Consider the following 133734-nt stretch of genomic DNA (forward strand, 5'->3'; position numbering starts at 1 on the left):
CGTTTTATTATGGAAGGAAAAATCAAATGCGCATGCGTAAAGCATTAATTAAAAAAATGTTTGTGCCTTTGAGGTCCGGATTTTAGATCATTCCGGATAATGGACGTTCGGATTTCGGACTTTGTACTGTATATATAAATGAAATGGTAAAACTATTATTCTATAAAGATCAATTAACCGTATTTATCAATTAGTATCAATTGTATTTAACACAATTAGAGAAACCTAAGTTATTCTCAATCGTATGAAATAAAAGTAGCAATTGGATAAAAACAAAATGGACACATATGGAATCAACTATTGTTAATAAATAATTAAAAATAGTTTTCAAAATTTAATTCTAAACGACCTGCTTTTACATATTGTAATTTTACTTAATGGAATTACAGTAATACTAAATACTAATACACTAATAACTAATGAATAATAAGTCAAATTGTCTAAATCAAATGATTTAACAAAAGGGTACAACATTTTGCTATTGTTCATTAGTCACTTCTAATGGATATAAAGCTTGAATGGATTTTCTATACAGCCCCTTTGTACATTTTGACAACACATGTATGTCTACCCTTCCAGGTAACAGTTCTTGAATGATTCCTAAATTCCCTAGAAATTTGGTCTTGTATTTCTTCTATCTTTATATCTTTGGAAGCCATAGGAGTCTTAAAATGAGGCATGATGATGCAGCCTTAAAATGATATCCAGCAAATGCTGTTCTTTGCATTTCTTCCAAAGTTGTTTAAGTGGTTCATTCTGGTACATTTATCTCCATGTCAATGATTGTTTAGAAACTTTTTTTTATCTATTTTGACGAAATTTAAGGGATATTAAGTTCTTTTTCTCAAAATTAAGAAAGTGGAATGGAGTAAGTGGTTTAGGTTCATATATTGTGATTGTTTACAGACGTCAAAAATCTCGCTGTTTAAAACCATTTCTGTTTCTGCCAAACCTATTATTATTTCTTCAAACGCGAGAAGCGCTCATCCAAGTATTTACAAATTTTATGAGATGCTCATAACCCATGGAGCTTGTTCAACCATGAAATTTCCAAGTTATACCTAGAGTGACAGTGAAATTTAGAATCTTTTAAATTTTCTTAAAAATGTTGCATCTTTAAATTGGCTTTCTTAAACGCCTTTCTAAATAAATTACAGAGCAATTTCCTCTTTTGGCAACAATTCTTCCAAAAGCCAATAAAAACATTTTGCCGAGAGTTTTATCACCAGATCTAAGCGAATTGTCCTTATTATTTACATGCGAACAACACCCAGTGTACGATTTTTCAGTTTCTATGCCACCCTTTACCTAAATAGGGCCCGCAAAATCAAATCCACTGATGTCAAATGGAGGCATATCTGAAATTCGATCTTTGGGTAGTGGAGCTGTTATTTCATCTGTGGATTTCACAGCATATTTTTTACATATCGAACATTTTTCAATGACTCTCTTTATCAGTTGTCGACCTTTAGGAATCCAGTATTTTGTTCTTGCTTTTACTGAAGTCGTGGCAATGCAATCATGGATTACTCTCTCATGTTCTCGCTTTACTAGTTTTAAAGCTCTGTGAATTTTGAGCTCTTGTGAAGTAGGATAGGATGTTTTTCACTAAAGGAGAGTTAAGATTTGTCGAATCTTCCTTTGACACAAAGAATTTTTTTTTTACAATCTAAAAAGGATGCTAAAGTATACATACTGGAAACAGCTTTAATTTCAAGATTATCAAATTCAATAATTTTGAACTTTTAAAATTGTGCTTGTACATCCCGAATCAAATACCCATATGCCGTTTGAATCTCTTTGGAATTAAGTGCTTCCTTTCACATAACAGAATTTCTAGCATTGAATACATATCTCAAAATGAAAGAAGTGAGTCTCAATGATTTAGTTAAATGATTAAATTTAGTTAAATGATTTAGTTCAATGATTAAACTACTAAATCAAGTTACGTCCAATAACATCTGTTTGGACTCTAGGGAGCAAACATTCTGCCTGGTGCATTTACTTCTCAGTTCTAAACCTTGGTCACTCAGACGGAATCTGTCAACTTGAAGCCAGTAATGCATAGTTTGTCATAGCCAAACTAAACCTTGCCACCAAACTTCCTGTTTGAATTTTTCAACTGATGCTCCTTGTGAGAGAATGTCAGCTGAGTTTTCTTTCCCTAGGCAATGAGCCCAGTTAGAAGGTTTGCTAAATTTATAAATCTCTTCGATTCGGTTGCTAACAAATGGTTTGAATTTCAATGGGTCATTCCTACATTCCTAATCCATTGATAAAATATTGACGAATTGGTCCAAAAGTCAGAAGTTAAAAAATATTTCAAAGTTTATATATGTTTCTCATAAAGTTATATGAGAACTTTGAAATACATACTTATTTATTATAAGTATATATTTCAAAGTTCTCATATAACTTTATGAGACAATCTCGCTGACAACAACACTCCCATCTGTTCTAATCTAGGCAAAGAGTTTTCAGGGGAGCAACCCTGCTTTTTAAAATAGCAAAACTAGTATGGATACCATCATCCTTAACAACTCTCAAATAAATAACAGTTCCATAAGCTTTTGGGCAAGCATTTGAAAACAGTGGATATCAATTCGATAATTATCTTTAATAACACTTCCTGTAATGAAGTGCTGAGATAGTAAAATCTTATCTAGTTCATTAAGCTCATCACACCACTTTTACTCCAAACTGATTTTGAAATCAGAGGGAAATTCTTCATCCCACGATATACCTAACTGCCAAACATGTTGAATCAAACGCTTAATTTGAATTACAAATGGAGCAATAAATTCTAAAAGATCAAATATATGGTTAGCATGCTGGAGCAGAAACTCTCTAGAATTTGTCTCTTTCAAAAGAAAATATTGAATATAACGAACGAACAAAAATGACAAATATAATGAAATAACGAACGCATTAATAATGAATAACAAAATAAAAACAGTCTCTTTCAGTGTCCAAGTGACACCCAACACGTTCGAAGAAAAAGTAGATTACCTGAGGAGTTCCCCGGATATTTCTGTTGACATATCATTTTCCTGCCTGTACTTCCTCTGGTTTTCAGAGTTAGTTTGCCATTTGTCCAAACGCATCCAGCTTCTTCAAAAGTTTCGTTAAATTCTTTATTCATTAGATGTATCTGGTTAGTATATGGAGGGTGACGCAAATGATCGACATCAAATAGTTTATAATAGAAAATGTTACATAACATTTAATTTGCATAACATTTAAAATTTACATAACATTTGCATTCATATACATTGGTGGTTCAGGTTGAATTTAATCAAACAGAATCAAATATGATGGTAATCAAAGAGTCAAATCATGCAAGAGCAACTTGATTCTTCCTTTCCAACTCACGGTGTCTCGAATCCAAGGAAAAAAAATGGGGAGGTGCGGTAGGAAGTCTGTGAGAAGCAAAAACGGCATTTAATGTTTACGCAGGATGCTAGTGCCATCTGTAGGTAATCAAATAATTTCCACAGGTGGTTCAGAGCAGAAGTGAATCAAGTGTAATTTTCACTTTGTGTGGGCTTTCATGATAAACATTCATAAGAGGTATCTTTCAGTGCTACAGTGAATTGTGTCTTTAGCTGATTTTAATTGTGCAAGATAGCAGCATGTATCAAGTCTTTGAACTGTGTTTTTAATTCATTTTGGAGTACAAGTGAACCATCTCCTTGACAATAATTGATGTAATACAAAGTAAGATGTAATCTAGATACTCCTAGATGTAATACAAGTGCTCTACAACTGGATTGTCTGCCACAAATTCCGATTGTTATTTCATGATTTTGTTACTGAATAAAATAATCATTATCACCTTCATTTCATTTTATTTCTTTGTTTTTGTAAACCTGTTGTGAGCAATTTCATGACCAAAGACAGTCGCATTTGTATTTTTTACTGAACGCAAGGCCAATCGCAACCTCCCTCAACTTATTCTTTGTGTGACGTAAAGGCACAAGTGAGAGCTACCTGACCCAGGTATAAGAGGGAAGATTTTTTGCCATACTAAGTGATGTTGTCAGGCAGTGGATTCAGTGATTTGATTCGGCAAACAACAAATGCGAAGATTGATCTATTAACTGTGGTAGCAGTTTAGGTTAGAAGTTTCTTTACATGCATTTGCACACAGCGAATGTCATTTAGCTGTTACACAATAATGTTTCAATAATAATGATTCAATAATAATTTATATTTACTTTAAAGAAGAATCTTCAAATAAACACTACAACAGGTGAAGTGCACACTTCTTACCCAAGGCAAGAAGCAGCTGATGAAGTTAACTAAGATTACTCTGACTCGGGTATGTTTCCTTGTTTCTTGGATAGATTCACCAGTTATATGTAAGTGGACACATTCTGCTTACACATCCCAATAAACATTTTCCTTATCAAAATGATGAATTAAGTAACTATTTATCTAATGTTTTGGATTCTTAATCTGTTTAAATATTATAGAAGTGACATATCTTATGATCAAAGGACATGCACAGACCTCTCCTGGCACAATTACCTCACATGATAGCCCTCAACGAGGAAGAAAAAGAAATTTAGCCTTCTCAGTGGAAAAGAAATGTTAGGAGAAACAAAGGACTGGAGTAGAAAATCTGGCAAGGCAAAATGGTTCCTTCCAAATACTTTTCTCCAGGTATTTTTTTTTGTAATTGTAGACTTTGCTGCAACTCTAAAATATGTGGTGGCGACTGCCAAATAATTTTGAGTTGGTCTGAAAATTAGGGGATTTTTCACATCAAAATGCATTTTGAGGTCTTGAACAAGTATATCCAGTTGCAAGGGTTTGCCGTAGAGATAAATTAAGCATCATGATAGATCAGTTAAGCAGCCCTTGTACAAGTACTTTATACATTCTGATAATCAATCTATCCAAGTTTGCAAGACATTCTTCTTGCAAACATAAAAAAAAGTTGGGGTAAATTGTACAGATGCTTGTTGAAAGAAGTATTTGCTTTTACTGACAGTCAAGGATAAACAGGTTCCTTATAATAAAATCAATGATCAAGAAAATGTCTCAGATCATATTAAGTCCTTCCGTGTTATTCAAAATCATTATACCTGGAAAGATTATCCCAACTAAAAATATTTACATCCTCACTTGTCAATTCACAAAACGTACAAAACATGTGTAGAGAAATTCAAGGCTTGAGAGCAAAATCCGTATCAAAGAAAAGTTTTAATTTAATGCGTTCAATTCAATTTGAATTTTAAACCAAAAGTTAAAGATACCTGTCGAATTTGCGATGAACTTGAAATGGAAATTAACTGCGAACAAAATGAAAATATTAAAAAGATTTTGTATACTCGAAAAGACATTCATCTGGAAAAAGCAGAACCAAGCTAGGGCATCCCTTAAATAAGATCAGTTGCTCGCCTTTACCAACATTTACATTGAAATTTTGACTTACAAAAGGCATTGCCATTTCCAAAATTGACCACTTCAACTGCATACTACAAGAGTGATTTGTATGTATACAATTTCGGGGCATTCAATTTGATTAGCTCGTTTATGTTTATGTGAGCTGAAACTTAGGGAGGCAGTGGCTCTCAAGATTTAGTGTCATGCTTGGTGAAACACTTTCAAGCAGCAACACATGAACACTTTGTTTTGTATTCTGATTAATGTACTGGTCAGATTCCCAGTATCAGAATGGCAATGATTTTTATAAAACTAGTGCACAATAATGGCATGGCTGCGAAGCGAAAACCATTAACCACAAATTTTTAGCATCAGGTTGCTTTTACCTGCCGAGCAATGGAACAATTGAAAATGCAGCCAAGAAAAACAGTTTATATACTTGTCTGAAGACTGGATCAAAATAGTGAAAGAATCAAAATGTAAGTCCTTAGCATCTGAAGTTATGGTCATGAAAAGCAAAGAATTTTTTGGTTTTAAATCTCTAAAAAACTGTATATCCAATTGAGGAAAGAATTGTATCTTGAAAAAAGGATGTTAGCTGGTTGAATTTTCAGTGAATGAGAGGTGAGAGAGGGTTGCCACTCTGTTTGAAGTTCAAAATTCTTTGGACGATTTGATTCCCTTTGAAACCGTTTCATTGGAGAAAAAATCACTAGGAAGATGCGAGACCTGTAATCAATTTAAATAATATTGTGCAAAAACCTCTCTATCTTAATCGAAGAGTTGTTAGAGTGAGTAAAAAAATAAGATTTGATTGACTTGTCTTCTTTTATTCCGGCCATCTGTGACATTTACCTGTGCAGTCACGTACTAGGTCGTCTGTAAGATCAAGTTGTGCAGCTGATATGTTGACGAATGAAGGTATTGCAAGTTTTCTTCAAAGTTTTATACAATATTTTTTAATCATTACTTCAAATTCCATTACTTTATTTTTCAAAAATGATATTTTATGTAAAAATTTAAAATTTTCATTGTTTTCCCAAATAGAAATTTTCAGTTTCCATGTTTGTTCAATAAATGAAAGTAATTGTTTTCTTGCCTTGTTCCTATGCATTTGCTACTTGGTAATCAGAAAATAAATGCACTCTGTAGTTTTCAGTGCTACAATATGAAGCGAAATGTTCTACACAGGGAATAATTTTTGGTTTTTGAGATACAGCACCGTAATAAAGACGCAGATGATTCACTAATACATTTCTATGTTTGGGGTTAAAATTTTATTACACATTTCTCATGAAATTCCTTCAAATTTCCCGTGTTCACTCAGTTGCGTTGTAGAGACATTAGGTAATTTGGAAGCAGGAAAGATGAAAAATTGCAACGCCCTCGCCGGGAATCGAACCGCGGACCTCTGGAATACGCGCCCAGCGTGCCGACCACCACACCACGAACGCATGCCAAAATGGTGGGAGAAGTACCTTATATACCTTATATTGCCCCTTTTAAATGGCGACTGGGGTTTTTAGGGAACCCAATCGCCAAATCCTGGGTGAGGAGAAGCATCATCAAACACCCTTTTAGTTCGGGCGCCACTGTAGAGAAATTAGGTAATTTTTGGAAAAGAAGAAAAGATGAAAAATATACAACGTCTTCGCCGGGAATCGAACCACGGGTCTCTCAACTACGCGCTGAGCGTAATCATCTAGTTATAATAGAGGTTCGAATCCCGTAAATGGGCTGGCTGCATGGGCGTTTTCGTGGTTTTCTCCATGTGTAACGTGTATACGACCCAGTTTCCCTTAGAAAGTTCTCCACGAAGGCATCCCTCCCTTTAGGCAGAGAGCCCTCATGTGCTTTGCCATAATTGAATAATCCCTAATCCTTCTATATATTTGCCTCTCCTCTACACCTAAACTTGATTTTGCGCCTTAGAGGTTAAAAGATTTAGCAAGTGCAAAACAGGACATCTATCTGATACATGTCTGTTTTGTCTGTCATTTCAGGTATTGAAGGTGTGCGATGATGATGTCTGAAAATTGTATGTTGTAGGACAGCTGGAATTTGATTTGTATACAGCTGCGATAGAGTATTTGGCACCGCATCAGTATAGGCAGTGATTGATTGAAATATGGCGTTATTGTGTTGTACAAAATCCTGTGTGAAGAATCTGAAGAAATTATCTTATAATTTCAACTTGACGCTACGTTCTAGCAAGAAAAATTACTCAAATTTAGTAGCATGTCGATGCTTAACATCTAATTTATTTTCAGATGTTTATAGAGCGAATTACATAGATTTTAGGTCTCTGTTCTTGTCTTGCCCTCTGATGAAAAAAGCTCGGTTGGTTAAAGTTTATTTCATTACATTTCGAAAACATTTTCTTTGCATAAACGACTATACTAGTTGTATACTTTTTTGTTTTGTTTTGCTATGTATTTGCTTCTTTTATAAATTTTAAATTAGTTTGTACCTGAAACTTAAATCAATTTGTATTTATAATTTTTCTGAAGTAAATTATTTGTATGGTGATTATTTTACTTCGTTATAACTCCAGAATAAATTATCATTATTTTAAAATGCTTATTAGGGAATAGAATTCTTCTGAATTGTATTTAGAACGATATAAATTTGATTATGTCTTTTCATTATATTTTCAGCGTGTCTATAACATTTATGAAAGATGGTAAAAAATATACTGGAATAGGTAAAGAAGGAGAATCCCTTCTAGATGTTGTTGTCAATAATGATCTTGATATTGAGGGATATGGTATGATGCATTCACAATAATTTATTGTTATTTGGATACTTAATGTTATTGTGAGTTTAAACATAAAATTAAAATTCTGTTCATGTCTCTTTAAATTAATTTTTGTTTTAATCTGAAATGCAAAATGTTTGGAATCATGTTTTAATCTCCTATTGTATTTTGGTAAAAGTTTATGATTGGGTGCCTCCTTGTTTCTTGGCGATTCTTTTTTGATGGCAAAATTTCAAGTAAGGCACAATTTCAAGATGGCAGCTAAACAAAACCAAATTAAAAAGTCAAAGAAGTGCACAAACTCTTCTGTCCATGTACACATTGATCTGTTTTCACTTAATAAAACATCCTAGAATTGTACAAAGTAGGCATTACACACTGCCTTAAATTTGTCCGTGTACACATCAATCTATTTTCATTCAAATAAAATCAGAAAGCTAAAACTATCATGGTAATCAGAAGTGAAATTTCATCGCCAAAATTTTTTAAAAAATTTTCGCTAATCGAAGGAGCACCCAATTTTACACAAGAGTCGTATTTTTTTTTAAGTGAAACTTCGGCTGTGATTTTATTTACTGTTCATAATTAGAATGTGGTGTTGTGTATTTAATGGGTTAAATTAATTATTTTATATGATACTTTGAAGTTAGGTTCAGTATTCTATCATATGCAGTTTTTGTAAAAATATTATTCTTGCTATGAGCTTTTTCTCTTAAATGTTTTACATCACTAAATGTTTCTGTATATTGAAAGTGGTAAATGTAATATAATCAGATTCGGTAAAAGTTTACAATTGGGTGCCCCATGTATTTTGGCAATTCTTTTTTTATGCTAAGATCAGCACCAAGAAGGCACAAACACCCTTTTAGTTCGGGCACCACTGTAGAGAAATTAGGTAATTTTTGGAAAAGCAGAAAAGATGAAAAATATACAATGCCTTCACCGGGAATTGAACCACGGGTCTCTCAACTATGCGCTGAGCGTAATCATCTCCTTATAATAGAGGTTCGAATCCCGTGATGGCCACTACACAAAACCCAAATAAAAAGTCAAAGAATCGCACAAACTCTGTGTCCATGTACACATCAATCTGTTTTTACTTAAAAAGCATCCTAGAATTGCACAAATTAGGCATTGCGAACTGCCTTAAATTTGTATATGTACACATCAATCTATTTTCATTTAAATAAAATCGGAAAGCTAAGGCAAAGTTAAAACTATCATGGTAACCAGAAGGAAGGCTTCATCGCCAAAATAAAAAAAAAAAAAAAAAAAAAAAATCTTGCTAATCGAAGGGGCGTTTCTCCCTTCGATTTTCTCCGTTTAAATTTTTTTTATTTTTCAGGGGCATGTGAAGGCACTCTTTCATGTTCAACATGCCATGTTATTTTTAAGCCAGAAGATTTTGCCCAAATCCCAGATAAAGCTACTGATGAAGAATTGGATATGCTAGATTTAGCACCAGATTATTGTGAGACGTAAGCATTTTTTCCTACTGATTATTTTCAATAGGAAATTAAATTTTTTTTTTTTTTATATCTTCCTTTTTTTTTTTTTTTTTTTTTTTTTTTTTTAAATTTGAATGTATTTAGTGTAGGTCTTATGATTTGCATTTTGAGATTACAAATGAACTGTGTTGATTTAATAAAGAAGATTTTCAGTATTATTAATAAGCCATTATGATTGAAATTAAATTATTTACTTTCTGTATGGTATATGTGTTTAGAAAAAAAGGGGGAACTTTAATGTAATACTTAGTTTTTTAACTAAATGCAGTTTTCATGTTCGCTCATAAAATCTTCTTATAGCAACTACTTGGAACTTATCATTTCTAGTTTAAAGATAGTGGTTTTATGTTATTCGTTGTTACCATTTGATATTTGTATACATAGGTAGATAATAGCAAAAAATTTTTGGATTGTTTCCTTCAATATAATGAAATGTTGGGTGTTTTTGCTTTGTAGTTAATTCAAATCAGAGTTTCTGTGTTTTGTTTTTATGTGAGGCAGTTTATTTTCTTTTAGTTTTGTAATGGATCGAGACAAAATGTAGTACGATTAACCACTTTTGAACTTATTCAGATTTTTCATAGCTGAATAATGCATTTTTGACATGTACGAGTATTTGGCATGTATAAGTAAATATCCATCAAGCAGTTTTTTATTTAATTTTTTTTTCATTCCACACACAGTTAGTGGTCATATTATAGTTCTGAAAATAGTGCAGTATAGTTTGAATAGCTTTACATTTTGATTTTATTGAGTTTGGTGGAAAATTTGCATTACTTGAACAGTAAATTATGATTTTAAGGTTTGAAATTAATTTTTTAAACGATGTATTATATTACATAAATACTAAATGAAAATAATTTTGTGCCAAGTATTGAATTCCGCTATTGATCAGAAGAAAACCATTGCTCTGTTTTTGTGGTTTGTTAGTGATTTTGTATATTATGCAGCAAATTAATAATAAGCTCATGTGTCCATTTATGGTAATAAAATTTAATGAATTTAAGTGTACCGTTTACAGCATTCACTGCCATGTTATATTTTTATATTCTTATTTTATACTGTAAAGGCTATTAATGTATAAAATGCGATGGGAAAATGTTGGAATGCTCTAAATTTTTGCTTTTTATATGTGATAGTAACACAGTTATATAAATTATAATCATAAAACAAATTATTGAGAAAGGAAAGAAAAAGTAATAATTTTTTTTCCATTTGTTTTCATGCTTGTTTAATTCATTAGCAAAGTCTGATCAAAATTCATGTTATGTTAAATTGTTGCTAATTATATTTGGAACTTTTGACCACATATTAACAACTTAACTGCCGCGGGCGTATATATACGTTTTGCTCAGCTGATGCATTAACTGCCACGGACATATATATATATATATATATATATGCTCTTCCAAACTACTAGCATTTGCTTTGCGCTGCTACCCATAAAATTATTCGCAAAGCTTTGGAATGCAACACCGCAATGACCTTGACAAAGTATGTGAAGGAGGATACTATTTCAGAGAAGTGTGGAGAGAAATTGGAGAGAGGGGTGTGTCTAAAGCGATGAAAGTAATGACTGCGCGGTATTGGCTGGTGGTGTTTACATATATTTTTTTTTATTCTGTGTCCTCTGTTTTTATTTACATTTTGTAGTAGGTTCCAGGAATAAAGAAAGAAATGTTTCAAACCCATTTATCTTTTTTGATGAACTGCTTGTGCTTCATATTGTTACTGAAACTAACCGTTTTGTAGATGAGTATATGAACCAACACCTTGCAAACGAAAAATCAAGAACAAAATCATGGCATTCAACCAGTTCAGAAGAAATATATGTTTTTTTAGGCATAGTGGTTTCACAAGGTATAACACTGAAACCTGATATTAAACTTTACTGGTCTAAAAATGAATTGATTGAAACTCCATTTTAGGGATCTTTTTTATTATAAAAACATAATTTTTATTACATCTTTTTATTATACTTTTACTCAACACATTAAATTTTGTGCATTCATTTTTTTCTTTTATTCTTTAGTTTGTGAAAGTAAACAGTTTTTAGAAAGTAAAACTTGCACTTATTTTCCCCTTAATACATCGCATAACTACGTATGCCTGTGTGAAAAACTATGGGAAATGAATCTTGTACATTTTCCGTGGCATTTAAGGGGTTAATTGATCTAGTGATTATTCATTGAATTCAGCAAATTGATGGAAGAATTATAGAATAATTGTTGTACTCATATGAATGATATTATAGAGTTTTCATGTTATTAATAAATTTTATTCAGTAAAAGAAAGAGAAAAATAATGGAAATTTCATAGGAAAAAGTAAGAAATAATGCTTAAACTTTGCATGTTTTAGATTTAAAAATTGTTAAATAAAGAGACATATAACATTCTTCTAAATAATTTATTAAAGCTTATCATCTTATTTAAAAATGTAATATGCAAAGTCATTTGTGTATAGTTCTATAAATAATTAATAATTTTATTTATATAGCCATGGAATTGAAATATATGAAAAAGTATATGAGATATGGCTGTGTTGCAATATTATATTTTTGCACAAAATAATTTTCTATTCATGACCTTTGGATTGTAACAGCTAAAAGTTACTCTAAAAATTATTTTCACAAGACTTTGTTTTTCATGTTTTAATAATAGAAAAGGGATGTAAAATCAAATTTAGTTTAAATGGATTATTTGACAACTATATTTCAGTTCTCTAGATTATAAGTTGCCATTTTTTTTTCCTTGCCATGATTCAAATTGGAATCATGCCCAGTTTCTACCCTTTGAAAAATCCAGTTCTGCTTTCTTGTAGGATTAAAAACATTTTTTTTTGCAGTAGCTTGATATTGATCCTAAGAAAGTTTTGGGTATGCTATAAGTAAGTATTATTACAAATACTTTAATATGCTTAGGAAGAAATATTGTGTTGTCTCTTTAAACTGAGTAATGAAGATTAAAAGAATGTAATTTAATGTGTGTTGGTGTATAAAGTTATTGGATCTTTCTTGGATTGGCTGATTTTTCATGAGCTGGAATTTATTGCCCTTAGAGAGTTCTTTATAGGTACTCAGAATTTGAAACATCAGTGCATTAAATGTCATTGAGCACAAAGCTTTACTATCATATTGTTACGAAATGTCAAAGCGTGGTAAGATGGCTTCCCCGCAAAGCAGTTTTAGGGTTGCCATAAAATGGCAAGGGAAGTCAACGTTGTCACATTTGGCGAGAAATCACCCTTTTGGCAACATAATTGGCGATATGCCATGGACGGATGGAACGAATTCTAACTGGTTTAGCCCAGAATGTGCTCGAACACAACCTGAAAGCTATATAAACCCTGCTGGTCCGCAGTCAGTGTGTGTGCCTCATTGAGAGGGTGAGTGAGAGTGCGAGATAGTCGGTATCGAGTTGGTGTCTCGTCTAGCGAGTCAATCCCTGCAGAGTTGATCGAGTTGACAGCTGGGCAACGAGTGCCGAGTGGGTCATCAAGTTCACCGAAAGAGTCTCGTAGTGTATCAAGGTTAGTGCATCGTCGAGAGAGCATATTGAGCTCCGGGAACGACTGAACCAAAGAGTCAGGAGCTGTGCTCTGTGTGTCATCGAGTGCATCGCGAGTTATAGCGTGGAGAGTCTCGAGAGTTCATGGAGTTCTGAGAACAACCAAGCAGAGTCGGGAACTTTACTTTAGTGCTTTGCCGTGAAGCTGTCTTGTACGTGATAGCCTGATAACCTGGAGGCTGTGTCGCTGACCGTGCCAGCGTGTTTATAGTAGTTCATCGATAACTGTAAAGTGTTTTGGAGCTGTCCTGATAAATATTGTTAAATAAAGTGTGTTTTGATACTTCATCAAGTCTCGTCATTATTCACTCCAAATCCACACGAACCCCGTACATAGGAACGTGAAGGGAGAAAAAAACGCAACAACTGGTGTCAGAAGAAGAAAACATAACAATATTATATATTTGGAAAATTAAGATGGTTTGCTTAGTTTCTTTTTTCTTCATTCTTATCTTTTAGAAATTTTCATTTCTTTTCTTCACATAAAGATTAAAGTGAGAAGTTAAATAGTGTACAAGAAATTTTAAAAGTTGTTAAGCTCTTAATTTTTTTAATGAAATGAAATAAATTAAAACATCTTTGAAATTGCTGTAATGTTTTAGTATAACCAAAATGCACAAGTATTTTCATTTATCTAATTAGATTTGTATAAGAATATTAGATCATAAGTTCCTATCTAAAAATTTTAATTTCTGAACAAATATTGCATTTAAAAGTTATACCGAATTGATTAGTACAGTCAAAAGTCTTTAATCCGGACTCGTCGGGACTTCAAAAATTCCGGATTATCCATTTTTACGGATTATAGATCGGGAGTTTAAATCTGGTAAGATGCATGCAGAACTTATAAAATTAAAAATATGAAACTGTAATTTATGAAATTAAGAGTAATTATGATCTAAACGGTATCAAAATTTACAAAAAAAAAAAAAAAAAGAAAGCTTAATATTTATTTGTTTACTTTATTAAACATTTCTTTCAACGTACGCATGCGTAAAGCATACATTGCACATAGTCGAAATTAGAAAATTGCAACCAGAAAACTATTTGATGTGTATTTGTAATATTTATAATGACAAGGAAATTGATTTAAATTATGTCGGAGTACATCGAGATGAAACACTACATTTAGTGAGGAATTATAAGCCGAATAAAATAAAAACATCTGCCCTGAAGATGAGGATAGTGCTGACAGATCAATTTCCAGTTAATTGCGCGCCGCGACGTCACCCTCCCCAGATACTTTGGCAACTCCAGAATTGGAAACTCTTTTTGACATAATTGAAAGCTCAAGCTTACTTTTTATAAAATTGCTCTAACAGTCTGCAAAAAATAATAAGCCAGATCCAATTTGAAGATTAAGGAACAATGCAATCTGCAACATTACCTGAGATAGATAATTCGGTAATTTTAGCTTAGCTTATACCGTCCGTTATATATTAAACACGCATGCGTAAATGTATTATGCGCATGCGTAAACACATTATGCGTTTACGTATGCGCAGAAAGTTTATAGCTTTGAGGTCCAGATTATAGATCATTCCGGATTAAAGACTTTACACTGTATTGTAATGTAGTCTAAGTCTATTGTAAATGCTTGACCAGTTATTTTCCATTTTTTTAATATCTCTTGATTTTGTATATAAGCTACTTCTAGAAGATGTAAATAAATATTCTTATCAAGTTGATTGCTTGAATTACAGCTTTGTGTTCAGTCATGTTGGTATGCAAATAGTGATGAACTGTCACCAATAGCGCGATAAACATTATGAACTGGAAACCTTGCAAAAGAGTTAACAGTGTAACTCGCTTAATAATTACTCTTACTTTTCTCACTCCTTCAGGAAAGGGCAGTGATATGACACTCTCTATTATATAACTCCCTTTTTCAATATGCATTTGGAATACTAACAAATTTTAATTTATTTTCATGTATTAATAAAAATGTGTTTCACTTACAATTTCCATCTATAATCTTTTTTGGATTACAAGTTAATTAGCTATCATCTCGCTTGAAACTACACGTGATACAAGGTAAGAAAAATATTTTGCTCTCTACTTTTATTAATTTGTTGTGAAATTTCGAGGCTATAAAAATGTTTGGATACAAGGTAAGAGAAATAATTTGCTCTCTACTTTTATTAATTTGTTGTGAAATTTCGAGGCTATAAAAATGTTTTAAAACAAAAGATTATGAGACTGAAAGGAAAGATCATAGCTAATTAAATGATAAAGGAAAAAAAGAACTGTAAAAGCTAAACTGTAGTTTTATATTAAAACCGAAAATAAATTTTTTGACGCTACAAAAATGTTGCATTCAAATCAAATGCAAAACTGAATTCCAGCAATTACTCAACATGGAAATTCAAAATGCAAATGCTACTAATAAAGGAGGATCTTTACGATGTAATCGAAGATGTTCCTCCAAGCCCTATTACAGAACAATGGAGTAAATGGGATCGGCAATATCGCGCATTGATAAATTTGTTAATCGAAGACAGCCAAATAATTCACATTAAACTACTGCTAAAGCCACTTAAGAAAAACTTGGGCAGGTACATGAAAGGTCTAATCTTTCAAGTAAACTATTTCTCTTGCAAAAGTTTTGCAATCTGAACCTTGAGGAAGATGGAAATATGCAAACATATATAAATACGTTACTGGAGTTAGTCAATAAACTCAAATCAATAGGTGAGAACATAAAAGACGAACACGTTTTGGCACTTTTGCTTTGTTCAATGTCTAGTTCTTATGATACACTCATTACGACTATTCTAGCCAGAGCAGAATTGGAATTGAATCCAGAATTCTTAAAAGGGAAATTAATTGACAAATTTAACAAGAGAGTTGAAAATAATTCATCAGATTTAAGGCATTTAAAGTCTCATTTCAAAACAAAACAAAGAGAGAAAAGTTTTGCTCATACTGTTACAAAAATAACCATTAAGATCAGAGTGTTATCATATAAAATCGAAACACAAAAATGAACCGCACCAAAACTCAAAGAAAACATATGCGGATTCTAAAACACACCAAGCAAAGAATGCGTGTAACCTGCGATGAATCAACAAGAAATAAAAATTAAAACACAGGAAATCGAATTCAGATGGAATGCAGTCGCTCTGTCTGCTGACAAAACCCTACGCCAATCATCAGAGTTTTATTTTCGACAGCGGAGCAAGTAATCACCTGGTAAATAATAAGAAATATTTCACAGAATATAAACCCATAAATCTGTCAGATATTATAACTACGAATGGGCAATGCATTAAATCAATGGGGATAGGAACTCTCCGTTTTAAAACATTAAATGCTAAACAAAAAATAACTGAAGTTCTCTTATTGGAAGTTTTATACGCTCCTGAATTAGAAGCCAATTTAATCTCAATTAAGAAAATAATGGAAAGGGGACTTTCAGTTCTGTTCGAAGGAAATAAATGTATGATCACGAAGGGAGATCAGATTATTCTAGAATGTCGTGGAATTAACAATCTTTACCAAATTAAACCAATCGATAGGAATAATGAACCATCAGCTCATGTAGCATTTCAGTGTAAAGATGAGAACTGTGTTCAATATTGGCATGGATGTCTTGGTCACAGAAATGATGAGGCAATCAAACAACTTTTAAACAAAGATTTCGCTGAAGGAATTAAACTAGATAATTGTAAACATGATACCAAATGCATGCAGTGCATAAAATATAAACTAACTGATTCCTGTGTCCCAAAGAATCGAAATTCAAAGCATCTGAACCGCTAGAACTCATTTACGTTGATGTTTTAGGACCAGTACAAACACCATCTGTCAGTGTATACCTGTACTTCATAACTTTTATTGATGATTACAGCAGGTTCACAATGATTTACCTAATGAAAAAGAAAAATGAAGTAATTTCTAAACAAACAATTTTTTGCTCTTACAAGCAATAAATTCGGAAGAAAAGTAAAAATGCTAAGAAGTGATAATAGCGGTGAGTATACAAGTAAGGAACTTGAAGAATGTCTTATAAAACAAGGTATAAATCACCAGCTTACTGTACCATATTGTCCAGCACAAAATGGAGTCAGTAAACGCAATAATAAGTCTTTGATGGAGATGACAAGATGTCTTTTAGTTGAATCAGGTCAACCTCACAGATACTGGGCAGAAGCAGTGCTGACTGCAAATTATTTACAGAATTGTATGCCTACAAAATCAAATGCAAAAACGCCATACAAATTATGGAATAACAAGAAACCCAACCTCTCTCATCTGAGGACTTTCGGTGCGAGGTTTTTGCTTACACCCATAAATCTAAAAGGGATAAACTCGCTGATACTGCTATAGAAGGAATACTCATTGGCTATGACAGCAGAAGTAAAGACTACAGAATTTTAGTCCCTGGAGACAAAATCATAATAAGTCTATCTGTACGATTTATTGAAGACACTGGAACTGATGAACCTGTAAGCATCTCTTTAAACCAGGATGAAGAAAATCTTAAGGCAGAAAGCTCAGAACAGGAAGAAATAAAAATAGAACACAAAGAGGAAGAAATACCAGAACATGAAGAAGAACCTTTGGAAGTCGGAAGATAGAACAGGGTCACAAAAGTAAACCTCCTGATTGCTATGGATTCCATGCAAAATATCCAATCTCTTCCAAACCCAAAACCTGGAAGGAAATTCAAACTTTAGAAGAAAATGAAAAGAGAAAATGGCTAACTGCTGTTCGAGAAGAAATTAATTCACTAGAAGAAAACAACACTTGGGAATTAGTTGATTTACCAAAAGGAAGAAAACTAATAGGATGTAAATGGTCTTTCAAAACCAAGCTCAATGCAGAAGGAAAAATTTAAAGATCCAAAGCCAGATTAGTTGCAAAAGGATTTAGCCAGAAGTTTGGACCTGACTATGATGAAACCTTTACTCCTGTAGTAAAATACAACTCTACGAGCTTTCCTATGTGCAGCTTCATATAAAAACATGTCTGTCAGACATATCGATGCCAAAACAGCTTTTCTTCATGGAGAACTTGAAGAAGAAATTTACATGACTCAACCCGAAGTATACTTAAAAGCTGGAAATGGAAATAAAGTTTGCAAGCTGAAGAAATCTATATATGGTTTAAAACAAGCCGCTAGATCTTGGAATCTAAAAATTGGAAAAATACTTCTAAACATGTCATTTAAACAAAGTAAAGCAGACCCATGCTTGTTTTTCAAAACCATCAATGGAAAATTGATGTATATAATATTATATGTAGATGATATGCTTATAGGAAGTGAAAGAGAAGATGTAATGGAAACAATCCAAGAACTAAATGCTAAATTGGAAATAAAAAATGTAGGAGAAGTCACCTACTACCTCGGCATAAACATCGAAAGAACTAAAGATGTAACCTTTGCCATAAACCAAAAGAATAAAATCGAAGAAATAGTTAAAAAATTTGGACTTCAAAACGAAAAACCAACATATACACCAATGGAAACAAACTACTGCTATCTAGAAATTGAAGATGATCTTCTAGAAGATAATACAGAATATAGACAAGCAGTAGAGCAATATTATATATTGCAACAATCAGCAGACCAGATATAGCATGTGCTGTCAATCTACTGACTAGAAGAAATGAAAAACCTAGGAACATAGATTGGAATGCTGTTAACGACTTGCGCTAAAAAGACGTGCCACGCACATCGAGATGCTTTTTGTCTCAAACCGCACGCAAAAATGAAAATAATTGGGTGAACACGTCGCCTAACAACGAGATTGTTTATTTCTCGAGTTACAGCTCTGGATTGCAGACGCGGAGCAGTGTAAATGAGACGCTTTACCGCTTGTTATATTGTAGCGCACAGCACCACAACCGTGAAGTTTGGTCGTAGTGCAAGTGGTTAAGAAAGTCATTCGATATTTAAATACAACTAAAGACTTTAAGTTGGTCTTTAACAAAATCCAAGAACCTATACTAACTGCATATTCAGATGCAGATTGGGCAAATGACAGAACAACAAGAAAATCAGTCAGCAGATGTATATTCAAACTAAGAAATAACTGCATTTCATGGAGCAAGCAAATAGCAAAACTGCATTGCACTATCTTCAAATGAAGCAGAAGCAGCTAATACAGCACAAGAAGCACAGTGGCTGATAAATTTGCTTAAAGATCTAGGACTAAAACAAAATCTGCCTATTACTCTTTATAAAGATAACAAGTCATACATCAAACTATCACAAATAGAGAAAAATAGCTCCAGAACAAAACATGTAGACGTCAAATACTACTACTTGCGTGAACTTCAACAAAACGGGATCATGAGCCTAGACTACTGCAAAAGCTTCGACATGATTGTGGATCTGTTCACCAAACCACTAGGCAAGCTTGTGTTTGAGAAAATTCGAGAATCGCTGCAAATGGCGATGCTGCCCATCAAGTATCACAATTGTGATGGACTGTCGCCAATAGAGCGTTAAACATTATGAACTAGAAACCCTGCAAAATAGTTAACTGTGTAACTCGCTTAATCTTTACTCTCACTTTTCTCATTCCTTCAGGAAAGGACAGTAATATGACACTCTCTATTATATAACTCCCTTTTTCAATATGTGTTTGGAATACTAACGAATTTTAATCTATTTTCATGTATTAATAAAGAATGTGTTTCACTTACAATTTCCGTCTATAACCTTTCTTGGATTACAAGTTAATTAGCTATCATTTCACTTGAAACTGCACTGGATCCAAGGTAAGAGAAATCATTTTGTTCTCTACTTTTATTAATTTGTTGTGAAATTTTGAGGCTATAAAAATGTTTTACAACAAGTTGAATGTTTGGTATTCATGTGCCATCTGCCAAATTCATGTCAAGTTCTTTTAAATTTTTGCAGCCTATAAGATGGGTTTTAAAGATTTAATTGATTATTAATTATGTCGCGTTTTGCATGTTATACTAGGTGATACCATGCTGACTTCACATGTAGCCTGAAATAACAAGCCATTAGATAAAATTACTAATTAAAGTATTTAAACTAGATGGTTATAATATTTCTCACAATATTGTGAGTTGGCATTTTATTGACTATTCAAATATTTATTGATTTTTCAGTTTTTGACCAATGAAAAAAATTATTTTGAACACTAGTGTAATATCTGCATTAAAAGCAAACTTTTTTTTTATATTAATTTGATAGTTCTGTATTAAATAAGCTGATTTGTTTTAACAAATTCTAGGTCAAATAAAATTTGTCTTCATTTATGTTTAAATGTTTCAGGTCACGTTTGGGATGTCAGATATCAATCACAAAAGATATGGAAGGATTAACTGTTACAGTTCCTGCAGCTGTAAGGGATTTAAGAGAATTTCCACCAGGAACTGACGCCAGCAAAGCTTAACTATTTTTTAAATTATCAAAGATCTGCCTTTTTTGGCCAATTTTCACATCTGGCCACTTTATGAACATAACAAAAATTTTCAGTAATACATGAAACTGGAAGTATAAGTTTTATAAACAGTATTGCTTATAATTTTACTTTTTTCTTTTTAAATATTGCAACATATGTTGTTTATTAACGTTCGTAAATAAAAGTTTAGTTCTGTCACAGAAAATATGAAGCTAGAATTAATTAAATTTATTCATATGTTTGTCAAATGGGTGGAAAGTAGTGAATACTCTTGCTGAGAAACAAAATTGATTATCTTCAGCTATTTTCTTCTTCCCCCTCCAGATTGTTTTATTAAATTATTATTGTTTTACTTTTCAATATGATTAGCAATATCTGCACATTTGTTAGGTTAACTAGGTTAATTTTAGTAGGTGTTTTTAATAGTCATTTGTATTTTTAAGTATTTCCTGCTGCAGTTATATTAATCTGTTTCATAAATAGCCTATTAAAATATTTTTATTCAGGTATAAATGTAAAAACAGTAATTAAAATATAATAATGTAAATATATGACTTAATTATGTATTTTATGGCTCAAAATTATAAACTAGTTATTAACTTTTATCAAAATATTTGCCAATTTACATATAGTATAACTATTGTGTATATATTGAATAATTATAATATAACTATGATTATTCATTTGAGCCAATCTTATACTATCAAAACTGTTTTTATTGTGACATAAAAATTATGCTGTTATTTTATACCCTTAATTTGATTACTTTCCTTAAACATAATCAGTTTCTTAAGTTAAACTGGAGATAAATGTACCGCTTTGATTAAAAGGCAGTTATAAATTAGACATCACTTTAATATAGCATTATCATGTTATGAGTTGTTATTTACTTTGTATCTTAGTTCATCTCAAAGAAGGTCTAACTGTTGGACACAGTCTTGAACATAAAAGCATTAAAATAATATATTAGTAAGCTTATATGCTGAAGGGCATAGTACATGTTCTTTTTTCCTAAGATAACATAGAAAGGAAGATATAATTTTTTAATATTTAACATCACATATTTTCATTTCTTGTAAATTAGATTAAATATATTACTTCAAATCCTATATAAATAACCATTTCATTAACTTGAAAATCATTAATGTAGAGACAAATCTTCTAAAACCTTCTTTTTATGATGCCAATAAAAATTTTTAATTAACAATTAAAAAGTAATCATGAAGACATGTATAGGCTAGTGACAAAGATTATTTATTTATGATGCTCTAAATTTTATTTGACTACATGTTTCCTTGTCTACTTGCCTAAAATAGTGATGACAAATAAGAAAAATGATGTAATGATTTTTAATAAACCTCACTTTGTGTTACGAAGAACACAGAAAATATATAAATCAAATATATTTAAAACAGTTCGTTCAGTTGCGGGCCTGCCTCTACCCGAGGCTGGGTGCATTATGAATAAAGACAAAAAAATTCTTAATAAATCATTCTTTATTTCCATCAAAACAGTATCACTCTTCCGAGCTCAGCTTTCGTTCGTCCACACGTAAAACATTCGAAAAAACTCAGCACGCAGGCTGACGTCACAAGCAGCAGCGCCTCGCGCCGGTTATTACTTCAGTTCATTTCACAACATCCTCCCCCCCCCCTTGAGACTCAGGTTGAGTCTCAAACTCATAACAAACATTATTTAAAAGATCAAGTCTTTTTGGAACTTTTACAAGTCGTCCAGAGGAGGAATATTGTTGCATCACCATTTTATCAGGTGCAATACTCTTTTTTAACGTACACCCAGCACTAGAATTAGATTCCTCTGCACCCAGTTTCTTATCAGGAATTATGTTTCTATCATTGGACTGTATCTCCAGAGGAAAGATGCGTTGTATTGGTCGTATAACTATTCCATGCCGGGTCTTAAGTTTAACCGTACGAATCTTTCCATCACGTCCAGGGATCAATTCTGTAATTCGGGCTAAAGGCCAAAATAAACGTTTTCTGTTATCATCCCCCATCAGTACTATTTCTCCTACAACAGGTTCCCGAGATCGCTTTTCATTATGCTTTTGAACCAGTTGACTAAGGTATTCTTTTCTAAATCGTTGTCTCAGATCATTTAACAATTTAGTTCTATACTTTAATCTCTTATTAAGACTTGACGAATTTAATTCATCAAGATCTTCAACATTGGAATTTCTGTTCTCGATAAGAAACATGGCGGGTGTCAGAGGTACTAATTCTTGCGGATCTTCAGAAACATAAGTTAAGGGTCTAGAATTAATTATAGTTTCACAATCACAAATAATAGTACAAAGTTCTTCAGATGATAACACTGTTTTACCTAAAGTACGTTTTAACAATTCTTTTACTGTACGAACCAACCTCTCCCACCAGCCACCCCACCAAGCTGCAGTAGGTGGAATAAATTTCCAGATTATACTTTCAGTTCCCGTTTCCTTTACTACTTTAGTCCAATTTAGTTTTGATAAATCATTAGACGCACCCCGAAAATTTGTCCCGTTATCACTATAGATTATTCTAGGGCGTCCGCGCCTAGCAACAAATCGTCGAAGCGCCAGGAGAAACGCATCAGTAGAAAGAGAATTTACGAGTTCAAGGTGAATGGCACGGTACACAGCGCAGGTGAACAGCGCGATCCACACCTTTCCTCCATTTTTTAAAAACAGCGGTCCGGCCAAATCAATCCCTATGATTTCAAATGGCGCACAATCCGTAACTCGGTCTGGCGGCAGAGGTGTCGGTTCGCTTGACATGGCCTTAGTTTTAAATCTTTTACAAACGATACAGTTAAAGAGGACATTTTTAATGGCCTTTCTAGCTCTGACTATCCAAAATCTTTCTCGTAATATGCATTGCATCATCTGAAGACCAGCATGACAGTTCTTATTATGCACATTTCTGATTAATAACTTAGTAAAATCACATTTTTCTGGTAACAGTATTGGATACAGAAAAGATTCATAGTCATCTCTATTTAGTATTCTCGTTTTAACTCTTAGAATACCATCATCATCAATGAGCGTTTCAATAAAATTATAAGATTTCTTATCAGTCAGATAATAATTTTGAACCAAACGAATTAAATTTTTCTCAGAATTTTCAATTTCATACTGTGAAAGTTCAATCTTTCCATTCTTTTCAGAACCACCTTTACAATTATTTACAAATCTAAATATCCATGCAAATACTCTAATCATTTTATCATAATTGGATACACTGATTCGATGCCAAGGGGGTGCGTCTTTTGATAGATCAATATTCACTCTTTTTATCTTTTTCCTCTCCAATTCTACTTCTTCATGCAAATAAATAATCTCACCAGTGGGCCAGTTTTCAGGGCTTTCTCGTAACCACAAGGGGCCTTCCCACCATCTAGACCGAAGCATTTGCTTCGCAAAACATCCGCGCGACAACAAGTCGGCAATATTTAGTTTCCCTGGGATATGTCTCCATGAATGACCTCGCGTCAACTCTCGAATCTCTTTAACCCTATTTTCGACGAAAACGGACCAATTTCCTTGCTCTGTTATCCACCAAAGGGCAGTGGTTGAATCAGACTAGAAGGTAACTTTTAAATCGGGCAAACTGAGAGCTTTGATAATAGAATTTGCAAGTCTAGAACCTATACAACAGGCCATTAATTCTAAGCGAGGAATGCTTAAAGATTTCAAAGGCGATACTCTAGACTTCGCCCGTACGAGATTTATTTTTACTTCAGAATTAAATATTGATCGAACAAAGACGCACGCTGCATACGCCCCCTTGCAAGCATCCACAAATACATGTAGTTCAGACGTGTCATTGATAAACAAGTATCGAGGCAAAGTAACATCTTTCAAAACATTAAGTTCTTTAAACCAGTTCAAAAATATATTTACATCATTCGGAGACAATTCATCATCCCATGCAATTTTCACTTTCCACAATTTTTGCAACAACAGTTTTGGAAGCAATGTAGTTGGCGTTATTAAACCAATAGGATCAAAAATTGTCTGCACAATTGCCAAAATTGTCCTCTTTGTGATTTTTGTATCACAGGTCAATGTATCTGTGTCTGTGCAGCACCTCAGCGTATCATTATCCAAATTCCAAATTACCCCCAAAACGGAAGTATCCCCTGAATGTTTGTCAACATTTGTACCAGCCACATTGCTTTCAAAACCGCGCAAGTTAAAACATCCATTTGACATGATTAATTTGGAATGTTCAATAAACATAAACTGTTCATCAATACTAAAAACACTAGATAAACAATTATCCACATAAAATGACGATTTCAATTTTTGAGCAACTTCACTATATTGACGTGGACAGTTTTCTAATAGATGCATTATAGATGCGTTCAACAAGTAGGGGCTCGAAGAAACTCCAAACACAACTCTGCAATGCCTATAAATTAATTTCTCTTCATTGCATGGGAAAAAAAATCTGAGAAAATCTCTATCTTTAGATGCGACGGATAACATTAAAAAAGCCTTTTCAATATCGGCACTAATACCAATCGGATACATTCTAAAACGATCTATAATATCAGGTATTAATTCAATAAGATTTATTCCTTTACACAAACATTCGTTCAAAGAGAGTCTCCCTTTCTCAGATGCAGAAGCGTCAAAAACAGGACGAATTTTCGTGGTTTCACTTCCTAATTTGATTACAGGCCTATGCGGCAAATAATGACATTCATTATTCAATTCGTTTTCTGGTACGCGTTCAATAATATTCAACCTTTCCCATTCTTTGAACACATTTTGATAATCATCGAAAAATTTACTACATCTGAGTTTATAGATCATCTTTTGATACCTTTTCCAGGATAATTCTTTATTATCGGTTAAATGTGTCGTATCACATTTCCACGGAAGTTCTACTTCATATCTTCCATTTGGAAGAATTTTCATTTTGTTCTCAAATTCAGATAAATTAAAACTTTCATTCATTTTAACAGTTTCGTTTGGAGCGCATATTCCTATTTTTTCAAGTTCCCATAACTCATTCAGAGGAATTCTCCTGACATGCATTGAAAATGTTTTCAAAATATTATCCTTTTCACCCGAATTTCGTTTGCCAAATACCGTCCACCCAAGTTTCGTTTCGACAGCCGTTACCCCGGACTGTAATTCAATAGAATTTCCCGTCAATAACTTTCCTATAACATCTGCTCCGATTAAAAGGTTAATTTCAATTTCCTTTCGCAATGGATCCGAAAATTCGATTTCTTTTTCTTTTAATTCATTCAAAATCTCTTTATCCTTAACCTTAGGAATAAAACCGCAAATCTTTTTTTCCGATAATGCCTCAAAACTACATGCGAATGTTCCTTTTAAATTGCTGACCTCGACCGAAAACACTTCATGCTGTTTAGGTTTCGTTTCGTCCCCCCCAAACAGTGCATGTATAACTGTCTCCTCCCGAAGTGGAGATGCTTTAAGCTGACTCATCATATTTTCACTAACGTAGCTACTTTGGCTTCCGCTATCAATTATGCAGCGAATAATTTTCTCGCGACCTTGACACTGAATTCGAAGGCAAAGCGTTTGCAAAAATACAGTTTCGCTTCTGCTACAGTTAGAAAGAGAACTCTCTTTTGAAATATTTATCTGATCATTATTTTTTAGCTTTTGATTACACATTACATCAAAATGATTACAACTTTTGCAAATAGAACAACTTAACTTACCTTTGAAAGGACAAAATTTACTAATATGACTCGCTCTTTTCAGACAAGAAAAACAAGCACCTTTTTTCAACAACAATTGTTGTTTTTCAGCTAAAGTCATTTTTTTTGCAGAGTAACATTTTTCACTAAAATGTTTCTTTTCACAAAAATTACAGTTCGGAACACTCTTACCTGAATTCTCAAGACTTACTAGAGCTGATGCTGTTACGGGATCATTTTGCTTTACCTGTTCGTGGTTATAATCTTTCTTTCGATGGTTCTGTTGGGAAGCGAAACCAGTTCTTGCGAGGAGAACCATCTCTTCCCCCTTAACTTCCTGTTTTAAGAAATTCATTAAATATTTCAAAGATCGATTCCCTTTAGTTTCAATGGAGTCGTGATTTCTGCTTCTTTCCCATGCCATCAGTACTTCTTCTGGTAAGCAACTTTCCACTAAGGGGGTCAAAAAATCCCCATATTTTTCTTGGGTTCTTCCCAAACTTTCCAACGCTCGCAATTTTCCTTCTAGTTCATCATACAGGGAGGGTAGATCCGTTTTTGCTCTTCCGGTTACAGCGTTCTTCATCACTAGGCTTAACAAGTCTCTCACATAGATTTCCACAAGTAAATCTTCGCGTCCAAAGCGCTCTTTTAGTTGTTCGATGGCTTTAGGATAATTAGCTGCCGTTGCCGGGAAGCTAAGGACTAGGCGTTCTGCTTTCGATTTGGGTTCCATGGCCTGCAATAGATACTGCATTTTATCTTCATCGGCGATACTTTTGTCATCGTGGATTTTCTGGAACTGGCTCCAAAAAGTCAGGTAATCTTTAGCTTCACCACTGAATTTTTTAAGCTCAATTTTAGGCAATTTAAATTTCCTAGATTCGGAATTATTTGAAGGAGAAGAGGCTTGTATTTCCGCATCTATTTGAGCACACTGTTCTAGAAACTTATCTCGATAATTCTCCGCTTCTTGAAAATCATCACTAAATAATTTTTCTCCATCTTCAGTCAGTAGAATTTGCTGCGATAAAGCACTCTGGCATACGTCAAGTCTCTGGAATTTATCACAAAGTTGACACTTCAAAATCGAAAGTATTTTTAAATCTCTTACTTCTTTAGTTAATTCACTTTCGGTTTTTCTTGAGGTTTGCGTAAACGCAATTCTAAGTCCTTTTCTTTGGGCCTTTAAAGCGATCAAATCCATCTTCAAAGTATATTCAAAATCGAAATTCAATATCAAAAGTTCAATCGGAAAATTCTAATTCAAAGCACCCGGTCCCACCGAGGGTACCACTATGTTACGAAGAACACAGAAAATATATAAATCAAATATATTTAAAACAGTTCGTTCAGTTGCGGGCCTGCCTCTACCCGAGGCTGGGTGCATTATGAATAAAGACAAAAAAATTCTTAATAAATCATTCTTTATTTCCATCAAAACAGTATCACTCTTCCGAGCTCAGCTTTCGTTCGTCCACACGTAAAACATTCGAAAACACTCAGCACGCAGGCTGACGTCACAAGCAGCAGCGCCTCGCGCCGGTTATTACTTCAGTTCATTTCACAACACTTTGTGTAATTTCAATTGTCCAGCTACTTTTAATAATGGAGACTAAGAACTGCACATTCATTCCTTTTAAATCACTCAGTTTGTTACTCAGTAACAGCTAGATTAAATTTGAAAGAAAAATTAAGTATCTTATGCTTTTCCAAATGGCAGCACACTGACATGTAAAAGATAAAAACATTTTATTTCTATCAGTGGCAACACATTTCTTTTAAATAATTGAGTTTATTGATTAAATTTGAAAAATAATCTCTTATGCTTTGCCAAGTGGCAACAGGTTATTTTAAAACTGCTCAATTTTTGATCAAAAATTCATAAAATTCGTGCAAAATATGAAACAAAAAGCACAAAATTTGGTCTTAGATACGCATGTACAAGTCAAGATCTATGCATGTTCAAAATTTGTTGGTTCTAGGTACAGCTACCTTTCTTCAATGCAAGGAACATAAATACAAACACATTTATTTAATAAAAGAGATGTCAGCAAAATTTTTTCTGACACTGTTTTAAATAAGATTTCCAAATGTTATATTTGTTTCTGTATGGCAATTCTACACTACCTGAATTAATTGCTACATATTTTGCACATAATGCACCCAACTATGTAAAAATTCATATGATAGGAAGTTTTAATCCTCTGAGCTTAAGGACCTACTGCAATATGGCAACTAGAATGGCTCACTATTTAACTGTTATATCATATCTCTGTTTATTTAATAAGATATATGTTAAGTTTTATATGTATTTTGTGACTATTATAATTGTTTTTTGGCAAATCAAATGCTGTGCAATTGAAAACAATTTAGAAATGGGAAAAGTTACTATATTTGTTAAGAGGGCAAATTTCCAGTAACTATATTATGTGTGTATTTATAAAGCATTGAGCATTTCATAAAAAATGTAGGAATTTCTGCAAAAAATGTACTGTATATTCTGTTGAATGGGTGAGAGAAGATGCAAGGATGCAGTGGTGGTAAAATGATCTCTCCTTTTTATTTTCTAGAATCTTTATTTGAAATTGCTGTGCTGCAACTGATTTTATTCATTTACTGGCTTTTATTCTTTATATTTCTGTTCTTTGTTAATAATTAATGTAGAATATGCATATTTGTTTTATTTCTTCAAAATTTTTTATTTCTCAGTGGGCTAGATTTTGGTAGTTTTCCTAAATTTCTGTATTTTTTTCTTTCTCAAATTGCTATCAAGGATAGAAAATCCTAAATTATTGTTGCAAGTCTTTTACATGAAGAGCTTATTTTATATGTGCCTGTATTATCTATTTTTATTCTACAAGTAGTTACCATATCAAAGGCATTTTGTTTCTTCTAGTTTGAAGAATAAATTTCATATTCTTATGTAATTTAAATATTTATGCAAGATAAAGAATGTGATACATTTGATGCATTGTTTGTAATTAATTTTAACTTGTGAATTTTATACACAAATTGATGAAGTATTACTATTAAATTTGTTCAAGGGGAGATAAACCATGCAAAAGATTTTAATTATTTGTGAGTAATTCTCTTTAATTTACTTGTGTCAGTTTTAAATGAATGAAACTGATTCAAATAAAATCATATTTTCTCCCCTCATTATATAGTTTTCACAAAAAAATCAAACTGAAATGTGTAATATTTTGTAATAATAAAATATTTTAATATCTACCAGATAAGACTAAACATTTTTGTACATGTAGAATTTTAAACGAGGCATGCGATTTGACTATATTATTATTAAATAGTGTTTATCTGTTTTCTCTTTTTTCAGTAATGTTTGTCTGTTTAACAGAATGATTTTTATTACTTTATTCTGTATTTTGATTAATTATGGGTGTATGGCACAATAAGGAGATTAAAATTGAAATTTTTAGGAAAATAAATATATAAGGGTTATATATTACTCATGAAGACGCAATTCTCTTTTTTTTTTTAATGCAGAGAATGATTATGGATAAAATATTTAATATATTACTAGTTATGCTTAAAATTTAAAAGCAATTTAAAGTTATGTAAAAATTTGATATTCGTAGTGAAAATAATTGAAAAATAATGCATTACATAACTAAATCATCTGAAAAAGAACTGATATAGTTCTATAAAATTGATATTCTTTAGATTGAAATCAGAAATGTTGATAGATAAGTGTTGAATTCATTCATATATGATGCTTATAAGAATATGTGTCTGTGCATGGATTTTTGATTTAGTTTATTTCAAAGGAAACAAGTAATGTTCATAGATTAGATAATTTTATTATCAGGTCGATAGATTTGCATAAACTGCTCTAATTCATAAATTATATAATTTGCTAGCACATTCTATATATTTAGCTACTAATTGTTGCAGATATCCCTATTTAAGTTAAATATAAAATGAAATCTGCTACTTTTTCTTCAGTTCACTCATAGTTAAGTTACACATAGATGTTTCCTATTTATTGTTGAAATGGGCTATTGTATAAAATATGGTAAGACATGAATCATCTTCAAATTTTTGCAGATGAAACAGTGATAAAATTTAGAATATTGAAAAGTAAATCTATATATTATTGAAATATATTGATAAATCTTAATATAAGAATATTGAAAATGAATAACAGTTAAACATAGAATTGATTTCAAAAATAATTCTGTAATACAGATTTTTCTTAAACAATTGATTCTTCTTTTGCATAAGAATATATAGGTTATTTTATTGTTCATACTTTTGTTGCCTGCATATGTGAATGTACTCAGGTCCCATGATAAGTTAATAAAATTTATTTTTGATGAAGAGAAATGCTCAAAGTTCTGGAATTTTCCACAGAAATCTTCATAAAGGTGTTCACACTTTATCATGGAGTATAATCAGTATTTACACTTTAAACTAAGAACATTAAACACAATGCAATGCAAAGCATATCTAAAAGAGAGAAAGCTAATCCGTAAATATCTCCCATCTCACCTTGAACTAACATGCTGAACCTAGCGCTAGTGCGCTTGTTCATTTTCCATTTGTTTTACCCTAAAAAAGGAGACTATAAATAAGGTGGAATTTAGTTTAACTTATTTATAAATGCAGATATTAGAATACAAATCATTGTAATATTTATATAATTAAAATTAATTTAATTTCAGGTAGTTACTATGGAATATGTTTTACTTAACTGCAAGTCTCCACAGTTAATTATACATTTCTTTAATTTTTGCTTCTTGCACTTGATAAAATAATCTAAGTGCAACATTTTCATTTTAGAAGTAAATAACTTGATTTAAAGAAATGGGGAGGGAAAGAAAAAATGTATGCTAGCTCAAGACTTAATTTCAATAATGTTTGCATCTGCATGCAATAAAATTTATTTTGAAAAATGTTTTTCTCCATTTTCATCAAAAGAGCTCAGTTTTCAGATTATACTTTATAAAAGAAATTAAAAATCTTTGATTTGATAATACTTCATTAAAGATGCATAGTTCAAATAAATATTGTTACGAATTTGGTATTTAAAAAGCTAATGTTAGTTCAATTACAAATTAAATGATTTTATTTCTCGCGCAGTGCAGCGCGTGACGAATATTAAAAGAAAGCTAAGCCGTAAAATTGAAATTACAAGAGCGCGTGCATTAAATAAATAAATATCTCTTTTTGATTTCGAGAAAGTACTGGAAAATTCTAGCGCGTGATTTTAAAATCTTATAAAAGGAGGAAAACATCTCAGTTTGTAGTAGTTGCTTAGTTTGTTGTTGTTTAGAAAACTGCTCTTGTTGATTGTAGCGAATTCGCGGATTAGCGTTCTTTAGCTGTTTTTAATTGCGTTCTATTGGACATTTGAGTAGTTAAAAGATAACTACTGTGAGATATTGTAATACTGCATGATAATTTGAGAAAATTTAAGCATTTTTGTTGTGATAATAATAAACTTTTTTTTTGTTCATTTTTCATCGGACTTGTGCATTCATTTCATAACGAACCCGTACGCACGCAACAATTTTTGGTGTCAGGAGTGGGGTTTGAATGCCAATAACAAGAGCGATGGAAGAGCAATTAAGGCAGTTAATATCAGCCTTTGCCTCATTTAAAGAAGAAATTAAAGAGGAAATGAAATTGGGGCAGGAATCCGTTAAGGAAGAAATGAAATTGGGCCAGGAATCCGTTAAGGACGAAATGAAAGCCGTTCAAGCTGGTCAAGAAGAAATGAAAAGAGAAATTACTTGCATAATAGAAAATAAATTTGAAGCTATGGAAGGCAGAATTGAAGCAGTTGAAAATAAAGTTGGACATATTGAAGAAAAGGTTTCTTCCGTAAAAGATCATATTGAAGAAAGAGTTTCTTCGGTGAAAGAAGAAATAGAAGAAAAAGTTTCTTCTGTAAAAGAACATATAGAAGGGAGAGTTTCTGCTGTGGAGGAACGAATTGAAGGAAGAGTTTGTGCCGTCCAACACCAAATCGAACAACAAATTGATGAGAGAGTTTCTGCAGTTGCCAAAGAAATGGATACTTTAAAGAAATTCGTAGCGTCGGCAGGGAGCAGGAGTGATGATTTTAAATTCTTACCAATGCCTGCTCGTCCACCTCTGAAGCTATCCACATATGATGGGAAGACCTCCTGGCAGGTGTATAAGACACAATTTTCTATCGTGGCGGATGCGAATGGATGGGATTCCCAAGCTAAGGCCTGTCATCTCGCCGCTTCTCTAAGAGCCGACGCAGCGGATATCCTTCAGACTCTTCCCGAAAACAAAAGGTTAGATTTCGAAGCTCTGTCCGGCGCCTTGGAGTTGCGCTTTGGGGAGAAGTGTTTAAAAGACTACAGCAGGCTCCAATTAAAATCTCGTCAACAGAAGCCTACCGAAACACTTCAGGAGCTCGCCGCGGATGTTGAAAGGCTGTCCCATCTCGCCTTTTCGGAATGCCCGACAGAAACAAGGGAAATCCTGTCCTTGCAATACTTTATCGACGGCATCTGAGATACTGAAATACAGAAAGCTCTACGAATGGCGGATGTAAAAGATTTAAAAAGTGCTCTAGTGTACGCCATGAAATTTGAGGCAGCCCAGCAAGCCACTCGTCGAGACCGCCACCCAGTCAGAGCTGCTCAAGTCCAGGAGCCAGGGGATCAAGTCACCGCTCGACTTGACGATTTAACTAGACAACTGAACGCCTTGAGACGGAATATTGGTGAGAAGAAACCGACCGTTAAGTGCTGGAACTGCGGTGCTGAAGGACACATACGACGAAACTGCAAAACACCCCAGGGTACTGATGTTAAGACCGCTTCTAACAAGCAGCAGGGAAACTAATTAGTGGCCATCTCGCGGGGCGGAGGTTGCCAGATAATGAAAAGCCCCCGTTTAAAGCGCTTCAGATTTCTGCAGTGAGAGGCGGCAGTAATGGACTTTTCATAATAGGACATATTAATGGAGTTCCGTGCAATATGACTATAGATACAGGAGCCAACGTCACCATCATCCGAAAAGATTTGGCTCAACAACTAGGAAACAAACTTATCTGGACGCCGCCCTGCGTTACCCTCCAGACTGTGTCCGGTGAGAAGATCGACATCGACGGAAAAGTAAATGTTAACATCACGTTTGGAAGTGCCGCTTACCATCACACGGCATATGTAGCAGAGATCACTGATTCTTGCATACTCGGATTGGACTTTCTAAGGAAATACAATTTTTACTTGGATTTTAAAAATAACGAATTGCATTCTACATCTGAGGACATAGCGTTATTTCTCGTTAATGATGAAGAAGTTAAATCTGTCCATAAAATCATAGCACAAGACTATATCACAATACCGGCAAGAACAGAAATTTTACTTCCTGGATCCATAGCCGAAAATAGAAATTTCCGCTACGGCATCATAGAATATCCCAATAACTGTAATATCCCAAAAGGAGTACTAGTAGCCTGAACACTCGTCGACCTATCCAGAACGGTTATCCCGGTGAGAGTCGCCAATGTAACTGAAAAGTCGAGAGTTATTATGAAAGGTGAAGTGGTTGCAACATGTACTCCAGTAACCAGCGTTGAAAGAAAGAGTAACATCCCAGAATCCGTGTCCTCAGAGAGCATTACATCGGAGTTATTGCAGAATGCACAATTAAACGATAAAGAGAAAAATGCTGCCGATCGCGTCATTAAAGATCTTCAAGTTGTTTTCTCCCGCTCGTCTTCTGACGTGGGTCGAACTAGTTTGACACAACATAGAATAGATACTGGCTTATCGCAGTGCTGTCTACGAGACTACCGGCTATTCTCCATCACAGACGCTCTTCGGTCGTGACCTTCGTCTGCCTTGTGATCTATTGTTTGGCCGCCCTCCGGATGCTCCTTCATCGTCTGAGGAATATATTCAAGATCTCCAGGCCCGGTTTGAAGTGATGCACAATTTTGCACGAGAGCGAGTCAACTTGGCGACGGAGAAGATGAAGACCCGATACGACACAAGAGCTACTGAACATCAATTCCACGAAGGAGACAAGGTGTGGTTGTGGAATCCGACTCGACGGAAAGGACTTTGTCCGAAATTACAGTCACCTTGGGATGGGCCGTACACAGTCCTAAACAGGCTGAATGACGTCGTGGTTCGGATTCGTAAGTCTTCGAACTCTAAACCTAAAGTCGTTCATTACGACAGGTTAGCTCATTACTATGGCCATAGTACATAATGTAAATAATTGTAAATAGTATAAGACCATGGTCCATTTTGTTTTTAAATGTGTATTTGATTTGTTTTATGTATTGCATTTATTGTTCATGTTGTTTATTATTGTAATGTAATGCTTATTAATGCATTTATGCCACAGTTGTAAGTTTAGCTTCCTGTCCAGGGATTGTACTGCCCGGGACGTGCAGTCCTTGGGAAGGGGGCAGTGTTACGAATTTGGTATTTAAAAAGCTAATGTTAGTTCAATTACAAATTAAATGATTTTATTTCTCGCGCAGTGCAGCGCGTGACGAATATTAAAAGAAAGCTAAGCCGTAAAATTGAAATTACAAGAGCGCGTGCATTAAATAAATAAATATCTCTTTTTGATTTCGAGAAAGTAGTGGAAAATTCTAGCGCGTGATTTTAAAATCTTATAAAAGGAGGAAAACATCTCAGTTTGTAGTAGTTGCTTAGTTTGTTGTTGTTTAGAAAACTGCTCTTGTTGATTGTAGCGAATTCGCGGATTAGCGTTCTTTAGCTGTTTTGAATTACGTTCTATTGGACATTTGAGTAGTTAAAAGATAACTACTGTGAGATATTGTAATACTGCATGATAATTTGAGAAAATTTAAGCATTTTTGTTGTGATAATAATAAATTTTTTTTTTGTTCATTTTTCATCGGACTTGTGCATTCATTTCATAACGAACCCGTACGCACGCAACAATATTAAATGCATATTTCTGCAAAAAAATTACAATAAATATTAATTGAATATTTATTATAAATTAGCTATGTTTAATGAATGGTCATTTAAAAATAAAGTCAGTTCTACTTAATTTTCAAACAAGAGCAAAATGTTAGACGGGGTGGATCTGAGAAAGTGGGGAAAACTTTACGGCGTGATTAAATGCAGCTATACACGCAATATTCGTCATAGAAAGTTTGGGAGAAACGCAAACGGCGAGCCTCTGGCTAGCAAATGGTATAAAAAGGATTGGTCCTTGCACCCAACGGCATTTTCTAATTTGGATTACTGAGAGAATAGCTGGTTATAGGACTCACGAAATTCCAGGGCGATGGATTGGTCGAGGTGGTCCCATAGCTTGGACACCAAGATCACCGGATCTCTCGTATTTGGACTTTTTTCTGTGGAGCCATATAAAAAGCCTAATCTAAAACCAATATGGATCTATTCGCCAGAATCGCCGTTGTTGCCGGAGATATTCAGGAAATGTGTGGTGTCTTCAGTCAGTTCCTATCCTGCAGGTGTGAAGCCTGCATTACAGCTGGCGGAAGGTCTTTTGAGCAATTTCTTTGAGCATGTATACCTATTACATTCCTGTTAATAAAATGTTTTCTGAAGTATCTGCTCTTATTCTTGTTTTAATTCTGTAAATGTGACATTGAAAAACTACCTTTTAACTAATAATTAAGACACAATAACACGCCGAATAAATACTAATTCAGAAGTCAAACAACAAAAATCAGCGTTATATTTACAAAATTTTGGCTGCAAAACCGCAAATGAAAAAAATGCATTTTTTTCATTTGCGGTTTTGCAGCTGAAGATGGTGGTTCGGTAAAACCATCGAAACTAGTCCTGTGAAAATTTTGTAAATATAACGCTGATTTTTGTTGTTTGACTTCTGAATTAGTACCTTTTAACTTCTCACCACTTGCGTTCCGACCATACATTTTATGACGAATATTGCTCGTATAGCTGCGTTCTATCACACTGTTAAGTTTTGCCCACTTTTTCAGATTCACCTAGTATATGTACAAATCATTTCGAGTGTACGCAGTGGCGTAGCTAGGGTGGGGCAAGGGGGGACATCTGTCCCTAGGCGCAGCATCGAGAGGGCGCCGAATTGTAATTAAGAAATTTTAGAATGAAATGTTTTCTATTCGTGGTACACACAAGGGGCTGCAAAAGCTTCTGTTGTCCCTGGGCCCTGAAAATCTCTACGCCTCTGATTTGAATTAGTAAACATACCGACATTGTTAAATTGTCACTCTAAGAAGCAATATTTTAATTATATTAATAATTTTCCATGTGTCGTTAGTTTTATGATATGCAAACAAGGGTTAAAATAAATACATAAAAATAATAAAGGGGATCGAAGATGGGGCCTTCTATGCGCCCATCAAACATATCTTTCCAAGTGAGAAATCCACCATCTCCAAACCAGTGTCCGATGATGATATGAGAGTGCTGATTGCATTATCCCCACCAGATATTTAGATAATCCAGAATCTCTAATGAGATTAAATCGGCTGTCATCTGTAAAAAGCACTCGTGCCCCATAGCTGACCTTTCCTGTTTCTGTTGTGTTCCTAGTTATTAGACAGATTGCTTGAGAGTTTTCATTTTTCAGTATGTGTAACATAAAAGCGTAACAGTTTTTCCTTAGGTAATTCTCCAAGAAATCATTGCTTTCTCTAGCTCATCGCTCTAGACAGCTCTATTTTGTTATATACTTACAGAAAGGGATGCCTCTATGCCGAATTTTCTAATGGAAACTGGCGTGCATTTTACCTTATAGGTCTATTAGAATCTTCTACAGGGTTTAGAAACTCTGAATCAACCTCAGCTTTTCATAGCAATAAGTTTAAGTCCTATATGCAACGCTTACTTTGAAGATCCCAAATGTTGCTTTTGGTTTTATGTTGCGTTTAATCCAACCATTCAGAAGGAAGGGGGGAAGAGGATCGAAATCGTCCTTCAAAGATGTGAGAGGTAGCATTCCTGTTTGGCCTCTGAGAAGCACATTGAAGGCAGTAACATAGTAGTTACCCACGCAAAATTCCCAGAAAAATTATGGCTCATTATGAGATGTCAAATAATTTTTGAGGTCGTCATGCCAGATCAGGTTGAGTTGAGAGCCACATCCAGGTGATACTTTTTCTATGAGGTGAGGAACGGTGTCCAAATTAATGGAATGCGATAATTCGTATAAATAGGAAAAACTTTATGCATCAGTCAATCTGCTCAATCGCCGAGAATAAATTCGAAAGAAGCACCACTGTGTCATGGCTTTAGCCATTGGTCGTTTGAATGACTGAATTCTAGGGATATTTCGCATGTGTGAATATAAACAACTTTCAGGATACTTTTGATGACTGTAATTAGAATTAGTTTTACATGGAAAGAAATTTTGTATAAATTTCTAGATCTGCCCTGGATTCTAGTATAGAACTTAAATTAGTCCTATAATGATCCCGGAAAGCAGAAAAGCAACTAATCGTAAAATTCTTTGAAGGTATGAGTAGTGATAATTGCTCAAACTGGAAAAAGTTGCTGCGAATTGACCAAACATATTTGAGAACAGTTTTTGGTTATCCGACCACCTCCTTACTTTCCTTAGCGTCATCTGTTGTAGAGCCAGGGAACTCAAGCATGCTGTTAGAGCATTCTATGTTTCAACTAAGATTTTGAATCGTTGCTTTAAATAATTCAATTTGAACTAATTTCAGGAATTTTGTTAATGTTTGGGAGTAATGTCAGAGGTATGCTTACGAGTACAGAAGAGTCTATGCAAATTAAAGATTTTAATCTCGGAGATGTCGAGTGAATGATCCCACTCCTTTCTTACTTATTTCACCTTTGAAAAGTTATTTTGGCCAGGATGTTTCTTCTTCCATATAGAGGATTATTTTCATGCATATTTCAGCATTGCTTCTTTTACGGAAAGTTTATTCAGTATGAAACAAAAAATCAGAATCGTGCGATATTTGGTAAAGCTTCAGGTACATGAATCCCAGACCGACAGAATACAACATAAAACGTTTATTTATAAGCACCAGACCGGCACTGCTAGCTAAATGTAAGTTACAGCACGACCACTTTACTTCCCTGGCGTTCCTTTTTTACATTTGTTTCCTGCATTTGCTGAACATGTTCAATTGTTCGAAGTTGCCAGTATCATTTGAAAAGGTTTCAGACTTCAGAAGGCTGGGGCTTCTCAAGATAAAATTCAGACAAAGTTACAAAAATAATGTGAGACTAGGCTTCCTTAACCGATACGTGTTTACAAAGTTTACTTACGTGTTTTATAAAGTTTTATTTAATCATGACAAAGCATGCGAGAGCTATTTGTCCAAGAGGAGGAATGCCTTAGTACAGGACTTTCTGAGGAGAACTGTTTGTATCTACATTACACATTGGGGGGGGGGACCACCACAAAAATTGTCATGCAGCCAGCCATTTCTCCTGGAATCGAACCCAGGCCAAACTACTTTACCGTTCGGTCGCTCGTAAGCTTGTTTTAGAAGTTCTGTGTATTGTGTTGACTCTGCTGTAGGAGCATGCATGGTAGTTCCACATGTTCAACCCTTGTAAAGGAATATGAAGTGGGTGTCTCTGATATGTGCTAATTATTTTAATTTCTACTGACAAACAAGTATCGTTCTTTAAAAAACTTAAGGCAAAGCTATGCTGGTTGAGTGTGTTAAAATGCGATGAGTGTCGATAGGGATAATTGTAACCGGAAAAAAAAAAAAAAAAAAAAAAAAATTAAATTTTAAATGTTGCGCTTTGCGATTTATTTAAAACGATGAATGAATAATTTAACAGTTTATGTGCTGTATTTCGGTATAGTTTAACTAAAGGGATTTATAATAAAGACCACTTTGGAATATAAAATTCAGCTGCTTAAATGAACACAAATTTTTGTTGTTGTCAGAAAAGGTTTCATTATACTATTCTTGTTTAGAGCAGTTTTTAGCTTATAGTCATCGCATCTCTTAAACTGATTTATTAAACCTTTATGTAGACGAGTTAAGTAGCATTTTAGAAAGCCCATAAAATGATGACTGGCACAAAATATAGAAATGCGTTATGTTTTAGTACTTTGTGTTATTCAGTGATCTTTCCTTTGATCAGCTGACAGGGACACACGGTCCAAAGTAAAGTCCGCTAGATCTCGAAGCATGGACGAAATGTTTTGTTATCACTAATTTTTCTAAAGCCGAGTGACCGTCGGCATCTAAATTTCAAGAGCAACAGACGGTGTTATTGTACGTGAAATATTCATTCAAAACAAAACCGTGACTTAGTGATACTTTATGCCATCATTATGTGTACCGCCAAACGCCAGTGTTAGACGCACACACACACAAAAAATGCAGGTTCGCTTGTCTACGAAAAATATTTTCAAAATACTTACCCTTCTTTTATCTTCGTACTATGCCATGTGGTTTTTAATTTAGTAACCTTTAATGACATAAGTTGGTAAATAATTAAATGAAATAAATAAGCACGAAGTATTAAATGAAATAAGAAGGCTGGTTTGGTTTATTTGATTACGTCAAAAGACGTTGCCTAAAGGGAGGGATGCCTTCGTGAAGGATTTTCGGAGGGAAACTGGCTGGTATCCACGTTACACGTGGGGAAAGCCACAAAAATGTATTTCCGATTCTAGGTGAACGAGCGTTTTCCCGGTTTTCTCCATGCGTAATGCGGATTTGAGCCAGTTTTTCTTAGAAAGTGCTCCGCAAAGGTATTTCTATCCTTAAGACTGATAGCCCTCGCATGCTTTATCATAAATCAAACTTTATAAAACACGTAAGTAAATTTCATAAACACATGTCAGTTAAAGAAGCTTAGTTCCGGCTTCGGTTGTATCTTTACTCGAATATTATAAATAAAGATACATTTTTTAGTTCTCCTCATTAATGCATTTCTGTATCGTTTCAAATGTGGCAAATTTGCACATACTCATACAAAGTGCTCCAAAATTGGTCTAAAGGCTTACTGATAATTTTCTTTTTAGCTAGTTATTTATTAAGTGTTTAAAATTTAGCCCCTCCCACACACAACAACAAACAAAAAAGAGGCACGTAAATTTAAAATTCTATTTCATGAATCTCCATTTGCTTTTGGTGATCAAAGATTTAATTTTTTTCAAACATTAAAATTTGTATTATTTTGAAATCTTACATACTTTTATTAATTGTACAATTAAATTTTTTTTTGTAATATGTCCTTTACAATGACTTTGCAGAAAGTGCAAATATTGTGCATTAGTGAAAGCTGTTGGAATATTTCTGAGAGGAAACATTTAATAATTAAAAGTTATTACAAAAGTCTAAGAGATGTGTAAATTTGTACATTATAGAAGTTCGTACTGTGGATAACGTTCCGTATTGCCCTCTTTATTCCATTTTGGAAGATTTCTTGATACATTTGAAGTCGGGAGGTACCTCACATCTGCATTCAATCTGTTTAAATAAATCTTCAGTTAGGTATGCTGTAGATCCACGCTTGTAGTATCTTCCTCGATAACGGCAAAGATCATCTGTGGAGGGGAAAAAATGCAAATGCAAGTATCTATGATTACATTAAAATTTACATTTAAAATAATTAGCTTAAACTTTAAGAGAAGGCACTTCTGCTAGAATAGGGAAGAGAACTAAATAATCCTTAAATTTAGAAAATTTCACTAATGAGTTAGAATTGCCTTATATTTAATTCGTAGGTAAGACGAGATACAAAAGAGGCTATAATAGAATTTTCGATACACAGTCTCGCGCGCTGGTTATAAAATGTGTGTGTTTTTCTTTCTTTTTTTTCCAGTATAGTGTTGCCATTGCTCGCTTTGAAATCGTTGAGTCTCTTAATCAAAAACTCACAAATGCTTTACAAAATATGAAATAGATAAAACAAATTCCGAATTCTAAATTTGGGCTTCGAGATGCCCATATTCGGGTAGAGACGTACGTTATTCAAAATTTGATGGCTCTGGGTACAATTGTTTTATCGCAATGCGAGAAACATACATACATTTATGCAGATTCTTAATTATTTAATTTCCTTAAATATAATATAGGGCTCTAATATTTGGTAGCAACAATTTAAAAGGTGATTCGCCTTTTATAGTGAATCAACGCAAAATGCCAAAACGAAGTAATAGCCCTTCTGGGCAAATTGCCCTTTTGGACTAATGAAAATATTGCTCTGTTTACCTAATAAAATACGTTAATTTGCGTAATCGGCTTCAGTGTAGCGATCACGAGTATAGAAGGAAAGGCCTGGGGGAGAATTCTCATTATTCTGAGGGCAGCAGCCTTTCGATGACTCTTACACCTCGCGGGAAATTGCCTTGTTAGTCAAACTGTATTATCAGCGGAACGAGAATGCCAATCTAACTTCCTGAATTTAGGTGCTTAAAGAAGTTGCGAAAAGGACTGATGAGCATAACTTACGAAACATGATTCAGCGATTTGAAATCAAAGACATGTCTTCGATATCGCAAATTTGAAAGATCGAATAACGTTACAAGTGACATAAATTAATCCTGATATGCTGCGAGCCACCATGGAAAATGTGGTGCAATGTATCAGTTCTTGGAACATCACAATGGTGGTCATATTGAGCCTCAGTACTAAGTAACAATATTTTTTTGTTAATGAAATTCATACGTGTTGGGTAGTTTGACATTTAAACATTCATTATAGACACAAATCAGCTTTTGCAGCGCCAACATTTTCCCAGGCGGCGACTTAGTTACTAATTGTTTTTTAAGAAATCGAAATACCATGGTCCGCTATGTATACGCCCTCCAAATTCGATAAATTGTACTAAATTCTGACTTTATTGGAAAACATTCCTAAATTCAGAATTATTCAATTCATTTTAGATATTTTACTGATCCGAAGTTTCAAATTAAATTTAAGTTGAAATTTAATTTAACAGAACCAAAGGTGTGCGATGTAGCAGTGGGTGGTTGTCTAACAGCGAACGTTTGGCTTATGCAGCTTGTGACCATAAAGCCATCGGATAAACATTCCCTATTGGATTTCCGACGGCTGTCGTCACGAAACTTTCGGGGCTGATCATATGTAAACAGAACAACGGATAAAAAATGAGACATTCCATAAACTGTTGCAACTCCGAGAACAGGACGCACAAAGTGGAGCGGACCTCAACATTTGTTCCTCTACATTTCCTTGTGTTCTTTTCTTCGCGATGTTTTCGGCCGTAACCTGGCAGATAGCTTTCTTGCGCTTTGCTGTAATCTGAATAACAATCAAGCAATAGCCATTGCCCTACCACATGCATGTCATCTTCAAATAATGTGCTTTATTACAGAACGACCTCGTTACTCAGATACATTATTGTCCGTGGCTGCAAATGTTGAGGCCCGCGGTTACAGCCGAAAACATCGCGGAGAAAACAACGCAAGGCTAAAACGTCGTGCTACAAAACATCGCAAAAAGAAAACGTCCTGCTACAAAACATCGTCGTCGAAAATAAATCGGTTAATAAAATTCACAGTTTAAAAACATCGTCGTCGAAAATATCGTAGTAAAAAATAGAGTATCTACAAATCATCGTATGACGATAACATCGCAGACATGCTGTTTTCAGGCTTTTATAACTGTAAATGGATATTCCCATAATGATTTGTGAGCGCAAGATGGAAAGAGGGATAATTTTTACGTTCATATTTTTTATTATCTAATAAATTTTTGCTGAGAAAATAAGGAATTTTAAGCATAGAAAATCAGAGCAACTTATAGCACTTAATAGAATTTTAAACCGACATAGTTAACTAACAAAAGGCATTAATAAATCATTTTTATAAAGTTTTTACTGGTAATTTTTCATGAAAAGTATAATCTATAAGTCGCATTTAATTTTCTATGCTTAAGTTTCCTTCTTACTTTTTTAGCAAAAATTTATTAGTTAATAAAAAATGTGAAAGTAAAAATTATCCTTCTTTACGTCTTGTGCTCACAAATCATTAAGAAAATATCCATTTACAATTATTAAAACGTGAAAAAAGCATGTCTGCAATGTTATCGTCATGCGTTGATTTGTAGATAATTTGTTTTTTAGCAAGATATATTCGACGACGGTGTTTTTAAACTGCGACGTTTTTGAACCGCTTTATTTTCGACGACGATGTTTTAGAACTGCGATAATTTCGCCGGGATGTTATCGGCGGACACCATCTGCCAAATGGAAGACAGGTCTTTGTGTAGGATTAATGGAAACTGGCTCCTGTTTATGTTACAGATGAGAGAAACTATGAAAGCTCCCATTCAACCAGCCCTTTTTCTTTGGGATTTGAACCTTTAGTCAAATTATTCATGTTCAGTGATTTTAACCTTAAGGCTTGATGGCTTCTCGCCGCTGGTAGGAAGATGATTCGAAGCACGAGTATGTTTGACAGCTAACAAGTAGCTTTGGAGAGTAATAGGCAAGATGAACAATTAGCAAAATGGCTTGTAATCCCCGTGTTGTGATACAGATATTAATAATGGATGTGAGGCAGAAGTATCCAATAGACGTTACGATTCCTATATGGATACACTGACTAGATTCCTATATGGATACACTAACTAGTACTTTATACAGAAGTTGTTTACGTGCAAGAGCAACATAAATCCTCAGCAATAATTCCCGAAAATATATGATGATGCTGAGCAAAGTACGGCAAATTATAACGGCTCGAGACAATGCAACACAAAGTATCGTGAATTTTCCAGCGATATTTACATCAAATTCAAAACGGTATTTAGCATGTAATTCGCAGTTAACTAGTGGCATTTAAAGTGAGCCAAAGACGCAGATATTCCTATTTTAAATTCAGAACATATATCCTTCGCACCTCAAACGCCTCTAAGTTGCGGACATAAATTTAACATTGTGTGTGTGTGTGATGTAACTTACGTCTACTATTACGTTAACTCTACGATAACTAGCTGTGAGAAGTGCCGTTATTTCCTACTGTTGATGCAGGCCATGACCATGCCGTACAGTGACGCATATATGTGACATGTTTAATTTTATGATTGGGATCTGCGATATCTGTTGACGATAGAATATTCCAAACCTCATAAATAGATTACGTTTGCATCTATTGTATAAACCCACTTTATATGCCCTGCTGGAGGTTACGAAATGGTTTGGTAAACGTCACACGTCTGGTTTTTGTTCACATGATTGTGTGTACTTGAAAGTTTTGTAGCGACTTATTTTTAAGACCAATAGCTTTCCTTATCAGTAATCTGCCAGAACTGAAGAAATTAAACAACGAAATTTTGCATTAAAATGAATTATCTAGAATAATTGCAGCAATTTCATCTTCGTTTGCTAGTAAATGAAAGAATGCAGAATAAAATCGAATAAAAAATTTTGAAAAAATTTCACCTCAACGGCGCCCTCTGTAACGAAAAGAAACGAAGCACGGAATGTCGTCAATAGATGAAAAGTGTGATAGGCAAGAAAAACTGAATTAATTCGTAGATATTAGGAATTACGATTTAGAAGTTAAAACACTGATTTAAGATTTTCATACATAAGTAAAGCCTTAAAAGAAATGAATGGTTTGCCAACAGTCAAATTAAGACTATGCAGCTGAAATTTTTGAAAACGCTACTGCTTGTTCTAAATCTAAAGATTTTCCTTTGTTTTATTTTTTTCAATTCTATTTAATTTGGCTTATCTTTCTGAGCGATTTTATACACGGCGTTTGAAAAAGATTACACTTTTTTTCTGTTTAACCCAATACATGTTGTGTTTAACACAATTTGAAAACGTACAATTGCTTCTTAAAATTTGGTTGAAAAATCTTGAACTGGGTCGTTTAAAAGTTAAAATAAATTCGTTCTGTATTATCTTCTCGAGTTTCAAGCGTACAGGATGCTTCAGTCATGGTGTGCAATTTTGGTTTACTCATTAAATCATTATGAAATATTTCATCAGTTAGCGTTGAGAAGAATATAAAAAATCTATATTTGTTTAGCAGAATACTTTCACGTATGGGGATTTTGCTTAAAAAACTCTGTTATATTCATTACAGTTTAACTGAATACAGCATAGCACATAAGGGCTATATGCCTGTTACGAAGGATATATTTGTGGAGAACTTTTCAGGAGCAATACCTCGTATTTACGTTACACTTGGGAAGACCACGAAAACATCCAACAGACAGTCTTTTCATTGGAACTGGATCCGTATAGGATTACCAGTGTTCATTAGGTTTTTCATTTCGTTACTGGTAGACATTCATTTAAGAATAAAATTTCAAATTTTCAGCATTGTTAATAATAAAAGGTTTCTAGGTGTGTAGAAGGGCCTAAAATTATACTATTAGAATTATTTGTACTTGATTCATTTAGCATGTGCTCTCAAACTTATTTCTATTCTTTATAATGTACTCTTAAAGAAAAAAATAAATAAATACCTGTGTTTGACTTTGGAAAGACAACAGTGTCTGCACCGTAGATGCCGTTAGTTAAAGCAAATGTACAAATTTATTCTTGATTTATTTAGCATGTGCTGTCAAATTTACTTCTGTTCTTTATAAAGTAGTGGAAAAAGTAGACTAAATAAAATACCTGTGTTTGACTTTGGGAAGGCAACAGGTTCTGCACCGTGGATACCATCTGTAAAAGCAAATATATATAAACACGAGTGTTTAGCAATGATATTTCTTAACTGGTTGATTTAAGTCAAGCAATGAGTAAATTTAGAATTAAAATTACAAATTCAAAGAATTTTCACTCAAAAAAAGTTCTGTTCATTAGTCTGCTATGAAAACTTAAAATTTTCACTGAATGTCGTATTTGAAGTGCAATAAATTCGACAGCTTTACTTGGCGTTCTACAAATGGACTCGTAGGTTACTATGCTACGGAATACCATATACGGAAAAGCACACGAGAGCTATATGCCTAAGGCAAAAGAAGCCTTCATGAAGCTATGTTTAAGGGAAACTGGCTTGCTTTCACGTTATGCTGAGGAAAAACCTCGAAAATTCCCATGCAACCAACCCGTTCGTCAAGATTTGAACCCGGGTCCTTCTACTAGTGTGTAGCGATTTTACCGCTCGGCCACTGCTGTGCCACGTAAGTAAAGGAAGTTACATTGAAACTTGTTTATTTTATGTATTATTTGTCACTAACTTTTTAAATTACGATTGCGATTTGAGGAATCATGTTAATTATTTTGAATAACATTGTAATTTCATTTCTAATTACAGACATATTTCTGAAGGAAATGACGTTTCTTTTAATTGCAAATCAAAACTTTCAATACGGATTTATACTTTAATAGATTTGTTTACTTAATTAATAGAGAAATATTTGATACAAGTATCTCAGGTAATGTGATATTTTGTAGTCTGCTGTCGTTTTTAATGAATTTCTTTTATTTGAGAGATTTAACTGCGCTTCACTTCTTTCACAAGTGCAGAAATTTTAATAAGAAGTTTTATGAACCGTTACATAAGTGCTTTGTCAATAGCTTATGGAAGAGGAAATCATTGCAAATAATGGATCTTCAGTTTTGTATTAGTGTACCATTAAAACATTGTAATCTTAAAGTGAAGGGTTTATTCACTGAACCTAGAAGGAAAAGAAATGGACGAATTTTTCACATCTCAAATCACCACCGTAAACTATAATTGAGAAAACCTTATTTATTTTGATATGTCACTGGTTTGCTTTTGCTTTTCATAGAGGTAGTCCTCATATTTAATCAAAATTCAGCAATAAACTTCATAATTTTGCAGAAATAAATCCAAGATTGTACTTTCACACCAATGTATTAAAAAATATTTGTATTGGAATGCATGAGATTTCTGTGCTGCTGAGGTCATTTAAAATTATTTGTCACTGTTGTCTGAATCATGTCAAAGATTACAAGGAAGACCTCTGTGAGAGTATTAAATAACATTTTTGTGAAGATATGAAAGTGAACCTAAATATAGAATAGCATTGTATCCACAATTTTTATATTTACTTTTTTGATTATTCGTTTGTTTTATTTTTAAGATGTTGAAATTATGATAATTCAGTCTCTGCATATTATATCTAATGTATCTTCCATTCTTTCCATATGTAAATGTTTGCTGTGGTACAGTATTTAGTATTTGATAGGGCCGTAGCTTTTTCATTATAGGCCTGTAGAGTCATTAGGTTTTTTTTTTTTTTCTCCTTTCTTTTTTGAAGCAGGAGGCATGGAAAATGTGCAATGCCCTCGCCGGAACTCGAACCCCAAATCTCTATAAAACGCTTCGAGTTTACTTCCACTTACACTACGAAAGCATACGGAAGGGAGTGAAAGAAAATACGACTCTACAACATGCTTGCATTACAAGAGTTTTGGATTTCTGCAAATGAAACGCTGTTATAAAAAAATTTCTTCTACGACTTGATACAAATAAATATCATGCCTAGAAATAATGGAAATAGCATTATTTAGATTAAACTCGTATTATAATGACTGTATATTTTCCCACGAAACTCTGTTAAGAGTTCCAAGTAAAGTACCACTTCTAGTTTACCTTATAAAGTCAAAATCTAATATGTTGTTTTCAATCACGATTATATATGCATCGTATATGATGCACATACAAGTTTAAAGAAGTTTCAGATTATATCATAACATAGTTTTTTACGGAAATCTGTTTAGAGCGCCAAGTAAAGTATAGTTTTCGGTTTATCAGTTTTACCCAAAATCTCATATGCTGTTTCTATTGATATAAAAGTCTTTAATAGTAAAATTGAAAAGTTTTGGATTATATTTTAATTTTTATTTGGATTATAATTTAATTAGGTTTTCATTAAAAACCGATATGGGCTTCAAGTAAGCTACTACTTCCGTTTGTCCAATTTTTCCTAATATCTATTCAACTCATTATATGAATGTAGAAAGCTTAAATATGGAAAACTGAAAATTTGATGGAAGAGTTACTGCGAACGAGAGAATTGTCATACACATACACAGGATGCCTGTCTACAGACAGACAGAAATTATAAAAATATTCTGTGGGAACCTTAATTTGTACTTATTTAAATCAAATTTTTGGGCCAAAAACATTAGTTATGTGTATAGGTCGTTGAGAGATAAAAAGTAAATCATAAAGGGTGGCGTTCTGTGAATTAATGAAGTTCAGATTTGTTTTGGAAATCAATCGAGCACTTTTGTTAATGAATTCCTCCATATTTGACACTCTAATCTGAGGATTAAATATCTGAATCTTCAAGGAGAACACTTTTCCATCAATTTCTACAACATTTTTAAAGACTTTTTTTATGTCGCCTTTAAGAGATTATTGGATTTCTTTGCAGTCGAAGGTTACCGATACAACTTATATCTTTTTTGAGGTCTTTATGTAGTACACAAAAACGAGAGACAGAGAGAGCAAACGATGTAAGGTAGAAAAAGAACAAACGAAAAAGATATGGGGAGAAGAAAATAAACAAAAACTAGGGGATTTTAAGGGAGAAAATCGAGAAAGAAGAAAGATACGATAGATAGAATAAAAAAGAAATGGGGAAAAAAAAAGTTTTAAAGAAAGTGTAGAGAGGGCAACAGATTTTTATGTGCACTTGTCATTGTCTTAAAAGTTGCGATTCATCATCTGTTTCGGGTAAAGTGAAAGACTTAAAGTGTGCCTGACTGCTTAGATTAGTGCCTGGCTGCTTAGATGTGTACAATTTTCTTGTCATAGAATTCTTCGTAAGTAATCAGCTTTCGAAAAAGACTTAAACCCGAGTACTGTTTCACAAAATTTTACTTTTTTGAAATGATTGCATTAAGGTTTACTTTTTTTTTCTCTTAAAACGAAAATTCCTTCCGGATTCTGGTTCTGTAACCGTATAAGGAAAATAACGTTAAAATTGACTTTCTAAAAGCGAATTTTCACAGCTTAACCTTTCTATATTTCATTTGTTAAAACTAAAGCATTGTTATGGGAGCACAAAAAGGAACTCATACTATAGACAAATTTATATAAACGACTGATGAGTTTAAGCGAGAATAAAGCAGATGGAAACCTCTCCTTTAAGTCTTGCTGTGTGTAATTAGGAGCAATTCCTAACACTTATTTTAAAGTAAATGTTTAAATAATCTTACCGCAATGCATATCGATCATACAACATACATCTTCTTCATAGATAGGCAAACATCCTTTTCTTATTTTATAAGCATTTATGCCATTTAGGCATTTGGTCTTTTCACATCCGTATCCATATTCTCCTTCCCATTTGATTGTGCAGATGCAGCGTTGACAAGGATCTTTAGTTTTAATGATTTCTCCAAGCTCGTACGTAATTCCATTGTGCTCGCAAGTTTTATCTGAAACGAAGCAAGTAATTATTCGAATTTGAAACGACTAGAAATATAGTGATACAGTTTTTTTTATTAATTTATTTTGCTATTTTTAATAGAAGAATTATTAAATTGTTTCCCTTCCCCGCGTAGTTTTTTGGATTCAGATTCGTATAAAGTGTCGAGATTCTCTTGAAATGGATGAAGACAGAAAACTTCATTGCTTACATTTTTTTAAATTGATAAGAAAAGTATAATAAATGAGAAAAGGTAAGGTAAAATAAGAAAAATTTAAAGGATAGTTCTAAGAGTTTCCGAGTTTGAAAAATATTTATACAACACAAATTTAAGATATTTTCACTTAAGTGTCAAAGCTGAATAAAGTAAAAAAGATAAACTTTCTACCGGAATGAAATCAAAGTATATACTTAGTAAATTTACAACATATTTTAATTCTAAATATTTATGAAATTACGAATTAGGTTTACTGGAAAATTTTGATCACAAGCCCTATACGTACTGTCAAACATAGTTTGCACAATAACGGGTTTCTTTGCACTGTTCTTAAGTTCAAGTTTTACACCATCTAAAAGACTTTCTGATTAAGTAAAATTAATGAAGGGGCTAAAACACAACATAAATTTTAAAGACCAAAATATTATTTTGGTGCAGTAGGTGCGTAGCTACAGGGCCAGATTACCAATTAGGCACAGTAGGCACGTGCCTAGGGCCTACGAAGGCCAAAGGTCTTAGGGCTTTGAAAAAAAATATATTGAAATAAAAATACCCCAAAAACTTATAAACATTTTTATATTATTATATAGTGAAGGTCAAAATAATATATGTAAATACAAATACACAAAAAATACGAATACAAAACGTTTGGTTTACTAAGTAGATCCTAAAATAACTCCTTTTTTCGGGATTTTGACACAGCGAATTCGTGTATTATATCTTCAAAATTAATGCCGCGAGCGACATCACTTTCAATACACAGAAGGCCCAGTGACGAAGTTCTCTCTTGACCCATAGTTGAACGCATAAAATTTTTTATAAGCTTCAACTTGGAGAATGATCTTTCTCCTTCTGCATTCGAACCCAATATCGAAAGGTATATGCGCAATGCAATATTAACATTTGGGAAACTTGACACAAGTTTATCCTTTATTTGTAATTTGATGAGATCCGTTATAGAGGTGGTTTTGGGGTACAAATTTGAAAAAATCAAATACTCATCAACAAAGTTTTCTTCTAAGTCAGACGGATACATTTTTACCAGAGCTTGAGCCTTAACCTTGATAATGTCCTCGGTCAGTGTATTATCCGTAAGAAAACTAAATGTGTCATAAAGGCTGGTATACGCAGTGCGTCTCTTTGTCATTTCAGCGCAAAGCACATCCAGAACAATAAAAAAAAACATTAATCTTAAAGGAATCTTTGGCACTGCGAGAGGGAGTCTCATCTGGCCCTTCATCGAACTGTCGTTTTCTCTTACGAACTCTAGTTTCGGATTCTTTAAATTCTGAATCTGGTGCAAGGGCTTTTGCCTTAAGATAATAGCTATTATACATGTCCTCAGTTCTGCAGTGAGATAAATATTGAATTAAACTGTCGTAAAGTCGCACCATCGTGTTAAACTTGATGCCAGGTTCTTGAAGAGATTTATTTACAATATCGACGTGTTTTAGTAGATCTTCCCAAATAACTGTGAGTAATACCATCTCCAAAGTATTCATTTGATGGATTAAGGTTTGTGCCTCAATCACTGTTGTAGGTTTCATACCTTCACTAGTTGAAATATTTGTAAGAATACCACGTATATCATCATAATGGGCACATAATGTTTTTACAGCCTCATAACGTGCTGACCATCTGGTCTCTGAAAGTCTTTTTACAGAAATTTTACTTCCCAAAGACCTTAGTTTAGACCATCTTTGAGGGGACGCTGCAAAGAAATTGTAGAGCGATTGCAAAATTTCAAAAAATTTTACAGCTTCTAAGCAGCTTTCTGCCGCCGCTGTGCCAACTAGATTAAGACTATGAGCTCCACATGGTACCCAAGTGGCTGCGCTGTTGATTTCCCTAAATCTAGTTTGTACTCCCGAATACACTCCGCTCATATTAGCCGCATTGTCATAAGACTGACATCTGCAAAATTTTGGGTCTATTCCCTGATTTTCTAAAACTGAAATTAGAGTGTCAAAAAGATACTTGGCATGTTTTTCTATTTTAACAAACATCAAAAATCTTTCATATATATCTCCAGTTTTTGAGACATATCTAATAACTATGGAGAGTTGATCCGTATGGCTAACGTCAGGTGTAGAATCCACAGTGATTCCATAATACTTGGCTTCTTTGATTTCTGTAACTATTTTTTCCAATACTTTTGACCCCAGTAAAATTATTAGTTCTTCATACGTTGTGGAGGATAAATATGATACTTTTCCGCGGCCTAGATTACCGTATCTTCTTACATGTTCTTCTAGAAACGGATCAAATTTGGCTAAGAGATCGATACACCCAAGAAAATTGCCATTACTAGGATCACCATGTATTTCATTATCGCCTCTAAACGCTAGTCCCCTTTCGGCCAAAAACTTAATTACTTCCACTACTCTTCTTAAAACCGTTGTCCAATATGTGCTTTCTTTTTCCTTGACAATATCAAACGTCTCATCAATTTTTCTAGTTTGTTGGTAGTTCACTAAAGCAGAAATAGATGCAAAATGTTCTTTTGACACTTCATGACTTGAAATTCTCGAATGTGCGTTTTTCCAGTCATTAAAGCCTGTAAGGAATTGGTTACACAGGTTTGGATTTCAGGTAGGTCCGATTTGAACAAAATACATTTATAACAAAAAAACTTGCCAGTAGATTCGGAAAATATCAACCAGTCCCTTTTTATAATATCATTGTTGTTCAGTTTTCTGAAAAAATAATCTTGTGATGGACATCTCATTATTTCGCCAAATTTAGTGGCGTATAACTTAAAATTTATATCCAATTTCTGCACAGGGTGATTACGAGAGAAGTAATCGATAAGATCTGCGCTTATGGTTGTCCACCGTGCTGGATCAGAACTGAAAATACTTGAGGCTGATGTTGTTGGTAGTGATTCAGGCACCACCTGCTTGGAAGCATCGTTAAAATTTCGTAAACCCCCGTCAGCCTCGTCTTCTGTGACATTCTCAGTTTTATTGATTGAACATTCTTGCGAGTCCCAACAAGCCTCAGCTTCTTTAGGTCTAACCTCGATCGAGGAAATATCTACCGCATCTGCATTATCTTCTGTCTCCTTAGAAATGTTAACATATTTCAATAAAGAACCTTTAATTTTACTAAGCGACTCACTCACTTTCTCTTTCTTTTTGCGTTTTTCATGTCCACTTTGGTGTTTTCTTTTATATCCATCAGACATTTTTCGCTAAAAAAAAAATATTTAAAAAAAGCTTTTATAAATTGCGCTTAAAAGTTTAAAATAATTTTTTAACTTTCTGATATACCATAATAAAAGCGATGGGCACGCACAAACTAAAATTTAAACTTGTTTTCTCCTTCTTCTCGTCACCTTTAAATATACATTTTAGTTTGCGCCCGTCGCTTTTATTATGCTATCAGAAAGCTAAAAAGTTATTTTAAATTTGTTAAGTAATGCATTTTAAACTTGTAAAAACGAAACCCGGATTTACGAGTATGGATTAAAATTAAGCTATTCCATAGGTGATTTGGACTGTACTATTTCTACGACTACTACTGGAGATTTTTTACAATAGTATGGCCAAACCACCCCATAGTAGGCCTACTCAAAGTTCCTTGCATTGTGCTGCATTCTACGGCGGACTATTATACTAATAAGAAGTGATAAAATGAAAATTCTATTATTTATAATGGAATGAAGCAATATTCCAGAATCAAAAACTAGGTTGAAATAAGTAGAGTATAAAAACAACTTTCCTTTACTTACCTTACTTATAATAAATTTAACTTCCAGTTTTTAAACTAAAGATTGACTTGGGGTTGAGCGTGATTAAATACAAGCACAGGCATACACGCTCTATCGTAGTGTTTACATATTAACTTATTACACAACTGAGCTACTAAAACAAAAGACCTTAGCAGCAGGGAAAACCTCTCGATCGCGCGCAAGCGTTTGGTAGTGGGCATGGAAACGTGGCCAACTGTGTCAAACGCATGTGCCCGTCCGAGAGGTTTTCCCGGCGGCTAATGTCTTGTCATGTTCATGTACTAAAACCCTGGAATTCTGCATGGAATTTAGTAGATATAAAAGTTGCATTGTTGCAGATAAACTCAATTCTGGAATTATGGCTATTGAAAATGGCTCTATGAAAAATAAAAACATTAAAATCCCAAAATAAAATAATGTTATTTTACCGCATCATCACATTTTCGGATTTATATCTACAACAAAATTATTACTTAATATTAGCGGTCAATTTCAGTTAAAAAATGTTTATTATTTCGGGGCCTACGCTGCTGGAGTGCCTAGGGCCTACGACACCCTTAATCCAGCCCTGCGTAGCTAATATAGGTTATTCAATATGAGAGCGCTGTGACTCTGTCCCAGGAAAAAAAAAAAAAAAAACCTCAAGTGCTCAAAACCATGTTAACTTGATCCTTGCGTCGAATCTTTTATAAAAACGTTGTCAGCGCTGCGAAGAACACGCGGCTTTGATTTATTATATTTTTTTCTGCCCGTTCATGTTAATAAATTTGTTATTTTATGAATACCTCAATTTTAATAACGGAAGACAATATTTTTTAAGCCCTATTTTTTTAGCCATTTGCTGCATATTACACTGAACAGTCAGGATCACCAATAAGAAGGCAGACTTCCCTAGTGGTTTTACTCTTCACTTTGATATTCAGTACTGATTCAGTTTCAGTTCATCTTTGCAAATGTGTGAATTCGGAGAGGCTACCAGCACTGACACCGACCAGTCTGCAGACCTACCCGGTCTTCAATTTTGGAAACAAAGTGTTTCAATCTGTTCTCTCTTCGTCAGGTCTCTTTTGGAGTTCTTTGTGGTTGCATTACAAGTCAGGCCTTAATAAGACACTTTCAATAACTGGCAAGAGTAGGGAACACTATCACCTGTTGCAGGTCAGTATAGCTGACCAGGTACCAAGTATCATATGCTGAAAACTGCTAAGGGAGGGAATATGCTAGCAATTAAGGTAGTTATATAAAAAAATAACGTGTTGGATCAACTCTTAAGATTAAAGCGTTATTAATAAGAATATAGAGAATGTTAGAAAAAGTATCAAAGCATGAAAGAAAATTTCAGCGGAAAGGGTAGCTTCAAAAAGAAAGAAGAAAAAGTCCATCATTTGCTAACCGCGATGCCTAGTCAATATAGTTCTAGCTGCCAAGTAGCCGGGAAAAAGTTGTCCCGTATCCGATACAATGATAGAAGGACAAACGTAAGGCTGGGCAAAAGTGATAATTTTCTTCTCCAGTTCTTGATTGCATTGTTCAAAAAGTCTGCTGAAGCTCTGCACTAGTGGATCACTAGAGCTTTGGATGAGCATAACTTGTAATACTTGGGCAAAAAATATCAGCTTTCATTTCTAGAGAGTACCTTTGATATGTTTTTGGCTCCTCTGCTTTGACGTCTTGGACAAAACAACTACAACCTTTGGTATGTGAGTGGGGACTTTCTTTCCTTAAAAGCTTGAAACTCTGTCAAAGTGTTTGTTTCTCATCGAAAGACAGGCATGAATTTAGAAGCTAAAATCGATTTCTAAGACATATTTATTATTAAAATAAAAAGTCTCCCGAAATTGTACCCCACTTACCTAAAAAAAGCGCTAGAGGCCCTTTATATATGGCTCTGGTGTGCTCCGGCTAGAATTACAATTTATCTCAAAAAATGAGAGCAGGAGACGGGCTCCGGTCAGCGCCAGTGCAATTTAAGTTCTGGTTCCAGCTGATTTTGACCATTTGTGGTTGTCTTATTAAAATGATGCTCAATGTTTATGTTCTCACAAATAACCATTAGAGGCAAGCTCGCCATAAAAGGGATCACTGCGTTTGACTTGAGAATTTAACCTCGGAAAGCTTTTACAGTACACCCCGGCTGTTTCAGAAACTGGAACTGAAATTCTGGTAAAGTATATGAGAGCTACTAATTCAGAAGTCAAACAACAAAAATCAGCGTTATACCTACAAAATTTTCACAGGACTAGTTTCGATGGTTTTACCGAACCATCATCTTCAGCTGCAAAACCGCAAATGAACAAGATAGGAAATATTGATTAGATAAGATAAGAAAGCCTGGACAAGAATAAGCAAGTGGCGCCATCTGTTGGCGAAACCAGAACTAAAACATAATTTCTCTAAAAGCCGAAGGCAAATTTGGATTGGAATTAGGATCGTTAACTAGAACAGAAAGATTTTTATGAATGTGAAATGCCTCTAGAAAATCCAGTTCTCCAATGGAAGATGTTTTTTGAATAATTTTGGCAGCAGAAAAATTGAAAGTGTGATTTTCGGACCAACAATGTTGAGCAACAGAAGACTTATGTGTTTCCTTTTTTCTAACATATGCCTCATGTTCTCTGACGCGAAATTTTAAGGCTCTCCTAGTTTGGCCAATGTAAATTAAACCACACTGGCAAGGAATCCTATAAATACCCCAGGAATTCATATCCGGAATGGGGTCCTTGAGTATAGAAGTTGGAATTTTATTGATGGGAGAATAAACAACCCGAAAGTTAAACTTCTGCAAAGTATGTGCAACTTTGTAGCTAATTGATGGAAAGAAGGGAATGACAACAGAATTTTTATAATCTCCTAAAATAAGAGTGTGGCTTTTAGTGTGTTGAGATGAGAATTTTTTAACTGCTTGATTAATAATGTTGGGTGAAAAGCCCCTGTCAATAGCTATTGCTTTTAAATAATTTAGTTCTTCATCAAGGGCTAGTTTGGAGGAGCAAACTTGAAGAGCACGGAAAACATAGGAATAAAATGAAGCTAACTTTTGTTTAGTCGGATGACATGATTTAAAGTGTGGTGGAAGGCAAACCGATGAAGGTTTACGGTAAACTGTAGTACTGAAGTTGAATGTGTTACGTGTGACCAGAATGTCGAGAAACGGAAGAGAATTGCAAGTCTCAAGTTCAAAAGTGAACTGAATAGTAGGATCAATAGAATTCATTGTTGAAAGAACTTTATTTAAATCATCTTTATTACCTTCAAACAGGGTAAAAGTATCGTCTACGTAGCGGAACCATGCCGGGAAGTTTAAAGTTTCAAACAATTTTGATTCATAATAATGCATGTAGATATCAGCCAGGATGGGACTGAGGGGGCTTCCCATGGCTAATCCCTCAGTTTGCTTGTAATATTTATTTTGGAAAACAAAATGTGTTTGTTTCAAACAGAGTTGAGTGAGAGAAATTAGCTCATCAATTTCGATGCAAGAGAAATGAAATTCGCGAAGTCTGGTTTCTAGACATCTTAATGCACCCTCCACTGGGACATTGGCGAAGAATGATTTTACATCAAAAGAAACCATGAGTAAATTACTAGGAGAAATGTTTTTAACCTTTTTTACAAACTCTATTGAATTTTTTATGGTGTAAATGTTATTGTCTAAGACAGTGGAAAATCTAGAAACTAAATATTTAGCTAAAGGATACGAGGCAGTACCTAAATTTGATACAATAGGGCGGAAAGGAATACCACTTTTATGAATTTTGGGAAGAGCCCAAAATTCATAAAAGTGTAAAAGTTCATTGTAAAAAGTTCATTCAGTGTAAAAGTTCATTCATAAAAGTTCACTGTAAAAAAGGTTAAAAACATTTCTCCTAGTAATTTACTCATGGTTTCTTTTGATGTAAAATCATTATTCACCAATATCCCAGTGGAGGGTGCATTAAGATGTCTAGAAACCAGACTTCGCGAATTTCATTTCTCTTGCATCGAAATTGATGAGCTAATTTCTCTCACTCAACTCTGTTTGAAACAAACACATTTTGTTTTCCAAAATAAATATTACAAGCAAACTGAGGGATTAGCCATGGGAAGCCCCCTCAGTCCCATCCTGGCTGATATCTACATGCATTATTATGAATCAAAATTGTTTGAAACTTTAAACTTCCCGGCATGGTTCCGCTACGTAGACGATACTTTTACCCTGTTTGAAGGTAATAAAGATGATTTAAATAAAGTTCTTTCAACAATGAATTCTATTGATCCTGCTATTCAGTTCACTTTTGAACTTGAGACTTGCAATTCTCTTCCGTTTCTCGACATTCTGGTCACACGTAACACATCCAACTTCAGTGCTACAGTTTACCGTAAACCTTCATCGGTTTGCCTTCCACCACACTTTAAATCATGTCATCCGACTAAACAAAAGTTAGCTTCATTTTATTCCTATGTTTTCCGTGCTCTTCAAGTTTGCTCCTCCAAACTAGCCCTTGATGAAGAACTAAATTATTTAAAAGCAATAGCTATTGACAGGGGCTTTTCACCCAACATTATTAATCAAGCAGTTAAAAAATTCTCATCTCAACACACTAAAAGCCACACTCTTATTTTAGGAGATTATAAAAATTCTGTTGTCATTCCCTTCTTTCCATCAATTAGCTATAAAGTTGCACATATTTTGCAGAAATTTAACTTTCGGGTTGTTTACTCTCCCATCAATAAAATTCCAACTTCTATACTCAAGGACCCCATTCCGGATATGAATTCCTGGGGTATTTATAGGATTCCTTGCCAGTGCGGTTTAATTTACATTGGCCAAACTAAGAGAGCCTTAAAATTTCGCGTCAAAGAACATGAGGCATATGTTAGAAAAAGGAAACACAGAAGTCTTCTGTTGCTCAACATTGTTGGTCCGAAAATCACACTTTCAATTTTTCTGCTGCCAAAATTATTCAAAAAACATCTTCCATTGGAGAACTGGATTTTCTAGAGGCATTTCACATTCATAAAAATCTTTCTGTTCTAGTTAACGATCCTAATTCCAATCCAAATTTGCCTTCGGCTTTTAGAGAAATTATGTTTTAGTTCTGGTTTCGCCAACAGATGGCGCCACTTGCTTATTCTTGTCCAGGCTTTCTTATCTTATCTAATCATTATTTCCTATCTTGTTCATTTGCGGTTTTGCAGCTGAAGATGATGGTTCGGTAAAACCATCGAAACTAGTCCTGTGAAAATTTTGTAGGTATAACGCTGATTTTTGTTGTTTGACTTCTGAATTAGTATTTATTCGGCGTGTTATTGTGTCTTAATATGAGAGCTAGCTTAATTAAGCGAAGAAAGGAAGAGGAACAGGAGGAGACTTATTCATACATTTTTTAGAAAGCCTAAATCCAAACGGGACCTTTCAGCCATGCTCTATGTTTCCGGCCAATATAAATGAGAAATAGAGGCCATAGAGTGAAATTGTAGAGCTTTAAACAAAGCCTTTATGCAAAGACTTTATTATGCTTAAAGTGCATTATAAGCTTACTTAAGAGTATGGGATATATCTCATTTATTATCGCTTTTGAAACCGGTATAATCGCTTCGAATTAAGTATGTTAAAACTTATTGTAGAAGATTATAAGTTTCAAGATTAAGAGAGGCTTTCATGTTGAACAGTAAAAAGTAACTTCTTAATTTAACTTGGAAATGTGTTAATACTTACGACATATTTCTTCAGGACAGCAACTTCCAGGTTTATAACCCATATAGCAATGTTTTTTGCGAGTTTCCAACATCGGACAGTCCACCGGCCAGCAAGCTATATAACCACCATTGACGCTATCTACTACACATGAACAGCTAGCACAGGGCCCGGCATCTTTGATGACTTCCTCGTCGTTGTAGCTTTTGCCGTTGTGAAAACACGCTAAACAAATAAGAATAAATTAATGAGCTCTGAAATGTTTAAGAGCACAACAAATCTGCAAGTGCTGATGTGTTAGGTCTTAAAAGATTGCACTCGCGAAAGCCGTTCTAAAAATTGTACTGTTTGCAAGTGTAGAATAGTAATTGCATCCTTTCAGTAATAATTCCTAATTTAACACGCTCCAAGTTTGGTAATTAAACAGATTGCAAAATGTTCAAAATTCAACAGGTTCTATCGAGTTCAAAATTCAACAGGACAGATCGAGATATTTTAAAAGTATCTTCAAATCGTTAATAACTTTAATAACAATAAAGATGGCAGTAAGCGTACTCGTAGGATGATAGATTCTTTGTCGATTATCTATTGGTTTTCTCTGAATATGAATCCAAAAGTATTTTGGTTTGGTTATTTGAACATGGCAAAGCACACGAGGTCTACTCGCCTAGAAGTTGGGTTGCCTTCGTTGTTGGTTAACTTTTAATGGCATAAAACCGTAAAGGTTATTATGCGCCAGACGAATGGTGAATAAAATCCAAAATGCACAAACATACTATCAGATGAATTATTGAAATAAACCTGTAATGCTGATGAAGGCATTGAGAAATGCTCTAGCAACAGGTAGAGCAGGATAAAATGTGGTTCAAATCATATGGTAAAAAAAGATGTCTTTTAAAAATCTTATGGGGTTGATGTGAGGGTTTCTTCCAATGAGATCTGTTAACATTCATAGAATTAAAATTCACGTTTCTGACTAAAAGCAGGACAGCAGGTTAGAATACGATTGACTGAAACGGGAACGTTGCAAGTGCCACAGATAGGCTCATTATCTCTTTTCAAGAGATATTGATGTGTCAGTCTGCAATGACCAATTCGTAGGCGAGACAGTAGTACATCCTCCTTTCGATTCCCTCTCGACTCCCAATACTCCAAATTGGATTTTATCTGCATTAATTTGTTTAGAGTTTGGCATTCCCAGAGTTCTTGCTACCTGGACAAGATCTTTGTTCTGATGTAATTTCGTAAAAGGGACATAATTTTCAGAGGTAATATCAGCAGATTTTGCTACGATATTGGCGAGTTCATTGCTTTTGATGCCAGCATGTTAAGGCACCCAGCAGTACGCAATATAATAACCTGCGTTTCTCAAACGAAGGTGTGCTTTTAAAATTTCTAAGACCAAAGGGTGGCTGGTATTTATATTTATTGATTCAAGAGCACTCAGAGAGTAGATGATGAACTTTCTGCTGTTCTACCTAGATTTGTGTGTATTTAATTATGGCAAAGCACACGAGGGCTATCTGCCTAAGGGGAGGGATGCCTTCGTGGAGCACGTTCTAAGGGGAACTGGCTCGTATACACGTTACACATGTTTGAAAACTACGAAAACACCCATGCAGCCAGCCCGTTCGCGAGATTCGAACCTCGGACCGAACTACCAGTGTTCACAGCGACTTACCGCTCGGCCGCTGGTAAGCCGTTCTACCTAGAGATAAAGATTAAGGAATTCAAAATGGCAGAAGTTTCCGCAGTAAAGACAGATGCAGCCTTATGAAGTTTACTACTCCGTATTTCTTTATCACAAACAAAAGCTGCCCCAACATAATCATGACTCTTTGAGCCATCAGTAAAAATTGCTTTGTATTTAGAACGACTGCTTCTATGCTCTAGGAAAATTTGCTGATATTCGTCATAATTGGTACTGCTTTTCTTTAGTTTTCCAAAAATGTTAAGCAGGTGAATATTCATTTCTTGCATGGGAGCAATACCGAAAAGGTCAAAGCTTTTGGGATGCAGATCATTTAGGTTGAATTCTTCAATGAGTGAGTGAATGCGAAGATCAAAAGGTGAGATACATGAAGGATGTGCTTGGTAAAGACGCCAGTACTAATCAGATGTCATGAGTCAGACAGGATGTTCCAGCTCTAACATTACTTTATAATGAAGATCAGTGGACGTTGCCTTCGTGGAGAACACTTCAAAGTAAACTGCATCGTATTCGCGTTACACACGGGGAAAACTAGGCAAAATAACGCTACAACCATCCCTTTTGCCTGAAATGGGTACCATATCGAACTTCCAGCATTCAGCTGTCTTTACAATTTGGCCACTGGTGGAGCCCCAAAAATGTGTTCTTGATGAAAATAATTTTGGCTGAAAAATGAACAATCAGTTGTCGATGCTTTTAAACTGTTCTTTCAATTTATAAGTAAATTTTACTCTTCAAGAAGTAAATACCGTAAACTTCTGATATCTAAATAGCAGAAAATCTCGACATTCAATTCATGGCATTGCACTGACAGGAAATTTGTTATTTCTTAGAATTACATTATGATTACTGTGGGTTACCTAATATAGTGTCCTAAAACACATTTTGGAAACATTGTCAATTTTTATTGCTTTACTTTATATTTGTATGTATTTGGCACACATGAAAAGCTCGCGCGTTTGTATGCTTATTGATTTGATGAAGTTAAGCGACATCAAATGAATATCTTGCCGTATACAGCGGCTAGTAATTGTAACCCACAATCAAATGCGTGAAAAATAATTGTATGCAACATGTTAGTCACATACACACTGTGTCCGCAAAATTCCTTACTTAGCCTTTATTTTCGCAACTTTTGGTTGTAGACATATACTTGCAGTCACAAAAACGTTTTAAATGAGACAAATATTCATGTATTGACATTTTTTAAATTAAAAAATGTTTTATAAAATACAAGAGATCTGACGTCTTACACTTTCTTCCGTTATCTGTAGTACTATAGAAAATTTATATTTATTCTAAAAACCTCGAAAAGTATTTAACTTTCGTACGATAAAAATTGGCGAAGATATTTAACTCCGTCAGCTTTTAAAGTTTGCAGTGTTTATGGCTATTAAGTTCTAGAAAATCGAATTTATTACCCTCTTTGCAGCGTAAGCTAAAACATTAATTAGGATGAATCGAGACTGTTTTTATTTCCATCAATAAATTCCTTTGTGATTTGCTAATGTATAATGTTCTTTAATTTATAAAGACGTTACACATTTGGTGTGCAAAAATCGTTTTCACATGAGTAATTTTAATCGGATATTAAAAATACGTTAATGATATTCATGCTAAGTTTTATTACATTAAGAACAGAATTTAATGGTCATACAAAAGTGTATTGGAGAAATAGTTTTCAGTTTTAACTGATGCAAATAATATTCAGTTTTCTGTGTGCCAATACTGAGACCTACTGCTGTTTCCTATGTCGCGAATTATTCTCCGAGGACTTTTTTTGCCCTCAAAAGAAATAAAATGAATAGTTATTGAAACGTGCATTCAGTGTTTCTAAGCGGCTGTATACTATTACAGTTCCTGTTATAATGTAAAATATGTAGAAATAGTCAATATTGAGAAATGATTGTTTTTTACTGTCAATATAATCGAAATGTAAACACGAGAAGATGCGAGACAGTACTTAATGGTCAATCAATAATTAATGCAAAGAGTTCGTGATTCGGGTACGGATTTTCGGTACTAATCTATTCGATTTCAGCTAGACAGCTGACCGAGTCGGTGATACTTACTACTTAGTATTGAGGTTTTCGTTCTTCGTTCGACTTGGTATTTGTGTAATGTCTTGTGTTTTTATTCGTCTGCTTATGCCAATGTCAATTGATTTAGTTAAATTGTCAGGTCTACAAATAATTGTCAAAAATTTTTTTCCTCTTCCGACATATTAGATTCTGGCTTTCATTCAGCAGATGCTGACTGAACAATCGATAATTCATGAAATTTCCATGTTGAAGATACTGCGAAAAACGGCGCTCTTCATGGCAGAGAATAACCCGAAATAAGACCACGAAGCCAGGCAACTCATGAATATTTGAGTCATTTAAAATATTGATACTTATGAATTATTCCGTCGACAGTGAAACTATTGCCAAGCAGCGCAATTTAGCACCAGTTTGGATGAGCATGATATAACAATACACTTAGAGTATCTGCAGTTTCGTTAGGTGTAAACCCAATTGATTTCCGACAAGCCACATATTGTTTTTAATAACAAGGATATAAGTTCACTTTTATTACTGCATCTTTTCCTGTACTTTAAAAAAAATATTAAGATTTGGAACCTGCCTTCTACAGTTACCGACCACCGTTACCACCGATGAGGGAACAGACAGTTTACATCCACGCCTAACTCCGGGATTCGATCCCAAACCCTTCGGTATTGCTGTTGGCTTCCCTAACCACTGTACCGTCTGTGTTGCCTAAAAGAAACTCTCACTCCAGTGATTCGTTCGATTGCGTGAAATGGGAGCAGAGTTATGAAATTTTTGTTCATAAATAAGCATAATACACGAGATATAAACTTTATACAATTTTCGGAATGCTTTCTACATATGGCATGCCGAATAATAGTTTTACTCCGTAAAATAGTTTGGGATTCTGACTCACTCGCAATAAACACATACACTGACTCACTAATGTAAGCCAGTTGACACTGCGAATTTAAAGCTATGGTTTGCGCCAAATTTTGTTCACACATTTTTAAAGTTCAGTTAGTAATAAAATACGTGGAACATATTTGCAATGGCGATTAAAAAAATGTTCATTGGCGATTTATATTGCATCGGTTAAAATTCTTCAAAAAATTTATGCTTAAAACTTTAATACTGAGCTGTTAACATAGAAGTAATTTACATACTTTTGTTAGTTTCGTCAGACAAAGGTGGGCATTCGAACCTTATAGGACATCCTTGTTCTCCAAGTATAGGTTCGCAACGTTTTTGTTTGTAGTGCTCATAGTAACGCCATTCGCAGCTTCCTGCAAATACACCTATAAAAAGAAAAAAAGTTTGTATTTCTTTATGTGAAATACCTTTTGATATGAAATTAATGTTTTTGAAATCTCATTATAAATGGTTTTGAACTCACTTGTACGATAAAATACAGGAGTCTCCATTTAAAGCGATCCATTAATCCACCAATTAATGCGCGCAAAGTGAAATCGCGTTAAGCTAATACATTAAATCCTAAGAATATTTATGAATCAACTATAAGTGCAAATATGAGAAAATTGTTTGCTATAACAGAGGAGAAAATTAAATTTAAAATTAAATCCTTAAACTTCTATTTAATGTTTGAATAAGTTTTGTGAATTTTAATCTATTGTTTGAGAAATATATTTTTATACCAAAATATAAACTAATATAAATAAAGGTACTGACATGATGTTTGTAAAGTAAAAATATTGATGTTTTCAGTATAATTCAACTGCTCTTATCCTGTTTATACAATCTACGATAACTGGTGGTTGTTTTATCAAGGTTTTGGCGGACTTCGGAATTTCGTTTAATATTACGTTTAATGTTGTAGGATTTTATGTTTAAAAGGTTATCTTATTTCCTGGCTGTTGTCAACCAGCTTTCTCTATTTCTCGGGATTAAATCGGGAATGACTTTAAGCAAGAGATGAAGGATTTACTTTTCCGACATAAGGCCAATTTTATGCTATACATCTCCGGAATTTCAGTTTCAATTGCGGCCTTTCACAAACTTCAGGAAGACTAGAAAATAGAAGAACTAAATGCTCGTTAACTGATCAGAAACAAACTGATCCATGATAACTTGGAAATTGACTTTAAACTGTATCAAATTTTTAAACTTAATGAGTATTTTTTCAGCACTGGACTGATGCTGCAAATGTTTTAGAATTTTTAATTACTAAATCATTCCATAAGATAATTTGGTTAGGCTTTTGCTACCGATATGTTTGAAAGCCATAATTTCGAAATCCTAGCTTGGACTGCCGACTTTTACTGTATTTAGTACTTTCTTAGTATTTCTTGCATGTAGCATTAGCTTGTACATTTCATTTATTGTTGGTTTTCCGAATTCAAAACTGCAAATAACTGAATAGCTTACTTACTTTGCTTGGATTAATTGTATAGTTTATTATCATATTGCATCTTTAATTTTTTATTTTAGTTCAGGCGTGGGGTGACTTGTCTTTCCATCTGATTGGCATTCTTGCAGAACAAGAGACAATAGTTTCTTCTCCCTTAACCTGCTTTCCTGGTTCGTTCTCGAAAATTCCACCTTCTAGTTTGTCAAAATCATGGCTTTCAGAGGTTTAATTTTCTAATTTAGCTTATTAAAGCCCCTTCTTGATCCCTACAAGTAACTAACATACGAACATTTTCTTCAACACATAAAACGTATTGAAGAACATGTTTGTGGCAGCTGTCGCCGATCATCTCGCTATTATTTCGCACAGCACCCAAATTACTTGAATTAGCGCTCAGCCTTGCTAGCCGTAATTGCTTGTGTAAGTTGAGGAGTCAAAATTGGTAGGCATGCTTTGTCTTGTGAATCTTTTAACATGTTAAATTTTACGTTAAGCTCCGTTTTGACTTTCCGCAAGCTGCATAAGTTTAATTCCTCTTATTTAATTGTTACTGTTTTTACTTTTTAGGTGAAGATGTTGCGATAAGTCACATTGTCTTCACGAAGTCAGACTTTAAAAGTGTAGTCAGTTCCGCTCAAAGTGAGATAGGGACTGAAGCGGAAAAATTAAAATCTACTATTAATTTATCTGAAGTCAAACAAAATGTAATCTTTTATTTATCTTAACACGGACCTCATTTTTTTAGAACAGTTATTACAAAAAAATTTTTGAACTGTTTATTCGGGTTCCAAGCTAGCAAGATGATTGTATGGGATCTTCGTTAAGTTTTCTTACTTTCGAGGAGAATATAGAAGCCTATTTCTCTGATCTTTCGTGAAATTATCCCTGCTCAGGCAAATAGTCTGAACTTGTTTTATCATAATCTAAATATTACTAAAATAACTACAAATAAAGTAATGAAATAAATTGAACCATGATTTAAAATAACTATTGATATTTTAACAATTTATTAAAAAATAGCATATCATGAATTTTGGCGCCTATAGCTTTTTTACAAAGAAATAGTTATATTTTTAACGTTAGGAATATATTTAGTGAAACCGTTAGAAAATTTTTAGACCGTTGTATTCTGCTACTAATGGACATTTATTCTCATTGGTAAACGCTAACACGTGAAAAGCGAGATATTTGACTTCCATGTGCCTCGCGCGTAGTCAGTTCTCGGAGTTTCTAATTTTTAAAGAATAGTTGGTCTGTTAATATTTAGAATTTAATCAGTTTGTGATTATTTAACAAACTCAAATGATTTAAAAACAATAAACGCGTTTCTTAACAGTGTCAATCCATTTTGTTGTTTAGCAATAAATCTGATGTGAATTAAACTATGTCAAAGTACTGTATTGTAATTAATAAAGATGTTTATCACTCCATATATTATGTACTTAGTACCGAATCTGGTACTTACGTACTTTTCTGTCGACCATGAAATTATGGCCAAGCAGTGCGAATTATAGATAAGCGTGACACAACAACACATTCATTGCATCTGCGTTTCTGTTTCGTGTAACGCCGATTGTTCTCGATAAATCAGGTTTTCGTTTTTGTGCGCAAGGATATAAATGAAAACTACCCGCTCTAAAACTGTACTCATAGTGTTCTAAAGAGAATTTCGGATAAAATCGGAGAGCCTAACAAAATAGTTGAAATCGATGAAAGCTTTTTTCAGAACTGAAAAAAAGCGAATGGAATACTGGTTATTAATTATGTGGAGGCATCAGTTTGTTTAGAATTTTTCAGAGCAATTGGCTCTACTTTAGCGGGATCTCCGCCATTTTTCATGGTTCGCTGGTAGCCATTTTTCATGGTCAGCGGGATAATACTCACGGGAAGTACTCAGAATCCTTTGGGTTTTGTAGAAAGAAAATGCGTAGCTAATTATTTTTTATTTATATTTTAGCAATTGTGCTGGATTTGAAAAAATTTTTAATTATTATTATATTAAATTAAATATTACTAAATATATAATATATAATTAAATATATATTATTTATATATTAAATAAAGACTGGCAGTATAATATCTTACTTATTATAAAAATTATGTTAAGGGATGAATTACGCGCTTGAAGTGAAAACAGTAATTCAGCCAGGATCTCATTAGCTAATTATTGGGCATATCGAATTAGCGTTAAGTTACATTTCCTGTACTTTGACAAACAGAAGCCTTTTATTTCAGGCTATGCCTAAATTAAGCCTAGAATATTCCCATAATTTACATACTAAAATAAGCAACATAATGTCTTCTTTAAAGTGAGGTAAATGCAGGCGCTACTTTTCTGACTTTAGAAGAGTGTAATATTTCGATTTGTTTTATATCGAATTACTTTTCCAAGACGTTAGGTCCTAGCGGCATGGCAATCTGTCAGCTCTCGGAGGCTGTGCTGTTTTGTACAGCGTAACATTTATCATTACAATTAAACTGTGCATCGAGTAATTAACTGAAGATTTAAAAGTGATGCAGAGTTTCTTAATTTACACATCTACTTATTTTTGTTTTCTGCTCATCTGGAAAAGAGCAGAACTAGAAATGCATAAAAGTAAAAAACCACTTGCGAATAGTCGGGACAATAATCACATGTCGATGTGCATCTTATAAAATACATACTGACTGGAAAGGTTTTTCATTTTTTGCTTGTTGAAAATCTTTATTGGTTATTATAACATCACATCACACATACTCGTTCTTAAGATTAGAAGTAAAAAACAACAATAAGAGGCCATAATGTAAAGTAAGAATGCTCTTGATGAAGTCGTCAAAGCCATTAACTTCATAAAATCTCCGCTACTAAATAATCGCTTGTTCTCCAAGCCAGGAGAAATGGGAAGTGCATATATACGTCTTCTTTATTCTGAAATCGGATGGTTATCTCCAGGAAAGATACTAAGCCCGTATTTTTGAACTGAGGGACGAAGTGCGCGATTTTTTTTAGAACATTATTTTGAATTGAGAGGTTGATTACTTGATAGAAATTGGCTACTAAAATACTTGTAAAGCCTATTTAAGCTGTACTTTTACAAATAAACATCTCATGAAAATTTAAAGAGTTAAGTTCAGGGCAAACATGTACATGTGGTTACTGCTCACGAAAAAGTCTTGCTTTAAAAAGAAAATGAATTTTGGACACTTAAGTACGCACTCCAACGACTCCGATTGCTTTTCAATAATAAAAGGCTTTTAAAAAGAGGAAGAAATTGAAAAAAGGGAGACTTTTATTGATTATTTATTTAATTTATTTATCAGTATTTTCCAAATGAACAGCAAATTAAATATCAAAATGAATTATGAATTTGAAACCCATTTATTGTCAATGCACGACATTCAACCATATCAGCTGAAGAATACGAAACGTATTTAAATGTCGTCTGATTCATTGTTACAAGAAAAATTTAAATTAATGCTGGTAGAGAAATTCTAGTGCAGTTTAAAAGATTAACATCTTAATTTGTCAAAAAGGTCTTTTACCACTTTGTTGGAAGTTTTGCTCTTTGCAGCTACAAAATGTGGTTCTCAGTGTCGCCAAAAAATAAATACTGTAATAGACTTGATGCTGAACATGTCATGGTAATTCAACATTCATTAAGCCTAATGTATTAAGTATAACTGCTATAATAAACGTAATACCACTTATCTCATAAATTTAAATTTAAAAGTCGTGTTTGAATACGATATTTTAAAAACATTTTGGTTAATTCTTGAAACTATTTTTTGAAGCAAACAAGTTTCACTTGAAATAATTGTCGTTTTTGTTGCAAATAATCCGTTTACAGAATATTACATTAAAACCGTACTAATGAAGCAAATCAAGGGTTCCGCGATAAAAGTGGACCTTTGAAAGGATTCCACTTATCAAAAGGATCAAGAAATTCTCACAGAGAATTTGGGGAGGGGGAACGAAAGACAAGATGTTAAAAATCGAGTTTTTGATCGCCAATGGCTATTCTTTTACGAATTTGATTGTCAATGGTAAATTTTCTGATAAAATTTTTAAATTTCGTGAAATCTCTAAAACAAGGCTGTTCTTACCAAATATAGAAGATTTCTTTTATATTTCAAATTTCCTATTCATATTGATTCAGGAATTAATTTTCTTATAACATTATGGACTTCTAAATGAGCAAAAGTATTTTCAGTTTTTTGTTTATAGCTGTATTTCCAATCTGCTGTGTTATTACTTGGTAGATCCACCAGCGGCTTAGCGGCAAAGTCATTGAACACTGGCAATTCGACCCGAGTTTGATTTCAGGTGAATGCAATGGCTGTATGGGCATGTATACATGTTTTTTCTGAAGTGTGAACTGAACACGAGGCAGTTTTTCTTAGAAGCCCTCTAAGAAAGTCTGCCTTCCTTTGAACAGATAGTTTCCGCCTGCTTTGTCCTAAACGAACTAAATCAAACCATTATTTGGTGGCATTATTGTATATAATGGGGTACGGATATTGTTTCAAGATTATATACAATAGACATTTGACGTTAACAGAAGGTAGATCCAAGAAGGTATTAAACTTAAAACTCCGATTTGAGACTTTGAAAAACTAAGAAATTTCAAGGGAAATTATGATTGACCAAATAAAAAAAAATAAATAAATAAACAAAATCTGAAATGTTTCAGATTTTAAATTACGTCCAAAGGGGCGTTTTTTAACATTTTGTGTGTTACCTTTCTTTATTAAATATCATGTTCCTCGCACTTAAACCATAAGATCCAGTGCAACAGCAATATCGCAAAATAGTTTTAAAACGAGCATATCTTTAGAATTTCCGATACAGAGACTCACGCGCTGGAGATAAAAATGTTTTTTCTGCACAACGTTGCCATTGCTCGCTTTGAAATCCTTGAGTTTGTTAATCAAAAATTCGTCAAAGTTTTAAAAAATAGGAAATCGATCATAAAACAAATTTCAAATTTCAAATTTGGTCTTCCACATGCTCATATTCGTTGGAGGATTACGTTATTCAAAATTCGATGACTCTATGTACCGTTATTTTATGACAATGTGAGAAATATACATACATTTACGCAGATTTTCATTATTTAATTTCTTTAAATATAATGCAGGACTCTAACATTTTATGGCAACAGTTTGAAAAGTGAACCGACATTTATCCGTCCGACGCAAAATGCCAAAACGAAAGTAATAGTCCTTCGGGACTCAAGTCCCTTTGGACTAATAAAACTCTTCAGCTGTTGAGGCAAGGATTTCATTTATTGAGATTATGGGGAAGCACACTAGGGCTATGTGCCTAAGGGGAGGTATGCCTTCGTGAAGGGCTTTTTAAGAGAACCTTGCCCTTATAACGTTACACACATGGAAAACCACGAAAGCCCGTTTGCGAGTTCGCACCTTGGACAGCACGACTAATATTCAGCAACATTACCGCTCGGGGGCCCTCAGAAGGGGCTGGCTTTGAAAATAAATCAGGTGACACATTGGAAAGTAAATTCACAGTTGTTCAATAATGAATCCAAGGGATGGGAGACGAAGCTTCAATCATATTACGGGATTATAAGAAATGATTAAAATTAAGCAGATGGGAGGGAAAAAAACACGGGAGGAAAAAAAAACACAACATTTTTATTTTACAAGACTCCGTTGCCAGTCCGTTTACCGTGATTTGAACCTACGTCAAACTGCGTCCGTTTACCGTGATTTGAAACTACATCAAACTACGTTCTGCGGTTTTACTTCTCGGCCGCCGGAGGCACTGCAGTTTACAAACTTTTACAATTCAATTCAATTCGCCAATTTCAGCTAGTGTCAAACAGATTATTATTTGGATAATTACTTCTTCTGATTCAAGTTACAACCAGCTTATTTATAATAATCCAAAGCGAATTGTATCTTGCTAAATTATTAAAATAGTAGACACCATTCTACAGTGAAAATATTTTGAAAGTTTCTTGTATTCTAAACTAGTTTTTCAAGGATTTAATTTCATTCAATTCTAGTTAACTTTTCATTTTAAGTTACCATATATTGACAACCAAAATAATATTTCTTTGGATTTTTATGTCTCCGTTTATTAGTTTACGTTTTCGTTGCTTGGCAAATCTTCTGAATTTTCAAACATGAATTTTAAAAATTTGGAACACGACTGTATTGCCGAATTTCGTTATCTTCTATTAACTACATATCTATAGACTGTTACCTAATTTTTTACTATTAAGTGTTTTTACAAGAGTAGATTCATATACAATTGTTTCCGAAAGAACTGAGAATTTAGGGTTGCAAGACCTTTTTCGCAAGCTGTATTTTACAATACTTTTGATATAGTAATTTGCGTAAATAAACTTAATATGAAATAATTTACATAAACTTTTAAATAACATAACTTGTTACAACTTATAACGGATAACTGTTAATTTATAAAAATATCTTTACCATTAATATTAATAAAAGAAGTTTCAAAGCATAATACATCTCAACTACATACTCATTTTTACCCCGCAAAACGAAGAGTTTGCTATAATATTATATATTTTGCTGTACTTTGAATATCTGTTGCTATTTTGACTAAGCGTTTAGTTAATTTTTTTAAACTGTGAATAAGAATTAAAATTTAATGCGCTTTTTGTACATGCAAAAATTTTCAAACATTTTTAAAAAGTATTTACGTGCATATTTTAAGTATCCAGAAAACGTTTGGTTGAAACCCATATTAAGTCTTAAGATTACCGCAAAAGCTTGAAATGTTGCAAGTAAATGTTTCTGAAAATGAACTTTATCTCCGCTTATTGTTACTCATGCAACTCATTGCTATCTATCTACAGCTGTGAATTTCAGCTTCAGATGCTGTTGACTTTTTTTTAGCAATTGTTGTTTACAACAGTTGAAAGTGAAGATTTCATTTTGAAATTGTAACTGCAAGAATTATTTCTTATTTGTTATTTTATGTTTAATATGTAACGGAAAAATTTCATGGCGTATTTAAAATCATCACAATCTGAGAAATATTCTTTAAAATTATAAAGAATGCTTACATGAAATCCGGAGAAAAGCGAATATCCAAATGCAGGAGTGTCTGTCCATAGCTGTGACAAGAAGAGCGCTTCGTTGCAATGCCTTCTTAGTATTTAGTTTATGGTATGCCGTCACGGAGTACAACTTTCTACCTGGAACGCATAGTATACAATAGCATTTTAGATTTATGAAAGTGCGTAAATTCGCAGTAATATGAAAACAAATGTTTCTAAGTTTAAATAAAGTGAATGAGTGACGTCACAATTTGAGACTTTTTTTTATTTTTGCTTTAAATAACAATTAATTATGTATGCAGACAGATACACCAGGAAACGGCTTCTTGCTACAAGTGAACCTGAATCATAATTTTCAAGAAGTTTTTATCGCTTTCCGCTGTTATCTTTTCCACTTCCGAAACAGGAATAGGTGCAGAGTTTTGCCAGTAAAAAATTAACTTACATATGTAAAAATGTAATTGTTTTTTTATGATACAAAGGAAAGAACCAATTTCTAGAGAAAGATCAAGATTAGAGCTAAGCGGAAAACTATAATCTCACTTTTTGATAGCCAGAATTAAATTTTGACTTTTGAAACAAATTTTAGAGACTGGCTTAAAATGTAAAACAGTTGGAGGGGGCTTAAGTAAGAGCACTTGGAAGCTAATATAAAAACGTACATAAAAGGCATATTTGATTAAATCAAAGTAATAAATAACAATGTACAGTTATAAATCAGGTGCTATGGAAATAAGTGAAAGAATACTTAAATAAAGTTGAATTATGCATGCAAATAAACTAACAAAAATCGCATTGAGAGCATTATAATATAAAGGAGACGGGAAATTAACAGCATAGTACACTCAGTTATAAAAAATATATCTAGTGAAATTTCCGAAAGAATGCGCAAAAATACACTCCACACTGAAGGACACTTACCTTCGGGTGATGAACACCTACCTCAAGGTCAACTTGCTATTTATGACGTTGGAACATGGGAACCAACAGCTTATAATGGACTCTCATTGTAAAAAAGCACTATTAACTCCCAAAATAAGTTCTTTGGTGGGGGAAACAACGAAAGAACTCCCTACGGCAACAGTTGTTTAATGGCGGCTGTAACCAGTGCGCCCGGAAAACAAATAAATAAAATAAGGACTTACAGTTTAATAAAACGAGAATAATATTCCTACCTCAGACTTGAAGATATCAAACTTGGAAACCGACTTTATCCACAGAAATCGATTTTTCCAGATTTGGGACTCAGAAACATCAAAATATCAACACACAGCATTCCACGACCTGGTACCACCACAATAATTCGAGAAGTTGTTAAATCCTCAAAGAAATGTTTTATATCGGCATGTTAAGCAGACTTGAGCGCACAAAATAGATATAATTTAAACAAAGAATCACAAATTTATATTAAAATACGTGCTTTGGAAGTGGAGGTCTATGAGACACCCTGCAAGTAGCACGACGGCTTCCGGTTTTGGCTGCGGGTCAAAATCTACCAAAATTTCTGTATTAGCAAGATGTTTCGGATCAGTGTTATCTTCATTTTAAAACAGTTTTTTCTAATAAGATAAATTTTACTGAGAAAATAATCACAATGCGCTTCAAAGTTTAAAAATTGAAATTATAATTTTAATTATTCTAAAAACAAAATGAACTTTAAATTTTCTCTTCGATATCAATGGCTGCTCTGATGCTAAGCTTGTGACGTCAGTTTAGTACGCGGCCTATAGTTAGTTGTCTTCAGACGAAAACAAGTACTTGAATTTCCGGTAGTTAAGCTGCTTCTATTCTTACTAAAAATAAATTTCGTGTGTGAAAACATTTACTCGCATTTATAAGTTGAACCGAATGTGTAAAAAATGGTTATGCAATTTTTTTCAGAGATGAAAACTTCTTAGGAAGTAGTGCCCAACACGCTGATATCACGAAAAGAGTATAATCTTCTGATTTTTCTAAATCTTTCCCGAATGTCTTGAATTTATCTGTGAATAGCGCTGAAATTTTAAAATCAATTATTTCTAAATTAACACTTTTTATGTCAATTTTAAGGCATTGAAGATGCTGCAGATCTGAAGCATTTTCTTCTATTTCGTTGGGATTTATTAAAGTAAACACTTCGCAGTTCTTAAAAATTTGAAATTGACTTTCAAATATACTTTTAATTCACAAAATCCAACTTTCGAGCAAATTAAGATTACTCTCATCGATATTTTCTTTTTCACGTTGCCCTTTTAAGCAGAGAAATAAACGAAATTCTTTCTTTTTTATATCTGTTTCAAATAACGAAGAAAAACTCTTCGTACATTTTAAAAATTGTGTTATTTCTTTGGAGTCGTAGGTGTTAGAATCATTATAATGGTTCATTATGTCCGTTAAGAACAAAAATTATTCTTTATCATTGAGTCCGAGATTATATTCACAGATTTTGTAAAGAAATACATGTATCTAATTAAAACACTTTATAAATTTAGTAGGAACTTTACCTCAACTTAACCACCGTATTTCCAAATCGAACAACAAATTTCGGTTAGAGTAGATTGAAGGGTGCCCCTTGTATTATAGCGAAGTTGTTGTTTCATTTATCGCCAAGCTGTCGTTTCATTTATGGTAACCTGAGTAGTTAATTGTTATGGAAACCCTATTATGACATAATTTTTTTGGTTGGCTGCTCCTTTGACTTTTTAAGTGATCGATGTGTACATGGACAAAGTCAAAGGAGTGCGCAATGAAGTTTGACTTTGAAAAGTCAATGAAGTATGACTTTTTTTTAAAGTGAAAATGGGTCGATGTGTAGATGGATACCGAGTCCGAGTTTGTGCAACTCTTTGACTTGTTATTTTGTCTTTGTTTTTTGTAGCGCTACGCAAAGCCAAAATAACAGTCAAAGAATTGCACAAACTCGGTATCCATGTACCGCCAAAAATCGACAATTTTCGCCAAGGGACACCCGTAAATATATATTTTTACCCAGATCTCCATATTTCGGCTCAATTTCCGTCAAAAACGCTATGAAGCGCCTGTGTGCTAATACTTAGCGTCTTACTATTATGTTTACGGTCACAACAGCCTTTTCTATTACATCTTTAAGTTTGGCGTATTGGCGTAGATTTCGCAAAAGCATTTCCTTTATGAATAATACAATGGAACGGTAAAAGTGAAGCAGCTAAGTTCGTTTTCGGTTAGTTTCACCAATCCAGCATGCTCTCTTCTCATAGCTAGAGCATCATCAGTTGTTATGGAAAACATTTTTTTTTGGTAATTTGCAAAATTATTAAATAAGTGTTCGGAAAAATTTATGATGAGTTTTTCAAAAATTCGCCGTCTTCAAAAGGTTTTTCGTTCGCATCAATGCTAAGGGCTGCAACAAAGCTGGAAGATGATTAAGGCTTGTCACAAAATCCTTTAACAATTAATTTTGTTTTCGAAAATTTAACACACGTTTAACAATGTATTCAGATTTTTCTTCATATTAGACATTTCACTCATATTTGTGATAGTGTGATATAGTCTTGCTCACTATTGTAAGTTGACCCACCAAAGGCCCAGCAATAAAAGCCGCTGAATACTGGTAGTTCGGTCTGGGTTTCGAGCCCGGCGAACGGGCTAATTGCACGTGTTTTAAGGTTTTCCCATGCGTAACGTGGATGTGAGTCAGTTTTTCTTAAAAAGTCCTTCACGGGGCATTCCTCCCTTTCTGTTGCGTACTGCCTATTGGCGGAGCACTTAATAAAGGGGGAAAAAAAGGCATTATAAGTTCTGGCATAATTGCATCTGTAAATAAAGTACATGTCAATCTATCACCGTTTTCCATACGCCTTGAAAGTATGTCCCAATTTTTATTTTTGAATTATAAAAATGAATGTTCTTTACTGCAACTTTGTAATCAAACAAAAGTGTTATTATTTCAGTTTATATTTTTATGTATTCTTCAAGTTTTCGTTTCATATTTATGTTTTAAAATTTATTTTTATAGATTATACTTTACTTTCGGGACTCCAATGCGTCACTTGAAATTATGAAATAGGACATCGAGTGTTAAGTTTTCAATAGACTGCCGAGGCCTAGTTTATGGTATAATGTTTATGATTTTAATATATCTAGTTATGTTCAAGAATTATGTAAAGGAATAAACTACCTGTTGCGATGTAAATGTGAAGGAACTCAAAACACGTCCTCGTTTTAAACATGAAACTTATATTAAATAACTGCACATAAACAAGATAATAACATATAACACTTATAAGTACGAGAACAGAACAAAAAACAGTGAAGAATATACAGCATAGCAGCTGCCTTGCGAATGCGTTCGTCTGAGTCTGACTATTCAAACTGAATTAAATGTTAATTCAGAAGTCAAACAACAAAAATCAGCGTTAATTCACAAAATTTTCACAGTGAAAATTTTGTGAATTAACGCTGATTTTTGTTGTTTGACTTCTGAATTAGTATTTATTCGGCGTGTTATTGTGTCTTAATGAATTAAATGTTCTTTGGCATAGTTCCAAAAGCGAAAGAGTCAGGTTGAGTTGTTCTGTTCCGGTGCACCGGAACATACTCCCACCCTATCAGGCATTAGTCCTGATATATGGGCAAAGGTGCTAATTTATGAATGTTTCTTTTAAAAATAGAGCTTTTAGTTTTAACCGTGGCCACACGAACTAGTCCGTCAGCACCATGATGAAGTTCGACCACTTGCCCTAGTGACCAAGAACCTGGAATATGACCATCATCTAGTAACAGGACGATGTCTCCAGTTTTCATATTCGGCTGAGTGTCCTTCCATTTCTTTCTGGTTTGAAGAGAAGATAGATATGCTTTGGTCCATGATTTGCAGAAGTCCTTGCGCATCTTTTGAAGGAGATCCCACCTATTCCGTATATTAGCAGGACTAGTAAGAGGTAGTTCAGAAGGGGATAGGATCACGTCTCCTGTAAGAAAATGTGAAGGAATGAGAATATTAATGCAATCAATGTCAGTATTGTTTACACTACATAACGGACGAGAATTTAAAATGGCTTCTATCTGAGCCAATAGAGTTGTCAATTCTTCGAAAGTAAGTAGCGTTTCACCTATTACTCTTTTACAGTGATATTTGGTTGATTTAATTGCGGCCTCCCAAATTCCTCCAAAATGAGGAGATGCTGGAGGTATAAAGTGCCATTCTATTGATGCTTGAGTTAAATGATGAGCAACGGCTTCGTTCTTAGGAAGTGAGGCCCACAATCGTTGTATTTCGCTGAGTTTTCGATTAGCCCCAACGAAGTTTGTTGCATTGTCGCTGTAAATGTGACTTGGAGCTCCTCGTCTAGCACTGAAGCGACGCAAAGCAGCTAAAAATGCATCAGCGGTTAAATCGCTCACTGCCTCGATGTGTAGTGCCTTAGTAGCGAGACAAATAAATAGAGCAATGTAACCCTTGGTTGATTTTGCTCCACGACCCTTGTTGAATTTGATTGAAATAGGACCGGCATAGTCCACTCCGCAGTTGAAGAAAGGCCTCTCGAGTGTTACACGATGCTTAGGTAGATTACCCATAAGCTGAGATGCGGTTGATGCTTTAAATTTGAAGCATTTGATGCATTTGTGAACACATTTATTAATGAGCTTTTTTCCTCCTATTATCCAATATGATTGTTTGATAATGTGGGACAGTAATGAAGCACCAGCATGTAAATAAGTCACATGCTTTTCTTTTACGATGAGCTCACTTATCTTGTGTTTAGCAGGTAGAATCACTGGGTGCTTTTGATTAAAAGACAATTCTGAATTTTGTAAACGCCCTCCCACCCGTAAAAGACTGTTTTCATCTATAAACGGATGGAGGGAGTGTAGCTGACTTTTCTTAAGCAACGATCTTTGATTTTTAATGCATTTTAGGTCTTCATTAAAATAATCTTTCTGAACCCATCGAATTATGATTATTTCTGCATTTTTAGTTTCCGTGTAAGTGAGTGGAGAAAAGGAATCAGTTATAAGTGTTTGACATTTGTTATTGGTTTTGCACTTATTGATGAATCTTAAACAATATGCTAAAATGCGTATAATCTTAGAAAATGATGAATATTTTCCAAATAAATCACTATATAATTCATTTGATGTAGCACTATGAAATGAAAATATAGGATCAGATCTTTGTTCAGCTTTAATTAGATCCTCGATTTCTTTGGAAGCGGATTCCTCTTTCGGCCAGTGAGACGAATCCAAAAAAAGCCAACTTGGGCCATTCCACCACAAGTTGCAATTAGGAAGACATTTGGGATCAATACCACGCGAAGCGATATCTGCTGGGTTCTCTTTGGAAGGGACATGCCTCCAGTATTTTGTTGGAAGTACTTCGATTATTTGAGACGTCCGGTTTGCAACAAAAGTCTTCCATTTACGGGGATGTGCCGAGAGCCAGGATAGTACGACTTTGGAGTCAGTCCAAGCGTAAACATCAAACTTATATTTTTTGAGAGTGTTCATGACTGCACGATATAACTTTGAAAGCAAATGAGCACTGCACAGTTCCAATTTAGGAATAGATACTTGTTTAATAGGTGCGACTTTAGTTTTAGAAACTAAGAGAGAAAGCTTTATTTCATTTCCGTGTATTTGCTTGCAATATATTGCAGCAGCGTAAGCAAGTGTTGAAGCGTCGCAAAAGCCGTGCAATTCAAATGTGTCAGAGGAAATAAGCGTGACACCTCTAGGAACGGTAAAATGTTCAACTGCATTGAAAGATTTCTGAAATTTAAACAAATCTTCAGCAAGACTTTGTGGAATAGGAGAATCCCAGTCCCCTTTTGTAAGCCAGAGCTTCTGATAAAAAATTTTCATTACAACAGTACATGGTGAAATTAATCCTAATGGATCGAAAATGCGTGCCGATTGGGACAAAATGTGTCTTTTTGTCAACGGTGAGGTGAGTGCAAGTGCGGGTTTGAACATGAATATGTCTGTTGAAGAATTCCAAAATAATCCTAAGACTTTCGTGCTTTCCTTATCATTATGAATTATTTCTAAATTAGCGTCCGTTGAACAATGTTCTTGAAATTCTGCAAGAAATGTATTTGAATTAGAATTCCACTTTCGTAGGTGGAAACCGTGTGTTTGTAAAATATTGGTAATTTCCTTACAAAGTGATATTGCATCACTATCGGTACTAGAACCCGATAGCAAATCATCCATGTATACATCGTGTAGTAAAGTATGAGACACAGCACTATTTTGTGAATAATCTAATGCAATTTGCTTAATGCACCTAGTGGCTAGGAAAGAAGCTGGAGCTAAACCATATGTTACGGTGTTTAACTTGTATGTGCGTATTTCTTCGTTAGGATTAAACCTCCAAAGAATTTGTCGGTAGTTCCGATCCTCATCGGACACTAAAACTTGCCGGTACATTTTCTCTATGTCTGCTGAAAAGATTATTTCCGGAAATCGAAAATTAAGTAAAATTTCGAAAATGTCTCGTTGCAATTTAGGACCAACACCCAAGATAGAATTCAATGATTTACCGTTGGAAGTTTTACATGAAGCGTCGAAAACGACTCTTAATTTAGTAGTTGTACTAGACGGCTTGATCACTGCATGATGGGGAAGGAAATATTGCTCATTCTGAAATCTATTTAAACAGTTTTGTGTGACCAATTCCATATGACCTAAATTTTCATATTCATGCATAAAATGCTTGTATTGGTTTTCAAATCCCGAATTTTCCTTAAATTTACGTTCCATAGTATATAATCGAGAAAGTGCAGCTGGTTTTGAATTACCTAATTCAGATTTAGATTTTAAAAATGGCAACTTCACCACAAAACGACCATCTGAATTAATTGAGTAATTTTCCCGAAAATGTGTTTCAACAAATTGTTCTTCAGGTGAGAATACAGTGTCAGTTGAATTTGGCACTTCTTCTAACTCCCAAAACCTTTTCAATTCGCTGTCAATATTTATTTCATAAATATGCATGTTTGAAAGTGAATTTGATTTCGTTTGAGATTCCGGTAGTTTTCCGGATATGAGGAAACCAAAAATTGAGTTTTGAGCAATTAAATCACTTTGAGAACAAGTTATTTGTCCAGGAAGTAAAATAGAAAACAAGTAGTCAGATCCTAGAATAATATCTATCTTATCCGGAATGTGAAAGTATGGATCAGCTAACTTTACATTTTTCAAATGCGAAAAGTCTTTCTCATTTATTTTTTGGCTTGGAAGCGCAGCAGTTAGTTTATCTAATACAAATGCCTTAATTGGCATTCTCACTGATGCATCATGGATTGACATCAACTCGATTTCAACGCAACCTTTTGTAACTGCGACTTCTGACTCAGCTAAACCCTTGACAAGAAAACGCGCATTTTTCCTTTTAAATCCCAATAAATTAATACAAGATTCAGATAATAATGTTGATTCGGAACCACTATCACAAAGCATTCTAATATTACGTTTTTGACACATCGAATCAATTACATTTACATATGCAGTTGGCAATAAACCAAAAGTTGTTTGAACGCTATTATTTTGAATTACAGTTCCGTTTTTATTTTCATTCGTAGACGCAATGTTTGGTATTTCATTCGCGGTTGGATTCTTTCTTTGCTGTTCTGACTGAAAACTGGTCTCAGAAAGAGACGCAGATGTGGAATAACTTTTTAACTGTTTTTACACATAGTACTATGATGCAATAACTGGCAATAATGACAACGATGTTGAGACATACATTCAGATTTTTTGTGCTGACTAGAAAAACAATTTAAACAAAGATTATTTTTCCTGACAAATTCGTTTCTTTCTTTGACAGTTAGTGCTTTAAATTTGGGGCATTTGAAAAGAAAATGATCTGATTTACACATAATACATTTGATAGTTTTGTTAACAGAAAATCTTTTAACACTAGGTTGAGTTTTTTCCCTTTCTTTTTCGTGGAAAATTTCTAAAGAGGAACATCTATCATTTATAAATTGAATAAACATTTCAAAAGTAGGAAATTCCATTTTTGCTGAAAACTCAGACCATTGTTTACATGTTTCGTTGTCAACCTTCTGTAATAAAATATAAATTAGCCAAACATCCCTTTCACTAGCTTTTGGATCAATAGATTTTAAACCTCTGATAATCTCATCAGAAGTATCGGCAATTTTTCGTAAATTAATTGCGTTTGCATTAATCACACAAGATTGTTCCATAAAAGTTTTTATTAGTGATGTGACAATTTGTTTTTTCTTATCATACCTAGATAATAATTTTCCCCAGGCTTCCATATAACTATTTTCTGAAATGGGAATATGTTTAATAATAGAAGCCGGTTCATCAGTTAATAAACCCTTTAGATATTGAAATTTTTGAATATTGCTTAAATTTTCATTGTTATGCACTAATGATACATATAAGTCCTTGAAAGACATCCAATTTCTGTAATTACCGTTAAAAGACTGCATATTTATTCTCGGTAATTTAAAATTGTTAGCAGTATTTGTAGTACTATAACCTGGCATTTGACATTCATTAACATTAGTAACTTGCATATTAACAGTAACATTTAATTTCTCAAGTTCTTGTTGTAGTTTGGCTTTGGTTTTATAGTATTTTTTCTCAAATTCTTCCATTTCAGAACTTTCCGGCGGAAGTTCTGAGTCTGCCTTGTCAAAATCAGAATAAACGCTTTCAATTTTTTGAAGTTTATTCATTAAATCGTATTTTTCGAATAACTGCTTATCATCATTAATGAAATTTGAAATTCTGGTAATAGCAGCTTTCGCTCTACCTTTTGCAATCTTAATCTTGTCTTCCATTACGACGTAATGGTGCAATGAGGAAAACCAAAGTCAAACTTGTAAAAAAAGAAAAAAAGATACTTATCTTGCTTGGTCTTTAAATGAAGTTCGAAGCTAAAAGTATCCAGTAGTATCCATTACTGTAGCGAATGCAGCGTTGCAGTGCTGACGAAACCGAAATCAAAAGTCTTTTAATCTCGCCGGTGCCTCCAAAATATTTTATGTTGCGATGTAAATGTGAAGGAACTCAAAACACGTCCTCGTTTTAAACATGAAACTTATATTAAATAACTGCACATAAACAAGATAATAACATATAACACTTATAAGTACGAGAACAGAACAAAAAACAGTGAAGAATATACAGCATAGCAGCTGCCTTGCGAATGCGTTCGTCTGAGTCTGACTATTCAAACTGAATTAAATGTTCTTTGGCATAGTTCCAAAAGCGAAAGAGTCAGGTTGAGTTGTTCTGTTCCGGTGCACCGGAAAACTACCCCTGGTGGATACTAAGTTTTCACTGACTGATGCCGGAGTATTTAAAATTTAAGCTTTTAAACTGGTGATTAACATCAAAATCAGTTAAAAGGGTACTTACATATTAGCGCAACCACCTTAATAGAAGTCGCCAAATTTTCAGAATGTGCCACACTCTGGAAATCATGCGCATGGCCATTCTTCTGGCAGTCATGTTCATAACAATCTTTTAGTCAGGCAATGCCGTCATTTTAGTATGCTCTCACGTAATCCTTATTTGATAACTCAAATTTGTATTTTAATTTGATAAAGTGCACATGAAAATTTTCTTTTCATATATTGATAATATTTACCGACTTACGATAAATATATATAGTTTGGAAATCCTTCTTGAAAAAAAAAAAAAAAAAAAAAAAAAAAAAGGGGGGGGGATTTCATTTGAAAAGAAATTTTTACTGTGTAGTGAAATAACAGTTTAAGCGAAGGTTTTATTTAACCCTTAACGTTCGTAAAGCTGCCTATTTTGGGGACACGTATTAATGCTATAGAAAACGGAAGGCTCCGTTATGGAGAGAATTTTACTATGTCTTATATCTCTTACATCTTTAAATAAATGAATCATTTTTATAGCGTAAAATTGGCAAATACATAAGTTTATGCTGCCGACGATAAAATACCAGTGATTGTTTCAAACAGTCGCCAATAAGAGTTTACAAAAAGCTAGCTTTTATCTTGAACATATAGATGATAGATTTTCCAAATATTTTGTGCCATATCACCATATTAGATTTATGAATCTGTAGTAAAATGTAAGGAGTAAATTCGTTTTATAACTTATAATTCTAATAAACAAAACAAGAGGGGGAATTAGAATTTATGTATTAGCAGATACGTCTGTAGAGTCATTAGGTTAATTGGAAGCAGAAAAGACGAAAAATATGCAACCGCCTTCGCCGGGAATCGAACCACGGACCTCTGAAATACCGGCTCAGTGTGCAGAACCACTACACCACGAAGGCACGCTAGGGAAGTGGGAGAAATACCTTATACGTGTATTGTATGCATGTATTGAATTCACCCTTATTAAGCTTGTCGACATAAAAATTGAGTAATCCAGATTTATCTAGTAATGCTAGAGTACTTTAATAATATAAAAAAAGTTGTTGCATAAAATTCCTGCTGCAAGTATTTCACAAGTATACCAGCAGATACTGCACAGGTACCTAAAAAGGAAACAGATAATGTTGTGTGTACAAATAAATGAAAAAAAAAAAAAAAAAAAAAAAAACCTCAAGTAAAGAAACAATTTTTTCACGTAAAAACATCATTTTGCTATCTTCCTAAAAAGATAAGCGAATTGTAACATTACTGAGTACTAAAAACAAAGTAGAGATACAAAATGTCAGCAGAAAAATTCGCGGTGGGGATTTTCAGACATATTGATAAATGTAGCGTGATTTTAAGAATTACATATATGAGTTACGTCAATCGAGCAGATCATTATGCTGCTTCTTATTGGTTTTTGCGCAAAATGGTGGTTTGGTTTGGTTTGGTTTATTAAATTACGGCAAAGCACTCGAGGGCTATCTGCCTTAAGGGAGGGATGCCTTTGTGGAGGACTTTTTAAGGGAAACTGGCTCGTGTACACGTTACACATGTGAAAATCCACGAAAACACCCATGCAGCCCGCCCGTTCGCGGGATTCGAACCTCGGACCGAACAACCAGTGTTCAGCGACGTTACCGCTCGGCCGCTGGTGGGCCGCGCAAAAATGGTGGAAAGAATTTTTTTTTTTTTTTTTTTTAATGCTGGCTGGATGTTTATACAGTTAATGTTTATAGTCTGTCCAAAGAAATATGTGAAGAAAAACATGACACGCTATAAAGTTATTTCAGATTTGTAAAGCGGTTTGTCATCCGCCTAAGAAGAGCTTTAAAGTGAAGGAAAGTTAAAAAAAGTGACTTGATGGAGCACCAAACATTTTATGTCCTGAAAATAAAGAAAATGGTCAGGCATGTTCAAATAGAAGAAACTCTGAAAGATGGGGGGGGGGAACATATTGTGCAATTTGTATTGGTAACCCTTCTCTACACTTAGAGGACTGTTTTTAAAAGTTTCATAGTCTGAAAGATTATAAAAATTAATTCAATAATAATGAATTATAACTTTATAAAAATTAGTTCAATAATAATGAATTATAACTTTAATTTTAATCTATCCTTTTTTAACTTTCATTCCTTTAATCCAGGTTTGTGTGCGCATTGTGTTTATTATTATGAACATAATGTAATAATTTAAGCACATTCCGTTTGTCTGCTGGTATATATTGTTGCGTGCGTACGGGTTCGTAATAATTTGAATGCGCAAGTCCGATGAAAAGTGAATAAAAATTTACTATTATCACAACAAATAAAACAAAATGCTTAAAGTTCCTCAGATTCGTACAGTATTCCAATACCTCACAGTAGTTATCTTTTAAACTACTAAAAGCGTTTAACAGAACGTAATTTAAAACAGAGAAACGTAGCGAAAGCTGTTCGATTTCGCCGCCAATTTGCTACAGTAAACAACAGCAGTTTTCCAAACAAACTCATAAAACAACTACGAATTGAGAGGTTTTCCTCCTTTCCTAACCTTTTTAAATCACTCACGAGCACATTCTGGTGTTTTCTCGAAAAGCAAGAGCGTATAATTACGATATATTAAACGCGGGTGCTTCTGTATTTTTCAGGCGTAGCTTTGTCTACAAATAAGTCGCGTGCAGCATTGCACGAAGAAATAAAATAATTTAATAACAATTGTTCTTGCCGAAGATAGCTCGAACTTATTTAATGATACTTAACTTCAGTAAGTGGACTGTAATATTAACAATAACAATTTTATTTTAACAAAAACAACATTATTGAATACTAGCACACGCATGTGCTTATAGTTACCTATGTAACTTAGTTAAAGAGCGAGCAACCATATGCTCTTACATCAAGTCAGAAATCATTCATACTAATAAAGCAAAACGAAATAACTTTAGGGTTACACTAAAGCCAAACTCTGCTTGGCGTAAAACAATGCTGCCAAGCAATACTCTTTCAGACACCGAACATCCCGCCCGGCGTTGAAATATTAATTTCAATACAATAAGTAAAATTCAAAAAAGTAATAAATGTTCATACAATACAAAATGATACAATGTAAATTAATGCACAAATTATAATACAAGTAATTACACTGTAAAAAGAACAAATATGATGGATTACAATTCAAACCTTCAAATAAACATAAAAATTCGTACATTATTTCTCAATTGGCAGTACAGCAATTTTAGTAACTGCTCGTAGCCGGAGATAGCTCGAACTTATTTAATGATACTTAACTTCAGTAAGTGGACTGTAATATTAACAATAACAATTTTATTTTAACAAAAACAACATTATTGAATACTAGCACACGCATGTGCTTATAGTTACCTATGTAACTTAGCTAAAGAGCGAGCAACCATATGCTCTTACATCAAGTCAGAAATCATTCATACTAATAAAGCAAAACGAAATAACTTTAGGGTTACACTAAAGCCAAACTCTGCTTGGCGTAAAACAATGCTGCCAAGCAATACTCTTTCAGACACCGAACAACAATTATATTTGAAAATAGCTAATTCAATTCAAAAACCGTAACAGTCTCATTGCAGTAAATCTCGAGCGGTAAAGGGTTAACTTTAATTAGCTGCAGAGCAATGATATATAACCATTTTCGAACGGATCCATTACTTGCACTCATTATGAGAGAGAGATGTTGTTATGTTAGTAGAGTAATTTAATATGCATATTATATGAAATTTTTAGGTCTCATCAATACCCCAATTAAAAAAAAAAAACATTTTACTTTGCATTTACTTTTTGCTTCACCAAATTAAAACCGATTGCGCGCTCTAGGAAAGAGTTCTTTGATTTTATTATATTTCTAGTAACAGTGGAATTTTTTTGAAGAAAAACAACGTGTTAACAGCTGAACAATTTTACACTTAATATACTATTTAGATCAGGGTTTCCTAACCCTATGCTCGCAGGCCCCATGACGCCCGCCAATCGCTTAACGTGTGCCCGCGTTCTGCGATCACAATAAAAATGTCTTAGCTTTCAATAAAATTCTGTGTGAAAGTTTCTCATTTTTAATAAAATAGAAACTATCAGTTATTTGATTTTTTATTGGGATATGTACCCTTTTTTTATCTAGCAATAATTCATTTCCATTATTGCTCCATAATCGTCATCAAAGATTAATTTCCTTTAACAAAATGTTTAATTCCTGAACTGTAAGCGATATCTATCGAACCGATTTTACATTGGCGGTTATTGTAGGAGAAAGAAAAAAGAATCTATAGGGTCTTGAAATTATTTTTGACTGAGCAAGAAAATAATAAATTGTTATAATAATTAGAAGAAGTACGAAATGCTTTATGGAAACGATTAACTACATCAGAACATAAATATGTTTTTAGGAAAGAAGCTTTCTTACGTGAGACGAAGAGAAAAGTATCCAGACGCAGCCCTGTCTATGCATACCTATCTCGAAAGAGAAAGCTTTTCTATAACCTGTTTTTCTTCCTACTTAATTCCTACTTCAAGAGAAAAGAAGTTATTACGTCGCTGACACACTTGTCTCAGTTTAAACTCTCGAAATCAGTGTGAGAAGCAGTACTTCAAATGATAAAATTAAATGCAATGTTTTTCAGTATATAAATGATTTCCAGAGCAATACTATTAAATGATAGTTTCCCCTTTTAAGATTTATTTTTTTATGCTGAAAAATGCTTAATTATACATTCAGGGTATAGCAGGCAATAGATATCTACTGTGACCAACTTTAAATTCAGTGAATAAAGCCGGGATTCAAATTTTGATATTTACAAATCTTAAAGAAAGTAAGTCCACACTGACTACAACACAACTTCGAACATGAATTAAAATTATTTTCGAAATGCCGTAATAATATTATAAGATTTAAAAGTAATTGAAATGATTTATAAAGGTCTCGTATATATTCTTACTCAACATCTAAATTTAGCTCATGTTTTGCGAATATGGATACGCCAAAACAGAATTGAACATACAAGATGTAACACGATTCATGGTTACAACTTGAACATATTAAGCTCCAAGCTGTGTCTTCCTTTTCGTTTAACCCGCAATATTGGATGGCAGCAGTACTTGTAAATATATGCCGTATCTTTTCGAAACCTGCAACAGAAAACAGAGTGCCTAAAGTTCGATGAGGTTGCAAAAATTGTTATGGAGATAAAGCAGCACAATTTTAGCTTGTTTTATCAGCTTTCATTTTTGTAAAGGGCAATCATTTTTGTGTATGTCGTATTTACATAACTCATTAAAAATTCTTTTGGCAACAAGTAATATTTAAATACATTCATTTATGATCTCTATTATAATTTTATTAGTAGAGTATGATTTTTAAACTATATAACGTTAGGCAACAGTGACTGAAGCTACCTGAACGTAAAGTATTCCGTCACTTACCAGTGACTTATGCGGTCTTAACGGAAAGTTTAGTATTGCTCACCGGTGACCGATATGGGGCTTAACGTGCTAAAGGAAACAGCAAAGTAACAATTTTCGAAATACAATGTTTGTGGAATGTGAAAACTGAAGCTCGGTAAGCAGTAAGAGCATGAGAAATAAAAAGTCTTTATAATAGCGGAATATTTATAAGAATTGTTCAAATGAACGAGTAGCAAATGTAATACATGACAACTATGACGAAAGTGGAAGCGAATCATTTTGTCGTCATTTTGTGATGCACATATTGCAACTGGTGATAATTCATGCCCGAAGTTTAGATTATCAATTGACAAGATGAATTGTCGGGCTTCTGAACGCCTCCATAAATTATTATTCCTATTGGTTGTAAACACTTTACATGTTAAGTATGTCATACTCAAAATGAAACATTTTCTAAGAAATAAAATACTTTTATACAACAACATTACTTAAGAGAAGATACTTCTTAACCCCTTGGGTACATTTGACGTCTGAGACACGTCATTCACTTTTTCCCCCTATGAGCGGATGACGTGTCTAAGACGTCAAACCAAATATTCAACTCTTGGATACATTTGACGTCTGAGAGATGTCATTCACTTGTTTTCTCTAGGAGCGGATAATTCACATACTTAGCACGAAACATTCAAATGCTGATTTGATAAACACAGGCAAAAGGAGAAAAAATGAAGGTGGCGATAGCGAAAATATTATAAAACCGGCATCTATGCTTGAGTATAATAAAGGTATGGGAGGCGTTGATAAACAAGACGAATTGGTAGCGTGCTTCTCAGTTATGAGAAAATTTGTAAAGGGTTATAAGAAAAATTTTTTTTATCTAATAGATATGGCCTTTCATAATGCTCATGTTTTATATTCTAAAATCAACTGCACAACCAAGGCAGGCATTACTTCCTTTCATTTAGCTATTGCCGATAAATTGCTGGAGCAATTGTCATTGCCAAATTATAAAAGTCGTGGACGCCCGTCAAGTAACGATACAAACCATTTCGTTTGGCAGCGAAAAATTGGGCACACTTTCCTGAAAACATTCCGTCAATCAAGTCCAAGCAACACCCTGGAAAAAGGTGCTGTGTTTGTTATAAGCATAATATTAGGAAAGACTACGTAGCAGTGCAAACAATGCAAAGTAGCACTGTATTTACTTACTTGCTTTGAAAAATATCACTCTGCATAATTATTAGTAATTGGTTTTTTTGTTATAGCTTGAATTTATTTTGGTTTTGCAATTATAATTACTTGAAGATATCTTAATACATATGTCACCAATATTTTAGAAATAAATTCTTACGTAAAATGTACTGCTTTTACATTCTACTCCAAGCAACCAAAAATTATATCCGTTCCACATGCAAAGATTTTTCTCAAATAAATGCGTACCCAAGGGATTAAGGAAAGTTTGTTGTGTTCTCGGCTCGTTTGAAGGTAAGAATAGGAATATTATGCATTTTGAAAGATAAGTTCTCGGTTGCTGAGAGAAGATTTGGACATTAAGTTAGAATTTAATTCTTGGAGTCCTAATTAATGGGTCTTGCAAGTCGCTAGAGACTGTGGTAATGAATGCGCTATGCTTTATTAATATGTATTCTTTTGTATAGTATATTTTTGTACTATAAAAAATTTTCGTATTTGAATTTGGTATGTATTATGGTACTATTGTATATATTTATTTGACTATGAAAATAACCAACGGAGTTGATATTAAGACAATGAATAAAACAGGCGGAAAGTTCTTTTCGTGTGTTGATGAAAGAATTTTCCTTTTAACAGTTTAGGTTGTAGCTTTTGTGGGAGCTGTCGTTTTTAAACATATTATAGTTATAACTTTAATTATTTTTAGAATGCATTCTTCGCGAATTGACTTTTGTCTTCCTTTGCTCGGTGTGAGACAGTGTTTTCTGCTCGGCATTAAATGGTAATCGTTAGTTGCACCATTTTTTGTTCTTCTCATGCGATGATTCGGTTCCTGATCAGCTTCTAGGCGTTCTACAGTATTCCTCTATCAAAGAAGGGTTAACGTCTGCACACTTCATTGGTGATAATGGTGGAAAGTGTGAAAATATCTGAAAAGGGAAAGCAGAATGAATAAATACGAGAGAGAATTTGTGTGGATGTGCGGACTGACCGACGTGATTTTTTTCGGAGATTATTAAAAAGAAAAATTGGGAATACTATGATACCATGGAGATCCGGTCGACTAATATTTCTCTTTGAATGAAGAAAAACCGATTTTGACGATTTTCTGGAGAAACAGAAATTCTACCAGTCAAGTCGGAAAGTGAAGGAAATTACCAACAGTAGCGCTCTACGTAAATTGCTTTTGCGGGTATAAATATTAAACTCCGCTTTTCTGTCAGGTTGATCTCGTTTCAGCAACAAGATATTGCGCTTGATGCAGTTTGCCACTGCATATGGTGTATTATCCGAACACGTTTTCAGACTTAATTTGGTGTGCGATGGAATGATCCTATCTTCCGCGACCTAATGAGAAACTGCATTCTTTTGGGAGTCTTCATTCAGATTTTTACTCGAAGGAAAAAGGAAAGCATGAGAATAATGAATCTTTTGCTTAGTTTGTTTTCCATGTTAACTTTCAGTGCAACTAAAGAACTATGGCCGAAGGCAGGCCTTGTAGGTACATGTTTTTGCCCTTTACTATTATGTAGTATAGAGTTCTGTAAATTTTTAAATTTACACAAACTTCCAAGTTGTATAATGCTAACCATGTAATTTTTTTCCAGTAGGAAAAGCTGGTCAGTAGAATGTTTATTAACTAATAATTTCTTGAAGTATCTGATAGAGATCCAGTTAATGTCACGTTTAATATTCATCTCAAGATGGTTTACCTGAAATATTTGTAAAGAGAATTTCAGGTTGAGGATGAGCAAGACTGCGTTACTCCCCAAACCCAATAATGATACAAGTTCTTAATTTTTAAAAGTAGACAAATTAGTTATTCTTAACGTTCCGAATGTACCTATAATTCACAATTATGTTTTCAGACAAGCAATTTAGTTAGGATATTAAGTACGAGTAATTTATCTGTGGAAAAATGTACAGATCTTGCAAAGAACAAATGTTTTTAATTCAGTTATCTACATCTTTAAAAAGCTCGAAGCCTAATACAATTTACGTGCTTTGAATTCACGATTCGTTCCTTGTATAAAAGAAACTGCAGACGAAAGTTTGAAATACCAGCTTTGCAATATTCATTGACCATAGCCATCAAAAAGGCTGTTTGAAAAAAAGGCTGTTTTTGCAATATCGAAAAATGGATCTTCGAATCCATTTTTAAAGAAATCCTGTTGCTGAAGCTGGAATAAAAAAGAGCTTAATTTTAAAGACTTGAGAAACAATTTTAGTAAAGAAATTTTTTGGTGCTTTTTGAGGAAGTGTGAAACTGATATTAGTAAAAGCAAATACTCTGATAATTTTGTGAAGCATTTATTGGAATTTGAAGAAATTTGGGAGACAGCTAACACGCTTAATTTTGTGCTCGATACTTATTCATATTTTGGATAATGAACTCTACATTTCCTTATTGGTTTCGGTAAAAAGCTTTTCTGACGCATGTGAAATCTGGAGGTACTTTACATGTGCATGTAGTGAGCTGTTCTGGATCATCATTTAGAAAAGCTACAGTTCCACGCTCGTAATATTCTCCTCCATATAGACACAAATCTTCTGTAAAATAAGAGAAAAAAATTACTTCATTTTACATTTACAGCATGTTACAATGAATGTTATGGAAGTTGCTGCTGAAAGGAAAACTCATTATCTATTCAACAAACTGCATTTAAAAGTTCGAATTCCCTAAGACGTGTAGAACTCAGAGGTGGAATTTTAGATAAAAAGTAACTGAAATTTATCTCAAGTCCCCGAATTAAGATAAAAAGTAACTGTTTTAAATTTATCTTAATTCGGGGGCTAACATTTATGACATTTACTTTTCATCTCAAGTCCACGAATTTCTAAGAATAATTAGGGGAAGTAAAATCTCCCAAAGAACTGAACATTATTTAAATTATTACTCGGTATTTAGTACACATCTGTGTTAGCACCATTTCTATATTCGCTCATTCCACATGTCGAAAAGGACAACTGGTATGACAACCTCTATCATTTTCGCAATTCGAGCCCCCAAAATCTAGATGTTAAAACCCGCTCCGCGCTGGTCTTTCTCGCTACGTAAACCACAGTGCAATAAATACGTCGATTTCGAACATCTCATTCTGTTTTGGGCACCTTGTATAATGAAAGCCGTTGAAAATAAATTTACAAAGGAAAATTGTTTTGCCTTTTTCTGCATTCTAAGAAAATGCAAGAAACCTATTAAAATTAACTAGTTTATAGATTTAAAGCCTTGTTTTCAGTCTCATTCATTTCCTGAAGGTTGCAACTTTCCATCCAAATCAGTCTTAATTTTTAACGCAACAATTATATTATCACAGTTTCAGATTAGATGTTTTTAAATCACATTATTTACTACAAAGAGACTACTTATTGAATCTTCTGCATTCCTAAAATAGTCTTTCAAGCGAAAAAATGAAAACTTACTTTCCATCATAATTACATTATGAAAATGAGGCTTTCACTTAGAAGCAAGCAGGAACTGAATGTACGTAAATAGATTGGGCTATAAAAGATAAGAGTTAAGATATTGGGCTATACAAAGTTCTGGTAGTACTATAAGATTTCTTGTGCAGGATTTTAAAGGATCCAAATTCGTATTTATACTATATATGCTGGATACCAATTGAATTTATCAATCCAGCTGTTTAAATAATTGCGAATAGGGTTCGTGGTAAATCATCAGCTGCCTTAGCCGCTCGTTCAGTAGCAGATGAAAAATAAAGTGACAAATTTAAAGCTAACTTCTAACTCCTCTGAAGGGAGACAAAAAATTACAACCCTAGTCTAGAGACACTGATACCCAATAAAATGAATTTCTAATCATTCTGAATAAACTATCATTGTATTATACAAAAAATGTTCATAAGGCTACCTTCCCAAATTCTTAACCGGAAATTTCTAGAAAGGGCTACGTTGAGTTGCTACATTGCTTAGAAATATGTAACGGTAGTGAATGCTTGTCAGTGTAAAGTTTATATCTCTATTATAGAGAAGTTAGTCATCCTTTGTTGTAAAGCAAAAATGTTTCTCTTCAGTTGCCTACATGTTCTGAAAGTATCTACTGCTTGAAGTATTTAATGTAAAAGCTTTTTTGCAAGCCTGATTTTGCTCTTCACTTATGCTTCCCAGCCACTTAAAGGATTAGATTATGACCAACATACAAGTAATTTCAAGGGAAACTAGTCAGCCATTTGGCCCGAATACGAAAAAGGTTTGGGTTATTAATATTCAGCAATCGTACTGCATGGTTGTGGTAGGCTAAGGCAATAAATTTGAACAATTAATACAATATCTAAACAACATCTAAGCAATGACCACAATATGCAAGCCAATGTGGTCCAGCCTTTAGTTACCCGAGGGGCTAATAAAACGTATCGTGAGGGCCAAAGACATTAAAGAAAGAAAATGAATTACATATAAATCAATAGCTTAATATATCACTTTATTTTACAGTATAGAAATAAATGTGATGATTGGCACTGCATTTTTGCTGCAAATTTGTCAATGTCCACTGTAATTTCAGCAAGTCTCAGGCTTGATTCCAGTGAAGCACTTTCAGTGAGATTTCTCTTTTTTGATTTAATTTGTTTGAGAGCAGAAAAAGCACTTTCATATGCATATGTACTGCCAAACAGCGGTAACATTTGCAAAAGAGAATTTATGTAGTTTGGGAAAATGTTCTTTAGAAATCAGTTTCCAGAAATGTTCAGTGACATCACACCATTTAGTTTGGGAGAATAGATCTGCCTGAAGAATCGCAAATTTCCATTTGAAGGTCGCAAGGAACCTCAATTACTTCAATCTCCATGGAGTTGTTTAACAATGAAAGTTATTTTTAAAGAATCAAAATTCAGGAATCTGTCCTTGAACTCTTTTTTAATATCGATAATTATTTCATGAAACATACTAAAATTTGTCTCATTTTCTTTTAGCTGCTGACAAAATGTGAAGTGTGCCGTATTATTTGCCTTCAGTGCAACTTGCATTACATTAATTTTTTTTGCTAAAGTCTTCTGTATATCCATAAAGTTGGGATATATTTTGTTTTCTACCTTGTAGTTTCTAGTTTAAAACATTTAGACATCAAACATTTTTAAATCTTTCAGAAAAGCAAGATTTTCCTCAACCCAAAACACTGTTGCAGACAATTTTCAGCACTCAGCTAGCACACTTGACAGTACAATGAAATGTCACCATACTCAGCATCCAAAATCCACAAATGCAATAAATGCTCTGTGTCTGGGCTTTGCCTCCCCTTATTGAATTTAAAATATTTACAACAGTTTTCATTGTCCGAGCCTTATAATTTTTATTATATTTCATATAATTATATTCATTATTTAAAGCATTAAGAAGGGTCTTATTTTTCCAAATGTTGAAAAGTTCTTTTCCAGTAAAGAAGGGCAAGTGCCAACAAAATGAATAAGAGGGCTGAGGGTTGGAACACGCTGATCTAAGCAATGGCCACTGTAAGCAATACAAAAAACTAATTCGATGTTAAATTAATCACGCTCGTTATCCAATGCTTTAAGCATTTTGATTCCTATATATCTCTATTGGTAGTTCATATGTGTTATAGTACCAAATATACGAGCTTGAAAGGTACGATGAGCTAATTATTTTATTTGGTAAATTCATTCGTTAAAGAATTTGATAATGAGAAAAGAATTGGTCGCAATCCAAGTATCGGTAGAAACGCGACAGATTTACTTGCAATTATTAACGTTAACCTTGCAAAAATTTCCATTTGAAACAGCAAGAGCAACCATTATGCACTGGGAAACATATGACAACTTTGGAGTTTAATAGCAATTGTTAAAATTTGCAGGAGTTCTGGAAATAATTTGGAAAATAAACTTTTTTATTATAATACTCAGCCATCCATTTAAACGGACACCGAAGAGTATGATTCAACAAAATTTTGGACCACAAGTTAGCAAGAGATTAGAAATTAGTTCCGATGGTGTCATATTGGCATTAAATTCTAAGAAACTTCGTCTACCAATCAAAGCGTTATATCAAAAACGGAAAGAAAGTCAATGACTTGCAATTAAGAGGAAAGGGAAAATTTTAGAGCTTTTGAGAACAGCTTAATTCTTAGTTATAGAATAAAATGTATAGCTTAGTTCATTTTCGGAAAATATGATTTTATACCAAAAAGGCTTCATCAATGAACATAGTAACTTAAAAATCATATCTGGCACTTTAAAAAATTACAGAAGAAATCATATAAATAAATAACAATGCCTAAGGCTGTAGGAATTTATACGATCAAAAAATGAGAACTAGGATGTAATTAGATCAAGACATACTTTATGCAGTCCGATACCTCGAGAACTAGTCTAACATCAGAGAGATGTCTCAATGCGGCCATTGATTCTTGAAAAACCTTAACTCAACATTTAAATCAAGCCATAGGATTTTAATTTCAATCGTTTTTTCCCAAATCTAGTCAAGTATAATAATTGAAATAAATGTAACCTGTTTTAGTAAAACAATATTCATGCGAGCCAAAAATTTTGCTTTTTAAGGCTTTCTGTTTATTTAACTCAGTCTGATTTGAAGACTTTTTCCTTGATATCGTACCTAAATATGCAGCCGATATCTAAGATTTATGGTTTTTAATCTATTTCACAAAACATTAAGCCAGTCTGCTTAAAGGGAGAGAGGCTCATGAATGTTCCGAGGAGAAGGGAACCAAGAATGCTTTTCTTTGACTTTGAAATAACTCTTAGCTGAGATTTGAATGCGGTTGAAAGACCGATATTTAAACTCCTATTTCAGTAATTGGTACAGATGAATAGATTTATAGAGTGGGGTTGCGAAATTAGTTTTCATTGAAGGTACAGACAATGAAGATTATCTGAAGATACTTCAGAAAAAATTCATAGGCATCGGTTATTACATTTCAGGTTTGAAGCTTGGATTGAATCTTGTATGATTACGCATGAAAAGCATATACACTGGATAAAACACCAAGACAGATTATTGGAAAAGTTGAAAATTATTTTTGAAGAAAGATCGATAATCTTCCTTCAGAAAAATGATTTAATTTTTTTTAATTTTAACATTGCGGTATTTCAGATACAATTAATTCTAAATGCTCAGTTGCAAATTCCTGGCTTTATTTAAAGTCAGGAATTTGTCTTTTTTTCACACACAATTAAGAGAATTCATGTCAATGGTTTAAACAGCTACAACACTTCAATATCACCGCTTTTGCGAATTGGATTTCTTTAAATATAGAATCTAAATTTATTGAAAACTTGATTAAACTGTTGTCTCAAAGTTTATAAAGGGCAAGAACTGTTAATACAATAAAAAACCAAAACTTTTAGACAAGCATAATTAGTTTCCAAAATTAAAAATACATAGAAATCGAGAAGATATTTCCCTGAATATTTTACTACCATTTGTTGAAAGAAATCAATTACTAAATTAAATTCAGTTATTAAATTAAGAAATTACTAAATTTACTCCTGCATTTAAGTTTGAGAACATACACATAATATTTCAAAATGAAAGAAATAAGCTTTAAGGAGTGATGATACACCACAAAACAAACACTTCACGAATGAATGTACGGTCGCACGCAAGTGTTTAGGGGGCTGAAGGAAACTTTTCATTACATTTATAGTACTTTGGAACACAAAGAGATGTTCATATTCTCACTTACATACATACAGATCCATTTCAAGTCTCTAATTATTCAAGAGTTTTGAGTTTTTATCTGTAAACTAAAAAATCGCCAACGTCGCAGGTTCAGTATAAAAAAAGAGAAGTGAAAACTCATTATGTAAACCAAGTTTGGAGCCGAGTGTCCCTCTGAGAGAATGGTGAGGAATGGAAGTAATAAAACTGCCCATCTCAGTCAAAAGGTACAAGGATAGAGATGTCTTCATGGAGAAATTTTAAAAGGAATCTGCCTCGTATTCACATTACACATGGAAGTTCGTGGTTTTCTTCATGTAGCCAGTCCGTTTACCAGGATTTGAGCTCGGTCAGCATAAGTGTTCAACGATTTTACAGCGCGAAGAGAGCTGTATAAACACTATACTAAGAACTTCGAATAAAACTTAGTTAAGAAGCGAAACCAGGTTAAGATAGCATACGAAATACAAAAATAAAATTAAGGAAAAAATGACGGTGCGATCCAATTTTACATGCATGCTTGAAAGCTGTCCGTCTTCGCATTGCTAAAGATTTTGCAGACTGGAAAAGTATTGAAGCAGCTACCACTTTATATGTGACCATGCATTACACGCAGTGATCGATTTATCACTTAAGGGTTTGTTCCATTAATTTTGAAACACCTTATGTAAAATCTATACTACTTTCATTGAAAACAAAAAATACCTGTGTTTGACGTGATGGGGACTTTAGGGTCTTTAGTGTAGATAGTGCCTGCAAAAACAAAAAATAGTTATTGATAATTTAGTTAAATCACATGCAACAGTGAGCATCTCTAAGATTATGAAAGCATTTTCGATAAATAGAAATTATACGCGCAATAGAAATAATCTATACCGAAAATATGGCTTTGAAATAAATCCAGCGAAGAGACTATTTAGAAATTTAATACAAAATTTTCAAGTCGAAAAAAAAAAAAAAAAAAAAAAAAAAAATCGAGCATATCGTTGTGGAGCAACCAAAAAAAAAAAAACTCCGTATTTTTGTAATATTATTTGAAATTTTTAAAAATTCTAAATTTACCGAGTTTCTAAATTTTTGATATACAAGCAAATAACTAAAAATTTATCAGTATGACATAGGAAACTGCTCACCTGGTTATTAAAACTGCAACACCATGAAGGAAATCAAATACAGAAAAGATATTTATTGCACGTAAACATCATGGCATGACGACGGCGACTCACCGATGATTCTGGACGTGAAGGATTAATTATCCAGGATACGCTCAAGAAGTTCTGTAACACGATGTTACTTCTGACCGGCAGACCGGAGGACAAACTTGGCATCGACATCATGATTGTCTGAATAGATCCATTGCGCATACGTCTGCAATGTCGTTAATAATACTGTATTGATTCACATGTACAAGTTTCAGAATTTGTTTCATATTTTCAAGGGTGGTGCTCGAGGAGTCTTCCACAGTTCGCTTCAAGGGAAGTTCTACTTTTGAAGCATTTGTACTACTCGAAACCTACGACACATTGCCTCATTGCCAAAGGTTTGCCTAAGCAATGTTAAAATTAACGCAAAACTTCACATTAGGGTATTGTTCCATCTTTCTGTTCTATAGACCAAAGCATGTGGAAAAAAACGACTATAATAACTTCCCGTATTAACACAATTACGTTTCTTGATACCTTACCAAAAATGAAGGTCATAACTGCGAAAGTTATTTCCCTGCGTTTTGTTGATGCACTATACAGCCGATCCGAGAATTTGGATACAATTTAATTCTATTAATCCTTTGCACTCTGTCTTTTTCGCGCCGTGCACCACCAACTCGAGACGTTTCACAGCCTTTTTGACTCATTTCTTATCAGCAACTTAAAATCATTATACACACAAATGTATAAATTTTTTATATTTTAACATTTTATATCTTTACACCTTTATAAACATAATTTCTTAAACATTAGTCTCTAATTTTTCTGTATATGATATTTCATGTAACAATTCCCAAGATGCATGCCCGGCTTGTCGGAGTAAGTATAACAATAATATGTGGTTTGATGCCTTTTCCGGGTTCATTTCTCCGAGAACAGACTTTGAGATAGGTAAGGAAAGATAAGATTTCAGGTAAGAAAATGTTATCTTCATTTAGAGGGGTATCATTTTACACTTCATAAGATTTTATAGAAAGAACATACAAACTCGCTTCAAAGAAACTAAACGTAAACAGTTATTGCCGCGCATCCAGTCTCCGCATCAAACTAAGTGGTGAGTGAGAGTCATCTCTCGATTTGCGGCATCAAATCACATGATCACCTCTCAAAAGTCGCCTCTTGAGTGCAAAGGGTTAAAATTGAACTGTTAAAGTGTAGATACTGAAATTTACATGCATATTTGAACATCGTTTTTCTTCCAGTTATTGAGTAGTTTCTTAGCTGCGTGTTGGGATGGCAATACTTTGTATCAGATTTCAAACTCTAAAAGGAAATAGTATTTCAAGACTATTGAAAGAATTATCCTAAAGAAATGAAAAATTTTGTATTTCAGTTAATCAGCGGCAGAAAAAACCGTGAGTTTTGATCCGAGGATGAAGTCCAGGATTTTAATATCCATCAATTAGTTTTCCGAATGTTTTCTCCTAAATTAGGGTAAATTCTGTTCTGAAATGTAATTTTGTTTCACGTTACCACATAGCTCCCAATTTACAAAATATTTTAAATGCTTTTATCAAATACTTTTACTTTATTGTAAAGGTGATTTAGTATAAATATGGAAGGGGAAGATAAGGTGATTATCAGAAGAGAATTTAGAATGTTATCGAAGTATACGTTATGTTGCTGCAGTTCTTAGTCAACTGAGTTCAATTATTAATGTTCAGTGATTTGGAAGAAACCGTATGATTATGGAAACAAGTCTTGCTGTACCTTACACGGTTAATTTTATACCGAGAAATTCGCTTAAATTTTATTTCATAGCTTTCGAAATACAATGTTTCATTGAACAATTTATTTTCAGATCATTCTTCACCAAAGCATTTTATGTCGAAAAGTAAATTTTCCTCATTTGCGTACAGAGCATTCGAAAGGTGATGCATCTGAAATTTTACAAATGATTTGATTTCATTACCTACTTTCGTAGATACAAAACGCAGCTGGAACTAAAAGTAAGTTTTCAAACCAGTCTTTGTGTACCTGAGTTCACAAAAATTTATCCGGAAAGGGCGAATATTCGTTTACTGAATGTATTTCTGATGTCATAAAAAAAAGACGACATGAAAACGCACCTACCTACATTTATGTCAACAATATTTACAAAGTGTTGAAATGGTTATAAAATGCAGCACATTTTCTGGGGCATTTCTGAAGGGGGAACTGTCTCACACAATATAGAACGTTTAGTTAGTTTATATTTTATGATTATTCGTTCTCATGACAGCTAGAGGATGTGTTACTTATAGAGGAAGTAAGATCAAGTTAAAAATTAAAACCATTAAAGTTTGATTTAAGCAATATTTCTAACCACATTTTAAAGAAATTTCATGAGTAAAAGTTTCTTCGTGCAGTCCAAAGTTTAAGGTTTTTTGTTTAGTTACGAAACGACTCTCCGGTCCATTTCAAAAATCATGAAGTGTGGAACTGAGAGAAAGCTTTGTCTCAACCAAAAGGCTCTAAAAGTATTCGGTTTTAGAATAGTTTAGGTTCCCAAGTTCATTTTGAATTTCATCCAATTCAGTAGAAATTTAATTGCTCAGTCCCCAGATATGGGAATTTCTTACCTGATTCTTCTAGCCAAATAAAATTATGCTCATTGTTAAGTTTTATTTTTTTAGAGGCTTAACTAATAGAGTATTACAATATGTATTTAAGAAGCTATTTTATATTAAAATTCGTAATTTTTGGTCGAATAAAACAGTTTGATGTAATTTGTTACGAGGAAAATTAAAAAGATTGTTCAAATTTAGGACCTATACAAATTAAAGTTTACTGTTTTACTATAAAAACGGATAATGTATTTATACAAATAATTTTTTAATTTGGTAATTATCCTATGTATTTTGAAAAATTTACAATGTTTGACAATGAAATTAATAAACGAAAATATTTAGTGCATATCGTTTTGTTTTAAAATTGAAGCATCAGCTAAAAATTCAGCGAGTAAAAAATTAGTTGGGTTTCCCAATTTATTCGTATGAATTTGACATAAATTAAAACAATGTCATTGATAATTTGAGAAATTGGCTTTCACTCTTAATTAGCAAGATTTCCACAATGCAAGTAGAATTGATTTTTTGCCAAGTCTTACCACAATATATCGAGATGAAACAGCATACATCTTCTTGGAATATAAGCAGGCATCCATTCCTGATGTGAAAGCCATATATGGGCTCTAAGCAGTTGATGTTCTGACATTCATCTTCATTAGACCACTGTTCTGAACAAATGCATACTTTACATGGATCTTTTGTTTTCATGATGTCTCCAAATTTGTACGATACTCCCATATACGTACAGCCCGTAACTAAAATTAAAAATGTAACGGAATTTTAAGAAATATTAAAAACATTGATAACCACTTATCATAGCTTAAACTATTCAAATCCATTTTGAATTAAGGAACTTTTCAACATTTATACAATGCAAAGATATCTGTTCTATATCCCGCTTCTAAAGCATCCTAGGCAATGCTTTTGGTTAATAAGCCGGCTTAATGGCACATGGGCTCCCCTGTTCCCGACGTATGCTTAAGAAGCAAGTGTTTGGCCATAGGATAAAAATTCTGAAGACTCATCAGCTTAAATGTTTTCAATTTAGATATTTTCAGTTCACAAGCCTCTTCGAGATTTAATTATTCACGAGCACGAATTTCTCAGAGTTGTTGCTTGAGTCAAAAATTGCTAGCCTGAATAGTTAATTAAAAGTGCTATGTAAACATGAGGGAAAATTTCAGCTTGACTAAGTTGCGCAGAATTCCAACTAAGATAAACAGAAATATTCTCTGTAAATACATGAGCTAAATTTCCAGAAATCGTTCATTCAAATAGTCAAACTTAATCTACAGTTTTTTCATAAACTTCGTATTTCATATATTAATTCGTAGTTTTCTAAGAGGACCTAAATCACAGCTACATTTCTAAAAGCAAGAAAATGAATTATGAAAAGTGTAAATGAATATCATTATACAGCAGGAAACAGTAAATTGCCTTTGCTTTCTTCAAGTTACTCTATGATCATTCCACAAAGAACAGCGAGCTTAATTTCCATTCTGCTGATTTTAGCACCTTTCTAAATTTAGCTTATTTGAATAAGATCCAAAAATCAGTAACCTAAGCTAGGAACCAATGTTTATTAAATATTGGATAATAAAAGACCAATTTATTTTGGCCAACTTATTTTTCAGCTAACGAAATTCTTTAAAGTTTAGATTAGTGGAATACGACAAAATATAAGAGGCCTATCCTCCTAGGAGGAAGGATGCCTTCATCTAAGACATTCTAAGAAAACCTGGCTAGTATTCATGCTTTTCTCCTATGTGTAATATGAAAACCTACCATGCAGTCAGTCCGTTCACGCCAGACTGAACTCAAAGCTATCAAAGATCTTAACCACTCAACCACTAATGGCGTCAAAATGCTTTGAAAACTTACTGTATCAATTACCGAAAATAAGGAAAAATATCTAACTTCCTGTATATTCCCTTAATATGAAAAAATAATCCCCACAGAAGAAAATCTTTGAAAAGCTACGCACTGCGATACTTCGCTTTTATTTCTCCTTATTTCTAACAAGATTGCATTTCCAATAAGAAAAGGGTGTCAAAAAAAGTGTTGCTGCTAAAAGTTGTCAGTTTATAAACGGGACATCCGAGACTGCAAAACCTATTTTCGTCTTTCAGATTTAGTAAAAACGTTGCATTAAATGAAAATGTTATCAGCTAAAGTAAAAATTAAATACAGTAAAGTTTATCTTACTTTTTTTGTACCTCTTAGAAGAACCAAGAACTTGAAATTTGAAACCTTCCTACGAGAACTTTCAAGCTTCCGATTGCTTATATACATATCTCGGATTATACATTAACTTACGAAATGCCCGATTTTAGAGGACAAATATCGATGTGTCTAGCAGTTTATATTATTCTTCCTATCTAGATGAAGATTAACAAGTCTATTTCAATAATTTTATTATACGTAACTGACCATACGACTCGTAGAAATGGTTAGAAATATGTTAAGCCTTCATTTTTTTCTTGATGCTCTTTATTTTATTTCAACTTTATTTTCTAGTTTACTACACATAATTTTGCGTAGCTTATATAGCAGATATTCGTAAATAACTGATCTGAATGTTTTGAAAGTTTTAATGCAGAACTGTTATGTTCTCAAATATATGCACACGCAATTTACATGTATCAAATGCTACATTAGACAAGACTAGGCTTAATTACTTAGCTTTCTTAAATGTTTCTTTAACGTGCAGAAATAAATCTATTTCGTAGTGTCAAGATGGCAGAAGCGCCATTTAACGGCTGGTAGTTATTAAGCGTCTATAACTTAGCATTTCAATTCTCTGAATGGCATTATGTTAATATGCATTTGTTATCCTCAGTCTGAGAAGCTTTGCCGTTTTAGGAAGAAAATTGTTCGATTTCAGAGATGATACCATTAGATGTGACAAGTTCTTTATTTTCCAAATTAAAACTTGCCAAACTTATATAATTGAGCAATTTAAAAGCAAGGAACGGTTATCTTTATTACCTTTAATGTTATTTGAAATACATCAAAAGGTACTAAAGATACCGTTTAAATATTTTCACTAATTTTTTTATGTGCACTTCCTTTTAATAACATTAAATTTTCCAGTAGAGTTCAGTAATATTTATAAAAGTGGTGCTTATTAATAACCTCCAACTGATGCAATTTGTAATACATTCAGTTCTTATGTTTTAATAATTACCTTCCTTATATTATAAACATACGCATCATTGTTGAAATGAAGATATTTCTAACGATAGGAATTAGTTTCACCAATACTTTTGCATGACACAAACTATTGTTAGTTTCATTGTGTCAAAACTTTATAGAAATAAATTTAACTTCACAGCTAAAATATTTAAACTTACATCTAAAACTATTAGTTTAGAAGTGTTTTACTTTCTTTGCTTGTTCCTGGGCTTAGTCGTAATACTTTGTTGTTATAGTTAGTAGTCTAGCAGTTCGTATGTTCCTTTTAGCTTTACTTGTGCTTGTTTTTCTTGCATTTACTTATGTTTTTTTAATTTATAAAATATTCTTTTTCCGTATTGAATGTACATTCATGCCGTTATCCATCAAATTTATTACAAACGGCTGTTTAGTTTCTCTGTACTTTACTTTTGCCATAGGTTATAATAACAGACACATTTTTCCAAGTTTGTTCTTCGAAAGTATTTAAAAATGTTTTCCCCTTAGTTAGCTTTGCAGCTATTTCCTTATATATTAGGCTATGGACTAAATATAATGCAGATATTTCTTCAACAGAAATGCTAAAACTGATATTTCTTCAACAGAAATGCTAAAACTGATATTTCTTCAACAGAAATGCTAAAACTGATATTTCTTCAACAGAAATGCTAAAACTGATATTTCTTCAACAGAAATGCTAAAACTGATATTTCTTCAACAGAAATGCTAAAACTGATATTTCTTCAACAGAAATGCTAAAACTGATATTTCTTCAACAGAAATGCTAAAACTGATATTTCTTCAACAGAAATGCTAAAACTGATATTTCTTCAACAGAAATGCTAAAACTGATATTTCTTCAACAGAAATGCTAAAACTGATATTTCTTCAACAGAAATGCTAAAACTGATATTGCTGAAACCTCTAAGAACTTTTTAATCTGGTAGAAGAATTTTAAAAAAGTTTTAGACCAATTACAGTGATTTATTTCGGGAACTGAAAAATTGAATACCTCAGGCAAAGATGCTGGAAAGATATATTAAGATCAACGCACTAGGCAGGAAACGTGCGTGTGTGATTATGGCAAAGCCTCGAGGGCTATCTGTCTAAGGGGAGGGATGCCTTCGTGGAGGACTTTCTAAGGGGAATTGGCTCGTATACACGTTACACATGGGAAAAACCACGAAAAAGCCCATGCAGCCAGCCCGTTCGCGGGATTCGAACTTCGGACCGAACTACCAGTGTTCAGAGTCTTTACCGCTCGGCCGCTGGTGGCCCGTATTAGGCAGGAAAAGTTATATATTAAAGTATAAGGAAAGAAAAATGTGTAAATTAAAAATAAAATCGAAAGTGGAATGCAAGCTAATGGAGAAATTCCATGAACATATTCAAGGGAAGTTTCATATGTTGCCTTAGTTGGGATAATTTATTTTGTTCGTCCTTTCGAAATGCATAACTGCTAATTACATGCCGAAACAGCTGAAAAATAATTACTTAACACGTTCCCTGCCAGACCGTTTTTTTAAGAATTCCCGTTCAGGCCGTGTGAGCCCCACGCTTTACATTTGTATTACTTTGTTTCTGACGATAAAAAAAAAAATGCCCACGATTAAATGAGGGCATCAGCAGTAGTATTAAGATGAGCATAATTGACTGCATAATGAATTTTTAAAAAAATTCTTCATTTTACAATGATAATACCAAATGGCTTGAACGGAAAGTTTAGCGTGGGGCGCATACGCCCCACGCGGCAGGGAACGTGTTAAGTATTTAACGGTAAAGTTTGAGTGCAAAATACAAAATTTCAAATTTCAAGGGAGCATGATTTGGTGCGCTATAAAATAAAGTTAAAAACTGTTACGGATTTTAGACAGAAGCTGGAAAAGAAAAATATAATTTAGTAGCAGCTTCTAAATGTTTTCAAAAGGAAGGCTGACATTAGATATCTTCAGAAAGTATAGAGATCCTCATGGTGCGTGTGAGAAGAAACTTTTCGCGCCTTTGGTTTTACGGGGATAGAATATTATTCGGGCAGCTGAATGGATCACTTCTTTCATGTCATGCAACTAAACAGCACCGAAAGAGTATGTACTGGCTTCATACTTTTTTGCATAATTTTATCAGATTTCTAGATACTTTTAAGTGCTTTACAAAATACATTAATATTCCCTTAAACTAAGATGAAGATTGAAACTTATCTTTGCTTTTATTATTAAAAATTGAAATGAACGCATAGAAAACAAATGGCTAATTAATTTCTAGAAGTGTGATCAAAGGTTTATTCCAAAGAATTAAGATACGTTACTTACTTGAGTCTGAATCATCAAGGCGAGCTGAAAGAGGAAAGAGATCAAATTTTTATCTTGTAAAAATAAATTCATATAGTGAATAAGTTATAAATTAGGGATAGTTATGATTTTCTTAGAAAAAATAAACTTAAATTTAATAAAAAAGTATTACATTTTGAACGATATGCATGACTAGATTTATTCAAACCAGATACCATTCTGTGGATTAATAATTTTGGCTTACTATGCATTTGGATTCTTACAAGCGTAAGGATGACAGGTGTTATTCTACCCTATTTTTATATGGCTCACGTTTATAGTAAAGCAAAATTCATCTACAGATAAATTCATATTTCAGCTTTAAAGAAAATTTCAGTGTTTAAAATCTCAAATTAAATAAGATTCGTTAATTATGAAACTAAGATACATTAGTTCAAAGAATACGAACAAGATTTTATTTTTTTGCTTTATTCATGTCCATCAAAGCCTGAGGTTGATCTCTTAATAACTTCTCAATCTTCAGTGTAATGTATGTTCTCATCTGAATAGAGTTCCTGTAATCATATCAGTCGCAATTTACGATAATTACTTTTACTAAAATATGAACCCATAAATTTAGATACGTAAAATTAGTGTTCAGGTTGTCAAATGTTATTAACTGTGTAGGATAGTCTTCTAGATGTGGCTATGAAAAGAATCAGCTTCCCTTCTAGAAGTTTGAAACCGATCTCTGTTAAAGCAGGAAATATTCTTTTCCTTTCGCTTCTCCACTCAATTTCTAGTTTAATTTTCAAGGTACATCTTTGACTAAAGGTGTGCCATCTTAATTTCTGCAATTCTTTGACACAGTTCCACTACGGATGTGAGAACGTTTATTTACATAGCACGGGCAAAGACTGCCACTCTGCGAGATAAGATTATTCATCGAGTATCCAGATTATTCATTTAACATCCAAACGACCTGACACTTAATTCCGCAAGATCCTTAATACAACTTCGATATTGTGATAGCATAAAGTTCAATTGAATAAAGTAATACACAGTATCTTGCTTTTTAACATAAAATTTATTACTTTATAGTTTTCCAATTCCTGTGATTTACATCATATTTGATAACTTTACTATTGTAATTTAATGTTTTTATAACGCCATGTATTACATACATAACGTAATCAGAATATCCGTTTGGAAGCCATTTAAACAATGAGTTTTTATTTGTAACTTGCTTCACATAGATGTAATCGCTTTGAAAGAAGGATGGCAATATACAATAGAAAATTAAAAATTTAAGCATGAAAACAGACTCAACATAAAGAAAAATAAAAAATTCTGTTTTACTATAGATAGAAGTAATTGCTTACGACAGTTTTCCTCAGGACAGCAACTTCCAGGTTTATAATACGCATAGCAAGACTGATTGCGCATAACAAGACTGTCACTACATACATCTTTCGAGCAGGAGACATAAGCACCATTCTGATGATTGTGACACTCGCAAGTAGCGCACGACCCAATATCTTGGAGATAATCCCCGGGAGCATAGTATTTGCCGCCATGAAAACACACTATGGAATAAAATCAAGAACTATAGTATTTAACAGCACAAAGTTTAAGAATTCGTTGGAGTCTGATTAACTGATTATTGTTGAGATCTTTGTTAAGCTAGTTTTCACACTGCATAGATCTAGTGAACTTTCGCATCCTGTGAATATGTACAAAATGACTCAACTTGTGAACTTCATAAAGTGTAACTACCTTGTATAACTGAAATAACCCCATACACACCTACCTCGTTAGTATTATAATTCATTATAACATTGTGTTTCCATTACTCATTATGCTTATCTGTGTACAAAAATTATGCTTATCTGTTTACAAAAATTATGCTTATCTGTTATTTTTGTTACATCAAAACAGATATTCAGTTTAATTTGTGAATTTCAGACTGTATTGAGACTATATATAGAACAATCTCTTTATTCTTTATCTAAATCATTTTCAATAAATACTGGATGCGGGGCGTACAAATGGACTGCTCGATGTACCATAATAGGTAAACCGTAGATCATTTGAAAAGCTTCAGTTGCCCATTTCCTCAAACTTTCTTAGTAAATTTTTATCAAGCCTGTATTTTTTAAAGAGTTAGCATGGGAAGGCACCAGTTGACCCAAGGTACATCGATGGGAGCCCCCATACTTTTACCCGTACTTGGTTATTGTTCAGGGCTATTTTCCTGAGCAATGATGTTACTTACGAAGTCCTTTATGATAATTTCGCTTCCATTTGTATCACGTACAAAATATGAGAAATATCCCAATTTTATCTGATAAAGAGCACTGCGAGACATAAAAACTGCCTGTTTACTAAAGTTTAGACTCCCTACTGGGATCAGAAACATTTATTTGAACTTAAACTAGAATCCGAAACATTTCTTATTCGAATTCATACTGAAAAGACTAATATGAACTTTCCAACTTTTATAGAGATGAAACGTTTTGCATAAAAATGCAAAACATTTTATTGGAATGTGACTAACTGAAGTCATTCTACAAAATTGAGATTTAAAGTTGAAAATCTGTTAAAAATGTTGAGAAGTCATTTAAAAATTTTCCTTCAAAACTTTGTAGTTTCTTGGAAAATACATGTCGTAAAATACAACAAATTTTAAACTGAATAATGTGTGTAATTGTGGGTGTGGAGGATTATCTAAGGTGATGGATGTTTTTGTGATTAACTTCCTAGCGAAGGCTGTGTTTTATTAGCCTACATTAAAAAATGCTCTTAGGTAAAACGTATTAGAGTATTAAGACAAAGTACATTTCGGGCTTACCAAGATCCTATTTTGAAAGATTAACTTGAATTCGCAGTAGAATATGATACATTCTGCATTTGAATTCCTACTCAAGGCAGCTCCTTTAGAAAACTAAGTTTACTAGAACGAAGCAATCATTTTATTAGATACTGAAAATAAACAGAGTTTCCTCATTCATGAAGTCAGTTATTTGAAAATCATTTTTCCATTAGCTTGCGAGTATAACGAGGAAGAACGAGAAAAACTTAACAAGGTCCATTCGCAAGGCCAAGAAGTTTTAAGCTTTTAATAGAAAGTGGTAATTCACCTATACAAGATTAAGAAGAATCTTAAAACATAAACCTGGGGCAATTTAGATAAGAATACCAGTTTTGGAAAAAGTATGAAGATAACATCATGGTCAGGTTCCAGTTTTCGGCAAGAAATTTTACAGCGTAATATTTGTCGCTTTTTCGAAAGTGGAATAGCTATAGATTTTATTTTAAACTGTGCAGCAGTTTCTCTACAAGCTATGCTACATTTATACTTTTCCTAAATAAATACTTATCCAGCGAAAATACCAAACACGAGAAAGTTATTTAACTAGTTTGATTATCATCAGATTCTTTAAAATGCATGCCAATACTGTTTAACGTATTGACACATCATAGGATACACAAGGTTTTATGCGCATGTTTAGTATTAGTCTTAAAACTGAAAACACACAAAAAATTAAATTGAAAATGAGATTAAACTGTAAATTTTAGAAAATTTAGTTATGAAATTAATACTATAGAGAGTATAATATAGAAACCTGTTACATACTTAAACGAATATCCTCAAGTATAGGTGAACATCGGAACTTCACAGGACATCCATCGTTTCCTAAAATAGGAATGCAGTTTTTTTCCTTGTAGTAAAGGTAATAGCGCCAATCGCAAGAATTTGAAACGGCACCTACAGAAACGAAATACACTTGCATGTATATGTTATGTGAAATGATTCTTGTCATGAAGTTTAGTTTGATTACAATATCAAACTTCATTTAAGCTGAATCTTGGGTTAAGTTTATTTTTTATTTTAATTATTTAGTTCTAGATGCTAAAATATTGCATTTGCGAAATAAAGAATGTCGCAAACTTACCGCGTGGATTGGCTTTCCCAATAATTTCTGAAATTGCAATTCTTAAATTTTTGCTGTTGATTTTGTTGGAAATAGTGGACGTTTACTGTTGTAACAATACATTTCAAACAAATTTTTCTAGAAAATTAGCGCCAGTATTTCAATTAGAAATTGACACTTTTAGCTTCATTTTTGACTGTCGAAATTTTCTATACATAAGAAATTGATATCTCATGTTCCTCATATCAACAAATAGAATGAAATAGAGGAAAATCAGTACTATTTGGTTTTGAGGTCCGTAAAAATCACCAAACTATTGTTCATGCCAGTGCTGCCAAAAATAATTGCTGCAACACGAACGCAAGAAAAGTATAATAGTAAATAACTATCTAAGATCGATATTTTAATTCAGATGAAAAGTTAATTTCATATAGTACTTTTTTATTATTATAATTTAGATGAAAAGTTAATTTCATATAGTACTTTTTTATTATTATAATTTATATAAAAAAGGCTAAATATGACTGAATGGAAGCACAAGAAAAAACTATTTCAGATCATTTTTATAATTTATATAAAAATTGCTAAACATAACTGAATGGATGCCTGCATCGCTATTTCGCTACCGAGTTATCGCTAAAGCATAATTTCATCTCGTTGGTTGCTCAAACGTAATTTTCTATAATGAATGATGCCTTTTCTTTGAAAATATTCTCGGTAAAGTGCAGAATCGCTCACTTATTTGTTTGCCGCTTTTTACAAGGGTAAAAACAATCGGATTTTTGTCAATTTTCTTTTACTTTTTAAGTGAAAATAGGTCGTTGTGTACATAGGTAAAGTCTATGCGCAGTGACATTTTTGTGCAAATCTAAGATTTTTTTTTAAAGTGAAAATAGGTCGATGTGTACACGGATACCGAGTATGTGCAATTCTTAAAAACGCGTCAAGCAGTGGGTGAATCTGCACTTTACCCAAAATTCTATTGTAGACTTTTCTTCATGTGCAATTCTCAAATTGTTAAATCCATAGGGTATCAAAAAATGATTTAAAAATTAAACTAGTATTTCAATGGCGTCTTAAGAAATATAGAACTATATAAACTTACGCAATCTGAAATCAGCGCGTACGCTGGATTTGGCACGCTGTTAAATGGGCGCGTTTGCTAGATTTGGCGCTTTTGCACATACATTTTCGCTGCAGTTTTTTTACGGTCCTCAAAACGGAATAGTATCTGAAAATCTTATTAATATTACTTTGGAAATAAGAGCATTGCTTTATAGGATAAGGCTACCACATTTATTTTAATGGTGGTCAATAGGTAACGTTGGGGTATACATCCTTTTACAGAAAAATGCTTGGCAGGTGTTGTTCTATAAAAGAAAAGATCAAAATTGTGAAGCCGAGTGAAAGAATATATAGATATATATTTTTCAGTCTATCAGACGCGAGTCAACACGTTTCGCCAAGCCTTATTTTGGCTTCCTCTCCGTTTAGCCAGCGACATCCTATTTCATTGATATGCTGGCGGACAGAGGTTTGTGTAAAAATTGAGATTTGACAAACAAATACAATTTTTAAAATTGTAAATCTTCATTCAGCAGTGACTGACGCTGTGCGAAAGTATACTATCAATCACCTATGACTTGAAATAGCGCTTAATATGTTAAGAAACGGTAAAATATTCAATTGCTAAGTTGCTCGCACATTAAAAATGTATGCAATGATCACGTAGACTACTTAGGCTTGCTTTACTTCCTATTAAATAATTGTAATCTTGCACACAGAAGTTTGAAATTAGATAACTACGTAATAGGTAAGAAATCACTAATTTTAATGATTAGTTCAAGTCACTAAAAGTTAATTTGAATGAGTAGCTAAATGTTATGGAGATTAGTTTCTGATAAAGCTGCAGCTTTCCTACTGTGTTGGCAGAGGTTAATCAGCTAAAAGTAAAAACTTTACATGAGAATGGTTACACCTTTAAAATATCTTCCGAAAATCTTTAAAGCTAATGAAGCGTTTTGGTATCGGAAAAGTATCAAGGAAATCTACAAACTGACTGTCGATTGTCAGCGGTTAAGTGAATAGAGAACAATTAACTTTGGATTTCCAGAGTTCGAATTCCGGAGAAGGCTGCATAGAATGTTTTTGGAGTTTTATTTAATAATGCAACGTAATACGCACCGTTACGTGGAGAGATCTGAGCAGGCCACACATTGTTACATTTATTAGTATTTTGTTTTTCATACTAATGATTTTTGATATGTCAAATAGTGGAGAAAATGCTTCAGATTTCTGACCGTTTGGCTATGGTTCGATATATATACATTAGCGATTTATCAATAATTTTATCACCGTTTAAATTATGCAGAAGGTAACTATTTTGAACAAGCCAGTTAATTGCGTAACATTGTTTAAGAGATGCTTTCGTGGAGGGCTTTAGGAAGACCAACTTATTAGGATTACGCTTCGAAGATTTACAGAACTCCAGCACATCAGCAGATAAGAATCGGATTCCGGGTGAAGTAAGGGTATTCCACAGCTTTAGCCACGCGACCAGTGCAGATACATTTCAAACAGCAATTGAAATCTTCTAGATTTCTTCTGAAGTAGCAGTAAGGGTAGGTGACTAAATTTTTTTAAAAACTTGTCAAATTACTAGTAACCGGTCTTTCTAACAACAGCAACAAAGATTTTCTACAGCAAGATTATATAATAAAACAGTAGTAGAAATACATCATTAATATCAACGTTTACAGATCTGAAAAGAATGCATATTGAGATTGGATGTAGTTGATTTTCTACAGGAAAACATTTAACGTTAAGTCGTTTAGATTTTTCGGTTGCAAGACAGGAAACTTCGCACAATTTTAAGGGCTTCAAAATTATGATATTTCACTGAAAAATTTTCACTTCATTTTCGCGTAGATTTTTAAGCAGACGTAGTTTTAAATCTACCTGATCTAACTTTCATACAGTCTGAATATTTCAGTAGAAAAATTCCAGTTGATGTGAAGCTGATCCTTAATCATATACTGTAGTCTACCTCCATAGCTTGAAAGTCGTGGTAAGAAAAGTATGCTATATGCTCATGGCAACGGAACATCTTAAAGAATAGCTTCTGTAGAGAAAAAAGTTTAATAAGATTTTTAACAGCTTTTTAGGAGAGATTATGGTTAAGCTGTGTCTTAAGTAATTTATCGATTTTAAATAACTTATCGAAAAATTCATATCATACATTTTCGGGGCCATTTTTGCGCATTTTAGCTTAGTTTATTCTCGCAGCTTTGGTTCTATACTTAGATCATATACGTAAGCTATATTGTAGAATTCATACTAGTTCAGTACGAAATCATAGATTTGGGTTCTGTACTATATTCAGAAAGATCAGGACCAGCAGTAAGGGCATTCTCCAATTTCAAGACAAAATTCTAAGAAAAACCACTGTGAAGGAGGAATACTGCTTAAGTTATTTTTCTTTTGTGAATTAACTTCATTAATTTTACTGCGTCCACCGATTTTAATATTAGATTACATTTGAAGAAACTTTTAGCTTTCAAAACTCAATAGTTATCTCGTGGCCACCATAAGTAAAATAAATCGTGCTGCATTAACGAAACGAATGCGTAATCTAACAAACCAAGTTTGTGTTCTGGCATATTTCTTTCCGGCATGAGCACAGGCTGCGTAGCTATTACAGCTTTGATATTATGTTTCATTTTACGAGGTGGTTATTTCAGTATAATTTTTGAAAAGCAGCTCTTGTTTTGAGAAATAGAAACGCTTCTTCAACTGTTTGCAACAAATTTCAAATCAAGGTCCATTTCAGTTTAAAAAGTGAAGAAAGTGGTATCGAGAGATGATGTTGTCAACAAATGAGAATAATTGTAGATAATTATCAGGAAAGAAACCAGAGACATTTAGCACCGAGGAAATATTCAACAACAGAAGTGCCAACTATACGACAAAGTATAATATCGAAACTGATGCAGTGAAACCAGTTTGTCTGAAACACCTGGATTTAGACTATCGCAAAGCAAGCAAAAATTATTTAACGTGAGGGATACCTTTGTAGGATATTTAAAGAAGTTAGCTAATACTCAAATTACGCATGGATAAGCCACGAAAACTATGCAACCAGTCTGTTAGCTTTGGTTTAAGAAAGGGTTGAACTATTAGTGTTGAGACATCCTATCCATTCGACCATTAGTAGGCCTTAGCCATTTTTATAACAAGTCTTTGAATATTTATGAAACTTTATTCATTTTGAGGAAAAATTTATCTTGGTTGTTTAATGCATTAAAATTTTAAATTTCCGTCTGGTATCAGAATAAGTATACGGAATAGTTTAAGTGTACAAAAGCGTTATCACATTGTCTTTGGTTGAATGTACGGTGTTTTCATCAGTGACAAGGAATACTAATGAAACATTCTTTTTTCTTCAATGCCGATATGCGACGAAATGTGAAGTACTGTGTGTCACGATTAAATTTAACCAAGTATTTTTTAAGCCAGGTGCCAGTTATTAATGAAATCAATTCATTGCCGATTCTTGTTCTTGATTTCTCGAAAGAAATCAATTCATTTATGTTGCATAAGAAATTTCGCTTTGAAATTATGCTGCGGTAAGAGCATAGTACTTTTAAACCTAATGAATACTCTTAAGCAAAAGTGATTTAAGCTTCGGGCTTAAATATCGCTCCTAAAGTGGGTTTTTAAGTAAATAATCGCGAAATTGGCAGAGCTTTATTTAAAATCTACGCGGATCTAAAACTGATATTTTTCCTCAAATTTTGGAAGAATAGTTTAAATTTTTGACATATTTTACTAGATTCCTATTTTGTCTTTAATGGCAAATGTGCCTCGCTGATTTTGCTTATTACCGCTACGAGATCTAGGTCAAAAGGGTAAATCTAGAAAAGAATGTTTCATGGGGCAGTAAAGGAAACTGGTTGATTCATGCTGCACATTGGTAAAAACTCATGCAACCAGTATATTAGCAGGAATTAACTCGCCTTAACTATCAGGGTTTAACAGTTTGCTCGGTCACTGGTACCTATGAACATTAATACAAGCAATCTTTTCCAAGATTTGAATAAGTAATCAGACAAGCTATCAAGATTAAACAAACTACCAGGGTTACGTAGTGTCAGACATTAAAACAAAGCAATTTCACGAGCTTGCAAAACATTATCCTAGCGACTATAGAAGGGAATCCTGTTTACATTCGAAATTATAGAGGATTCCGGAAATCTTAACTTGGCATGAAGGTTCTCTCAGTAATTAAAGTGAAAGTAAAAGTTTACAATTAGGTGCCCCTTGTTTTTCGGCGAATATTGGGTCTTAAATCAGCTTTAGCTTTTTCAGTTTTAGTTTTTTTAAATCAGTTTTAGCCGCGTATTAATTCAAGAATATTACGGAAGATTGTAAAACAAAAAGAGTTTAAATAGGCAAACTACCAAAACAAGTGCCTTTCTACATTTTATTAGTCTTGCTATTCATGATTCTAGCCCTCAGCAAACGTAATTTAATAAATTTGGCAAATACCTCATTTTTTTCAGTGTTTTAAGACAAATGAAATAACAAAACAAACATTTCCGGCTTGAAAATTTAAACTACACCAAATATTCTGAGATAAGGAAGAAAGTGTGACAATTTGAGATTCGGGAACATGTTACCAGAAAACAAATTTACTCCTTTTTTGAGAAGTAATTGCAGACATTTGAAATAAGATTTTCGTCTTTGCACTTAGAATGATTTATCAGTGTGATACAGTTTTATTATACGACCCTTTGTTGAGCGAAAAGCCTGATCAAACTTCTTTTACGGTTAGTACGCGATATCCGATTTCATTGATATTCTGGGGCTGAAGATACATGCAAAATTTGACGGAAGGTAGATTTGAAAAGAAAAAAAAATTACAGTTTAATTGTTGCCACCAGTCAACAGTGATTGACGCGGGCCAAATGGAAAGTATTACGCATAACGTACATTAACATCGTGACATCTATCGCAGCTTTTCACTTTCGCTGGAAAATTAGCGAATGGATTTGGAGTTTCTAATATTAACATTAATTTACATTTGTGTTATCAAGATTTCACAAGTAAGAAAATCAGATTCGTTATATCGTAAAATATCAATTTATCTACATTTTATACAATGGAGATAATAAAGATCGCTCTACGGTGAACTTGAAAGATTGTTCTTACTACATCGCAAATAATTAAAATACTACTTCCATATACATACTGAGCTATTGTGAACTAAGTCTAACGTGCACTGTAATTTATGTTTTTCGTGCTTCAAACTTTGAATTTCATGATTAAACATCAAATATCCATTTCAGCGACTGATTTTACATAATTTTCAAAATTTAAAAATTTTTATTTCCTGTAAATAGCAATGCCCCAAGTTAACATCGAATTATCGTAGAAAAAGACATATCAGCTACTTCTTAATAACATTTGAATGTGTTTCTAATAATTTCTCAGGAAGTAACATTTTAAGTTACCTTTTGAATATTACCAAAGGCGATCGCTTTAACAATGAAGTATTAAAGTCATTTTTAACGGTACATTAAATACTTATTTTAAAACTGCGCACTGAGAATGCAAGATGAGTTATTGATATCAAAATATAATTAATTTTTGCATTTAAAATTTTTGTTTGGCGTAAACGACTCAAGCTTTCGCTTTAGGCATGAATGCTTTCGCTATGCAAACATTTCTATTTTAAGTAAAGTCTTCTGCAGTGAATTCTTCCGAATTTAAGTTAAGGAAAATTCTCTACGCGACGAAATAGTTTTTGAAATAAAGTTTTTTCACCGAGAAAATGTATGAATGTAGGTATGAAGAAGTCTTACGAAAAAAAAAAATCAATTCAAGTAAATCATTTTTACAGTTCTTAAAACAGATTCTAAAGTGAACTATTTTTACTGCATCTAAAACCAGTCATGTCTCTTACGGAAAATATAAGTAATTCTTTTTTTAAGAGGCATGACTTCGTTTAGGTACAGAGAAACTGTACTGCCTTATACCAGACAGAATTCTGAATTTCTAAAATGCGGAATATTATTTTAAATGCTAAATCTCTTTACGTTTTTCAAGTTTTGTGTTTAGCAGGAAATTGCAAATTGAATATACTTTTATTTACTATTTTATATTACCTCTAGTAATAACAAAGATTACACTTTAATAAATTTGTTTAAAATTTAAATTCCGTATGAGAGAAAGAGCACTTTTTATCAATGATGTATGTTAAGGAGAAAATTAACGAAGGAAAAAATCGTAGCTCCTGAAATTCTTTATTACGTTTAAAGGGGACAAATGAACAGTTTTAGAGATCGAGGAGAAAATTTAATAGTCACGAAAAAACTAAAAAGTATTAATTTTACTACAAATAAAAATCGAAAAATAATTTTTGATAACAAAAATGCTTACATGTAATTTGGAGAAGAGCGAATATCCAAAAGTAGCAGCGTCTACCCATAGCTGTCTCACAAGAAAATGATTCTGCGCAACACGCTTTTCTTACTACTAAATTTATAGTTCGCTGCAAAACCCAAAAGATTACGTCATAGACTTAACTCTTCGTTTCAAATCCTGGAACGCTGAAAACTGAAATGATAGGATTAATTTCATCTAATTTAATGAATGTAGTTACTCCTAGATGACAAAGTTTTTATTATTTGATCAGTCTTTTAATTAAAAAAAATATTATAAAAACGGTTAATTACTCAAGTAAGCTATTGCAGGAAATGGCTATTTGTTGCACATAAATCTGAATTACGTTTTGAAGAATTTTGATCATTTTCTGTTTTTTTCAGGTAGGAATGGGAGTAGATTTTTTATCTAAAAATGAAAACAATAAACATATACAAGGAGTAACGTTTCATAAGATAAGAAAAAAATTTTGAAAGAAAGAACCAAGATCTGAGTCAGTCAGAAAGCTATTATATTTTTACGGATTTTGTATTTAGTTAGATATTTTTAGTAGAATTATAATTAAAATTGTTTTATATCCCTGTGCAATGCAGCACAAGACATACTGTAAGAGAAAGCTAGCCGGAAAAGTAAAAGTACAGGAGCACGAGCATTTAACATATAATAAATAGATATCTCGTAATTTATATTTAAATTGAATAAATGTAATTGACTACTGTGTTAGCTGTAACCGTAATTCTGCTGTCTTGCTTTCCAGAAATCTCGAGAAAACAAAAATTACCAGAACTTTCTCGTGACCGATTAAAAAGCTTTAAAAAGCCAGAGAGAGACATCTCATCTCAGTTGTTGTTTAGTTAGCCGTTGTTATTATTATTTATCGGATTAGATTTCTCTGTGCTGTGGGTTGCGTTCTATTTAACATTTTGGTAGTTTAAAGTATAGCTACTGATTATATTGCATGATATTGTATGAATATTTCTGAGCAAAAATTTAGCTTTCTGTTATATTTCTTGTGATAAGAATAAATTTTATTAACGTTTTATCGGGCTTGTGCAATCTGTCTATTACGAACCCTTACGCACTCTACAATAGTATCCCATCACGCTTTTGATAAGATGGGACGCATAACTCTATGAATAATAAAATGAAGAAAGCCATCGTAGATTGGAAGACGTTTTCTAACTAAAATGGGCTTTTAGAATGTCCTCTAATTCTGGTCTGAAACTATTATAGAAAGATTTAAAGTTAATTAAAATTATAGTTAATAAATGTTGGCATATTCCATCATCCAAAAGTTAAATTTATTTATTATAGTTAAATTTAACTTCCTGTTCGCTAATATGCATATGCCACCGCATGCATATGGGAATGGTAATGCACACATATAAGACAACAGAACCAGCGTTTATATATGAATAATTTGTAATACAGGTGTAGTAAAAGGAAACCATCACAAGCCATTTTGAGTGCTTTTTTAATTCTGGCTCGACAATTCTTTCCAGTTTTTCGCAACTTTTTATCTTACATAGAAAACTTTCAACCTCTTTGTAAAACAGAAAGCATGACTTTTCTGTCCTCTGATGAGGAGTAGATATTTCTATTTTAATGAAGTCTGACATTTTTGGTTTGTATCTACAGCAGATAATAACTTTTGTATTACTTTCAGCTGCAAAGTGTTTCTTTAGGTAACCCTGAAGATGGAAGTTTCACAGGACGAAAGTTTAAAACTTGAAGGACAAGATATTCTGCATATTTAAAAGCAGTATTATATTTTATCATAATAAACACATATCATCAGAGAATACAGTTACTTGAGAGATCTTACTTCGTTGCCTTCCTTTCGCGTCATGCCCTAAGAAGGGCCCTAGCTTCAGACGAAATTATGACACATATCTTCAGTGACCTTGTTTCACTGAGCCAGACACATCAAGTGTCGCACAATATGGCAACTAAATTGTCAGGTTCACGGTTCGTGTTTTGAGGTCGCTGGTTAGACTGTATACTAAAGACAACTTTACAACAGCAACAACAATTTTATTTCGTGGACTGTATCATAACTAAAAATCTAAATCGAAAATGATAAATTCCCGACCATACGGGATCAAAAACATGTATGCTACGCTAGGAGTTCGAATCTTAACTAACTAAAAATTGCGCAGAAACAATGCGCTGTACATAACTTTGAAGTTGCGCAGAAACAATGCGCTGTAAATAATTTATATTGCCGCGTAGGAGGCAACATACCGCCCCACGTTGCAATATCTATGATATGCAAACTAAATATAAGTATACAATTCAATATCAAATGATAACAATTCAGCTATTCAGTTTTTTTAAGCAATAATAAAGACTTAAAGTTAGTAAATAATTTACAGAATGAAATAAACAATTCAGAAAATTCCATAAGTTTTTTTTTTCAATAATTATGGTAATTTGCAATTTTTTTTTCAATAATTATGGTAAGTATATCAACATTTTAAACAGTAAAATATTGACATTTTTTCATCAAAATTACCAAAATATAATAAAGAACAATGTATATTTTATTAACAATAGAAATTAATCCTTGAAGTTATCCTCAATAGGCAATAAACAAATTTTTGATATTGGCCTTTTAATTGGACCAAACTTTGTGTTAATCACTGCTACTCGTATCTTTACCAGGAATTGTTTGAGCAATTCTTCCTAGTAACCATTAAAATGGAGGTAACTGATCATCTTTAATAATAACCATTGTATTTTTCTTTAAATTGTCCTTTGAAAAATACCATTTCTTTCGTTGTTGCAAGTGATTAAGATAGTCAGTTATCCATCGTTTCCATATAATCTGTATCATTTTAGTTAATTTTTGCCATCTTGACAATCTACTTTCTGACAAGTCCAAAATTTGAGATTCTACAATTGAGTTTATGGGTCCTACCTATTTAAAAGTGACCTGGCGTCAAGGGTTCGTAATCTGAAGGTTCAGACGATAAAGGAGAAAGAGGTCTCGAATTTAGTATTCCTTCAAATTAATCAATTACGGTTAAAAATTCTTCATATGTTAGTTTTGCATCGGAAATAGTTCTTTTAAGATGAAATTTAAAAGATTTGATTCCGGCCTCCTAAATTCCACCAAAATGGGGGGCACGAGGAGGAATAAATTTCCAAGAGATATTTTCAGATGCCAAATACTTACTCAAAACTTCATCAGGGACAGTAACTAAAGAAGCAAGCTTCTTTAATTCTTTGTGAGCTCCTACAAAATTAGTTGCGTTGTCACTAAACAGACATGAGCTCGCCTTTGTAACTAAGCAAACAAAGATTGTTATATAAACTTTATGTAAACTACCTTTCCTTTAATTTCTATATTTGATTAGAAAAAGGGCCTGCAAAATCTATCCCTGTGTTATGAAAGGTTAGATTTGGATCGGCCATTAATTGATCTGAAATGATAGGTTTATGACGAAAACAAATTACACATTCATGAACTGTTTTTCTAGCTAAGTCCTTGCCACCAGTGGGCCAAAACCTTTCCCTAACAAAATGTAATAATGCTTGAGGACCAGCATGAAAATTTTTCAAATGATAATGAATAAATATTAGCTTGGTAAGCTTATGATTTTTTGGCAATAAAATTTGATGTTTAGAATCATAATTAATTGTGGCATGAGTTAAGCGACCGCCCACACGTAATATATCTTTTCCATCTAAAAATGGATTTAAAGTTTTTACCTGACTTTTGATTACTCTCTGATCTTGAAGTGATTTAATCTCCTCTGCAAATTCTATTACCTGAACCATTTTTATCAAGTGCATTTCTGCATCTTGATATTCCGTGCTACTAATGGGGCCTGTTTTCTTCACTGGACCTTTTAGATTGGACAGAAACCTGAAAATAAGACTTAAAATTCTAATTAGTTTAACATAATTATTTGTTAATTCAAAAAAGGTATTCCAAAACAAGTTTAAATTGCAGTTCAAATTAACGTCTAAAGGTTTTTCAAGTTCATCCTGATAAGCAGGAGAATCTATGAGAGTCTTGTCAAGTTCAAATAAAGAAGCATCACTAAGTTCGTTCCGTTCAGGACCATTCCACCACAAGGAAGATGTCACAAGTTCATGAGGATAAGCACCACGAGAAATCAGATCTGCCGGATTATTTTCTGATGATACATGCTTCCATTGTCGTGGCTCTACTAGTCTTTGGATTTTGGAGACTCTATTTGCAACAAAGGTCTTCAAAAGATGAGGAGAAGTCTTCAACCATGACAGTGCTATCGTTGAATCAGTGCACAGAATGATGTCATCTAAATGCATCTTCAATGAGTTGCTAACTTTCGAAATCAGATGAGCCAATAACAAGCATGCATAAAGTTCCAATCTTGGAATAGATAAAGTTTTCAATGGAGCCACACGAGATTTGCTGGCTAGAAGATGAGATGACGAGCCGTGATCTTCATCGACACAAATTAAGTAGACAACTGCACCATAAGCGGCTTCCGAAGCATCTGCATATCCAATGAGTGAAATCTTGCTTGGATGATTGGAGAGGATGCAACGATTAATTTTTATGTTTTCCACAATCTTTAAATTTGAAACTATCTGTTGCCATTCGTGAGCAATAGTTGAAAAAAGTGGTTCATCCCAACTCAGTTTTTGAACCCATAATTTCTGTAAAAATACTTTGGCTTTGGTGATTACCGGACCAATCAGTCCTAAAGGATCATAATGTCTGGCAATTGTCGATAAAATGTCTCTTTTGGTATATGATTATTTCTCCTTGATTGAGACTTTAAAGTTGAATTCATCCTTCTGAGAATTCCATGTAATACCTAAAGCTTTAACCACATTATCACTTTTGGAGGAGAATGAAAGCTCAGAGCTTGTAAGAGGGCTATCCAACAGTTCAGGAGAATTAGAGTTCCATTTGTGCAAAGTCATTCCCCAACTATGAAAAAGCTGTATAAGCTGCTTTTTCAATTCCCTTGCTAAGTTTGATGAACCAGAGATGACATCATCAACATAACAGTCTGACAAGACAGCTTTGGCAGCTTCAGGATATTTATGCATTTCGTCATATGCAACTTGCTTTATGCATCTAATGGCTAAAAATGGAGCACTTTTAGTACCATAAGTCACCATTTTGAGTCTATATGTCACAGGTGAGTCGCTAAGGTTTCTCTTCCATAAGATTCGAAGTAAATCTCTTTGGAATTCATCAACCAAAATTTGCCGGTACATTTTTTGTATATCCGCAATAACTGCAACTTGATGTTTTCTAAATCTCACACGAATATCAAAAGCATCTTCTTGGACTGCTCCCGCTAAAAGTAAATCATTCAAACTTAATCCATTTGAGCTTGTGGCACTAGCATTAAACACAACTCTTAATTTTGTACTTGACTTCTCTAGTCTATATACTCCAGATGGGGAAGGTAATATTCAAGTTCCGGTTTTGAATTATCATCTACTCTTTCCATATGGTCCAAATTTTCATATTCTGTTATGAAATCTTGATATAAATGTTGCAATGTAGCGTTTTTGCTAAGACGTTTAACTAATTGATTGAGTCTAATGTTGGCTAAGTGCTTTGAATCTCCTAATTGTTCGTCTTTCATAGGCATTTTTACGATAAATCTGCCATCTTCATTTCGTCTGTAAGTGTCTTTGAAATGTTGTTCACAGAATTCTTCTTCTTGGCTAAGGATTGGCTTTTCTTCACCAATATTTTCCACTAACCAAAATTTTTCTACCAATCTATCAATATTATCAACATTACCGATAAGTCCACAATAATTCTGACAATTTTCAAAAGATGTTTTCAAAGAACCAGTAGCTATATAACCAAACACAGAATTTCTGAAAACGAGTGATTTTGTAGAAGATTTAAATTGGCCATTAATAAAAATGTCATAAAATATTTCTGCTCCTAAAAGCAGATCTATACTAGATGGAGTGGCAAATTCTGGATCAGCCAAACTTGATTTATTAGGAATATCTATATTTTCAATATTTAATTTTGTAGAAGGTACTAAATCTGTGATTTTATGTACAACTAAAAAATTTAATGAAGCAGAGAACGAATTATTTCCATTAAAAATAGAAGCAAAAGTACGAGATTTAATGTTTGAAATTTGCCCATTTAATCTAGAAACGGAAATATTTATTCTCTCCTTTTTTAAATTTGCACGCTCACAGAATTTATTTGTAAACAACAACAACAAACAACAGTAACAAAATTTGACATCGAGCCTGAGTCAAGAATTGTTCTTGCTTTAACGAATTGGCCATAAATATTTCTAACCCAAACAATCGCAGTTGAAAGGAGAACAGTTTTATTTTTCGAGAAAAGACACGCCGATAAGGCCTTTTTCTGTTGATTTATTGCTATTCAAAACAGCCTCATTTTTGCAGTTTTCTGGGGAGGGCGTAGTTTCACTTTGCTTTCCCCCACTTGTTGCAGACGACATGGATCCGTCATTCCGATGAAGAAGTGACTTGTGTTTTAATTTGCAAACCGAACAAAAATGTCTAGACTGACAGGAAGTTACTTTATGATTTGAATGTAAACAATTAATGCACAAAGAAAGCTTTTTAATCATTTCGTATCGTTCCATTGGATTTAATGCTAGAAATGTTTCACATTTAAAAATTGCTTGATTATCTTTGCAAACCGGACACATAAATTTATTATTATTCGTTTTTGTCACTAACGATCGAACCTTATTTGGAGGAACGTTTTGTTTTGTTTTTGCAAATACAGTTTTGTTTTGCATATTTTCTAACATCTGGCATCGCTTTTGAAGAGATGTCATGAAAGAATCCCATTCACATAAATCATTACTATTTAATGACATTTCAAATTGCTTACGCGTTTCTTTATCTATTTTATTGAGAATAATATTGATCAGCAAAGCTTCGCTTAATTTATTCATATTTAATTCCATAACTTTTAATGCTCTTACATGTTTCTGAACTTTATCAATTAATGAGCGTAAATCTTTAGGATTTTCATGCACTATTTTTTCAATAGAAAGTAATTCATTGATATGAGAATTTACAACCAGTCTCTTATTATCATATCTTTCTTCAAGTGCCTTAAATAAGGAAGAAAATGTATCATCTATTGTTTGTATCTGCTTTGCATCACCAATTAAACAAGATTGTAAATAAAACAATTTCTGAGAATCTGTTAATTGTCTATTAGATGAAATTAAAGCTACAAATTTGTTTTTAAATAAATTCCAGTCTTCGAAATTGCCAGAAAATTTAGGTAATGTTATTTCAGACAATTTATAATTCAATGAATTACTTCTTGTTTCTGGGATACTATTATTTGCATTCTTACTACACAATGAAGTATAAAGACATTTCAGGCTTACCTGAACATTGGTAATATCCATCTCGATTTCTTCAAAAGTAGCTTCGATGTCTGATATTTCTTCATCTTTGCACACTTTGTAATAATCCAAGCGAAATTCATCAATTTGTTTATTTAACTTGTGAACTTTTTCTTGCAATACTTCTATTTGTTCGAAACCAAAATCATCACTTTTTCCACTGACAGACGACTTTAATTTCCTAATTTGAGCTTTAATGCCACCACGTTTTCTGTTCAACGTGGTTATGTCTTCATTAGCCATTTTTTATTCTAATTAGCTCGGGCTCGACGTTGACCAATGTTTTGAGGTAGCTGGTTAGACTGTATACTAAAGACAACTTTACAACAACAACAACAATTTTATTTCGTGGACTGTATCATAACTAAAAATATAAATCGAAAATGATAAATTCCCGACCATACGGGATCAAAAACATGTATGCTACGCTAGGAGTTCGAATCTTAAATAACTAAAAATTGCGCAGAAACAATGCGCTGTACATAACTTATATTGCCGCGTAGGAGGCAACAGTTCGTATATTGTCAGTAACAACTTTGAGTAGATCGGTAAAAGAATGAAGGAAAGGTGGACGTCATCTGCTTTTACGTTGAAAAGCATGGTATATGGCAAGGAGGACGGAAAGCGTACTCCAACGCCTAACCATTTAATTAACGACCATGCATTTTAGGATGAATATTTTTTCTTTAATGTGTTCTTAGTCTCTCTTCTTTTAAAGTTTAGTCCTTTAATGTCAAAATTCCCTTTGCAAAAAGAGAAATAATTTGAAGTCCAAAACAAATATTGTACACCACTTCTTTCTAACAGACTTACTTGCGGTACTCAATCCTGCCCCTCCAAACCGATGTACCTTTCATTTCATATTGCAAAAGAGAGGATTTTCGCAAAGATTTGTATTTGTGGGGTGAACCTAAATTTATATCAACTGTAGTGCTACAAACAATTCATGTTGTTTGTATGATATTGGCATATAATTCCAAATATAATGATTAAATTACAACTAATTTTCCTACACAGTGATGAATTTGCTGTCTTACATAATATGCACTAAAGAAGTTCATATTAACCATATTAATTGTATACATTTCATTTACATTAGTAAAAAATCCTAAAATTATTTTTAATTCTTTAAGTTTGCTGTAAAAATATTGGCTGTAATTTTTCGGATAATTTAAAATACTTATGTTGCGCAGAATAGCAGTTATTTGCAGAAATGGGAATATGTCTGAATTTAAAAATTGCATCGTTGACAATCGGGATGGAGTATAAATGTTAGGGTAATAAAACCTTTCCCTTTTCATATTTTCATGAAAATTCAGTTGGCATGACCAACGTAATCTACAAACAATTACAAACTAATACATTGAAGTATTTTTTAAAGGATATTGACTTGAATGAACCTTCGTTTTCATAGCCTATAAAGAGTCTGTTATTTGTGAAATAACAAAACTAGATCGGTTATTTTGCCCCTGTTCTAAGAACTACGAAGATTTTATTTCTACTCAGACGATAATGTGACACCTCAGCTCTGTTAATGAAACAAAGTATAAAAACATTGTTACGTTAGATAACATAAATGCGATATACTAGATATTACTGTTAAGTTATTTACGGATTACGAAACCTCTCGCTAATCATTTGAGAGCTAAAAAAGTTGATAAGGTTTTATGAATATCTAGTAAGAATGTTAATTAGTATTTAAAGAAGCTCGGTACATTTATTTCATCCTTTTTTAAATAATAAGTTTTTTCTAGCATTGCAATTGTCATATAAGAAAAATTAATCTGTCAGTCATCACGACTTTATGCTTATTTTTTTATTATGGTCATTAAAATAGGAAAGAAGTAGATATTATTTATAAAAGCTAAATTGCTAATTACGTTTCGATTTTTTAACTTTCTGAATCGACAAACTATAATACTGAATATAATTAAATACGACACAATAACACGCCGAATAAATACTGATTCAGAAGTCAAACAACAAAAATCAGCGTTAATTCACAAAATTTTCACAGTAAATTTTGAAAATTTTGTGAATTAACGCTGATTTTTGTTGTTTGACTTCTGAATCATAATTAAATACGTTCCACATATATTTAGATCGCAAATGTAATATGTTTTTCAGAATTAACTCTTTCGTTTCACCTTCATTCCCTATAGTTAGTCTTAAATTCCGTAATTCCATGACGTAAAAAGAATTCTTTTAATATTACTGCTGCAAAATTTTAATGTTAACTACAGTTTATGTAATCAAAGATATATCAATATTGGTAACATTTCTCTAGATTTCCGTTTGTGAATCTCCTTGAAATAAAAGTCCAGAAAATAATTTTTATAGAATTTAAGAAGGTTTGAAATTTTTATTTATAGACTTTTTATACAATTTTCCTTTCAGCAGACGCTTTTAAAATTAATAAAAAATAAATGAAAGACCAAGAGAAAACAGAAATTCTTACCTGATTTGCTTCATCAAGCTTACATTTGGTACGTATATGTTAGAAAAATATTCGCTTTGTAACATGGGGGATAAAATGGTTTTATTGGACGTAAACTCCCATGGTCGTTTATTATATTAGCTGACATCTGTACTCTGACTGTTTCGGCTTTTGAGTACATACTACATACAAAGCAGTTCCTAATTGTCAGCTTTAAGAGCAGGCAGAGTGATAGTCCAACCATCAATTGACACCAGTTTGCATATTTTCAAATCCTGTGTGATTTGTTGAAATGGCTATCTCTCCGGAATTAGGTAGAAGGTCGGCAAGGTTTTTGGTCAGTGTTTTAAAGTCGCATAATAAGATATTTCTTGGTCAAATCGCGCCTTCTTCTTAATACAGAGGGTTACAGCAAACGGGCAAGACCCCCAAATCTAGATTTATTGCCAGAAATGGATACATATCTGCTTAATTAGTTACTGAAGTTAGTGTTGTAACTAGACCTCTTGGGGTCTACTAAGGCACCTGATTTACAGTATTCCAAAAAGAAATAATAAGATAAAGGAATGTAAAGGCTCATGAGTCAATGTATTGTAGACCAATGATTTTTAGGTAGGCTGGATTAACTATTGGAACTAATTAAGCACGTAGAGCAATAAAGCAAAAGAATATTTTCTAAACAATATTTGAAGAACTTTTTCTAAGGTCAACAAAATTTAAGAAAGGAAGGAATTAAAGTGTTCAGACCGGGTTTGCACTTACATCGTCTGACATCGGGTTTGTCGTATTTCTGATTTACCTTTTTAGGATATATCTTTTATGCGATGTTTTCTTTCTAAGGCATGTGTATCCGAGTCGACTAGCGTGCCAGCCAGAAATACGGAGTCTATAGTTCGCCGTCTTCCCACCCTCCCTTAGACTCCGGGACACGCGGAGTTTTGTATATAATGTAGTGTTCTACTAGCTTCTGTAAACAGATGTATGTAATGGTTTGTATATAAATAATACAAATAATAGATTTGTATACAGACACAAAACAGGCTTCGGGAAAGTTGCTTTTTACTGATCTAAATCGGCTACAGCACTCAATTTAGCAGTAGTTCCATTAGACCTTACTTTTAGTAGATACAGTTTGTATTATACATATTTCTTTTAAAAGAGGGTGAGTTTTTTTTCTTTTTTTTAGGACAGAGTATGATGACTAACAAATTCAGATGTATCATAGGGCAGTCTGCCCTTCTAGGCCCTTCGATGCTGTGGTGTAGTGGAAGTAGATGGCTCCTGCAGAGAGGATATTTAAATGCTGCGAGGCTGAAATCTTTTTTAGCATTGAGGTCATCTTCTGCAGTGTACCAGCTTTCGAGATTTATATTTAAAAAAGTTATAAGGTATTTTCTCTCTCCTTTCCGCATGCCTTCGTGGTGTAATTCACGAAGCATATTCTACCTGCGTTCGAGAGGTGCAGGGTTCGAGCCCCGGCAAGGACATTGCACATTTTTTCATGTCTGTTGCTTCAAAATAACCTAATGACTCAACAAGGTCAGCCCTGTGGCATTGAAGCCCCATGGCATAGCAAGTCATTTTGTCTTTTTTAAGGTTTTTCTGTAGACATCGCCCGGCCCTCATGTCTGATACGGAGTTAGTTCACGGATGCGCCTTGGTTGCATCTAGTAGCAGGAAAGCTTAAACAAATTTTGATTGATACCCCCATACTTTTATAATTCAATAAATTCAACTGCATCATAAATACAATTAGACTGAATACATAATTTTTAAATAAAGATACGTGTGATTTATTCATTTATTTTGTTCGTCGCTTCCTTTAATTTGTCTTAAAGTAACCGGCCTCGTTCAGAAGACCGATTCTGGATAGAAATCTCAATTTTTTATTTCATAATTTTAAAGACCACATTCGTATTTATCAAAAACAACTTTTCTTTTCTTGATTTGTTTATTAGAATTGGAGATATGGTGGCTTTTCTTAGAGAAGACAAACCTAAAGTTATTGTTTGTAAACGCGAGTAAGTGTAAGAATAAAGTGCAAATTAAAAATTCAGTTTTCGCCCCTTTTTATGTTATTTGTTAAATTCATAATTTTAAGCATTTCAATTAGTCTAGAGCAGGGGTTCTCAACCGGTGGTGCACAAGAGAAAAATAGGTGGTAAGCAAAGTATTTTTAACTATTAAATTCAAAACTTAAAACCCCAGCATCCTGATTGAGTTTTTTCGCTAACACTCGTAAATTTATGCAACCTGAACTTTGTTCAAGAGTGATGGTGGTAGTAGTACTTTGTATTGGTGGTACTAAAAGTTTCCAGTTTTTGTTTAGATGGTACGCGTCCGTCAAAAGGTTGAGCAGCGCTGGTCTAGAGAATCTGCCAAATTACTTTTATTATGCAGTTTCTCATTTTCGTTTGGCAACGTGAAAAGTTGTGTATATATGTCACTTTAAATGCGATTTTGGATACTTTTTTTTTATGATTTACATCACAGGAATAATGGTAACTCTAAACGTTCCTTATAGAATGACTTGAAATTTTGCGCACAGAATTTGTATATTATTATGCATGATATATAGACGAAACGTTAAATAGCCTTACAGAATTATATAATTTTATCTTCAACACTGTACGCATTTTTTAAAAACTTTGTGTGTTGACTAACATATTTAGCCATATACTACTAGTGAATCAATATTTTACAAGTATTCTATTTCGCTGTATGCTTACGGTTAAAATACATAAAGTAAAGTAAAAAAAAATATGTTTTTGTCATGATTATTTTCTTGTCGGTGATGGCTGAAGTTTTTGTCAATTTCGATAAAAAATTTTCTTGTTTTCACATAAATTTCACAAAATAATGAATTTTTAATCACTTTGGTAATGATTATATTTAAGCGTGAGCGAAACCCAATAAAAAATATAAATTTAGAAGTATGATAAAAAATTTTTGAAAAAAGCCCTCCGAAACGAGGTCGGTTACCAAAGGGAGTGTACTACTTAGACATGCGTTTTTTCTCAAATTCTATGCAATTATCGAGAATTAAAGACATTTGCACACGCTTAGCACGCAGTTTTCGAAAATAAGTGAGAAAATCGGGTCTAAAATGTTCAGTAATATTGTTATTTGAATTTTTCTGAAGACCTGTAACATTATTTTAAAATGCACCACATGTTTAACCGGAAAATATGCAGTTCGAATTCATATGGTTTATTATCATCTTAGTTTTCTTTATCTCTATTATTGTGTTATTTTAAATGAAATGGTTATTGAATGAGTTCACGTTTCTTCTGGCTGCTTAAAAAAGGGAGGTGCTGATGTTAATTGATGCATTTTATATCATGTGACAAAGCCACGCTTAGATATTATTTGCAACTGGATATTTATGTGTAAAGTGATACGAGCTAATTTTTCTTAAAATGTCATCCACGGGACATCCCTCCTTTGTCGCGTAGTGCCTCATGGCGAAGTACGTAATCAATAATAATAATAATAATAATAATAATAATAAAACCTGGGGTATTTATTTTGAACTGGGACATTTATTTCTTTCAACGAGTATTAAATATTGAATGCTATCAACATTAATTCAGTCACAGAATTCAGCCAATAAGACTGTTATATCTGTAAGAATTCAAATAAAGAAATTCTGCAGCGGCTGATCCGAGTCTACAAAATGAACCTCTTGGCCGTCGACCGTCTTCTGTTGATTCGAATATGTTAAAGATGTACTTGAAATTAGGTTCACGTAAATGTTACTAATGAGAAAATAATAAAATACTAAAGGTTCGTTTACAGTAGCGGACTTTTGAGCTTAAAAAACGTCGTGGGCGAGATGTAAAGCTCCGTTTTTCACAAAGTCAATAATTACAATTCTTTTAGTGTTAATTTATTTTCAAAGAAACATTTATTTATGAAAAATACTTTTTAAAAATACATCCAAGTGAAATGCAAAAATTTTGAAAAGAAGCAATTTTGTACTTTTTTTTCCATTTACTGCATACTCAAAGATTGATTATTTAATAAAAAGCATATAGGAATCTCGGAGAAAAGAGATCCCCGTTTCCAAAGAAAGAAACCTCAATCTATGACCAACAGTTCAAGATGCAAACTTTCTTGTACATATAGAGTTACCATAACACATGTTTCCCTATTCAAAGCATTCTGTAGCTTTACCTAAAATTCGGAATTGCAACAAAAGTAAGCTGCATTCTAATTAAAATTTTGGAAAGATTAAGGTAAAAATTATTTATAAGATTATATTAAAAATGTTCGAAAGCCATCAATATGGGAAAATATGATTTTATGTGCTGCACTGCACGCAGATATATTACAGCAAGGTACACTGATATCCAGATTTATCTTTATATATTACAAAGATAATTAAATTCCATAAATTTCTAATTGAAGTAATTAGTTTTTTCTGACAACGTGAAAAAAAAACCAAATTAGCATTATACAATCAAAAGATTCTTATATGTAATTCAAGGCGATACGTCATATGATGGTTAGTCGAGGGGTTCGCGCAAAGTGAATGACTGAATTACTGCAATAGTTTGATTTCAACGTGTAGGGACTCAAAACGGTAGGTTATAACTCTAAAGTATTATTTAGAAGGATCTATGAAGAGACGAATCATCGACCATTTAAAAAAAGGGCAGACGCTCATGCAAGCAGCGAGATGTGATAGTATTTCAAGGCAGACGGCTGTACACTATAGAAACAGTTTCAGAACTATGAACATGTAAGAAAGCCTGTAGAATGTTTATACGAATACCAGCTGTTTCTGAAAACCGATGTCTTGCAATCAGGGTCTGTCGTTAAAGGAAGCCTTTTGCTCAGTAACAAGTTCAGAGCTTGCAGCCGCCCCTGGGGCTGTTGTATCACGGAAAACTCTATAAAGCAGCTTTAGTGAAAAAGGCCTTTATGCCAGAGAGCCAAGGGTATCCCTATCTGTTCTTCACAACAAAAGAGGGATCGCTTTTGATTAGTGCAAAGAATATTAGACCTGGAATAAACACCACTGATCCAATGATCTCTTTGCTGATGACACAAGGTTTAGTTTAACATCCAATTGTAAACGTATTTACATCTCGAGAAAGTCAGGAATGCAAAATTTTCCTTCCAAAATTATGAAACGTGAACGTTTCGGCAATGAGGTTGTGATGGCATGAAGAGGAATAATGATCGATGTACATATGCCCCTATATATTTTCAGCAGCTGATCTGCTACCGGCTAGAGATAAAGGGATGAGTTCTCAGAGCCTTACCTAAAACATTTAGGTGCTTATCGATCTAAATTTTTAGTAGGAGATGTTGCTCTTTCACATCAAGGAAAACTTGCTGACGAATTCTTTGAAAGGAAAAACATTGAGCAAATACTGTGCCCAGCAAAATATCTTATTCTTAATCCAAGAGAGAACTTATGGCCCTATCTTGGGAAAGCAGTTGCACGGAAGTAGCCTTCTGTTAGAGATGGAAGTAGCCTTCTGTTAGAGATGGAAGTAGCCTTCTGTTAGAGATGGAAGTAGCCTTCTGTTAGAGATGGAAGTAGCCTTCTGTTAGAGATGGAAGTAGCCTTCTGTTAGAGATGGAAGTAGCCTTCTGTTAGAGATGGAAGTAGCCTTCTGTTAGAGATGGAAGTAGCCTTCTGTTAGAGATGGAAGTAGCCTTCTGTTAGAGATGGAAGTAGCCTTCTGTTAGAGATGGAAGTAGCCTTCTGTTAGAGATGGAAGTAGCCTTCTGTTAGAGATGGAAGTAGCCTTCTGTTAGAGATGGAAGTAGCCTTCTGTTAGAGATGGAAGTAGCCTTCTGTTAGAGATGGAAGTAGCCTTCTGTTAGAGATGGAAATAGCCTTCTGTTAGAGATGGAAATAGCCTTCTGTTAGAGATGGAAATAGCCTTCTGTTAGAGATGGAAATAGCCTTCTGTTAGAGATGGAAGTAGCCTTCTGTTAGAGATGGAAGTAGCCTTCTGTTAGAGATGGAAGTAGCCTTCTGTTAGAGATGAAAATGGCCTGAAGACCGCATTGTTCAAGGAGTGGAACTTTGTTACCAAAGCCGTGGACATTCTATATAGAAATCAGAACGGGCTACAAAAACACGTTTCGATATCTGTATAAAGTCAGAGTATATCACATGCCACACTAAAACTCTTAAGTTTTATTTTTCAGAGATCTTTTTTCTGAACTCTCGTCGAATCATATTTGAATCACTTATTGTTTCGTGCTAGTTTCATATCATATGCAGTAGTCTCAGCGTTTTCTTTTGTATTTATGTGTTTTGATGTTATGCATCATTCCACACAAATTCATAAACTTATACCACACGGTATACTATATACATTATTATTTAAGTTATCTTTAGGAATCCTAACTGAGAAAGGTCAGATATACTAACAGGACATC

The 133734-nt window shown here is 33.4% G+C and overlaps 3 protein-coding genes across 6 annotated transcripts; 1 reads left to right on the top strand and 2 right to left on the bottom strand.

Moving 5' to 3' along the window:
* The first annotated feature begins 7368 nt into the window (after nucleotides 1–7368).
* Nucleotides 7369–29261, top strand: Fdx2 (Adrenodoxin-like protein 2, mitochondrial Ferredoxin 2). Its single transcript, XM_035367319.2, has 4 exons — nucleotides 7369–7731; nucleotides 8049–8158; nucleotides 9495–9627; nucleotides 20480–29261. The coding sequence occupies exons 1-4, from the start codon at nucleotides 7520–7522 to the stop codon at nucleotides 20598–20600; spliced, it is 576 nt and encodes a 191-aa protein (XP_035223210.1). The 5' UTR covers nucleotides 7369–7519; the 3' UTR covers nucleotides 20601–29261.
* An 11151-nt stretch (nucleotides 29262–40412) lies between these two features.
* LOC118195969 (kielin/chordin-like protein) lies at nucleotides 40413–87195 on the bottom strand. 4 transcript variants are annotated; one of them, XM_035367316.2, is made up of 7 exons: nucleotides 87096–87195; nucleotides 72355–72486; nucleotides 64113–64244; nucleotides 59227–59430; nucleotides 49367–49588; nucleotides 45845–45892; nucleotides 40413–40793 (listed from the first exon to the last, which is right to left on the bottom strand). In XM_035367316.2, the coding sequence occupies exons 2-7, from the start codon at nucleotides 72401–72403 to the stop codon at nucleotides 40651–40653; spliced, it is 798 nt and encodes a 265-aa protein (XP_035223207.1). In that variant the 5' UTR covers nucleotides 72404–72486; nucleotides 87096–87195; the 3' UTR covers nucleotides 40413–40650. The 4 variants fall into 4 exon arrangements, 3 of the variants coding, with proteins under 3 accessions (XP_035223207.1, XP_035223209.1, XP_035223208.1); XM_035367318.2 differs by lacking the exon at nucleotides 87096–87195 and adding an exon at nucleotides 73524–73788; XR_004759346.2 differs by having other exon boundaries at nucleotides 40657–40793; nucleotides 45691–45892.
* A 4386-nt stretch (nucleotides 87196–91581) lies between these two features.
* LOC118195973 (von Willebrand factor C and EGF domain-containing protein-like) lies at nucleotides 91582–117658 on the bottom strand. Its single transcript, XM_035367322.2, has 7 exons — nucleotides 117508–117658; nucleotides 109770–109901; nucleotides 107515–107718; nucleotides 106175–106198; nucleotides 101231–101446; nucleotides 97643–97690; nucleotides 91582–91837 (listed from the first exon to the last, which is right to left on the bottom strand). Exons 1-7 carry the CDS (start codon nucleotides 117554–117556, stop codon nucleotides 91692–91694), a joined length of 819 nt encoding a protein of 272 aa, XP_035223213.1. The 5' UTR covers nucleotides 117557–117658; the 3' UTR covers nucleotides 91582–91691.
* Nucleotides 117659–133734: the final 16076 nt, after the last annotated feature.

The sequence above is a fragment of the Stegodyphus dumicola genome, chromosome 3 (assembly GCF_044657685.1).
Source record: "Stegodyphus dumicola isolate Sdum_Otavi_A_Nest chromosome 3, ASM4465768v1".
Classification (NCBI taxonomy): Eukaryota; Metazoa; Arthropoda; class Arachnida; order Araneae; family Eresidae; genus Stegodyphus; species Stegodyphus dumicola.

Coding starts and splice junctions, on each gene's coding strand:
- Fdx2 (XM_035367319.2), top strand. CDS start 7,520: ATGGCGTTATTGTGTTGTACAAAATCCTGTGTGAAGAATCTGAAGAAA. Junction 7,732..8,048: donor CCTCTGATGAAAAAAGCTCG/GTTGGTTAAAGT, acceptor TTATATTTTCAG/CGTGTCTATAACATTTATGA. Junction 9,628..20,479: donor GCACCAGATTATTGTGAGAC/GTAAGCATTTTT, acceptor TAAATGTTTCAG/GTCACGTTTGGGATGTCAGA.
- LOC118195969 (XM_035367316.2), bottom strand. CDS start 72,403: ATGGACAGACACTCCTGCATTTGGATATTCGCTTTTCTCCGGATTTCA. Junction 64,245..72,354: donor CGCTTTTCTCCGGATTTCAT/GTAAGCATTCTT, acceptor TTCTTTTTATAG/GTGTATTTGCAGGAAGCTGC. Junction 49,589..59,226: donor CTGTCCTGAAGAAATATGTC/GTAAGTATTAAC, acceptor GCTTCGTTTCAG/ATAAAACTTGCGAGCACAAT.
- LOC118195973 (XM_035367322.2), bottom strand. CDS start 117,556: ATGGGTAGACGCTGCTACTTTTGGATATTCGCTCTTCTCCAAATTACA. Junction 109,902..117,507: donor CGCTCTTCTCCAAATTACAT/GTAAGCATTTTT, acceptor TCGTTTCTGTAG/GTGCCGTTTCAAATTCTTGC. Junction 107,719..109,769: donor ACTTGAGGATATTCGTTTAA/GTATGTAACAGG, acceptor TTTATTCCATAG/TGTGTTTTCATGGCGGCAAA.